This window comes from Cyprinodon tularosa, unplaced genomic scaffold (assembly GCF_016077235.1).
Source record: "Cyprinodon tularosa strain WSP-4 unplaced genomic scaffold, ASM1607723v1 ctg191, whole genome shotgun sequence".
Lineage (NCBI taxonomy): Eukaryota > Metazoa > Chordata > Actinopteri > Cyprinodontiformes > Cyprinodontidae > Cyprinodon > Cyprinodon tularosa.
The window spans coordinates 982,299-1,126,477 of record NW_024038682.1 but is presented as its reverse complement, the minus strand read 5'-3'; the positions used below and the strand labels follow the sequence as shown (position 1 = coordinate 1,126,477).

The 144,179-nt window shown below is 39.8% G+C and overlaps 1 protein-coding gene and 1 long non-coding RNA gene across 7 annotated transcripts; one reads left to right on the top strand and one right to left on the bottom strand.

The window, feature by feature from the left end:
- Positions 1-31,821: 31,821 nt before the first annotated feature.
- Positions 31,822-62,551, bottom strand: LOC119782303. The gene is made up of 3 exons (XR_005280655.1): positions 61,890-62,551; positions 32,446-32,534; positions 31,822-31,894 (listed from the first exon to the last, which is right to left on the bottom strand). It is a non-coding gene; the product is annotated as an uncharacterized LOC119782303 (long non-coding RNA).
- LOC119782302 (transducin-like enhancer protein 3-B) lies at positions 62,092-89,399 on the top strand. Of its 6 annotated transcripts, none has more exons than XM_038283208.1 (21): positions 62,092-62,554; positions 62,998-63,224; positions 63,583-63,683; positions 63,926-63,989; positions 65,407-65,451; positions 72,275-72,337; positions 73,341-73,415; positions 77,623-77,824; positions 78,323-78,381; positions 80,446-80,568; positions 80,766-80,816; positions 81,213-81,368; positions 82,348-82,483; positions 82,594-82,769; positions 83,121-83,197; positions 83,298-83,547; positions 84,272-84,519; positions 85,197-85,344; positions 85,441-85,591; positions 87,190-87,266; positions 88,024-89,399. In XM_038283208.1, the coding sequence occupies exons 2-21, from the start codon at positions 63,201-63,203 to the stop codon at positions 88,129-88,131; spliced, it is 2,334 nt and encodes a 777-aa protein (XP_038139136.1). In that variant the 5' UTR covers positions 62,092-62,554; positions 62,998-63,200; the 3' UTR covers positions 88,132-89,399. The 6 variants fall into 6 exon arrangements, with proteins under 6 accessions (XP_038139136.1, XP_038139138.1, XP_038139135.1 ...); XM_038283210.1 differs by having other exon boundaries at positions 77,620-77,824; positions 78,365-78,381; XM_038283207.1 differs by having other exon boundaries at positions 77,620-77,824.
- The last annotated feature ends 54,780 nt before the right edge of the window (positions 89,400-144,179 follow it).

Genomic DNA, 144,179 nt, shown 5'->3' with positions numbered 1-144,179 from the left:
TGATGTAACAACAGTATTGAACTTGTCTCGGTGTCTTACTGAAGCAATTAGCCCGTCTTAACCTTTAATCTCACCTAATTCCTTGGCTGCACCAGATGAAACTCCCCTGGCCTCGCTGAAAATTGTCAATTACGCCTGTCACATTGAAAATAGAAACCAAGCCAGTTTCTTCTCTCTCCTTCTATTTCTTCTCTTGAAATCATTTGTCTTTTACTATGATGTTTTTTGCTATTTTGTTCTAGTTTCATTTGGTTAACCCAGCCTAAAAAGCATCAGCTGTCACACTACTGTAATTGCATATTTCATCATGATTCTAAGCAGATATAGATGAGGATTTGTTTTTATTCTTTTCAACTTAGTTGATGAAAATGAAATTTAAAACCTTAAGTTTATTATTGCAAATATGCAAAGATGTCCAATAAGACAGCATGGACTCAGTTATGGTGGAGTGATGTTATAGTATGACTTATGTTTTGACCATTTCCCTTTAGCTTTGGAGCCGGTCTGTTATATGCACATAGCAATCTGCAGGAGCTTAATTTAAAGATGCCCTTTCTCACTGTAAACGAATCATTAACATCTTGTGTGGTAGCGATCAACAAACCTACCGAGGTGCTAATTTAGCAGGGTGACAGAAGCAGTACATTAAAAGGCTATAACGAACCAACAGGTCTGATGTTAAGGTAAGAAGAACAGGGACAAGTGACATCAAGTGCTCCCATGAATTAAGAGGGGAGGGGAAACCGACGTGTCTCCTTCCACTGCATGTCGTGTAATTCTCTTTCTGGGCTCTGGCAAGCCAAACCCAATGTTAAGTGGCTTCTTGAGTTTATCCAAAGAGGTCAGAGGGAAAATAAAAACATCACACGAGAGCTACAATTACAGCCCTCGAACATGACAAGCGTCTGTTTTTGGGCTTTTGACTGAGGGCCCACTTTTAATGGTCGGTTCTGGCTGCAAGATAAACAAACAGTCAGAGGGTTAACACGGCCCCCGTCTACAAGAAACGACCCGCCTCAGCCAGCAAGACAGCCAGTGAAGCTGAACTCTGCCGCAGCAGCAGAAGCAGCGGCGGTTTTGGCGGCAGGAGTAAATTACAGCACGGAGCAAAGCTGTGGTTTGTATATAGCATACTCGCACACTCGCTTGCTTTTCCTTTCACTCTTCTTCTCTCTTACATGATCAGACCTGCTCTCTCTCTGGTCTTATGACAAAGGTCTTCAAGTTAGTTGCATAAAGGCTGATGAAAGCATAAATTCACATCTGAAGGCACTTGGGTAGGTTCTTCCCACAGGTGTTACCACAGCAAGACCAGAACAAAACATAAAAAAGTATTGTCTGGCAAGACTTCCAACCTACAAATCTCCTGACCTCATCAAGGGACTAGTAATCCTCTCAATTACTGGTTCCAAATCATGTGGGAAAAACTAAGCTAATGGGATCTCATTATAAGGAGAGTAAGGAAAATCCCATCAGGTTGCATTTACATGTTGCATCATTCTGTATTCTCATCTAGGAAGGCCCCAAGGGCTAATCAGAGATCAGTTCAACTGGATTTCCTCCAACACACACCCTGTTTGGACAAATAAGACAGACAACAATGGATGGTGCAAAGTTACAGTCGTTTGTTATAATGGAGAGGATGCAGGTAAAACTTCATATTGAAAGTTTGAAAGTAAAATTCATAGGGTTCAAGGAAACCTATAAAAAAATAAACAGATTAAAGGAATCTGCAGACTTTTTTTCACTACCAACATTTAATTCAACATTTACTTCAAAGACACTTTTTGTAGTCATCCATGGGCTTCTGATATCTTTCTGGATGGATGTTTGCTGACTTTTCTCCCCAGAAATGGCATAATGTATTCAGATTGGTAAGTTTTCTGACACCGACTTGGAATTTTAGGCATTTTCCCAAAAAATGTAAAGGCTTGAAGTAATTTTACTAATGGATTGCTTCATTGTTTTACTTTTTTTTCCCCCATCTGAACCCAGCTGTCACACTCAGATAAATTCCGATTTGGTTTGAACATATAGAACCAACCCAATGCGCAAGCCCATAAACTGTACAATGGGGAAACACCTGTCTGTGCACAATGTCTGGATATCACCTTAATAGGGAGTGGCGGCCTAGTGGTTGGGGCATAGAGCTTGTAATCCTGATGTTCTGTGTTCTTGCCCCACTTCCACAGACTGCCACTCTGGGTGTCTGAGCAAGACCTTTAACCCCACACTGCTCCCCAGACGTCGCCTTACGACAGTCCACTGCTCGTAAGGCAGGGGATGGGTTAAATGCAGGGGTAAATTTCACCAATGTGAGATAAATAAAGTTAAATTACTATTATTATTATTATTATTATTATTATTATTATTATTATTATTATTATTATTATTATTATTATTATTATTATTATTATTATATGGGCCAAGAGGCTGCCAAGCCAAGAAAGACGAACATGCTTCTACTTTGACTGTAGGAGCATGATTCTCTAAAGTATAGCTCCCTTCCTGTAGCAGAAAAACGCAATATACTGTAATCACAAACTTTTTGGGAATGTAATTAAATCTTAGTAGTGGTTGAACCATTACTGTGACTGGGAATGATGTCTGTTTTAGCTTACTTTATCAGTTTTAAACAAATTCAATGAAAATGACTATATCAGTAGACTAAAACCTTATGCTAATAGATAATAACTGTCTAGACTTACAGAACAGATAACAGACATATTGTCATGTCTGGGATTTTTAACTAAACACTTCATAATGTAAACTCCATGTAGAAACAAGCTGAGCAAAACAGCAGCAAACATAATAACATCTGTACCCTGGCTGAGCCAGGATACTATGTGTGTTATTATTACTTTCATGTTGGTGACATTAAAAAATATATATATTAAAACCCTTTAATATATACGATTCATCGACATTTACATACAAAATAATCATTAAAGCCTATTTACCTGTGCATGTTTATCTTTTCAGAAAATGTATCCAAATATTTTGGTTTTAAAAAGAAAAAACACCCTTTATTAGCCCAAAGAATGACTGCCCTTATTCAAAGATATTTCCAACAAATACTGCAATCAAACTAGAAGATGCACTTGAAGTCGTTTATTTTAATGTCATTTATTCCAGTACTTAATACGATTAATATGTATGAACCTTTGAAATTTTGAATGTTTGAACAGCAGGTTATGAAATGAAAACAAAAAGAACTTAATCCTAGCAGCAATTATTTTGCACTCTATGCAGCAGAGCAAAGAAAAACATTTCATAGAGTGACTCTAAGCTGCAGCTCCGAAGATCTGAATCAGTGCAATAACATAACATGATTAAACACACATACAGGGCTATGGTGAGTCAAAAGGCACAGCTGGAAGATATTTAACGTAATCCTTAATGCATTCGAAGAATAAAATCTTTACAGTTTGAATATTTGTATCTTTTTTTTAAACATTTATAGTGTTACACATCTATATCTGATTCAGGCTGCATATCTGGTATCCTGTGCTCAAAAAAAGGATTCAAGCCCCTCTTTGAGGTGACGCAAATTCTTAATATTCAACATATCTAAAGTAATTGTTTCCAGAATAATTTGTAATATTTAATTGATTTAACACAATATGAACATTTTATGTATGATGTTATATTTTTAAGTTCACTATAAGGCCACCTTGGGAGCTTACAAGGACGGTCTTTCAAGTGAACTCAAGAATTTTGAGAATCTAAGATTATTTTCTTTAATTTTTGGATTGCTTTAGCCAGAGAACGAGCCAGCATTGCAGGTAAATCTAAAGGAGATAGTGCAGTTAGTTGTTGACCAAGTCCACACAGATGAAACCATGTTATCTGAAGGACAAGATTCATGATCACAGGCAGCTCTATCTTTGTCAAGGTTATTTTAACCATGTGACATGCATGCATGTTTGTTTACAAAAACTGTTTCTGCTCTTAAAGTCAATACGACCGGGTTGATAAAACCAGTTCATTTGTCATTGAATTATTTAAGTGTCATAAGTTAGTTGTACATAACCTAATTCAATGCAGGGACAAATAGGTCACAGAATTAGATTCTATAAAGTTTAACCAACCAAACATATTCAGATGTGGTGTATGTATTTATTTCCAATATTTTTAAAATATTGTGTTGAACAGACTCAATAAAATAACAACTTATTCAGCTATCAAAAATTTATTGGATGGAAAAAATGCCATCAATTAAATTGAGTTAATCCAATGAGTCATTTCTGTGAGTGTGTAGTTTTTTGTGAGCTCACAACAATGTTATTAAAAGACAAGCAGCTGGGAAAAGAAAGAACATTAACTTTGTCATCTGCAAACTTATGGTGATCTGAAACCTTTAAGTCATTTTGAAGTCATTGTGAAGTGGTACACAGTTCATATTCTGCATAATATCCAAATAAAACATACTTCAAAATAATGTTTTTAGGCAGACTTGCTAAGCTAGACATGATTTATTTAGAGTTCTGGGTGGGAGACACTACTAACCCGTTACATGCTGTGGTGAAAAGCAGTTTGAGCTTTTTCTCTGTGCCTCATTGCCTCTGAATGTATAAACAAACATGTCTTTGAACATGGTTTCTCACTCTGTCTGTGTTCACACCTGCTGCTGAGTTCCTGTACCAGATGTATCCAAACTTTAGGGTCACCCTGCACATCGTCATTAGCATAAAGCTACATCTTCATACGGTTTCTCTGCATTGTTGCTGTGTGGAAGCAGAGAAACCCGCCCATACACCTGCTGCTTGTCCTCCTCCGCAGCCGTTTGCCTTTATGGATGGGATTCTAATTACTCCTCTGACACCGGGACTTCTCTCCCTGCACTTGTCTCTTAGGATGTGCGTATGCGTTAATGTGTGTGAGTGTCGGCGGTTATACAGGCCTCGTGCACAGTGCTCATTAGCAGACACACATTTCACATGCTGTCGGATGTGTTTGCACGGCGACGCACCTGACTTCATAGAAAACCTTGTTAAACACGGCGCCTCACCCTGCCTTGCATCAAAGAAGCACGGTAGCAGCTTTGCATATGTATTTTGTTGTTAGACAGAGCTCCTTTCCCTTTTCTCTCTCGGCCTTTTTCTCTCTGAGAAGGAGCTGCTGAGAGAGACAGAAAGAGATGATTGGTGTGCCTCAAGCAAGACACTAACCAGACAGACACACTTCCCCATTCAGCCACCACAGTGTTGGTTAAAAATAACGACAAGGAACCATGAGCTACTGACTCCTTCTCTCACGGTGCTAATGCACATATCTGCATGCACATTCACAAACACGGCACTGGTGGCGGCTTAGGCATCCTGAGTCTGTGTTTTGACACAGCGCCGTCTGTGACGCAGTGTGTGTGTTGTACCATAAACTGTCTCTGCACTAGAGTGACCTCCCCCACCACTTCCTCTGTGTGTGTGTGCGTGTGTTTGTGTGTGTTTTATCTCCCTTGTGGTTTTCAGACTGGAGGTTTAAGTGGAGCACAGAGAGCAGATAGGTCTTCAGAGGAAAAAGTGCTGTTGAGAACGTCTGCAGCTCACAAACAAAGGACACCTGGCTCCAGGCGGAGGGACGGAAATGAGCTTGTCTCAGTGTCACGGTGACAAGTTTGTGCTAATAACAGGAGCCACACTCTGGAGGCCTAATTAGCCCTTCAGCTAATGCAGAGTTAATCAATCATAAATGTTGGGAAAAAAAAACTTTGATGTTTATATTTTTGAGTAATGAGTCTGTCCTAGTTTGTGTTTTCTAGAAAGAATGGAGAAGAAACATGACCTGGCAGCTCGCTTCTTGAAGATATCATCACAGTTTATTCAAAAGCTAAAACTTATTCTTTCCATCTGTATCTCTCCACCAGACATTTGTTAACATAGAGGCTCACTTTCAATTCCTTTCTCAACATGTCAACACAGTTATTTGTTCCACCGGACATAACTGAAAAATACACTTAGTGCACCAAAATGGAAAGTTTTAACTTCTCTAGTTCCTACTTCCTGGCTGCTAAAAGGAAGACAGAAATGTTTGCAGTTAGCAGTACAATGAGAGATTAGATTTAGTGGTTACTTTGTGGGTTAATGTTATCTGATGCTAGGTATTGAAGTTTTTCATTGGTGTAGTTCCTCTTGTGCATGACAGCAGCTTTGCAAGAAAAGTGGTGTTACTTGTGCAAGTGAACCTTTTATGTGTGTTTTATTTATTTATTTATTTTTTTTTTTTATAAAAATAGACTAAAGAGAGAATCCTGGGGGGTTAAAACAGTATTAAAACCAGTCATTTTAGGCTACACATGTTCAGATTCTGTTTTCCATTTTCTGTACACACCTTTTTCATGTAGGCTACATGCATGTCTTTAAAGAAACTCTAGATTCCTGATATATAATTTGTTGCATTTTAAGCACTTTAATCATTATAGTTTCCATGCAGTGCAAAAAATCTTGTTCATAAGAACCACACATTTTATACTGAAAAGCTCAGATGCTAAAAAAGGTAAGTCAAAAATAAGGGAAAAAGTTATTTTTCAAGGTTCACTGCAATGCAAATTTATCCATGTAGGGATCTGAAGCACACTCTGTCTTACAATATGAAAATGATTTAGTGTAAGGGGGTAAGTGAGGAAAAGTTATTGTTCTAACTGCATATCACAGTTTTAAAAAGCTCTGGTTTCTATTCCATTAAATTGGTCGATCATACCATAAAACACCAGACAGAGTTCAGGAGTGGCAGGAATTTGGATCCCTACTGATCTATCCTTCCCCTGTTTGTCACACTACTACTCGTTCAAAATAGTTGAAAAACAATCCACTGGACTTTGTTTCCAAATTTGATGACATTTCGCTTCCCATCCAGGAAGCTTTTTCAATTAAAAATGTCAGAAATAGCATTTAAGTGTCTTAAAACACGGAAACAAAGCCCAGTGGATTGTTTTTTTTACTTTTTTGGAAACACTATGACCTAGATGACTGAGAATTTTCCACAGCATTTTTCATTCTCATTTTTCAATGGAATACAAACTAAATGACCTTTATATCGGAATAAAGCCTCCATGCTAAGAATTACAACAGCTTGTCTGTTAATCAGTCATCTAGTTAATCATGCCAGCTAGTTCAGCATGCCAGACTAAATTCTTTCAAAATAATTGTGTTTTTATCATAAAATTTGATTTAGTCTGCTACCACTAACCCCCCCCCCAAAAAAAAAAAATAATAATAATAATAATTAACTAATTGAAGCCCCTTTTCAACTAGATAGCAATTTAAAATGACTTTAAATTGTTCTTGTAATTGTTCAATTGTTCAATACATTTCAGATAGTATTTGCTATGTCCATATAGTTTTTTTGTGTTTGGTTGTGTTTAGACTTTATATCCCATCACACTGTTATCTATCTGCCCTTCGTTTCAGTGACATAAGTGGAAGCACAGACGTAACATAACACTCAGGCATCATATACAGTTTGTCCCCATGCTAATGTTATGATTCTGGCCCAACTGCTGCATCTTTTCTCACATTCCTCCTGCGCTGCTGCAATCAAGCTAATCTGGTGCACCTGTGAGTCACCTCCCTGGGCATTCCAACCCCATGGATCCACCTTTTTCTTTGGTTCTCTAAAGACAGTCCACCTGTCACCTTCTGCTATGAGCTGCTCTCAGCATCACCAGGCTCCCGCCTGCTGCAGCAGAGGCTCTTTGTCTTATCCAGGATTTTGTTAATAAACCTTTTAAAGACACCATTAAGCCTTGTCTGGATTAAATATTTAGTTATCTGTCCTCTGCTAAAACAAATCTCTCTGGACATGTCGGAACAATTCAGCAGCCTTAGCAAAACAAAGCTAAAGCACAATACACACTAAGCATAGTAGCATGCAACTACTTTTTATTTTATTTATTTTTTTACCAGTGGTATAAAAAATTCCAGCATAAGATATCTTAATCTTTAACTACACACTGCAGACTTTCTGTCTATGCTGATGAAGATTCAGTCTTCTCAGGATTCTTGCTGTTTGATGCAGTTTGTGTTCGATTCCACAAATAGGTATTCATAGCAACCATAGGAGGTGCATATACAATTACTTTTACTGAACAATATCATGCTAATTCTTGATGTGATAAAACTCCATTAAGCAATTATTAGACCTTTAATACACATATGTAACAAAACAGGGGGATAAATATCATGAGCCTGTTATTAATTTCAAGCATCTGTTTAAAGAAAGACAACGGAAGGTTAGGATTTTCTGCTTAGTGTTTCGGCTCCTGCTAATGATTAAATACTTGACTAAAATGTGTTGAAGCAAAGATGATTCTTGCAAGGAGTTTGCAACAGCTGCTCTAAAAACTCTATGGTGATGTACTTTTAAAATTCCTCTTCAAAACTTCAGCAAATATCTTTAAACATGGCAGCAATCGGGTGTTTAAATGACAAGATGGAAGACTATCATGACAAAGCTGTCTGCAGAAAATAAATGAAAAAAACATCAATTGAGTCTTTTAAGCAGCCATGCCAACAGAGTATAGATTCATCTCTGTCTGGCTGACCTCCTCGGCTACTCGCTGCTCTGATCGGCGATGCAGAAGGAGGGGCAGACGGAGGGTGGGCCGAGACCGGCACCAGAGCGGACCCCCGGGCTGCTCGATTGCTCAGCCAAGTTGAAAATGTGTTCTCAGATCTTTGCCTGACATGCTGTCCTGTGGGGTTAGGCCTCTGCATCCTTGACTTTGGTTGTGTACGGCTGCATGTCAGGGGGGAGAGGAAGCTCTGTTTGGCAGCAATTCACACTGATCATCCTTGGCTGCTCTGTGTCTGGGTGTGGTTTACAGAGCATGGACGTTTCTCTGTATAAAGAAAGGCATGTTGATCTGTGACAGTTTCACAGGTATAAACATCAAGTACCCTACCTGCATTTGTGTGTCCCACATTCCTTACATTGAGAGAGGATGAGGGTTTTAAATCATTATAATTACTTTCAAATATCTCCTCCTCATCATTCAGTCAACCTTACCGCATGTTTGAAAATATAAACCATTTAAAGCATTCTTTAAATGTTGATGACATACACAGAAGGCTTTATGGATTAAACATTTGCATATGTGGAAGACAGAAAGGAAATTGCTCAGGTGTCTGTATGTATGTTTGGAGTTGGGGTGCAGACATTAAAGCTATGACGCCTCCCTGGGCCTGCTTCCAACTGGAACACTATGTCAGATTGAGCGACCTTCAGCTGACAGGCCGAGGAGCTCACTAGACCATGTGTGTGCATGCAGAAGGCTCTGTGATTGTACGGTCACGCATGTGTGCGATTGTGTGTGAAGATGGGTGCATGCACGCATGTGGGATTCTATCTGCGAGTTTGTACGTCACACATTCAGGGTGTATGCATGTGTGTGTGTTTGGAAAATCTCCCAGGGTAGCAATCCATCTTGACAGTCTGTGTAGCCCCATCACATCACTGTCACGCCACTTTTTCACTCGGACGAGTGATGGAAGGAGTCCAGAGGGAGAAAGAGAAGGAGGGAGGAGGTGAATGATAGAGAACGACAGATCTCATCGGGCTCATCTCAGGAAAGTGCTGTGACACACGTTTGTCTGAAAGGAAAGAGAGAGAGAAAGAGAGGAGGGAGGAGTGTGACGGTCAAGGAAAAACAAACCAAACTAATCAACCTCCTTATGAAACATGAATATTGGCTTAATTGGAACTCTCATTTCAGTTGATTTCCTCTGGGGAAATGGTTTGCTGCTGCAAATTTTCCAATTTTCCACTGTTGACAATAGATAAACTTGTTCCAGGGAGTAAGGAGAACTTCATTTCTATAGAAGAAATTAAGCAAGTTTTGCCTTCGACACACATGGATATCTAAGGGATACCAGCTGCTCTGGAAGCTTTTATAGATGTTTACTTTGGTTCTCTGTTGTCTTCTTATTGCTATAATGTTCTCTGTTCCTCTCATCTCATACAGACATGGAAGCAGACTTCTAGGAGTTACTGTATATGTTCTGTGTCATCTATTTTTGCTGTTTTGTTTTATTTATTCTTTTATTCCAAAAAAGTTTAAAAGAAAGTTTAAAAAACAATCAACTGGACTTAGTTTCCAAGTTTCTCTCTTTTCATGCACCCTTTCCCTTTCTCTCTCTCTCTCCCTCCCCCCTTAGTTCTTATCCCCTCTTTATTTCTATTCCCCCTTTCCATCTCTGTATCCATTGTATAGAATTTTCCCCCCTAGATCATTTTCAATACATTTTAATATACGAGTATCTAGTAGATCCTCATGGCCCTGCATAGCAAAGCGAATCAAAGAAAGCTGTTGGGCTATCATCTAATACTGGGACATCTGTTCCCAGAGATATATTAGTAATACAGGACACACACACCTACAAATAAAACAAAAAAGAAGAAATTAAGGAAGAAAAATAAAACATTGGCTTATATAACATAACCTGGTGTTTCTCCATATATGTCCTCCAAGATAAATACTGTATTTTTTCCCTGATCAATTTGCCGACATTGGTCAAGAGGCTGTTATATCCTAGATAGGCTGCCAGTCCATCAGGAAACAACACAGTCCCAGTGAGCAAACAACCATGCACTCACTACCTGAGGGCATTTTCAACTGATCACTTAACCTTAAATGCATATCTTAGGCCTGTATGAGTAATTGCATGCGTTCTCAGGGAGAACACACAGACTCCATGCAGAAGAAACCCTGGAACTTCCAGCTGCAAGGCAGCTAACACCCATACCATGGCGCAGCCCTTCTTAAAGTTTAAGTAATGAAATTACCTCTGCAGCTACTGACCAGGTACCTTTAGGCCACATGTCTCCAACCAGATATTTGAAACCCTAATGATTAGACTAATTCAAGTTTGAGAAGCGGCCGATTAAAACAGTTATGATTTCCCCTTTCAGTACTTTATATTCTAAAACCCCTCTCAGTTCAATCTACTCTTATAATGAAGGTCAGCTTGGGTTCTTCTTCTATTGCCATCTTAATGGTGTGAACTGCAGTTAGCCATAAACTAAAGAAACACAAACTGGACCACCTTTTCTGTAGCATGCATATCTTTCGGTGTATATCTCAGTGACAACTAAAGAATGAGGTTCATTCTATATATTTATTTTTTTTACAGTACTGGACTGGTTTAGCTATGTAAACAACAGTGCTACAAAAAAATATATATTTCTGTTGGCTATTTTTCCATTTCAGTTAAAGATACTAAGATGTATTTTATAAAACTAGTTTCCTTTTCACCAGCTTAAAATATGTATTTTTTTTTGCATGCAAACTCCTTCTGTCCGTCTGTCCATCCATCCATCCATCCATCCATCCATCCATCCATCCATCCATCCATCCGTCCGTTCCTCCGTCCATCCATCCATCCTTCCGTCTGTCCAATTATCCGTCCAGCCATCCATCCTTCCATCTGTCCATTCATCCGTCCATCCATCCATCCTTCCATCTGTCCATTCATCCGTCCATCCATCCATGAAAAATGTCTAGTAATTCTTTATCCAGACAGATTTTTTTATCATTGTTCAGGGACTTCTGTTTCATACTCTATGTGGTCAATAAACTGAATAACTATATAAGGAAATTAAACTGCATCGCTGATTTTACTTCCTGGTACCATAAATATATTTCTGTATTCACTATATGTGAAGTTTGGCCTGGGCTGCTCAGGTCCGCGCCAGCAAATTTGACCCTTGTTGCATTTCAAAGCGATGATTTATATAATTGCTGAGGTTCAACGTTCATGACTTCATTTCCTCTCCTAGTGCATTGTCTCTCAGCTCTAAATGTAATCAGTTCCTTGTCCAATTATATTCAAACCCATTGTGTCATTGACGTTGTGAGAAGAGGGATCATAGTTAACAGAGCCAGCACGGAAACTTGGCTTGATTGCCTTGTCAGCTGCTGCTTTTAATCGAACTATCTTCTGAATAGTGTCCAGACTGAGCCGGGACTTATTGAATCAATTCTTTCATGAGCTCGCTGCTTCAGGCGCTTCAAAAAAAATCTGCTTGATACTTTTGGTACTTTTTCAACCGCTGCAGAAAATGTGGAGCACAGATGGCAAGTGTTTGCTAAGAACCACGGCTTTTGAACCGCTAAGAACATCCAGAAGATGGATTGAAATTCAAGACGTTTGTTAAATAAAAGATGCAGGAGTAACTCAGCAGGATGTCTTCATATAAAGTAAAGGAATCTCTTTAGACATAAGTATTAATTCCAGACTCATTTTGTTTCCACATGATCTTGATTGTTTGATGAAAGCCAACTGTGAAGGTTTAATAAGGAAATCTACTTGTGGAAGCACATCATCTAAACACTGGAGGAAAGTGAGCTTTGTGTTCTCATAAAAAACTAAACAAAAACAAAATGATCTCACAGAATTATTTAATTCTGAGCCAAGCCCTACTGCTTTACTCTAATCTCTTTCTTGTTGTGGCTTCTAACACTGTTATAATACTGACCTACTTAAAGTATATAGTAAATATATTCACATCCCTTTAACATTTTTGTCATTCTGTCACTTAGGTACCAGAAAGATTAGTGTATTTTATTGGGATTTCAAACTGTTGTATCATAATGGTGGTAGGAAAACCATGCAAGTAAATGCTTCTAACTCAGTATTTCAAATTAGGTTTAACATTAATTAATTTACCTTTTATGCTGATGTTCTGACTTCAGATATTATTAATTGCCTTTAAAATTGACCTACTTAGTGATGTATATGGAGCCCAACTGTCTGTAACTTAGTCTCACTTTGATTCTGCATAGGAGGCACTGTAAAGCCAGGCACACACTGTATGATTTTTTTTGCCCTTTTCAGGCTGATTTTCCAGTCAATGGATTTTTTCTATCGGGCTCACTTTTAGCTTGATCATGCGTTGAGCATTGTGCAGTGTACAGAGAGTTACGAGGGACGATTAGCCTCTCATAACCACCTCCCGATCAGGAATCGTGTGGTCAGGGGAAAATCAAATATGTTTGAAATTCAGTCGGCCGTCGTAAGGTGGTTGTGGGCAGATCGCTCAGTGCGCATGCGCACACAAGGATTCTTCTTCTTCTTCCACTCAGATGAAAACACAGAAGCATGGCGGGGGTGCGAGTGAAATAGAGTTCTTTCTGTAAAATTGAGAGACTGTAGTAGCCACATTTGCCCAGCCATGTCTTTGTCCAAATATGTCGTCGCCTTTTCTTTTTAGGGCTTTCAGGACACAAAATTACACAAATTGCCAAGGCAGCGTGTTTCACTCTAGTGAGCTTCATATTTCTCTTCTGCTCATTTGACTTCTCACAATGTACGACAAAACTGCAGGGTATCATCGTACAGTGTGAGCTGTAGCTGCGTGCAATGATTGAAATGATTGCCGCTTTTTCCCCATATTCCATTCCCACATGCATACCAGACTTAATCCACTTAACAACACATACAAAATTCTCCAGAACACTCTTTCAAGTATCAAACAGTTACAGATCAAATGTTAACACTGCAAAAAGTAACAGACATAAACTGCTTTTAAAGTATTTTAAAAGATCTTTTTTGGTCACTGTCACTCTTTAGCTACCATTTCTTCTTATCATTTAGGCTGTTTAGCAGCCAGTATATGCAGTGAAAAATAGTGGAGGCATCATTAGCTCTCCTTGTGATCCGGCAGTCATCTTGTTCTGTTGCTAAACATTGCTTGAGGTTCTGCCCCTCAATGTGCCATTGGCATAGAAAAAACACCATGGGTTGCCTCAGTTCCTGCTTACTCCAGCTAAAAAAAAAAGAGCTGTATCCACTTTATCGTGCAAAAAATAAGTAGGTTATTATTATCAAATTACTTCTTTTAACTCATGATACATTGTATAAAAAGAACCAGAGCCCCAAAACATCAGCTTCAATTTAAGTAGAAATGTGTAACTTTTAGTCACTAAGGACACCAAACTTCCATGTTTAGCCTCCTGAAGGCTACTGGCAAAACTGCAGAACTAAACAGTCTCACTCTGTGCTTTGGAATCTGATAGCAAACCACAATGGACCAGCAGATTGAGAAGTCATGCAGTTCCTTGTAGAGACAAAGAAACATTCACCAGTAGTATGTCTGATCATGTGTCATATCTTTTCTGTTGCCAAACTTTGACTCAAGGATGAGAAAAGTAGAAGCTAAGGTTAGCTTTACGCCCTAGGTCTCAGAATCAGGTGACCCATAGCATGTCTCAAGTTACGTAAGCACGTGTTTGGGAATACCAACTCACACAGAGGATTGATACGTGCAAAGTGCTCTGCATTTTCCTGAAAAATAATATAATAAAAAAGTTTAAAGAGATTAGTTTAAATTAAACTTATCTACATACCGCTGCTTTAAAAACAGGTGTCATGTAAGGGACACGGCACAAAATGTAGAAGAAGATGCTCTGATAACATGAGAAATAATAATTATGTTTTTGGCCTGAATGGAAAAATAAAAAAGAGATGTTTAAGAAAACTAACACTGGTCGCCACCCTGAGCGTTCACCCTCCAAAAAACATGGCGTAAGCCAGCCTGAAATTTTTTGAGAGGCTAAAAACTGAGGACAGAAAAAAAAACTATATATTATGTGTCATCTAATAGAAACATACACTAATGGTTGCAGTTTTTCATCAAAAAGTTTGTTTTTTAATATGTTGACTAAAAAACTAAGCAAAATTATACTTTATAGAATTCAAGTTTTAATAAATGAAAAAGATAATTAATATATACAATTTCTTCAACTGCACAATTATGCACTGCTTGTTTAAACCTGCCATATTATCCACACGTATAGGAATCTTTGGGTGTAAAAAAGATGATTATATCTTGAAATTGATTTAAACAGAGTTTGAAAGTTAGACAAAGAACATCGATGTAACTAAAAAAGATCAGTCTATTTGATAATAATTTATTCTATCATTAATTCTTTCCACTTAATTGTGAAGAAGTTTGAACAAGATGTTCCTCCCACGGATATGCCAGCGTGAGTATTTTTATCCGTGATCCCTGTGTCAGTTGTCAGTTAATGAGGGTGTTTGTGTGAAGTTTACGCCTGGAGGAGGTCAGGGTTGAATTTCATTGTGGCAACAACAAGTACAGAAAGAATCAAACACTTAAAAGGGACTTTTTAAAGGCAAGTTTGGGGGGCTGAAGCTTTGGGAATTCTCATGGGAATGTCTCCATAGATGGATCAGCTTTCTGTGAAGGGGGTCGACATAAGTAGACTGTCTCTGTTTTCATGATGAGCCTCAAGTCCCAAGATGACAGTTTAATGGGAGCTCTGACATTATGGATATCTGTAGCTACTGCCATGCTTCATACGTGCCTTCTAAGCTCATCTGTTGAAATTTTATATAAGAATGTCATCAAAATGGCTTCCAAGAGTCAATAAATCTGTAATCACAATCTAATCAAATTTTGAACAGTTTTTTGTTTTTTATTTCTTTATTTCCCTGTATCAGTTTTCCTTTGGGAGTGATTAAATATTTTTAACTGAATTATCCTAAAATAGACATATGTTTTCAATAAAGTTTCTAATTCTACACATTGTTCTCAGTCCAGTGGTGATAATGCTTGAAAATAATCATTTCAATATTCTAACAAAACACTTCAATGTAATACAAAAGAAAAAACAATATACATGTTATATCCTATATGTTATAATTTACTGGAACAGTGAGGAGAAATTACTAAATTAACTCTTATCAGCAAGGCATATCAAAGGTCAGAATGGAAGGACATTAGAACTGCCTTTTTGGTTTACTTCTCTTGGTTCAATAATCCACAGCAGAGCATTTACTGAGCAACTTTCATTTTCATCTGCTTAACAAGATAAGCTGTTAACATAATGGACAAATATGTGCATAATGCTAGAACAGTGTAGAAAGATGCCTATAATCCAGCAGAGTTGAAGGAGAAAATCTCCAATGGGGATGGAATGACAACATATTGGTTTATATCAACAACAACAAAAAAGATCATGATTCTTATTAAGTGGGAAAATGAGAATTCATGTAATTTAGAGTTTTATTACAAATATGAAGCTCTAGCGGAAGTTCAATTGAAGAAACTCTGACTTACCTCCATCAATCAGAAGCCGATCCGTCTCTGAAGCGAGCCAATCAGCTTCGAACTACTCCACCATGAAGCCAAATCAGCGTCCTGCTTCCACTTTATAAACTCCCTCAAATCTCACCACAGCCGCTATCCTGCAATCGCAATGTCGGATTCGATTCAGACGACAATTCAATTTTCCCTGCTCGGAGAAGCTCCCGTCTAGCCGCTCTCATCTCCTTCTTCCGCGTTCCACTCCAAGGCAGTGGCGGCCGGCCCATAGCGGGCGCTGGGGCACCGCCCCCCCTGATAAGAAGAGAGAAACGTAAAATATATTTTTAGAAATTAACTCATAAATGTCAGTTTTACTCTCTAGACTGTGTACCTATAAGCAAAACAAATTATATAAACTACATTTCCCTATCTACTGTCATTAATTTGTGGATTTCCACAGACAGACTCCTACCGTCTCTGTTCTGGGGGCTGTGATCAGACAGCCCCACATTTGCAAAGAATCTGTCAATCATGTACTATTGCTAGGTGAATTTAATGGCCAATCAGCGTCTCGGAACTTTATGGTCTTGGGGCGCTGAAAATACTGCGCTTTAACAGGCTTCTGAACCCAAGCGCAGGTGCAGACAATTAGAGGGAAGATGGCGAATGTAACGACCGAGATGCAGCTTCCACCAAATTCGGTGAGATCCTTATTTATCTACCCGTTTGCCAGAAGAACATCCCTGTTGTAGGATATGAACATTTCATGCCATGGTTATTGTGACTGTGACGAATCCACCTCGTCGCTTAAAACAACCTCTCTAACTTTGCGCGCCACACACACATTCCTGTTATACTGTGCTTGTGAGGACCAATCCGCTCGCGCTGAGCCCAGTAGCGGTCCATTAACTTGAAACACACAAGCTGTTCCTGGTTACCTGCTGGCGTATTGAGGGTGCACACTTAATATTTCAGTGGGGTTAGCCATGTGTGTGTGTGTGTGTGTGTGTGTGTGTGTGTGTGTGTGTGTGTGTGTGTGTGTGTGTGTGGGGGGGGGGGTGTGGGTGTGTGTACGTGTTTATGCTATGGGGACTTGTCATCTTCAGTCTGGCTGCGTCTTTGCTGGGTTCAAACCCAGTTTGGTGTAATTAAATAAGTCAATGAATCTGTGTAAAAGAATTAATTTGTAAAAATTATTTGTTTTTGTACATCAATTGTTTGTGGAGGTAATATATGGACAAAACTGATTCATGAGAAGAAATCAGAAATAAGAGAGCCTGAGGGTAGGGGCTTAAACTATTTAATGAGGGCTGTGGGAAGAAAAGCGGCAATTTTTGTTTTCTGTTTCTTTGTTACATTGCTGGTAACTGGAGGGAGGCTGAGGCCCAGAGTATCTTGTATATGTTTAGTTTCTTTTGCACCCTGTTTTGAGTTTTTGAGCACAATAAATCACCAACACCGGTAACCCGACTGAGCCTGGATTCTTGGAGGCCAAAGAACCCCGTCACAGTGACCCAAATCATCACTGTTAGTTATTATATAGTAAATTAAATCATTACTGTTAAATTGTATGTATTGTCCAATTGTTTATTTGAATTCTTATTCCGGATTAGTTGGAGACATACAATAGGCTATATCAGCCCCACCAAAAATATTTTTCACCAGCCGCCACTGCTCCAAGGGTATATTGCCAGGCTCCGACCTAGACTCTGCTCAGCTGTCTCAACGAGCCTCCCTCTTACCTCCTCGTGATTCATCTCCCTCGCCTTCCGCTCTTCAATCTGCTCCGATTCCTGGCCGCAAAGACATGCAAGTCCTCCGCTCCCCTCGCCAGGCGCAGAAGGCCTCCCGGATCTGTCCCAGCAGCAGTCACCGCTACGCCCGCTCCTTCTCATCGTTTCGATGCAGCCTTGGACCTTCTTCAGCTTCCTGATTCATAACAGCTCCCCCGTCTAGCCCTTCTGGCGTTTAACAGCTCTCAGCCTCCCTCCGCTCCACCGGACTCTCTCACTCAATCCGTTTGACGCTGTCCGCACGCTCCAAACTTGGAAATCCCTGCACTGCCACGTCATCCCTGCCGCTGTCTGCTCAGACGGACCTCCCCCTCCCCTCATTCATATTAGGGAACGCTCGCCGGGCCAGCCTTAGGTAAGACGTATTCAACCATGTTTTCATTCATAATTTTCTATCTATTTGAGTTCGCTCTTTATGCTTTGTCTGCCTCTTATTCAGGCATACCTCATATTAACATGCATGCTGATATTTCCACTAGCCTCGTTCTAATTATTCAGGGGAAATATTTTAATTTAGTCTTTCTTATTCTTCCCTCCCCTGAAGTCAATCAGCAGGTCGCTTCAGCAGGTGACATCACAGTTTTCCTTAAATCATCCGATCTCCGTCTATTCAGAGATCCTCTATTGGCAATTTCCTGCCGCATTCAGCATCTATCGCATGACCATAGCTTCCGCAGGAGGCCCATTCAATATCAGTCTATCCCCGGCGTGCACGCTTCACATAAATCGTACCTCAGTCTTAGCGGCCCGTCATCTTACCACCCCTTATTATTTTTCTGATTATCGTCTTGTCTCCTCATAATCTGTCGTTTGATAATAATATAATAATAATAATAATAATAATAATAATAATAATAATAATAATAATAATAATAATAATAATAATAATAATAATAATAATAATAATAATAATAAAATACAAAACTGATGTTCTCCATCAGTCATTTCTAAATGCCAATTGCGCTCCTTGCTAGGTCAGCTAATTTGCCATGCGCTTATTTCTCAAGGCCGCTCTTTCATTCCCAGTTGCTTGATCCGGCAATTTCCGTCCCTCTCCTTGGTCAGATTACTGAACGTAGGCTGCCGTTCGGATCTCCTGGTCAGACTGCTTCTAAATTGGAACAAAATTTCTTTTCTATGTCGACATTATCTATCTCCTGCCATGCTTCAAAAGTTTTGGATGCTGCATCCGTAGGTTTTGGGGGGTTCTTCAGGACAGGTGGTTCGCGGGTTCATGGCCTCTTCTATTCACACCCAATTATGCTTGTGTGAGGTCTACCCTTAGCTAGCTTGCCATCGTGGGGCTTTGGGAAGGAATCGCGTCTGCCCACTGCGATAACATCGTAGTAGTTGAAGCCACTTATAAAGTCACTCCTCCTCCCAGTCTCTCATGCCCTTCATCAGAAGCATCCTGGCAGCAGTAACTAACGTTTCATCATCTCGGCGCGTCATGTTTCAGGCATTCTAAGCACCTTCATTTCGCCCAAGGGTTACCCTACGTCCACTCATGGTTCCTTCACCACATCAGGATACTCTTAGAATCATGTGGCCTTCCCTCTAGTAGGTAATCAGGGCATTCGTTCTGGACCGAGCAGCTGCATCGCAGCTACTCGCGGGGTTCTGAGGCTTCCCTCAGCTCTGGGCCGATGGTTCACCAGCCTATACCTCATTCATCCGCCCAGAACTCTCACCAATTCTCGCAGCTCAGCGCTCTCTCTGCCTCTAGGTAACTCTATTACAAATACTGGTGGTGGTTCAACTCATTCTCATAATTTTCTGACCTAATCACGACCATCCTCTAACTCATTTTCTACTCCCACTCCTTATCAGTTTTCTTCATTATTCCCTGCTTCATGCAGTCTTCCATGCTGTCTCCTTGCTATATTCATGCTGTCTTCATTCTGGCTCGCATTCATGCAATCTCACCTTTATGTCAGGCATTTACATGCATTCTCCTGTGTGTCACGTCACGTCTGGTCTGTGTCTCGTCATGCATTCCCTAATGCATCAATTCTTCATATATGTTATCATCCGCAAGAATCATCCGCAAGATCATTATCAGACTCATCCGCAAGATTCATTATCAGACTCATCTGCAAGATTCATTATCAGACTCATCCGCAAGATTCATTCCCTAATGCATCACATGCTCCCTATCTGTGTCTCGTCGTGTCTCGTCATGCATCCTTTATGCCATTTTGCATGCATTTCCAATGCATCAATATGCACCATGTCTGCGTCTCGTCATGTGTCTGTATCCCGTCATGTTATATGTTCTATATGGACTCATCTGCAAGATTCATTATCAGACTCATCCGCAAGATTCATTCCCTAATGCATCACATGCTCCCTATCTGTGTCTCGTCGTGTCTCGTCATGCATCCTTTATGCCATTTTGCATGCATTTCCAATGCATCAATATGCACCATGTCTGCGTCTCGTCATGTGTCTGTATCCCGTCATGTTATATGTTCTATATGGACTCATCTGCAAGATTCATTATCAGACTCATCCGCAAGATTCATTCCCCATGCATCACATGCTCCCTATCTGTGTCTCGTCGTGTCTCGTCATGCATCCTTTACGCCATTTTGCTTGCATTTCCAATGCATCAATATGCACCATGTCTGCGTCTCGTCATGTGTCTGTATCCCGTCATGTTATATGTTCTATATGGACTCATCCGCAAGATCATTTTCAGACTCATCCGCAAGATTCATTATCAGACTCATCCGCAAGATTCATTATCAGACTCATCCGCAAGATTCATTATCATCGTCATCATAATGGGATACATCATCGTCATCATCATCATCATCCGCAGGATTCATCATCATCATCATCATCCGCAGGATTCATCATCATCATCATCATCATCATCCACAGGATTCATCATCATCGTCATCCGCAGGATTCATCATCGTCATCCGCAGGATTCATCATCATCATCTTCATCCGCAAGATTCATCGTCATCATCATGGGTAAGTCATCATCATCATCATGGGTAAATCATCATCATCATCATGGGTAAATCATCATCATCATCATGGGTAAATCATCATCATCATCATGGGTAAATCATCATCATCATCATGGGTTCATCACCATCATCATCATGGGATCATCATCATCATCATCATGGGTTCATCATCATCATCATCATGGCTTCATCATCATCATGAGATCATCATCATCATGGGTTCATCATCATCATCATGGGTTCATCATCATCATGGGTAAATCATCATCATCATCATCATCATCATGGGTAAATCATCATCATCATGGGTAAATCATCATCATCATCATGGGTAAATCATCATCATCATCATGGGTTCATCATCATCATGGGTTCATCATGGGATCATCATGGGATCATCATCATCATGGGTTCATCATGGGATCATCATGGGATCATCATCATCATGGGTTCATCATCATCATGGGTTCATCATCATGGGTTCATCATCATCATCATGGGTAAATCATCATCATCATCACGGATTCATCATCATCATCATGGGTTCATCATCATCATGGGTTCATCATCATCATCATCATCATGGGTTCATCATCATCATCATCATCATCATCATCATCATCATCATCATCATCATCACGGGTTCATCATCATCATCATCATCATCATCATCATGGGTTCATCATCATCATCATCATGGCTTCATCATCATCATGAGATCATCATCATCATGGGTTCATCATCATCATCATGGGTTCATCATCATCATGGGTAAATCATCATCATCATCATCATGGGTAAATCGTCATCATCATGGGTAAATCATCATCATCATCATGGGTAAATCATCATCATCATCATGGGTTCATCATCATCATGGGTTCATCATGGGATCATCATGGGATCATCATCATCATGGGTTCATCATCATCATGGGTTCATCATCATGGGTTCATCATCATCATCATGGGTAAATCATCATCATCATCACGGATTCATCATCATCATCATGGGTTCATCATCATCATCATCATGGGTTCATCATCATCATCATCATCATGGGTTCATCATCATCATCATCATCATCATCATCATCATCATCATCATCATCATCATCATCACGGGTTCATCATCATCATCATCATCATCATCATGGGTTCATCATCATCATCATCATGGCTTCATCATCATCATGAGATCATCATCATCATGGGATCATCATCATCATGAGATCATCATCATCATGGGATCATCATCATCATGGGTTCATCATCATCATCATGGGTTCATCATCATCATCATGGGTTCATCATCATCATCATCATGGGTTCATCATCATCATGGGTAAATCATCATCATCATCATCATCATCATCATCATGGGTAAATCATCATCATCATGGGTTCATCATCATCATCATGGGTTCATCATCATCATCATGGGTTCATCATCATCATGGGTAAATCATCATCATCATCATCATCATGGGTGCATCATCATCATCATCATGGGTTCATCATCATCATGGGTAAATCATCATCATCATCATCATCATCATCATCATGGGTAAATCATCATCATCATGGGTTCATCATCATCATCATGGGTTCATCATCATCATGGGTAAATCATCATCATCATCATCATCATGGGTAAATCATCATCATCATCATGGGTAAATCATCATCATCATGGGTAAATCATCATCATCATCATGGGTTCATCATCATCATGGGATCATCATTGGATCATCATCATCATGGGTTCATCATCATCATGGGTTCATCATCATCATGGGATCATCATCATCATGGGTTCATCATCATCATGGGTTCATCATCATCATGGGTTCATCATCATCATCATGGGTAAATCATCATCATCATCATCATCATCATCACGGATTCATCATCATCATCATGGGTTCATCATCATCATCATCATCATCATGGCTTCATCATCATCATCATGGGTTCATCATCATCATGGGTAAATCATCATCATCATCATCATCATGGGTAAATCATCATCATCATCATGGGTTCATCATCATCATGGGATCATCATGGGATCATCATCATCATGGGTTCATCATCATCATGGGATCATCATCATCATGGGTTCATCATCATCATCATCATCATGGGTTCATCATCATCATCATGGGTTCATCATCATCATGGGTAAATCATCATCATCATCATCATCATGGGTAAATCATCATCATCATCATGGGTTCATCATCATCATGGGTTCATCATCATCATGGGATCATCATCATCATCATCATCATCATCATGGGTTCATCATCATCATCATCATGGGTTCATCATCATCATCATCATCATGGGTTCATCATCATCATCATCATCATCATCATCATGGGTTCATCATCATCATCATCATCATCATCATCACGGGTTCATCATCATCATCATCATCATCATCATCATCATCATCATCATCATCATCATCATCACGGGTTCATCATCATCATCATGGGTAAATCATCATCGGTAAGTTTTCGGCGTCTACCGTGGTCGCCATCCTCATCAACAACCTGGCTCGGTAAGTTGTTCGCAAACCTTCTCAGCATTTCATTACGCATTCTTTATTCTGTCCCTAGTGTACGCCCTACGAGCATACGGACTCTCCGGCCTCGACCTCTGCTTTTTGGGGGAACATCCCTATTCACATTCATCTACTCATGCATGTTAAAGCATAATTCAGCATGAATGTTCCTGCCGAGGTCTGAACGCCAAAGACTATACTTTCTTATCAAAAAATTCTTCTAATTATCTTTTCTCTCTGTGTGAGTTTTTCAGATTGAAATGAAGCTCTAGCGAAAGTTCAATTGAAGAAACTCTGACTTACCTCACATCATCAGAAGCCGATCCGTCTCCGAAGCGAGCCAATCAGCTTTGAACTACTCCACCACGAAGCCCAATCAGCGTCCTGCTTCCACTTTATAAACTCCCTCAAATCTCACCACAGCCGCTATCCTGCAATCGCAATGTCGGATTTCGATCCAGACGACAATTCACCCACCTCCATCCCCTTCTCCGCCATCGCAGCTGAATCGTCCTCCATGACACGACTTCACCTCAACCTCATCAGAGAGTATTAATCCCAGTTGTCACCATCCCTCGTCTCATCGCATTGGTCCGGCAGAAGACCACCATGTTGAGCCCGGTTCTGCCAGAGGTTTCTTCCCAAGGGGAGTTTTTCCTCTCCACTGTCGCTTCATGCTTGCTCATCATGGACAGTTCACGGTACCTGCATCACCAAGCAGGACCTCTATATCCCGAGTCTGAGTGAAGCCCCGGCGTCAGCTCCCTCAGTCTTCTAGTCCCTCAATTCTGCCCAGCAGATCACCTTGTCAACCAGCTCGGATTAAACCACAACCAGTTTCAGGCCCGGGGGAACATCCCTATTCACATTCATCTACTCATGCATGTTAAAGCATAATTCAGCATGAATGTTCCTGCCGAGGTCTGAGCGCCAAAGACTATACTTTCTTATCAATAAATTCTTCTAATTATCTTTTCTCTCTGTGGGAGTTTTTCAGATTGAAATATGCAAATAAGGTCAGTTTTTAAACACGTAAAATTCTGAATTAATGAAAAAACATTTTTGTAATTTAAATCTATATTTTCAAATGTTACATATTTCAAGAGAATTATTAGATAAAACATGTATTAAACATGGATCTGAGAGGTTAATGTAAAACTGAGTCACAGACAAACAGCTATCAGTCTAAAGATCCAAATGTTTTGCTTTCAGGTTCTAAGACATTTTACCTACATTTAAAAAGACTTATTACTATTAGTTGTTCCAGACTTTGATCGTATAGAGAATTCAGATTTGAACCTAAAAAAATAAACATTTATATCTACTGATCTTTTCGCAATTGCACATTCCCTTCATTATTGGTATTTTTATTAAATTTCTAGTTATTGTTTTGCTATGAGGCATTGCTGAAGAGCCACCGACAAAATGCGAGAAAAAAAAGCATCACTCTTAGCTCATCCATGAGGAACATGTCCTGCAAGTCAGTGACTCGATGCAGGAAAATGTTTACATTATTTAAACATTTAAACAAATCTGACTCTTTTGCTTCTGTAAAGTGCCTTGATATGACATGTGTTGTGAATTGCTGCTATATAAATAAACTGAACTGAACTGAGTGATGGATCTGACAGCACTGTGTTGATTGGCTCAGTGAGACAGTCATTGGTCATCGTAACCATGTTGTGATTACATGACTGGGTGCATTTCACAGCATTGTTCCTGTCGTTGTGGTGTGGGTGTCATGGGGTCATTACCTGGGTATGAGCCTGGAAGGACTTGCTCTGTTATGAATTGTCGATTATTTTACCACAGCCTAGCAAAGACCATGATATTGCAGAATCATGTGAGAAAATTAGAGCACCCCAATAAATATTCACTAAGAAATGTTCACCCATCAAAGTCAATTTACATTTTTATTTATCTCAAGAAATTAAAGTTTAAACTCAAGCCCTCTTATAAGCAACTAGAAATAACAGATTTGCTTTCTTGAGGACAACTTTTATGGAGGACGATATTTTATTTCCGGGTGGATCATCTAAATAATTGGTCCTCCAAATTGTCAATCATCCTGATAATATGTTTACGTAAGGCCGTCCTACGTGCTCGTCCCGTTCGCTATCTTTTCTGGCATGCGCACTTTAAGGCCTATATCTGTGGTGAGCGACGGTTTCAGTCATTGAAGCTCACCTTTCTCACTGCGGTTCTTTGAAAATTGCTGAGGGTTGTAAGAGAAAAGTGTCTACGAAGTGTATGAGAAGAAGAGAAAGGCCTCAGGTAGATATATCCCAGAGTGCTACATGACCAACGGGGATCAAAAAGTAGTGATCATCTGTCCAAATAAGTTAACTGAGCTCGCAATAAAGTCCACTATATAGCCCCCACTCTATATAGTGATTGAGGGATTTAGGGGTTAGGGTGGACAGTAGGACACAATGAGCTTGTATGAGCTATGAAAACAGCAACTTTTAAACAGAGCGTGCACGAGGAGAAAAAGGCTTGTGCATGCTCTCGCACACGTTTAATAGGCATTTACTCTTGGGAGCAGGTACAGGGTTGTGCATGTGCATTTTTTTATAAGTGGAGATTTTTTTCTTTTAAAAAAATTGCAAAAATCCCCCATAATAACTTTAACCTCCTAGTTTCTTGCTTTATACTCTTCACTCATACTTGCTTGAACACCCAGACCTGAGCATGTTGGCAATTGTTTCTAATGACCAAAACCTTGAAACTATTCCCTGCACCGATTACATCCTCTGCTGAAGCACTTAAAACCACTAACCAGACTCTGACAACTCACTCAGACAGACTATGTTTCATGTTATTTGTCTCACATTGTGCAGTGCTACAATCCATGGTAGATGCAGGATCTGTTCCTGCATCCACACATCCCCAACTCTTGTTTAAAAATGTCCTCGATATGCTTTAACTCTCTCCGTGCCTGACTTCCTGTCTGGCTCATCTAGGGTGTAGAAATGGAGGTGTTTTGTGATTTAAGTTTGATTTAACTTGATTCGGACTTCAGATGCCTGATGGGCGAGGCCCATTTTGTCATGGCACACTAGCAAAGCCAGATAAAGAAAACAAATGTGTGATTGAGGCAGTTATTTCTAAAGGTCTCAGACAGATCTTTGACTCTTGTCATTGTGTTCACCCACACTTTAACAATAGAGAGCACACAATATCACCCTGCCATTTTGGTAGGTTTTCTTACATTTGAAATGTTCAGATGTCTTTATTTTTGTTTTGATATTATCCATATTAATATATGTTAATTGTTAAGATGTCCAAATACTTTAGATAATCTCATGCTTTTATGTGGCATCTAAAGATCCTTATATTTGTACCAAAAAACATAATGGAGCACCTTGTAATATATTTCCCCTCCTAATGACTGGTGCCAACATCTCTACTCTGACTGTGGATTCTGTTGTCATTCAGAGGCCATACGACAAGCCCCCAGTTTCATCCACCCACTTCAGATGGCTACTCTACGCTTTTTCACAGCGCTTTAATCTCATTAACTGCTATCGCTGCGAGCTAATCTAAATGACTTTAAGGCAGATGATCTGCTTTAATACAGACTGAATAGTAGTAACCTTCCTCAGCCCTGGCTTTTGTAACTGTTGTCTTTGCATGTGTGCATCTTGCCAGAAACAGAAATCTTCTGTCTTCAACTGGTCCTTTTCCCCTGAATATAAAACTGTGCTCTTTGGTCTGTGTGGTTACAGTGCTTGAATATAAATAGATTTATCTAGACTTTGATGAGATTTTGAGCATAAGCTTGGTCCACAGGGTAACCTTGGTTTATTTGATGTTTTCTTCTCCAGATCCACCTGCAGAGATTACAAGATGTGCTTAAACACTAAACCAACACATGAAGTGTGTAGCGAGGAGTAGAGAGTCATTGAAGCTTAACCAGGAAATGTATCTGGAAGTTCAATATTCTATCTTTCTTTAATTAGTGATAGTACAATTCCTTAGAGCTGTGTTTCCAGTAGCAACACTCTTTATGAAAGTTTGCTTAGTGAAGAAGAGTTGTAGATCCCTATTTTTAAATATCTAAAATGAAATCAGAGGAAACTCTATGGTGGCCAGCAAGTGAAAAAGTGCAGCAAACCAGCTGTATAACCATGTGCGAACTCACAAAAACAAAAAAGCAACTGAAAAATGCTGTAAAAAAATGCTCCAATCACGAAAAGTTAGAAGCAAAAATTTACAATCAACAAAACAACCGCAATCAAAAAATCCTTAACCTAGAAACGAAATGTTGCAAGCTAAAACAAAATGATTCAATCACAGAAAGAAAAAGGTGAAAATAATAAAAACAGTAGCAAACTCGCTCAAAAGGAAATGGAACTACTGAAGGAAGAACCAACCATATTATTTCTGTGGTTACAGTATTTTTGTTTGCATTTGTTTTGTCGATTTTAGTTTTTTTTTTACTTCTATGTTTATTTCATTTCAGGTTATTTATATAGCGCCAATTTACAACACATGTGACCTAAAGATACTTTACAGTTCATCAGATCATAAAGTCAAATTGATTTAAAGTTTTCTATCTAAGGAAAACCAGTTGATCGCATCGACTCGTTGACTTGAAGGCAATCCCACACTAAGCATGCTTGTAGCGACAGTGGAGAGGAAAAACTCCCTTTTAACAGGATGAAACCTCCAGCAGAACCAGGTGATTGCACCATTTTTTTGTTGTTGTTTGTTTGCAGCATTTTTCTGTTGCATTGTTTTTTGTGTTTGCATATTTTGGTGTTTGCATCGTACATGTGTTTGCAACTCATTTCATCATTCCTGTGCGTTCCAACTATTTACAGCTCATTCATTTTTTTGGTTGCAACGTTTGTCATTTGCAATTGTTCCTTCCGTGTGTTAGGATTATTTTAATCATTTATGTGTGGGCTTGTTACACACTATATTACCTGCCTATTACTGTATGTGTCAAGACTAATGTTTTCCCAAGCCGTTTGTCTAATTAGGAAAGTTTTCTGTCACGATAAAACAAAATTATCTTCAATATGCACAAAAATTTAGGAATGGAACGGGGCATACAGATGGAGTGGATATTTTTAACAGAGAGCTCTTTTACTGTGCATTCAGAGTGTCCTTGATCTAATAACACTAAGAAATATCTTGATATGACTGGAGCCAGAGGTCTCCCGATGTACAAAAAAGTGTTTAATGTAACAATGCGATAATGCAGCATGGGTGTGATACTGGAGTTGTATAAAATGCTTCTTTAACCATTATTCGGGGCTGCTGACTCAACGTGAACCCAATGATACTATTATATCCGTGCGAACACTCTGGTTTAGGTAAAATTACTATTCTGTAAAAGATGTTTTCTAGTCTTTAATAAATAAACCTTATAATTTTTATTTGAAGTGCTTGTTCCGAGTGATCTCTTCTCAGGAAAGAATATAGTAGAGATAGTTTATAGATGTAAACAGAGCTTTCCTTTACCTGTGTTCTAGTGTTTGCATCACACATTTTTGCATTTGTGCATATCGGCCACCATAAAATACTGATGTAAAAGCTATTTAAGGGATAAATATTTACAGCTACTCATTCAGACTGTGAGAGAGAGCAAGATAGAAGGCAGATAACAGGAAGCCTGAACAGAGCACAGCAACTTCACAGCTTCAAACTGAGAACCTAGAGATGTTTTGAAGATATAAGAAGATTCATTTTCATATTGAGTACAGTTGTTATTTTAAGATTCTAAGGCAGCTTTCTCTCACATGTTGTGATGTTGCCTTTGCCCATGATTGTTCACGTCTTACAGCGGAAAGGCTTGAAAAAGCTATTGGGTTGCTGAACAAACATCACCCTTATTATAAACCTCTAAAATTAAATCAGATAAAATCACTCCATGCAAGTTATCTCTAATGATGGGCTTAAATTGTTTAGGACAAACACCTTTATATAAACTTTTTTATTTAGGCTGTCATATCTTATTTTTAGGTGCAGAGAGATTATATCTGTACTTACAACATTGTAGGTAATTCAAAGAGAGGTTTATATTTTATGCTCTTTGAAGACATCCGCTCCCAGAGCCACTCAAACACAGCCTGACCATAGATTACATGAGGCTCTGTGTGAGTTGCTTTTAGACTGAGATAACTGTCTCTTACTGAAGAGCCACTTCAGTCAGTTTTTAAAACATATTTGTGAGCAACGTTACAAAAAGCCAGAACTAGAGTACACACTCCTGAAGGTGCTGAAGCTCTGTTTTGTGACCCCTGAGAGGCTGTTGATCACGTTTCGTAACAATTCCATCTTTGGGCCTGGGAGATGGAAGGACTCAAGTAGTTATTCTGTCATTCACTAACAACCACTTGAACCTCGCTGCCAAGGAGACCCAGGTACTCCCCAAATCCCAATTAATGAGAGAATAGCTTGAAGAGGGTGTTCTTGACTCTGGCTGTGACAGCTTAATTGTAATTTTAGTGAGGCCCCTCTAGCAACAATCTCCTCTACTTGACAGCTCTGTGCTCCTGATTTAACTGAACGACCTCTTTTGCATATTCATTAGAAGCAACAAAATAGCGTAGTGGAGGAACATATTTCTACTCCAAGCCTTTAAGCTTTGTGTTCATAGGCAAAGAGCCAGGTTGCATTTACCAAAAAGCCATTTCTTAGTGTATGTTTGGAGCAAACGTTATCATATTCCCATCAAAACAGGCCAGAGCTATGAATGTGTTTTTATACATTTCTATCAAAAGGTATTTCACACAAAAGAACAGGAGCAATACTTTTTTTCAGGAAAGGTTGTCGTGGTGATTGCAAGTCTGAATACAACAGTCAGAAATATACAATGCAAACATTTTACGGTGACTACCCACACAGCAAACTGGTAATATTCATTTACATCCAGTGTGTGTGCACCATGATAGGGGTTTTTGCTTCCGTGGGCGAGATTCTGTTCATTCTGAGATTCCACATAAATAAAGAGAATTAGGTGATATTAAGATTGTCAACAGTTGTGTTTTTCCCCCCATCACTACCTGTCCTCCAATTGTTCTGCACAGGGGAAGTTTGTCTGTTGGTTAGGGAAATTATACCAAGATATAGCTGCTGTAAAGTGACTATATTAAAAGGTAATGAGAAATAATCTGAACATTAATATATGTACATGTTTGGAACATGGCCTGGCATATATGCTTTACCTTACCTGATTAGGGTTACAGGAAAACTTAAAATGTTATCAAACCTCTGATAATCCAGCAATACTCAAATGTTAATCTTTGATCCATTCAAAACTTCTGTATAAAAGCGTCACTCACAAGAAGTGCCATCTACAGCACACTATTAGCTTTTGTCATTTTAACCTAAATGAAGGTCAGATAAGCGGATATGAATGTTTTATTTATGGAGCATTACTTCATCTAACGGAGCAGTCATTTGTTGCTAATGATAGTGAATTGATTTTTGATTATGGTGACACTGTATTGGCTCACTTAGCAGAATCTGGACTCAAATAACACTCAGAACATTAATAAAGATTTCAAAGTCTCTTGAAATCTTTATTGCAATCCACAAAAATTGTAACGATTTAGAAGGTAGGACCCAAAATTCAGGCAAGACCGAGAGAGGATTACTTAAAAAGCACTGAGATTTCACAGTGGCAGCAGCTACAGCAACTCGGGTGTCAGAAGCAGGAATGTCTATTGGAGAGAAACACAGGTTAGTGACTGCGATAATCTGACGGAGGATGATTATGAATGCGTGTGTCACTAACCTAGTTTGACAGTTCAGTCAGTGCCCAGAAAACAAGGATGATTCCAGCCGGTTGACAGAGCAGACACTGCCAGAGAGTTTTGCAGAGCTGACAGGAGACCAGATCCGAGCTGACGAAGGAAGACAGGATAAGTCACAGGGTTAAGTCAAGAGGCGGATCCAGGTTCAGTCCACAGAAGTATCCGACAGGATTCCGAAGACAGGCAGACAAACTAATCAGACAGGGGCAGACAGGTTCAAAGGTCCGAATACAGAAACAGATCAGGGTGAGACAATCAGAACACTATAAAAATGCTACAGAACTTTTAACACCAAAGGCTCAAGAACAATCTGGCACTGATGGCTGGGAAACAGGCAGCTTACATGGGAAACCAGGAACAGGTGGATCTGATTGGGATGAGGAATGAGGAACAGGGCAGAGCTAGACAGGTGAATGAAATTAGTAATCAGCCAGCAATCAGTGCCAAACTCATGATAAAAATATTGCTCTGGTTATAAGCTCATGTACAGGTCTGTTAAAAATTAACAAAGGTTCAGGTGTTGATTTATTAACATCAATGTGTAGAAGGGTGTTTACTAGTGAGAAGCCATCATAACCTTCAAGGTATAAAGTATAAGCCATATGAATTGGAGGGTATTTGCTGGGTAGTGAATGGCACAACTGTGAGAAACACGCTTACCACTTATATTGATCCTGTTGTCCTTTTAATTGCAAAACAGATGTGGTGCTCATTATGGGAACACCTGGAGGGTCTTTAAAGAAAATCAAACTGGTCAGAAAAACCTTCAGGCACAGGACTGAAGGACATCATGTGGTATGTAGATTGAGGCAGTACGAAGGTAAGTACATAAGAATGTAAGTTTGAAAAAGAGCAGATACTACAGGTTGTAGATGTTTGTAATACAGTTCAGAATTTGATAACATCTCTAAGTACAGATGGTTAACTGAAACACAAAATGTATTATTTGATGGAGACCATGGCTTTAAGAAGCGGTGAGGGCAACAGGCATTAGGTTAAAACAGAGCCAAGACAAAAAGCTAGGTTGAGGAGGGAAGAGGCAGAAAAGCTGAAAATTGGGAAGATGGGGAAGACTTGTCAATCTGCTTGGGAGTGGATGGACATGGAGGGCTTAAGCAGGCAAGCACAGGTGAAGGTGATGAGTTTGCTTGGCAAGAGTGAACTGCAGCACTGCAGTAAACAATTAGACATGAGGTAAACATATGTACAAAGGCCAAAACAGGCTCAATCCAGATCAGGTTTGGATGGAAGGAATTTAGAAAACTTAGTCAAACGCATACTTACTAAAACAAAAGAACATAATCAAGTTTGGGTGTTCTTCTTCAATCCTTCCTTTTGTTGAAGGCGGGGCTCCTTTATTCAGCTGTCATTGGCTGAGACGTGGGGATAAAACCAGACAGGTCACAAGCCTTTTCTGTGCAACACTGACACAGACAGGACAAACAACCATGCAAACAAATATTCTACCTTAAAGCCAATTGAGGGAGCCAGGGAGGAAGTCGGAGTACCTTGAAAATAATCCATTATCCTTTAAAATGGCTGCAATCTGATGTATTTAGTGAATTATATCACTTTTAAGATTCAGAGTGATGACAAATCTGCATTTGATTATTTTTATCCCTTTAGCCCTAAAAACCTTATGGAACAGAGAGATGAGAGTCTTCCTCCAGTTGTCAGTTGGAAAATATATTGATTTGAATTTATGGTTTATTGTCCTTCTATTTTACGCGTAAAAGATTTAAAATCAGCATCTTTAATAAATGATGACATTAGACCTGTGCCCTCTGCCTGACTCAGACTCATTTTAAAATGAATTAAGTCCCCTGCTGTCATAATCTAACAATGTTGAATATCATATACAGTGTTAGAGAAATACTTATTAGGATGTACTGTAGCCTATATTTATAGGGAATTTAATGTTTTCATTTGGAAGATGGAACTTCTGACTTCTAATTGGAAAATCAACTTGAATGAGCTTCAAGGAGAATACCCCAATCAGCAGCCTAAAAATGAACAGCTAATATATCCTTCACATCTGCCATGCATGTAAAAGTAGTAATAGCTGCCATTTGTAACTGCATCTAGAGTATGCAGTTGTTCGTATTGAAAAGCCTTTGTTAGCTGCTATTGTAGCCCATTATTATAAGCTGGAATTATCTCTCATCCTGACAAATATGTTTTTATGTTTTATTTATTGATCTGTTCATTTTTATTATTTTTTTTTTTTCCTTTGGTCACGTTCGTATTATTATTACCGTATATTATGTCATTATTAGTCAATTTCAAGTTGCCCTCTTCAAAGCCCTTACAAATAACCTATAATTGTTTTAGGTAGAAATAAATGGTTGGACGCAATAAGAATTTTTAATCAAGTTAATTACAGGGTCTGCAGTTAATTCATTGTAAATAACTGAATTTTAATCACAAACCAGTCTGAAAAAGAAACCATCTTTTCAGTTCAAACATCTCTTTTATTCTCAAAAATTAAATAGATGATTAAATTAGCAGAACCACACATATATTTATTATAATTAATTAAACTATTTCGGTTATTCAACCAGCAGACTGGTTAAAAGTTATAATATTTTAGCTATTTTTATATTAAGATTGCTGATATTTTATGCATTTTTTATGCATTTTTGCTGCTTCTTCTATGTATATATATATATATATATATATATATATATATATATATATATATATATATATATATATATATATATATATATATATATATATATATATATATATATATATATATAATATGTAGGCTGTAAGTGAGTGCAAGCTGCAAATGGATATTTGATGTTTTTTAAAATGTCACATGACCTCTGCCAACACTTGGCAAGAAGTAGAACCAGAGCCAGTACCAACAAATACTGACCTGACCTGGGTTTGCTGGCTTCGGTCATTTTACCAGTGAAGAAACTTCTTCAGGAGTTATGTCGTTTAAACACCTGGGACCAGCTCTGCAAACCCAGCTAGCTCCCCATCGACTTTTGCTGAGCCATTGTCGGGGTCAGTTCGGTGGAATAGTAACTGTACTAGAGCGCAGCAACTACCAAATGATCTTGGCGACTAGCACTGCAGTCCTAAGCAGCCTATTCTTCCGGATTTTCCTTCAAGATTGTTTGGAAAGTCTAAAGGAGCCTTTTCCAATGTAATACAATAAGTTGGCTTGAATACTCAGTTTACTCGCTTACTTCTGCACTAGGTACGACTTTCTTTAAATTAATACTCCTAGGAACTACGTTGTACTGTATGCAGTAATGTAACAACTGGTGTTGAAAGTTACCTAATCACTTGTGCCATCATGCGTAATGCACTTTATGTGTGTGTGTGTGTGCGAACGCGCATCGTAGTATATATCATAATAATATATCATAGTATGTATATATATATATATATATATATATATATATATATATATATATATATATATATATATATATATTTGCCCCCCGATGCAAAACTGAAACTCCGCCTATGTCGTCAGTGCACTGTAGACCCGTAGAAAGCTGCAGATAGGCACCAGCACGCCTTGCGACCCCACTTGGAATAAGCGTGCCGCAAAGTGGATGAATGGGTGATAAATACTAATTACATCCACTGACTCTTATCTCGCATGTTTTAACTCTGTTTTCTAGCTGAAAACAACACGTTTGAAAAATTTGGTATGTTAAAAAGATATGAAATAATCAATTACACAATAATAAGAATAATAACAGAATCCTGCAATAACTCGAATTCAAGTCCTTAAAATACACAAGTCCCTGAATTGTCATTCTTCCAAGATGTAATGAAGTAAAATCTGATCCTTCAATCAAAATTATCTTTGATGTATGTATGGAAAACGCACACTTCTTAAAGGAGGACCTAAAAGATAGTTCCAGTGAATAAAATAGCCTTAATTTTGATTTAACAACTTCAAAGACAAATGTGCTGATGTTTGGGATGTAGCCCGTTCCACAGGCAGGAGCTCTTGTTTTGCAGAGGCTGTGCTTCCAGCTGTTTGCTCCTGAACAGGAGATGTGGATAAGTAATTAAACTTCCTGCATATAGGGTTCAAGTTTGTTTACACAGCGAATATATATCAGCTGCTGTATTATGCTTCATAGAAAGATTTTAATGATTAATTTACTTCACGTGGTTTACAGCAGCGTAAATATAGTTTTTGTAGGTTTAACTGCTTTATAATAGTGAGTACTCCATGAATATGTAAAGCAAGAATAATTTACCACCGCTCAAAGAAAGCAATACATTGTTTATAGTTCTGTAATTTCTCTAGCAGATGTTTGCATTGATTTCATACATTTTTGACCATTTAACATTCCTCAGGTTTGCAAACAGTGCAGAATTAAATAACAATTTTGTTTGTCAGTGTTGGTAGGAAGCTCTAATGCTACGTTCACACTGGAAGCAGCAAGAGCAGCAATTTTTGCTGCTTAATTTTTGCTGCTTGTACCAGTTAGTTCTGACGCGTGGCTGAAGCAGCTTTGCTGCTCTGGCTGCGCGGTGCAAAAGTGGGTCTGAAGCGCGTTGGGCGGAGCTACTCTATCCTTTCTTTGCCTTGCATCTGTATTTGCTGTGATCAGTGGGAATAAAGTAGTTTTAATATGTTTTTGAGTGGGAAAATCCACCCGAAAACTTAATCAGTGCAGTCAGGTCATCCAGATTACAATCCTGCCTTCCAATACTATTTCTGTCGGAGCCGCTCAGACCCCCACATACCAGCGGTGCGTTGTCAGTAGGATCCCATTCCACAGCAGCCTCTGGCCCGGTCGCCGCCTCATGGTTCACCGCGGCAGCTGGTAGGTGTTTTTCATCTAAATAATCTAAACTGCAGGCAGCAGGATAATAAAAGCCAACATATTCTGCCGGCAGATTTTTGCATTTTAAGTTAATTTATGCGTTAATAAACTGTTTCAGAGGAGTGATCACAGCGCTCTGATGATCAGCGATGTGTCTGTCTCTCTGCCAGCTCCCAGATCAGCTTCTCTGATTGGTTGACGCGGCGCGTCGAGCAGCAAAAGTTCAATTTTTCCATCTCGAGCAGCAGCGCGTTTTCGGCGTGTCACTCGCGTCAGATGCCCAAAGGAGCCCGACGCGCTGCTTCAGCTGCTCAGACGCACTACGCCTGCTGCTTAAAACGCGCTGCGGGACATTTTGCTGCGCCTTGACGCGCGTTAACCATTGACTTTGCATTAAAACTCGCTGCTTCTGTCGCGCCCATGAGACCCCAAATCCGTTTTGGCTCATTGAGTGCTGCAAGTCATTATATGTAGAAATAATTTATATAGTGAAATATTTTTATTTATCATATTGTTGTATTGTTGATACACATACTCAACTTATAGTCCTTATAAAGTAATTTTCACTCATGTTAAATGTTCACCCCCCCTTTGGGAATAATATTAACTGTCAAGAATTAAATCTAGAATAAAATAGAATTTGTTGTATTTTATGTAGAATAAGTTATGGTTTTTCAGGCTTTTTCTTTTTATGCATTTCCCCTTTTTTAGAAGATTTCAAAGATCAAGATTCTACAGGAAGAACGAATGCATGGACCTTTTGTTGCCATTTTGTCTGCTAGTAAATATAAGCCGATATTTTTCAGAAAAATACCATTAATTACCGTAAGAGATTAAAAGTTATCAGATAAGTGATAAAGTATTTAAATAACATTCCTAAAAACCTGTAAGAATCAGGAAGTGTTAGCTTATCTCTGCACAACAAAGCTTGGGTTGAGGCATTCAGTCATTCCCTGAAATACATTTTACTGAGATGCTATCATTTTCTCTGACTTCTGCAGAAACCACCTGAGGCCTGTTGTAACAGACAACACACAGAATAATAAAACAACATTACAGCTCAATGCAATAATTAAATGTACATTATTTAACTTCAAACCAGGTTATTTGGTATTGACCTTGTTTATATTGCATAACATGGAAGCTACTAAGCAGAATCATTGACCTAATTGCTACCCACAAGGTCATGTACTTCAGTTGACAGCAAATGAAATAAAAAGAGAGCTCTGTTTTTCAAGGAAACAGGAAAGAAAAACAGTGACTTTTATCCTGGAAGGGCAGTTTGGATCTGAGCTGAAATTTAGATTAATCCAGATCAGTAAACATGATAGCAGCTGGTAGCTTTAAGCTGTTTCTTTGATGGTAACATCAGCAGACAGTATTTTCCAGTTTTTAGCCAGGTAAAACCTCTTGGTACATTATGACATAAATAAATAATGCAGACATCCCAGGATGACCTCCTTCCGGATGTCTCTTCATGTTTGTTTTCCTTCGGCCTGTTGCTGTCACTCTCCACCCTGTAGGAAACAGTTCCTTTCTTTGACTGCTTTCCCATCCAATCCTGATGTGTGTTGCTATAGAGTGTGGAAAAAATCTTGACATCACACGTGACCTCCTACTTTGCACTGAATCCATGATGCCATTCACTGCTAAGCCATTGCAAACCTGCAACCATTAGCCTCTTACACCCTAAGGGGGTATAAATAAATTTCTGCCTGACAAAAACACACAAAAGTAAAGAACTTATAGCCTCAAAGCTATTAGATTTAAGAAGAAACTTTTGGTACGTCTGTAAAGGTAAGATGTCATAGAATGGTTTTCTGGTGTCAGCACCATTGTAGCTTTGACCCTGCCTGAAATATTAGGGACAAAATACAAAATATTTTGCATTTTTTGAACCTCGCCAAAATTTTCTTTGAAATAAACATTGCAAAACACTACCAAAATATTATTTATAGCACAAAAAAGTAGTACAGACTTTCAAATCTAAATGTTGTGTAAAAATATACCAAATTTGGACTCAATCAGATGAATCATATTTATTTTAGAATGGTATTAGTGAGAAATTTCTTAGGCGGAGAGGCCATTTTGGCACATTTATCCATAAATGTCACCAAACTGTGCCAAATATGTTTTTTACATCAATACTGGGGGTTTGGTAAGATTACGAGGTCACGTAGCAGCTGGACCCGCTGGTGGGTCCGTAGGGTTCAAGGGGTTAGGTTGCTAGAGTTTTTTTTCAAGCTAGTATCAGACTGCTTTGTTATTTTTAAGACCTTCATGAGTGTTTAAAAATGACTAAATCACTTCAGTTCTAGAGGGACTTATTACAGTATGGAGGTAACCATCATGCTGCTTTGCCTTTAGAATGAACCATAAAGCAGAAGGGTTGCTGTTAGCAAAATGGTTTCTGCACCTCCACCATCAGGAAATTGTCTCATTTTTTGTCAAATTTGTCAACCTACATAATGATTCTAATTTGGGATTTTTGTTAGGACAGGCATGATGAGAAGAAACCTACAGTATGCAGAGATGGCAAAAGTACTCACTTTCCGTACTTGAGTAAAAGTACAGATACTTGTGTTAAAAAATACTCTGGTTAAAGTGGAAGTACTGATTAAACTTCTTTACTCAAGTAAAAGTAACAAAGTACAGGCTTGTAAATTTACTTAAAGTATAAAAGTAAAAGTAGAAACTGTTGGAAGCTGGAGAAGTACCTCTCTTCTCCAGCAGAGTCCGCCGTGGATCCTCCTGAGCAGAGCCCTCTGCACAGCTGCTGCTCGTTACCATCATCAGGAGGACCCTCTACTTAAGCTGTCTTCAGACCTTGCCTCAACGCCGCAGTGTTGAGCCAGTTGGTTAGCACCTAAGCCCAGAACCTCTGAGAACTTTGCTTACTCTGAGATTCTGACAGGATCCTAATCTTGTCTCTGTCTCTCCAGGAAAACCTGATCTTCCTTCGTGAAGCTCTGGTAGAGCTTAACCCGCCGAGCCTGCCCTCAGAGCCAAACCTGAAGACTTCCCCTGGATTCTCTTGCAGCTCTGGACCAAGAGCTGGAAATCCAAAGTCAAGGTCTGCTGCCTTTCTAGAAGCAAGACGCTGAAGCAGCTAACGGACTCAGCTAATCAGACTCTCTCCAGTTCCAACAACCTTCCTCTCCAAGATCCATTCAAGGACCCACAGGTACAAACCAGAGACTTTCAAAGGACAAACCGCTAAAAGCCCAGCTAACTAACTGTCTTCCTCACAGACTCCGGTGAACCCGTTTGCCCAGGACCAGAACCAGAACAAACTACCATTGGATTGTATTCAATAAACTCTGTTAACTTTTCATCTGTTTCCTGTGTCGTGGTGTTCTGCATAATTGGGTCACATTCGTGTACCGATCATGACAGAACACTGCGGCCAAACACCAGGCCCAGCTGAACACATCCGCCGTCGATTGGAGGAGCAAGATGCACAAATTTTTGGACAAGCTCAGACTCTCCGTGAGTTATACTGTCTTGTGGAAACTAACAATCAAAAGCTTCAGAGCTATGCTAATTTCATGAACAGTGCTAACGCCACACCGGCAGCGCAACCTTTTCCGGGTCAAGTTCCCCCTCCGAGGTCACCAGCAGTGACGTCATCAGAGTTCCGCCCAAGCCTTCCTGAAAAATTCTCTGGTAATATGAAGGATTGCAGAGGATTTTTATTTCAGTGCAGATTATTGTTCCAGAACTCTCCAAACAGCTTTTCGACGGACTTTAAGAAAATAACCTTTATCCTCTCTCAACTAACAGGAAGAGCTTTGGAGTGGGCCCAGGCCAGATTTCCCTCAGATGAGAGTCTCAACTGCCGATACTCTGATTTCATTTCTGAATTCTCCCAGGTTTTTAATCAGGAAACTGATCAAACAATTGACTCTCGTGCTCTTTTCAGTATTAAGCAGGGAGATTCATCTGTGGCTGATTTTTCGATCAACTTCCGGGTTAAGGCAGCAGCTTCCGGATGGAATCAAAGTGCTCTGAAGGGAGCTTATTTCATGGCCTTAAATGAGAATATTAAAGACGAACTGGCAACTCTCGACGAACCAGCCTCCCTTGAGGATCTAATTAAACTAACAATTAGATTGGATAACAGAATTAGAGCCAGAAACAGCTCTAAGTTAAGAAATTCTGGGTCTCACGCCTCTACTTCTGCATCAAATATTGTGACTGTTTCTTCTCCTCCCACAGACCGACCAAAAGCCCAGTCCCTCCCTCTGCCTTTTCAGGCTTCATATTCAGGTGGTACGGAGGTCGAACCTATGCAGGTGGGACACACTCGGCTTACTCCTGAGGAGAGACAAAGACGTTTTTTGAGCAGACTTTGCATCTATTGTGGTGAAAGTGGACATTTCATTGCTTCCTGCCCGGCAAAATCAAAAGGCAGGGCCCGCCAGAGGATCTGAGGAGTCTGGCGGGCCAAACCAACTCTAAGAAATCTCCTCGATTGATGCTGCCTGCCACCTTGTTTTGTAATAATCAGAACCTCTCTTTTTCTGCCTTTATTGACTCAGGCTGTGAACGGAACCTCATAGACTCTAACCTCGTTCAACAATTGATGATTGAAACTGTTCCTCTTTCTCAACCCCTCCGTGTCTCTGCCATTGATGGGAAAAATCTCCACCAAGTTACTCATCAAACCCAACCCCTCGAGCTCCTCCTCTCAGGTAACCATCGTGAAACTATCACATTTTTTGTTATTCCCTCCGCATGTTCCCCGTTGGTGCTTGGATTCGAATGGCTGGAGAAACACAACCCACGCATTAATTGGACTGAACGTCACGTGGAAGCATGGTCTACGTCATGTCATGAGACTTGTCTTCGGTCGGCAGCCCCCGTGGTGGGGCCTCCTAGGGGTGGGGGAGAGATGGACTCTCCTGACCTATCTTCAGTTCCCTTTGAGTACCATGACTTGGCCCCGGTTTTCAGTAAGGTCAGTGCTACGTCCCTTCCACCACATAGACCATATGACTGTGCTATTGAGTTGTTACCTGGAGCACCGTTACCCAGCAGCCGTTTATATAACATCTCCAAGCCAGAACGAGAGACAATGGAGAAGTATATTAACGAGTCTTTAGCTGCTGGAATTATTCGCCCGTCCTCTTCTCCTTTGGGTGCTGGTTTCTTTTTTGTTGGCAAGAAGGATGGTTCGTTAAGACCATGCATTGACTACAGAGGGTTGAACCAAATCACCATAAAGAATAAGTACCCTCTACCTCTCCTAGCCTCTGCTTTTGAACCTGTTCAGGGGGCAACAGTCTTCACCAAATTGGATCTGAGAAACGCATATCATCTCCTCAGAATCAGAGAAGGAGATGAATGGAAGACTGCTTTCAAGACACCATTAGGTCAGTTCGAGTACCTGGTAATGCCTTTTGGTTTAACAAACGCCCCCGCCTGCTTTCAAGCACTAGTGAATGATGTTCTCAGAGACTTTTTAAATGTGTTTGTCTTTGTCTATATAGACGACATACTCATTTATTCACGGAACTTAACTGAGCACAAGAAACATGTCCGCCTAGTGTTACAGAGGCTACTGGAGAACAAGTTATTCGTCAAGGCAGAAAAGTGTGAGTTCCACCAACCATCAGTGACCTTTTTGGGGTTTGTGCTCGAGGGCGGGCAGGTTAAGCCTGCTGAGGACAAGATAAAGGCGGTTTTGGACTGGCCGATTCCTGAAAATCGAAAACAGCTTCAAAGGTTTTTGGGGTTCGCCAATTTTTACCGTCGTTTCATTAGAAATTATAGCCAGACGGCTCAACCTCTGACCTCTTTAACTTCAGTTAAGAGGAATTTTCAATGGACTCCCGAAGCTCAGTCTGCTTTTGACAAACTGAAATCTTTGTTTTCCAGAGCACCAGTGTTAATTCAGCCCGACCCTTCTAAACAGTTCATCCTGGAGGTCGATGCTTCGGATTCTGGCGTTGGAGCCGTCCTTTCCCAGAGACTCGACTCAGATCAAAAGATTCATCCATGTGCTTTTTTCTCCCGCAGACTCTCATCAGCAGAACAGAACTACGGTGTTGGAGATCGAGAACTATTAGCCATTAAGTTGGCGTTGGAGGAATGGAGACACTGGTTAGAGGGAGCTGAGCACCCGGTTCTAGTCTGGACTGACCACAAGAACCTTGCTAGCATCCAGTCTGCCAAACAGGCCAATCCTCGTCAATCCAGGTGGTCCATTTTCTTCTCCAGATTTAATCTCGTTATCTCCTACAGACCCGGATCAAAGAATGTGAAACCAGACTCCCTCTCGCGCCTATACTCCGTCGATCAACCCGAGACACCAGAGCCAGTCCTCCCGGCCTCTTGTACTGTGGGAGTTGTGAACTGGGAGATCTCCGATCTTATTAACTCCGCCCTGGCTACGGAACCCGACCCAGGTAACGGTCCGGCTAACAGAACTTATGTTCCGTCTTCCGTCAGGTCCAGGCTCATTCAATGGATGCACACTGCCAAATTCTCGGCCCACCCTGGAGTCAGTAGAACCATCGCTCTCATCACCAGACGCTTCTGGTGGCCCACTCTCCACAGGGACGTAAAGGAATATGTGCTGGCCTGCCCCATTTGTGCTAGAAACAAGGCCTCGCATCAGCCACCCTCTGGTCTGTTACAACCCCTTCCGATTCCTTCACGTCCATGGTCCCACATTGCCATAGATTTCGTCACTGGTCTCCCCATCTCTCGAGGTATGTCCACTATACTCACCATCGTTGACCGTTTTTCCAAGTCCTGTCATTTAGTCCCTCTCAGGAAGCTCCCCTCGTCGTTCCAGACTGCTCAGCTTCTCGTGAAACACGTCTTCAGATTACATGGCATTCCCCAGGAAATCCTATCAGACCGTGGTCCTCAATTCGTTTCACAAGTTTGGAAAGCCTTCTGTTCAGCTCTGGGCTGTAAGTCTGCCTTGACTTCAGGTTATCATCCACAATCCAACGGTCAGACCGAGCGCATGAATCAGCACCTAGAATCCACCCTCCGCTGCCTAACTTCCAACAACCCCACCGACTGGAGCCAGTATCTACCTTGGATCGAGTACGCCCATAACTCCCAGAGATCAGCTTCCACCGGCCAGTCACCATTTCAGGTCAGTCATGGATACCAACCACCACTTTTCCCCGCAGATGAAAAGGAGATAGCAGTCAAGACCATCAACCAACACATCCGTCGCTGTCGAAGGATTTGGAAAGAAACCTTCACCACCCTCAACAAATCATCAGAGACCACCAAACTTTTTGCCGACTCCAGGAGACGTCCCGCTCCCGAGTACGCCATCGGACAGGAGGTATGGCTGTCCACCCGAGACATTCCCCTCAAGGGAATGTCTCGGAAACTGTCTCCCAGATTCATCGGTCCATTTAAGGTTTCCCAGGTCATCAGTCCCTCCGCAGTCCGTCTCCAGTTACCTCCGAGTCTTCGCATCCACCCCACCTTTCATGTTTCTCAGGTCAAGCCCGTAGTCTCTAGCCCTCTGTGCCCGCCATCCGACTCCCCACCACCCGCCCTGGAAGTCGATGGTCACCCGGCTTTTACCGTCCGTCGCATCGTGGACTCCCGTCGACGAGGTCGCGGCTGGCAGTACCTCGTCGACTGGGAGGGCTACGGACCTGAAGACCGTCAGTGGGTTCCCGGCTCTTACATCCTCGATCCTTCCCTGATCGAGGAGTATGAGCGTTCCTGCCCATCTACTTCCTCCGGACCGCCAAGGGGCGGTCGTTGAGGGGGGGGTACTGTTGGAAGCTGGAGAAGTACCTCTCTTCTCCAGCAGAGTCCGCCGTGGATCCTCCTGAGCAGAGCCCTCTGCACAGCTGCTGCTCGTTACCATCATCAGGAGGACCCTCTACTTAAGCTGTCTTCAGACCTTGCCTCAACGCCGCAGTGTTGAGCCAGTTGGTTAGCACCTAAGCCCAGAACCTCTGAGAACTTTGCTTACTCTGAGATTCTGACAGGATCCTAATCTTGTCTCTGTCTCTCCAGGAAAACCTGATCTTCCTTCGTGAAGCTCTGGTAGAGCTTAACCCGCCGAGCCTGCCCTCAGAGCCAAACCTGAAGACTTCTCCTGGATTCTCTTGCAGCTCTGGACCAAGAGCTGGAAATCCAAAGTCAAGGTCTGCTGCCTTTCTATAAGCAAGACGCTGAAGCAGCTAACGGACTCAGCTAATCAGACTCTCTCCAGTTCCAACAACCTTCCTCTCCAAGATCCATTCAAGGACCCACAGGTACAAACCAGAGACTTTCAAAGGACAAACCGCTAAAAGCCCAGCTAACTAACTGTCTTCCTCACAGACTCCGGTGAACCCGTTTGCCCAGGACCAGAACCAGAACATACTACCATTGGATTGTATTCAATAAACTCTGTTAACTTTTCATCTGTTTCCTGTGTCGTGGTGTTCTGCATAATTGGGTCACATTCGTGTACCGATCATGACAGAAACCACTTTTTTCATGCCGTTGCCTACATTTTAAATGGATGTCTGCCAATAGGACTAGATCTCCGTTGTGTTCATTTTCAATCATCTCGTCGTCCATACTAACGCCACCGCCACCAAGCTGCAATGATTTGCCGCGAATGAATACCGCCGAATCTGCCAATTCATCTTATAGTGGTGCGTCAAATGCAACGTAGATTCCCATCCAATTAGATTGAATTTGGTATTGATGACGTGAAAAATAATAATGGTAACTCCATTGAAATGATTCAAAACTAAAGTAACGAGCCAATTTTTTTAAAATGTAAGGAGTAGAAAGTACAGATATTTGTGTAAAAATGTAAGGAGTTGAAAGTACAGATATTTGTGTAAAAATGTAAGGAGTAGAAGTAAAAAGTCGCCATAAAAATAAGTAGTAAAGTAAAGTAAAAATATCAGAAAAATCTACTTGAGTACAGTAACAAAGTATTTGTACTTCGTTACTTCCCATCTCTGACAGTATGTGTATAATATTTTCTAAGCTATACTTAGTCATGCATTATGTCAGTCCTTCCCCCTCCTTGTTTTCAAATGCATTGCTAAGACTTGTTCATATTTGTAACTTAAATATAGTTTGCATTTAAAGTGCAACCTGAACAACTCATTGGGTCTTCCAGCAGTCATCCAATGTGCTATTTGAAGGTTGGAGCACTATTCCACATGGAACCCCAAGAAATATTGGTCTCTGTGTACAAGTCACCCAATTATGGCAGTACATTTATTGAAATGGGTGTCATGGATTGGGTATTAAAGATATTTGACAATATTCTTTTCATGTAGCTGAAACTATGGCTAAGGTGTGCTTCTATTCAGTTGGGACATATAATACCAACTAGATAACAGGCTTGTATTCAGAAGGGCAAAAATTACATATGGTCGAAAATGTAATTAATTCAAAATCTATTATCAATGTTTGACCAGTTATGAGTCAGGCATTTAAAGTGAGCCTAAATAAGGATAAATATATATTTTTTGTTTTTTCTGTGGTCTGTAATTTTGGTCAAGCTCGGTTAAAAACAAAAATTTCCAGAATCCATCCATCCACCAAAAAACCCAAACCACTGCTCTCGAGATGAAGAAATTAAAATGTTCTTCTGTATCTGGGATTACAAACATCTGCTCTCTCCTTGTGTTGTTTTCTGATGTACACAGAACCGTCTGATCGCAGGAAAGGATTGACGCTGACAGTTCTTTCCCAGCAGAAACAGAAGATCTTTCATTTGGCCATTCAAGAGTAACATGTATGCTACTTTAGAACGGGTCTAAACTAAGCTTCAGGATGCATGGCAATCTGTTTGATCTGCATCAACTCTATTATTGACAAATGCATAAGCCACCTCAATCAAATACATGTTTTGTTCTGCAAACTTAAGGATGCTTTTGCTTTATTTCTGCCATTTTATAAAAATGTAAATTTAAATCATAAATTCTTTAGCTGGGGAATATTTTGCTCAGTTACTGCAGCATGATTTCTGTAATGTTGTTATTGTGAAAACTGTAATGTTAGTTTTGAACGGAGCAAAAAGTGGATGCCCTACTAGAGCATTAATGACCTCAGATCAGCCCAGACAAACCATTAGCATCAAACTGACGTGAAACAGCAGTAAGGTGCATTAACAACATGTTCTTCCTTTAATGAGGAGCACTGTATCTTCCCCTGTTCCTTTCATTAACATAATATTAGCATTGAAATGCCTCAAAGTAAGTGCATTTTTCTGCATGAATAATGAAAGCAAAAGACATGTCGTCCTCTATGCTTCTTTTTCCACGCACGGACCTGCTTTTCCTCTCTGGAGTAAATGTTTCTAAAAGGTTTTTTTTGGAGGGGGGGGAGTGCATTCGAGTGGACAACAAAGAAGAGCAAGTGGCTACATTGCCAAAAGAGACAGAATGGTGACAAATTATGAACAACTCATTACACTGAGGTGACATTTTATGGCAAAACACAATCAAACATGGAGGGAGCATCTCCAGGGACATGAGGAAAGGTGCTAATAACTCTGTCAATTACAAAATGAATCACATTCATTTTCCCTTAAGAACTAAAACTAGTTAGTACTTTATCGTCTTAAAGCTACAGTGTGTAATAATTACAGGGATATACATTCAGAAATGTAATATATTATACATAACTATGTTATTTATCATCATCTACGAGCTCAGCCTCTTAACCTTAATATTTGCATTGCCTTAGAATTCGTTATTTATAATTACATAGGAGCGGGTCTCGCAGCCATGGAGGCAGACATCTTTGCGCTACGGCAGCGCAGAGCCAACAAACTAGCGATTGCGAGATCGCCCATTACGCTAGAAAGTAACTACGGCAAGTTGAGAGAGATGAACTGAGACGGTAGTGAACACACAGACTAATGAAATACTATCTGTAAAATTAAACAAACCTCATCACTTGAGAAGGTAGGTGATGCGGACGTCGTGGAAGACATTTTGTCCCGTAACGCTCGCCGTACTGTTGGGGGGGAGAAGCGTGGGGGGGAGATGTTCATGTTGCTGCGGTCTGCAGTCTGGACGTTAGATGTCGCTGAAAATTACACACTGTAGCTTTAAGAAATAGGATGTTTTCAGATCTTTCCACTCTACTAGTTTTAGTAATTATATTGTTTGAAAACTTAATAAAAGATAAAGTGATGTAATAAAGACAAGGTGTGTGTTAAGCCAAACATTCTTCATATTTCTGTTGAAATTAGGTTTAAATTTGATTTTACCAACACGATTTTGGTGGATGGATGGATGGATGGATGGATGGATGGATGGATGGATGGATGGATGGATGGATGGATGGATGGATGGATGGATGGATGGATGGGCCCAGGTAGACTTCTGATTTGAATTTGATGGAGACTGGGAGGAGGGAGCTCAAGGAGCTGCTGGTCATAATCAAAGTTAAATTGACGCAATACAGATGGAAGCATATAAAATGTGGCTCAGCAAGGGTTTATTCTGGGATAGTAATAAAGATTTCTCCAAGGATTCTTGTTAAGGGTATATTCATTATATCCTAATAATAAAAAAGTAAAAGTAAAAATGGATAAACTCTTTTTTTCTCATGAAGATTCACTTTACACTTCTTTACTATATAGTGTACATGTTTAAGTAAATTTGCACCTTAACTCTCCTTTCTTGTTCTTATCTATGATTTTACCATTATTTTTTCACCTTATCATTGTAATTATTCTTTTTTTTCTCTTTAATTACTTGTGGTCATTAATTATTTAATTAATTAAACTTTTTGCCACTGTAATGTACTTTTCCTTTGAATTGTCTCGCTACTGAAATGGGCCATATAAATAAACTGCCTTACCTTGTCTTTCTCATTTCTTGGCTGAACGAAAATAAAATTTAAATCTCACTTCTTTTTTTTTTTTAGCAATGAACCTTCTATTGATAAACCACATGGTTTATAATCACTATGCTCTACAGTCTAAAAAGCTTTGTCCAGGTCAAATTAATCTCGAGAACATTTCAATGATTTGCTTGTCTCCGTGCGCACATCCCATAAACCGGTCTATACTTTTCAAAAACATTTACCACCAGACTGTACTGATATCTATTTTCAAAGGGCCAGCTGAGCAGTAATGTGTGTTTCTTTGAACAGCTGGCGACCATCTTATCTTTCAGAGTTCTCCACTAACATTTCTTCTCTTTTTTGCTGCATTTTGGGTGCACTGAATATCTTTGGAACAAATAGTACTTAAAATCGTGTTCAATATTGGTTTGGAGCTACTTTAACAGGAAATTCTTGTGTTCCAGTTCTCAAAATGAAAATATCACAGAAAATATGCAACCAGGCTGTAATCCAAATTCTTCGTACTGACTTGAAATATCAAAAAATCTTTTCTCACTCCATACCCCAGTTAACCAATCTCTCCTATTGTCTGATGGTGGGCCAGATGAGCAGCACATCTGAAATATTCTGATAAAGTCCTTTTTGAAATGTTGCACCTAGTTTTGCTTTTTATCTGCTTTAGCTTTAGATTAAATAATCTAAATGTCAACATTCATCAAAAGGTAGATTTGCATTTGAAGAACACATGATCTTGAATATATTCAACAATTCAGTTTGGTTTAATATAAACACATAGAGGTACTGTATTCATGAACCAGTGTTTCAACCTGAGCCGTCTTTGCAATTATTATTCATCTAGAAGTGTGCTGTGTGGCTTTGTTTAGAAGCACTGACATTTGTTTTGTTGCTTTCTTATCATCCGGTAGAAATGATAAATCCTGTTTGTGATGTGTGTCTAACTTCAGTTTGCAGCGCTGCTCATAAATGACGATCAGGGATCAGAAGGAGGCTGAGGTATTAAAGATTCAAGCAGGCACACTGAGATAAAATTGACAACACAACAGAGGGAGGATCAAACATACTTTAAAAAAAATGTTCTTTATAATACTCTAACACCTTCATTTCTGGTTGTAGAAAAGTAAACTGATATTTTATTGAATCAGTAAGTCGTGGTGTTGCATTGAAATCGCTCCAGTGGAAACAAGAGTTTAGTTGTGTTTGAATTACATCCATTAATTACTTTTCTTTTACATTTAATTTTAGTTTAGAATAATTGAGTTTATTCCTAAATTAGCATTGGTCACATGTTAATTAGCCTTAATAATAGAAATAATCTTTATGCAATCAGAAAATATAGCTATACAGTACCAACTGATGAAGGATGATAATATTAGTTTGACCATAATATGATGCCCAAGAAAAAGCACAGTTTGCTATAGAGGGGTTAAACTGATGCATGGTGAACAGCAGGAATGGACTAAGTTATTGTTTTTTTCTGTTAATGCATGAACTCTAATCACCATAGTAAGAGAGCATTACTGGATCTCAATTTACTTAAAAATATAATTAGATGTGGTGTTTATCTCTACAATGTCATAATCGTAATTAACTAAAGCACTGTATCTGATTATAAATAGTTTTTACTTTTAACAGAACTGTGTTGCTGGGACTACATAATGAATGGTATATTGTCAACTGTTTGATTTTTTTAAGGAATGTTATTGTCCTTTTGATGATGCTAATAAATATATTAAATCTCTAATGAGAGTACTTTACTTTTTCCTTTTTCATTTGAATTGCTTGATTTTTTATGGTAATAAGCAGATATGGTGCTGCAGAAATGGTAAAAACAGAGCAATAAATGTGGTTTAATGCGTTTCCTCAGTCAGGGCAGCATGATAAGGTAAATCAAATACATCTAAGCAGTAAAAATTTGGTTTGGTTAGGCTCTTGTTCCCAAAAAGTCACATTCCCACAGCTGCGGTTAATGTGGAAGGACCAGTGAAGAAAATGAGCCAGCCAAAAGCCGTCAAAATAAAAGAAGATATTTGTATCATGGAAGAGTGGTAACACAAGTCCGCTCTCTGCTGTTTAGTCACGGGGCTTAATGATCGGCCTCTCGGTTTCCCTCGTGTCTGGCTGTGGGGTGAAACGGCGTAACCCTCTTCTCATCTCTCGGATTGAGTTGTCAGCTGTTTGGATGTTATGGTGTTAAAGAGAGCCTCTATGCGGGCCAGCACATGTTTCCCTGGTGGCATCATCAAATCCCCATGGCTGGACTCCCCACTTTGCTTAATATCCCTTGTCAACAACTGCTTTGGGTTCACTTCTCGCCACTGGTATTCTAATCAGTCACTATTATGAGCTAAACAGTTACACCGGCCCTGAGGCCAGCTGCTGGGCATGTTTATATGTGTTTGGATGGACGCCTGCATGGAAGGGACCAGCCAGCGTGGGGGCAGGGCAGTTTGTCAGAGCTTTTCAATGGACACAGATACCCATACAAACATGTGTAAATGTCTTTGAGTTAAGGGCCAGAAGTATAAATTTGACAATTTGGGTTTTATTATTCAGACTTTTATGCTTTCAAAATCAATCTGAATTTAATATTATTATCATCATTATTATTCATTCCTCATTGATATTGTGTTTGATATTTAGGATAATCTGTTGACAGAAATCAATTCTGATATTTGTTGCTGTATTTGCATCATCAGATGAGAGTGAAATAAGATTTAAAGTGCATTATTTAGCAGGAAAGGGCCATTGCTACACTGCTGGTGATGTTCTGAGAAGAAGAAAATACCATAAAGGTTCAAGTCTTAGTAGGATTAAAAAATGCAATCTGGAAACTATTTCTACACCCATATTTTTCTTTATGCTACTTTCTTATTCTGGTGGTGAGTTTTTTTTTTTTTTTACTTTTTTTTTTTTATTTCAATTTATCTTTAGACATTTTTTTTCTGGTTTAATTCTTTGTTCTCACAACAGTCATATAATTAATGGGAAAAAAAAGCCTAAAACTTAAACTTAGTTAATGTTTTATAACAGAAGGATAAAAACCAAACAAAACATAACAACCCACTTTACCACCAAGGCAGGCCAAATATAACCATTGATAAACATATAATATAATGTAATGTAATAGAATTGAATAGCATAGAATAGAACTTTATTGCTCTCACAATGGAGAAATTCACTTGTGACACTGGCTCTTATAAAGTTTATGTTTATTAATAAAGATAATTAATAATAGACCTATAGCATGTCATTATCTTAAATATGCAATTAGAAAAACAAATATATGTCAAGGTTAATAATGTTATATTGGTTTCCCTTTAACTTATGAGACATTCCCAGTGAGCCGGGTAAAGGAGGACAGTTTGAAAACCTCAAAGTAAAAAACAGATTATCAACATGTTGATAATTAGCTACTTTGGCTACATGTTAGTAAATCACAAAATGCTCCTTATTCAGTTGAAACGAAGCTTCCCTGTTGCCTTAAATGTTCATTTTGCTGACGCCCCTCCCAATATGGCGGACATACTGATGCGTCGCTGCGGGGAGATTGCACAGGCGGGATCAACTTTTCATGTGTTTCATTGCAACTTTGCATGAAAGCAAATGAAAAGTATTCTGTTGTTTTAATTAAATTGAAAAGCAGAGTACAGTGCATATTTATTTTATTGTAACAATTAAACATTTTTACAATACCTTTCGGGTTATCTTTGTCTAATAATTTAACTCTGTTTGTCAATCTGAGAAAATAGTGTGTTTAAAAAAAAGCAAACAGAAAAGAAAAATCCCTTTTCATGCCCCAGCAAAAAGATACTAAAATTTCCTGCATGCTAGTCTTTTCAGTCACTGTCATCCCTTCACAGTCGCATAAAAAAGTTAAATTGATCCATCAAAGCTATAAGATGTGCACGCATAGTTTTTTGCCACATTGAGAATCTGCACACTTGAGCTGTTTCTTCTCGCTGAATGAAAGACGGCGTGAAAGACAGAAAGTGATGGGCAGCAGGCAGTTTGCCAGCCTCAGTGATAAGTGGTCCACTGCAGGGCTATGAGTGTGGAGAAAGCAGATAGTGGGGCCGGCAGCACTCAGCATGTTAGAGGTGAGAGACTAAGGAAGCAAGGGCAAAACACTGACAACAGTATTACTTCTAAGTGGACAGCTTGAAGATATTAACACGAGACAGTGTTTGGCCGTGTGTGTAGCGTTAATGATACATGAAGCAGAAGTGGTGCTGAGAGAAAATTTAACCAGACGAGTAAGTCAAGGTGAAACTTCAGCACCGGGTCCCAGACTTCCGTTTGTTCTTTGGCCTCCTTTGTTTCTAACTGTCTCAGAGAACACAAACCATGTTTCCGACTATGGCAGCGTTTTTATCTCACTGCAAGTTTCTGTTACAAGTTTCAACTCATGCAACATCTTTAAAACCACACTCTGCTTTTATTGGTCGCCTTTAGAAACATCCTGTGGTGTTGCGTTAAGCTTCGTCTCTCGTTCTGAATGAACCCCACCAGAAATCTTCAAGATTTTCCAAACTCTCACAGATTTAACTAATTTCCACTGATTTGGCTTGAATTGTGAATATTTTCTCTAAATCTTCCAAAATGCATAACAATGTCTAAGAGGTTGCAGCAGGGATCAGTTATTGCTGACTGGATGTATCGAATTCTTGACTAACATGACCAATCAGTGAGTATTAGGAGTTCATGTTTAAAACTTAGTGCAAATCACTGCAATGAGGAAGTGATTTGATTGCATTCCAGATCCTTGAAGACTGCGATGTCCTGAATTTATTGCAGTGGGTGGAGTGAGGTAATTAGAGCTATCGATCTGGTTAAATGATAGCCTTCTTAGCGCTGAAGGGCATGGACTCAGCAAGCCTCGGTGTTATCTGATGACCCATAAAATCAATGGCGTGGCTACAGTGCCCCAGGTGATTTACCTCATTCCATTTAGCTCAGAACAGAGCGGGTTCACATGGACGAAAACAGCTCACAATGCCATGCACGGTGTTTTGCACAAACAATGAGAGCATGCACAACCTCTGCATGGTTCCTTCTGAGGTATACATGAGCAGAAAAGCCTCATCTTGTCCTCGGTCCTGCATGTAGGTGCTTGTTCCCTTGGAAACCACATTTTGCTCCGGTCCATAATGAACTCGGCTCTTTAGTTTCCTGCTGAGCAACTGATGAAAATAAGATCATTACATGGAGGAGACATTTAAAATGTCACTAAGATGTCAGGCTGCTCTCACCTACTTTGTAGATCCTTCTTTTCCTCTTTTTAATGGACAGTTTACATTGTAATAACAAGGCAGTAGTTCTGCACAAACCACAGATACTTAAAAACCTGCAATTTGCAAGATTGCACGCTAACCTTTGTTTTATGATTTTAAGAAGGCAGCTGGTTCCCTTGGTAAAGATGTGAAGTGGACTTAATATGAAAACACCTTTTATTGCAGTAATATAATCTCATACTGAGAAATTAAGAAAAACACTCTCTTTATGAAAACAAAATATATAATAATGACAAAATCACGCTTAAGAATCTCTTTAAAGAATAATTTTCTTTAAATTTTACTTTACTTGTTTTAAATCAAACCTCTTACTATAATTAAACCCTTTTTTATACCCTGGAGTATAAATAAAACATGACACCGAGAGCCATTTCTTTAAGCCACAGAGTTCTAAACTGATTCATGTGCTTTGAGCAGCCCACCTGAAGCGTGGCTACCGTCCCACTCGAAGATGGATTGAACGTTGTAATTTTATTGCCTGTAGTCTGCCAACAAGGTTTATGTACCCTATCCTCTTTTGGGGGTTAACTTTTGCCTTTTCATGCAGTGTGGTTAATCAGTCCGACATGTAACGAGAAAAGATGAACAAAATTCATCTTGGATCATCAGAATTTAAAAATCGCAATCAAGAAACTTTCCAAAGAGCCTGTTGCAAATGCTAGTGATCAGGTGATGGTCTTGTTTGACTTCACAGCTTCAGTGGTTTGGAGCTAACCGTCTGTGATTACCTACAATAGACTAAATGGTCTTTATTACTTTATTACTGTACAGATGCATGGGACTTGTTCACAAAAGGACCCAAGGACTACAGAACGAGCTTCCCTATATGATGCGGTTTGTTGTTCTGTGTCTTAAATTAGCCTAAGCAAACAAAAAACAAAAAAAAGATCTGTCAAACAAAAATAAGAAAGTGTTGTAGGAGAGATTTACATGAAGGCAATGGTTGTTTCTTTTAACTTACAGAGGGAGAAGAGTTAGTTTGCCTTTTTATGCTCAGTAGGTACGATCAGCCTTTGGCTGAACAAACCCAATTCTGCTTCAGAAATAAACAGCAGTGGAAATGTTTGAAGATTAGTGGGGTGGAGTTGAGCCAAACGGTTGGAGCTGGTGAAAAATAGGTAGTTTTTATCCCCCGTATTTTCCTATTTGCTCATTTTCTAGCAATAAAAGATTAGCACACCTCTGTTTATTTATCAAGAATAAATTTAAGTATCTCATCAGTTAAATATTTGAGCAATTAAAGAAATAAGTATTGATTAAAATGTGGAAATGTGTTGGTTAGTGGGATTTGAGCTGCATATTATTTTCTGAAGACTTTATATAACACTGTGGTTCTTTTCCCCAGTCGACTTTCATTTAGTTGAAATAGCTCAGCCACCCAACGACCCCTTTCTGTGGTAGACGTGATTTGTTGGACCTTCACTTTAAACCATCAGTTGACAAGGTGTTTGCAAAATGTCTCAAACAGGAATATGAACTGAAGTATGATTATGGGGGAAAGGGCCCAACAATAACAGGCTCATAAATTCAGAGGGGTATTTGCTACGTGCTGACTCACTTTTTTCCTATCATGTGGAACCTACAGCTTAAATACTGATCAGTACTGCTTATGGTTCCAACCATTCTAAGTCACAGTGATAACGCAAATGACTGTAGGTCACAGATTGGATAGAAGTTGACAACGCCCACAGCAGATTTAACATCTACCCTCAACTGTTATATTGTTTTACTTTCCAGTGTAGTCCTGTTTCTCTGACTGTGACTGACTGGATGTGCTCTCTTCATCCTCTGACATGGGAGCTGGCTCGGAGCTCGTCTGCCTGGCTGTGTGTCTCCTGGACAGGGCCGCCTTTCACAGTTGCCTTTTGTATCTGTGCTTCTTTTGTTTTAAGTCTCCTTTGGTCTCCTTTAACCCCAGTCGGCCTCGGCAGATGGCCGCTCACACTGAGTCAGGTTCTGGTGGTGGTTTCTTCCTGTTAAAAGGGAGTTTTTCCTTTCCACTGTCGCTACAAGCATCCTTAGTGTGAGGGATTGCATTCGACTCAATGTGTTGATGCAATCAACTGATTTTCCTTAGATAGAAACTTTGAATCAATTTGACTTTATGATCTGGTGAACTGTAAGGTGCCTTGAGATGACGTGTTGTGAATTGGCGCTATAGAAATAAACTGAATTTAATTTAATTTTACGTTGAGCTTACTGAGGATTACAATAGGAGGCCAACATTAGGCAGCTACACTAATCCTAAAGCAAATTCACCGGACATGTCCTCCTGCTCATATGGCTTCTCTTGCATTTTTGTCACTGAAAAAAAAAAAAAAAACAAGGACTGTAAGGCTTTTCTGCTATTAAGAAACCCCCTATTGTGAAAGTAATCTAATTTAATGGAAAATGAATCATACCATGTTCTACTGACCCGACCCGCCTCAAACTGATTAGATTAGGCCCTAGTGGAAAAGGGAAAAAACTACAAGAGCACGAGGAAGGAAGAGGATCAACATCACTTATTGTTTCAACAGCAAAGCACAGCTACAGAACAACAGTAAGAACACCACCAAAAAACCAGAGGCAATTACCGGATTGTTCCACTTACTCCTGAGACCACCGCCAAATGGCAGATACATGCGATTCCATGTATGATTGCGTTTGCAGAGCACCACCACAAAACATGTTTAAGCTTGAGTTATTCCCCATGAAACCACCTTCAACCCTGGATGTAAGCAGCTCATTTCTCTGGGTATTGAAAAAGCTGGTGTGGCGCTGAGCCAGGGTTGCTCTGGTCAAAACAGAAAGATCTGATTCTCAGTTACACACTGGCTCTAAACCAGTGCCTGAACCACAGCTGTGGAAAAGGCTCCTGTGTTAGACGTATGTGTGTGTTAAACACTCATTCACTTGTTAAAAGCAGAGAAGGTCTCTCCGTCGTCATGACCTCCTATTTCACCCTCTGATGGACAGGATGAGGTCACTTTGTTGACCTTCTTTTCCAACAGCAGCCACTTTGATGGTAATCACAAAAAATAACACCAGCCCCCTAAAGAGCGTTAGACTGAGCCGGCCTGTAGACCTGGTCACGAGTGCTCACTAAATGAGCTTATTAATCACAAACAGGACACGAAGCATCGCTGTTCTGAATTCATTATGGCTCTGCAGAGCGTACTTGATCATTAGGTATCAACAGGGGTGGACACAGTGCAGCAAACATGGATGCCTGATGAGCTCCCATAGTCACATCCCAGCGCCATGAAGCACCTTAACACGTTATCCATGCATCATTTTTTTTTTTTACTCTGCTGGTTATGTTGTGAAAACAGCAAATCATCTGCTTGCATTTAAGAATGACATGATTCCTGGAATGAATCATGAAACCTGTTACTAAAATCCTTCATAGCAAATGAGATGCCTCGAAGCTTAAAAAAATTTCCACATAACTATTTAGCACATTGTGTTCCAACCATGTAGTTAAATTAGAGAGTGAAAGATCACTTTAAACTGAATAGAAAAGAAAGTGAATTAGCATTCAGCTGTCTTCCTATTGGCCAGTCTAAACCAAACTGACTGGCTGAGTGGTGATATCAGGTGCGTTCCAGTCGAACAGTGACTCGCCTGGAACGTGGACGAGTTCTTACGTCTGTGTTGATGGGCGGGGTTAAAAGTCTGTTGTGAAGCTGGACAGAGCTGTCTGCAACTGATCCAGATGGCTTGCATCACATTTGTGTTTTGCAACTTACTGGTGGAAAATACACATTAAAACACTAATAAACACGAGAAGCTGTAAACTCTGGTCCACATTCCAGGTGAACTCGAACGCACCTGCTGGTGGAGTAAGGCAGTGTGGGCAAACAAGTGTTGCCTCATCAAAATAAACGAGGCGGGTGTAACCACCTTTGCACCGAATATCACCCATCAGGTCTGTGTAGACTGGCCAATCGGACACAGGCTAGTCCGTGAGAGGTTTTTGACATCGAGAGAAAGAAAAAAAAGTTTTGAGAGAGAAATTTATTTTTGAGAGAAAAGGTTTCACTCTGACTGCAAAAAAAGAACAATATTTGAGAGTAATATATTTTGAAAAGAGATTTTTTTTTTTTACCTTAGAAATCATTTTCCAAATGTCAGCTTATCTTTTATTTGTTCTATGTAATTTCTCCCAAAACTTTTTTTCTGCCTCACAAAACATCAGTTTTTCCTATCAGTATCATATCAATATATTTATTTTACTTTCAAAATCATTTTCCTATTTTAGATTGTGTTTTTCTTGAATTTGATAAAAGTAACTCCATACTTTATATTTAGACTTAGAAACAACTTTATTGTGATTACTCCTTCAGTTTCCAGTAGGTTAAAAGAGTACAGAGTTAAAGCAAGATGCCATTAAAGATAAAATACGACATAAAAAGGGTGAATATGGTACATAAAAGTATAAAAAAAGAAAAAAGTTGTAATATCCTGGTATATATTTCCGTTAGATATAAAAATACCTGCACTGTAGAGAGCTAATAGAAGACTACATAGTAGTTATATGCGTTTCTGCTTGAATTATGCCAGTACCTACAGACCAGTCAACAGCACAAGCTAACGCAGAGATTACACAAAAAAAGGGCCTTCACCTTTTTTGATCAGGCGCTGCTCATGTCTGTGTTTGTCTCTTTTGATAAGCCCCTTTCATCTTGTTTGCATTGATTAGAGGCTGACGAGTCACTGTGATACTTAAGGGCTCTATTCATGTCTGCTGCCCCCGCGACACACACTGGGCCCATTGTGGCGAGGAATGTCTCCTTTCAAGGCCTGAACTCGCCTGTGAAAGCATGTCAATAATCCTGAGTCAGTGGGCGCTTTAGAATGCTGCAGCGACCATCCCACTGAACACTCTGCGGTGGAAAACAGCCCCCAGTGCTGCACTCTAATTCAAAGCGACTGGGATGGCTGGAAATGGCGGCAGTTGAATGGATGAAGTAATTAATCTCATGGATACTGGAATACAAACAGTTCTACAATGGTGATGTCACCTTTGAAGGAAGCGAATCAAGTATTAATCAGTTCCACTGGATTATAACTCATAATGTCAAGAAATCTTAAAAAAAAGAGTCTTTTGCTGTGTAGACAGAGACCCCTCATTTTCACACTTCAGTCCCTCATCGGGATTGGTTTTCTCAAAGGGTTCGTACAGAATAGAATCCATCCATCCATCCATCCATCCATCCATCCATCCATCCATCCATCCATCCATCCATCCATCCATCCATCCATGAGATATTGGATCCTTATCTGTTATACAAGAGGAGCAGAAGAAAGTAATAACAATTAGAACTGTGGTTTGGAGAATTTGTTTAAGTAGAGAAATTGATATGGCAAAATAATAAATATGATTTTCTCTTTAGAAGCCACTAATATTTAAAATATACATCAGTCGTATGTATTTAATAGCTCGCTGCTTCAGGTTGGCATTAGGGTGTGGGGGTGTGGGGGGGTTAAAGCAAAGAGGACTGAAGGAATCCACTGACAAAGCTTCTGCAGGGATGAGAGTGCAAAGGGCCAATCATTGCTCTGTAAAGAATTAAAACCACCTCTGCAAATAGCCTCAATATTTGTGCAGTGCCTCAGAGTGGGAGTTTCACAGCGTCTGGGTTTCCAGTGCAAATAAACAGTGCAGAGGTCTAGAAGGGCGGGCCAGTCCCACTTCTCCCACCGGTGAAACCCACTTCTTTGTTGTTGCTTAATCTAGGCCACTCTCAATTGAGTGGGATGAAAAGTGAATCTTTGTGTGCGAATGTGTGTGTGTGTCTGTGGAGGGGGGGGGGGGGGGGGGGGGGGCGTGTTTGATGCATCCAGGACCGACTACGTGTCAGATGAAGCCGTACGAAAATGCCTGTTTGTATTCAGTTATTCAATCAGAGGCTAGGCCCTGTGGAGACCACCGCTGTGTTTGCCAGTTCCCAGATAACCCACATCCTTACACTGGGCCTACACATACCAATCCCAGGAAGCTCAGCGCAGAGCAAACTGTCAAATATCTGCACCACTGACCAACAGCTCCACTTAAATCAACACTACATACCCACTTGACTACAGATATGATGAATGGATGATGGTGGAAATATCACAGCTCTCCTTCCTCTGCCCACCGAGGCCCCAGTCCTTTAAATATTTGTCAGATATTTGTATGTTAATGCTCTTTTCGAGCTCCCAATGTCATAAAGTATTTCAGATTGATTTTGTTGGATTAAACCATGGGGTGGTTAAAAGAGAAACGATAAACTCCACACTGAATCCTGGATTCTATCCCTATGAACTTCTGTTTGGACTTAATTTGACTCCTTTTGGGTTCTTTTGCATGGTTTATCTTATATAAACATACTTGTGAAGATTTAGGTGCATACCTCCACTGAACATCCCTTTTGGACCTAGCTGCATATACTTAAAAGAATGATAACAGATTTATTTTACTCTAACGCTGAATTAAAAGCATTCTTCTGCACCAAAGTAATACATTATTGAAGTTAAACACTCAACTTAAACGTGCACAAACAGCCAGCATATGGTTTATGACACAAACGGTTAATGTGAGAAGTGGTTTCTATACAGACTTCCTCAAAACATCTTACCATCATTTTGCAAGAGAAGTGAACACTGAAAAGTTGAAACTGTGCAAAGTATTGGGAAAATGTGCTGCAATTTGCTTTTATTTAATGTAGCATTGCTTCTCTTACTTTTCAGGAAATGGAAACAAAAAGCTGCGGTCTAACACTATTAATTAATTTAACAGTCCCACTTCTGCGATAATACACTTTAAGGCCTGAGGTGGCAGGTGGATATATTTGAATCTATAAAGAATGTGAAGCAACTTTAAGTGCTAAATCATTTTAGAAAATGTAGTAATCTGGTTAACAAACAGGAAGCTGAATCTCAAAGTAGTGCCTGCAGTAACAATGGTTGTAGGTTGATGCATGAATGGTCTTACCTTTAGCTCTGTTTGATCTGCTGCATGTATTTGACTGGTTATGTTATACATATGTTATAGCATATGTTTTACCTCAAAATATATTTTTTTCTGTCTGTCATTTTGCAAACTGCCTGAATAAAAAGTTGAGGATGAAGACGTGTTATCTGGCGTTAATGTTTGCAATCTGGTATTTTGGGACTGATGACAGTAAGTGTCATAATAAAGAGAAAGCTGAACAAAAAATTAAAATATAGTCTCTGGAAAAAATTGGATTTTAAAAAGCAGATGGCGTTTATACCGTTTTATGTCTGCTGCTTCTGAGATTCTGTAATTACGATCGCTACTGGAACAATTAATCATTTGCAGAAGTTTTATGTGAAACCCTTCTTTAAAGTCTCCCAGCCAGTGTGTCACTCTGCGACATGCCCTCAGTACATGAGTTATTATCCCAACTGATGTCGCCACATCTGCAGGAGGGATCCATTTGTTGCTAAGCAGCAGCTGAAGCATGCAGCGTGCTAGCTTCAGCTCAAATTTAGTACTCTGAGCACTTCATTGTGCTTCAGAAAATGAAATGATGAAATATTACAAAGCAGTGTTTCGGTCTGAGGGGAACAAAATGTTCCCCCAAATGGAACCATTTACATTTATATATTAGCATATCGATCTAAACGACTAAGTAATAATTTCCATTGTATGATATGGGATTCATATAGCATGACTCTCTTAGCTGTAGTTTAAGTCTGCATGTGCTGATTACATTGCTTTCAGTTATCTTCATATGAGGTGTTCTTTTCCTATGAAATTATAAAAAGAATATTTATTATATTACACCTGATTAAAATAGCTGAAAAACCACACGCCATGAAGGCTAACCAAACTAAACTGGTGCTTATAGATCAAAACATGATGGGCCTAAATGGACTCCTATATAAACAAATAAATGAAGTTTTAAATGAAATTGAGGACAGAAACAGATGAGTGAAAGGAGCCAATGTTTGAGTGAGGTAAAAGCTTTGTTTTCCAGCAAATGTTTTCATGGGGAGGGGGGATCAAACTGATATTTAAGCCCCTACTAGCTTTTTTTTTTTCTCCTGCTTTTGTTTTATGCAGGGTTCTTTTTACCACATGGTAGTGACAGATTGTTTGAGCTGAAAGGAAAAGCCATTCGAAGCTAATTAAGCAGCCATTCCAGGCACTGTTCGCAGGCAGGAGGGAGAGTAGCACAGGCATTTGTCAGCGCGGTACCCAACGTGGGTTTAATTGACAAGCAGGACTCCTGACTGACAGCTCTGCCAGCCAACAACCAATTGTGAGCGGCGCAGCAAGAGAGCCGCGACATCATTGGACAGAGAGCAGTGAGGCGGAGGGAGGAGGGGAGGCCCCACGTGGGGTGTGCAGCGTGAGCAACACATGATAGGCGGAGGCACAGAGGTGTTGTAGTCTTCCTATTGATGCTGATAGGGAAGCTTGTACACGCTTTTAGGGTCTTGTTAGAAATAGGTCGATCAATTCAAGTCACTAAAAGGACGCTCTACTGTAGATAAAATATATTCTGTGCGCTATGAGGCGTTAATGAATTTCTGTTTATTCATGTTCCTTGTTTGATATCCAGATGAGACTATTTTGCTTAGAATATCTGCATCTTATGAATTGAAAGTATGGCCTCCATGCTCTGCTATCTACACATATTTCAAGGAAACGCTGCCTTTATTGTATGTTTCTATATAGATTCGTATTTTAAATAAAATGTTTCCATCGGGTGACGTTCATACCACAGACACGTGCTTGGGCGAGCAAAGTTTAACAGATGTCGATGGCATTTTGCTTTGCCTGGCTGAAATGGACGGACACATAAATTATTACCTTTGTTTTGAACAAGTTGTTTGGACGTTCAGAATGTCACTTCGCATCCAAAATGGCGTCCGTGTGAGGTCACATTGTTTGTCCAATCAAAACCACTGTTTTGCTGAAACCCCACGTGGGGGTTAGCGCTCGGTGATTGGTCACCCGTTCTACGCTCCGCCGAAGACTCTGATTGGTTGGTCGTCGGCCCTCTCTCAGCAGTGAGGTCCTCGTGTCAGTGCACAGTCTGTGTGTGGTACAGCGCGCGGCGGAGGAACTGGGTACCCAACGGCAGGCTGGCGGTGAATTTCACAACGCTCGATATTTTAACACAAAAATAACTGCTCCAGCCGACAGTCCATTCTGCCCGGAGTTACTGGAGAACTGGCGCACCGCTGCAGGATCTAACTGCCTGGTTTTTGAAGTTGTCTGCGGTCGAGGACACGTCCTAACCGAGGGGTTTCCAGCGTCCGAACGGACGGACGGAGCGACGCTCTCCGCCTCTGAATCGCGGGCTTTAAAGGACCCTGAAGGGTGGGCGAACAAAAAGAAAAAGAAAAAAAACAAGAAACGAGGAAAGACTATTTTTTTACTTTTCAGTGACGGAGGGAGGTCGATAACATTCCGTTGTGTGTGGATATTATTTCTTACCTGTGCAGAGGAGGGAGGAATCATTCGAGACAAAGGTAAAAAAAAAACGGCTACATGAAGGGAGCCGCTAACAAGGCGAGATGTGGCTTTTATGGGAGCAGACTTCTTGCTTTCTTTCACAACGCACTAGATATATACATATTTTCCTCATTATGGAGCCTTTTCAGTACATTTACAGGAAAAGCGAAGTGAGTATATTCAAAACTAAGACTTAAGGATTCATCTGTTGTTCTTTGAAAATGTAACGCATTGTTTTTTTTTTCCCGTTTTACCTCCTGTGATCATACTAAGATGATTAGTAAAGGGAATATCACGATTTAGAGTAAATATTTAATAATAATAATCCCGAGAAGAAGAAATAAACACTTTATTTGGATGTTTTTTTACGTAACAGTGTGCTCGGTTAGGTCAGTCAGGTTAAATTCTTGTGGCTTTGTTTATTTGATCCTCAGCTGTGCTTCGTTTTCTGTTTGTTTAGGTACAAAGCAAGGCCGGGAAGGTGACACATCCACAGACTGGAGTCTGAAAGTGCGCCTCTTAGCTGAGAAAGGCTTTGTCCACCGCCATCCTGCATATACAGGGGAGGGGGTGGCGGTGATTTTTCTATTTTACTGCACCTTCTCTGATACTTACGGCAAAAAAGAGAATAAAAAACATCGATTTGTGTAAAAAAAACTCGACATGTATCCACAAGGCCGGCATCCGGTAAGTAGCTTCTCTTTGCCACTGCTTGTACATTGATGCAAATCAATCACCTCTTTAAGAAAATATATCTAAATCACCTGGGAATTGAGCTGTAGATCTACACCTTCCTATTCGGGGCCTTGTTTGGGCAGAGATGCTCATCAGCATCATTTAAAATGTTCAATTTGGAGGCTATTTGTGACTACAGTAATCATGTAATAGCACTGTGGATGGGTTTAAGTGGCTTACCTGAGTAAAAGCAGCCCTTTCTTCTGCTTATTGAGGCACAGGCATGAGGACAAAACAGGAAAAAGTGGGTTTGCCATCATCAGAGATCCACTGATGATGTTTATACCTTCCATTCTTCACTTTTTTTCAGGCACCTCACCAACCAGGGCAGCCTGGCTTCAAGTTCACCGTAGCAGAGTCCTGCGATAGGATCAAAGACGAATTTCAATTCCTGCAGGCGCAGTACCACAGGTAATGGCTAACTGACTGTAAACAGCTCTGGCTTCCTGGAAACAATAGGAAGAGGAAGCTGCTACTGGTTGCTCCATTATTGTAGCCCCATGCAGCAAAACTGACACTTATGGCAAAATAACATTGACACTGCTTTCTCACATTTGCTGTAGTTCTGTTTGATGATTGTGATGGTTGTCTTTCAGGGCCCTTGTCACTTAGTTGCATATAGTTGAATTGTTTTTTTTGTGTGTGTTCTTTAGTCTTAAAGTTGAGTACGACAAACTGGCCAATGAAAAGACAGAAATGCAGCGCCACTATGTCATGGTAAGTGTACTAATTGTATGCTCTGATTCAGATTTAATACCGTACCCTCCCATTTGCCTCAGGTGAAAAGTCACAGGTGGTGCAGCCTAGTTGTTTTTTCCGAGATCTCCTTTGGTTGTTGACTCACAGTTGTTTTCATTGGACGAGGAGGTGCGGGGTGGGGGTTAACAGAGGGGCAGCTGAAATTCTAGACGGGGTCAAATGTCCAGCTATTGATTGTAGGGTGTGACGACCCCCTCCCTTCCCATCTGTGTCCCTGTGGGCTCCCCGCTTTGTGACCATCCAAAACCACCATCCACTCTAAAACACCTAACATGATCCAAAGGAAGTGAAGGGCTCCTCTGCTGGCTTGGGGCATGAATCAGTGGGTTTCCTGTGTGTGTTCGTCTTATAGTTTTATTATAGTAACCTCTTCAAAGTGAAACAAGTGTCACAACCACAGCTTTCTCACACTGGGGAAGAGTCTGAAGCTGTTCAGACTTGCTGGTAACATGTTTTCCATTTGATCTGATGTCAAGTGGACAGCTCTAAGTACATATGTTACAACCACATGTGTCCCTGTGGACCACTTTGGACTTGTTTTCATTATTTCCCCTATGGTTTAAACTTCTAAGCCAAGATTTACAATTTTTTCTTTGTCAGCCAAAACCTGAACCTATCATTTGGTTTAATCCGTCTATAATTACAGCATAATTTTAATCAGAGATGATCGCCCTGCTAAATAGGTGACAATGAATTTAGAAGAAAATAGAAATATATATTTGATGCATTCTCTTTTTGGTATTTTATAGTGCATTTACATTTTTATCTTATCTTATGGTAAATGCTAAACTTTGCTCATTTCAATAGGTCATTTGTCCCAGAAGTTCAGAATTTGCAAAAGGGGGACAAAAACAGAGTTTTGTAAACATGACTCGACTCAAATGTTCTGCCAACACAAGCATCTGTCTCCCTACAGACTGTAAAGGTTTCACTTTGAGTTATTCATAGACCCGAGTCTTAAATAAATAAGACTGACATGATTATGCTATAGCTTGGATATGGTTAGTTTGGTGATTTGCAGTCGCATCATTTTTTATTTTTTTGGGCCTTTGAAGTCATAGGTGGTGGTTGTGTGTCAAGACAGCTCACTCAAATGAAACCAGCCCACTGCTGCTGTGGCAGTGAAAAATACACCAAAGTTGTCAGTTTTTTCTTTTTTTTTTTGTCAAAGTCAGTCTGCTTATTTCTGCTCACTTCCTCTCATCTGCTTACATGTTAGTATGTGCAGAGGTAACATTCTTCTATTTATTTTTTTCCTCACCAAAGTTAAACATGTTAAATATGCCATTATATGTACAGATGAATATAGTATCTGCTCTTTAGTAAGAGTTTTTCTTCAATGCTGTTTTTGATGTTATCTCTGTTCATTTTACAGTACTATGAGATGTCCTATGGACTCAACATTGAGATGCACAAACAGGTATGTAGCCACATCAGATATGCTTTATTTACATCCAAAACAATTTTGTTTTTTTCTCCCCTAGTGTTTGAGGAGCATAAACACAGGCATACAAGCATGTCTGACCTTAGTTCCTGCCCTTATCTCTAAATGCTTTTCAGAGGCGCACACATACAGGCTTCCTGTTGTAAAAATGCTGACAGGTTAAACAACACTAAAGGCGCACCGTGCGATTGGGCGGTTGATAAGATTAAAGTGAAGTATTTGGCAGACAAACCGACAGTGCATGCTTTTAAGTGGCTCGTCCTAAGTTAGTGTTTTTGCGCAAATGCATATCTGCATTCCCATTGCACAGGAATTTGAAATTTAATGAGGAGGCACCTCCCAAACCACTCCACAGAAGAACTGGTATAACATCCAACTTGTTTTCTACCAGTAGATTGAGAATAAATAGAAATAATTGGAGAACATTTTCAGTGTCACAACCTGAGCATTTGATCTCTCATGTTCCTGACTTTGAAGACAGCAACACAGAGTTTTTAGCTTTTGAGGAGCCTTAGAGAATTACACAAACAATGGTATATATCACTGACTCATTTTGATGGCTCACTGGAATTCATAACGTACAACCCTGTACCTGAAACTGCCCTGGAGCTCCCAGGAGTTGAGAAACCACACTCAATAACTTTGGTTTGCAGCTCTGTGGTATCACGCAAGAAATGTGCTCAGGGTTTAACTGCCACAAACCGCTGCCCTAAGTGGATAAGAGTTTTAATGTATCTACTTTGATCAAAGTAAAGATTTTCCTTTTTTTATGGAAGAGAAAGGAATGCATTTTTTTCCCCCGAAAACTGATACAGTGGCATGTGATTGGAAAGATGGGAGTCCATAATGGAGAAAACAGTACTGCAGTGTTTTTGGTTGAACCATGAAACCAAGAAGCTGTTAGAACAAGAGGCCACTGAACAGACTTGTACTTTCTATAGGGAACACCTAAGAGAAATGGCAAACTTAAGAGATGATAAATTGGTTTTACTTTTAGGCTTTATTTGAAACTCATCAACTTTCTTGTTCTTACATATGTTAAGTTGCTCTTCCTGGCTTTGGTCGTTTTTTATTTATGTGCGTGTTTACGAAGATGAGATAACTCTGATTCAGCATTAACTTAACAGTGGAGGTTGCAGGTGTGTGGACACTGGACAAATGTAAGTCAGTGAAGTTGCATCAGAAAATATGTTTACCTTTCCAGCACTTGGTCCATTCATATAAAATGCACGCACACACACATTAGTATGTTAATACAGATGAATAGTTTATTGCAGTGGTTGCTCTTATTAAAGTGGCCTTTATTTTAACTCTTTTTAGGGGAGGGAGAAGGAAGTGTGTTCTCCAGTGCTTAATGAGCTAACTGTTCAGTTTTAGCCTTATCCATCATGTCTCAAAAGCCAATTTATTCACCTCAGTCTCACTTCAGATCATCTAGTAGATACAACTATAATGTGAAATTGTCTGGCTAGTTTGTGTAAAGGCTAATTTATGCTTCTGATGCATAGCCTCTGCAACAGTCAAATCTCTGTGCGCGACCACGCCCTCTGCTCAGAGGTTCTGCAATGGCCATTGTGAACCTAAAAAAAATCCTGACTACGCGTCGGACGGTCTAAATCCGTGCGGACCTCAAGTGGAAGTGGGCAGACAAAAAGCAGCTGTGATTGGCCCTTGGTATGCCTTTCCAGCTGTCTGTGTGGTCGTCCTTCTCAATTCTGTGCCGGGGCCCGCCATTTTTAAAAATCGAGCAACAACTACACTGGACAACTACGACGAAAGGTTAATCGAGGAGGTTCACTCAGAACCTGTTCCCCTTCAATGTCTAGCAACTCTAGATCCATCTCCATGACCGTGATACCTTGCAGATGCGCCATTGTTGTTTTGGAAGATAAACACTCACGCCAGCGCCGCCAAAGTTCTCGTGACTATCTGCCGAAGTTCTTGTGAGTACTTGAATAGGCTCCCCCTTGTGCTTTGGCGGGAAACTGCTGTGTGTCCCTAGAAATTCCAGACAGACTGTGCAGAAGCATAGCAGCAAACCTGGTTTGCAACCAGACCCAAGCGACATTTGATGTGTGCAGTTGCAGAAGTCTAATCTTCCCTTAAAGCTTAGACCAAACTTCTAAAGTTTTTTACTTGTCTACAACATACTGTGGTTTTGTCGTGCATCTCTAAATGGAGCCCAGGAGTCAAACGGATGGAAGTGAATCACCTAAGGCAGTAGATTGTGTGTTATGGTGATGGAGGATGCAGGCAGGCATTTTTAAAGCGAGGTGTCTTTGAGCTGGAAATCAAAAGTATAAACATTGCTATGTTTGCTGTGGTGTAATAGATAACCTTTATGTGTGTTAGGACTACTGATCGCATATCTCCTTTTGGAACCGCAAATCTGAAATAAAAGTTGTTCTTTGAAGTGTGATATACTTCATGTAAATAAATATATTTTTTCTTGACCTATTTAAAGGGGTCATTTTATTTTTAAATTGTTTCAAACCTCATCTCTTTAATTTGCACTTTTTTTTGTTTCCCCAGATTTTTCTCTTTTTTTTTTTTTTTGTCTCTTCTTTGTGCCCTCATGTTTTATCATTGCTTCCTCCTCCGCCCAAGTGAAGGGATATGAATGATGGCTCTTGTGTCATTAGCTGTATAATATGATGTATGAGAGTGGCAAAAGGAGAGATGAAGAATGGTGGGGTGGAGGCTTCATGGCCATGAGATCCAGAAGGTTAATGTCATCAGTGGAAGGGTAGCCCGGTTGGAGGAGCAGCACACTTCTCAATTCATCTGCCGTTGAAGTTTGATTTGGCACTGGGTGTGCTAACTAGATGTGTTTCTTTATTATTAAGAAGCTAAACTTTGCCAGACCCCCATCCTTTTTTGGGACTGTTTCCGTGAGGCACTTATCAGCAGGTAGAAGTGATATGTGGTTGGAGTTAAGCCTAGCCGTGGACAAAATGAGTGGGAAGAATAATCTGCAGAATAGGCGTTCCGGGGTAAATGGGTTAATCGACTTGTCCCGTGCATCTCTTTTGTTTGTCAATAAGCCCAGTGGAGAGCTCTCTGAATAATTTATGGCTCCTTCCACCCTCCTTCCTTTCTTTTCCCTTCTCCCATCCCTGCTGAACAAGTGTTTGTGATGACATCAGCGAGAGGTAAACAAACGGCCCCTAGCTGTCCCTGTTATTCATATGAAAGACTGCAGGCTGGATTATTAGAAACAGCTACTTCGCTTTTGTTGAAAATTTATATTGGTGTGAAGAAAAAAAGAAATTATAAATTCCCTTTGTTACTCAATAAATCTGGATCAAAACAAGGGACTTGTGCATAAACACACAAATCTAGAAAAATCCCACCATGGAAACACCGTGTCTACATACACAAACATACAGTAATTGAGGTTCCTGCACACAGTTTCCTCTATGCTGCTGCTGCTGCTGCTGCTGAGCCGAGCGGTTGTCATGAAAGGGATGTGTGTGTGTTGCTGCCAGGAGGTAATTTGTTTTGACAGTGTCTCTTATGATGGCAAAAAAGTGCAGGGTGGAGGTAATCACCCCTGCTTGCTGTCAATAAGTGATTTTAATTAGCGGAGCTCATTAGGCTGCCTCAGCTACATGCCCTGCTGACTGTGGTGTAGGTGAGGAGGGGGGTTGCTTTGTTTCCGACTGCCTCTGCTCCCTGTCCGTCTGATTGTTTATCCCAATCAATCTTTCTTTTATTTTAATCTCAGCTTCTTCTTTGCTTTTCCCAAGCAGCGCAAAAAAAAAATGTATGCGATTCAAAGAGAAGTGATCCAATAGGTCCATATTAGATGTATACATGTTGCCACTCAACTTTTGTTTGACTTTAGCGAGCTGTTTCTATGAATGTGCCGTGTTTATCCTGCTCCTCACTTGTTGAATGAGTGAAGGAAAGGGGAGAGAGCGTTATCTAGAAGGATCATGTCTGTTTCCTGAAGGAAGAGGGCGGGGGGGAGGCGAAACAGAGGGAAGGAGAAACGGAGCTTGTGCAAATGAATAATTTATGGTGGATTCCTGGAATTGTTTCCCAAGGTGATGATGGTCGATCCGTCTCAAAGCCAAAACAAACGAAGTAGGAGAACACACACCCACCCACACTCGGGGGAGTTTGATGAGGTTACTCAGGGTTGTGAGACATGCTTTATTTTGATAGCCAGGCTGGAGAAGTTGGTAAAGTTACACCATTATTGTTTGGGTTTCTGTTTCCTAATTGGCTGCTGTTAGGATTCAACACGTTTAGCTCACAGAATTCAAACAGAAGATTTGTCAAAATGATGACTTTAGCTTTCATGAAGAATGTTGTAATCTGTCACAAACGCTTCCCTACAGAAAGGAACCTTGTTTCTTTTTTTCTTTTCTTTGTATAGTTTCCAACTAAACTGACATGCACATGCAAGATGTTCCTCATGCATTTGTAATGAACTATGTACCTCTAAGTGGCTCTTTCTTCCCCTTGGCCTGGCTGTAAAGATAATTCCCAAACAGCCATCTCTGCCTCCTCATCTTATGCCACTTGTTTTCCTCGCCAATTGAATCCTCGTCAGAGACTCTGCTCTCCACTCGGGGGCTAATGCCTGGAGCGACAAACAGCCAAACGGCTTTCAACGCACCATTGACAGAGGGATGTGATGGAGAGAGGGCGAGCCTCTCCAAGCTCTGCTGCTTGGAGACAACTCTGAGTACCTGTAATTGTGGAGCTGCAGAGAAAAGCTTCTGGTGGCTCAGAGGCCTGTTTCCCGCGGCTTTAAGTGACTATAAACTGCTGCTGAAAGCTCTGTAAAATATGGTTATTAAAAAAAAAAAAAAAAAGATGTCCTGTTTTGAGTTCTGTAAGCCAAAGCGGGTGTTACCTGCCTTTTCATGTTTGACGGTCAGCAATTTGTCCTGACACATTTATCCTCATTGAGTGAACAGTGAGGATAAACCCCAGGGCTTGAAGCACTTTTACAGCTGACATGTTAAACACTTTCTATTTTTTTTTCTTCCTCAGATTAACTTTGGATTAAAATTCACTGGAGGTCAAATGTTTTTATAATCTTTAGCTTTTAAAAAGGAGCCCAGTTTGATTAGTTTTTTTTTTTTACTTGTTGGTACTCTAGGTCAGCTGAACATTTTCTATTGAGCTTGATGTTGTGATAAATTCAACAAAAGACAAAAGTGCACCTGAATTCCACGAATGTTTTTTTGCCTCCAATAGTGGTCCTGAAGTGGCGATTTGCTACGAAGCAAATGGATGCCTTTCTCTGTGACTGAGTGCTTGCAAAGCAGTTGCTCTAATAGGAGAGTGTATCAGCATACAGCTGTTTCTACAAGCCCTGTGCTGCTTCCCCCTGCAGCCATTTCCACTGCAACACACTCACCCTGCCTGTGTCATTGTATACAGCCCCCACTAATGATGATTCTTTATGAGTCCCCGAAGAGCCCCCCTCCCACCCCTTCTCCATGTCAGCTCACCCCCAGTGTAGCCCCCACCCTCCCTCCCCGCCTCCACATTCCCAGTTATCCCTCATTAATTTCCCGTGCCGATCAGATCGACAGGCCGAAAATTCAATTTAATGACCTGCCTCTGTGCTGCTCCTAATATGATTTTACAGGCTGTTCTGGTCAGAGCCCCAGCCCAATTTACATAATGATAAGCCCTGCCAGATAGCGTTGCCCCAGCAACTGAAGAGGGGAAGATGAGAGGAAGAGAAAGGAGGGAGGGAGAGAGGAGAGATTAGCATGAAGGGGTGTGAAGAAGCTTTTGGAGGATGTGGGAGAAGAGAAAGCACAGTCCGTTTGAGGTCAAACAGGGGTTGTGAGATAAATCCTGACAGGACAGCAGAGGTCTGCCCCCCTCCCTCCCTCTTTTCTCCCCTTCTTTCCCTGCCCCCTGAAACTGAAGGGGGTGACAGAGGTTTTCCAGAAAGCTCCTGGCACCTCCCGTCTCCCCCCCTCCACTTTTCACATTCAAACAAGGTTAAGGACTAAATGAGAGGAATGCGGCAGCGAACAAAATGGCGGGAAGGACCTCTCCAACCCACACACACCTGCTGGGCCTCCACCCCTAATCTCTCAGAATCAATTAGTTCACCTCCCCTGGTCCAGTCAAACCACATTACCTTAGTGTCAAATCAGGGGATTTCTCTCCTCCATTCATCACCACTTTGCATGCCCTTCTCTGCGCTTTCATTCCGCTTCCCACTTTTGTCTTCCTCCTCTGCTCCTCACCCTCCTCGACTCGACGGAAAGTGCAGAATTTAAAAGGGGAAATTGGCTCGGGCAAAATGTCATGGGACCTCCGAGTGCAGCAGACAGGCAGCGCAGCATATCCATTTGCCCAAATGCAGCACTGTAAAGTGCATTATGTACATTGAGCCCCACAGTATCATCTTACTCTGCCGGCTAATATTATGTGGTCGATACCAGAGATGCCTCTGATAGATTGGGCTGGAGAGTTAACCTGTCTGCTTCAGCGTGCCCTCCCCCTCCTCTTTATGGACCGTAATTATGAAGTATGGACCTCATTAGGCTCGCTCCAGCTAGATGGTATTAGCATATTTCAGCCTCCTAATGAAATAAAGGCTTGAGCTTAATGGAAGCATTGGAGAGGGGGAAGTAAATTTGTTCTTGGGCGGTCCCAATTTAGTTAGAAATGCAATTTGGTTAGAAAATGCATGTTTTACCCTGATGGACGATGCAAACAGTTTAGTTTTATAGGTAATTAAACCGCCCAGTTCTTTGGTGCATGCAGTCCATTTTAAGCCTTTTCTCCTAATGTTTCCTTTTCTACTCTCCTGCAGACGGAAATTGCCAAACGTCTCAATGCAATTCTGGCTCAGATCATGCCGTTCTTGTCACAAGAGGTGAGTCTCTACCCTGCAGGATGCATGTTAAAGAAAACAATCCAAATACTCTTCTCACAAGCTGTGCATCAAGAAGTCAAAACACTAAATTGAAGCTGTTGATCAAAAGCTTAAATGAATGAGGGGGAAAGATTTATAATGTGAGATTCAACAACAGATTTAATATATCAGACTGGTCCAGTCAGATCTGTTCAGTTTTATATCTAAGGAAAACCAGCTGATTGCATCAACTTGTTCGACTCACACTGAACAGATCAAGTTATTGGTTACATTGTTGTTGTTTTTTTAACTGAATATTGCAGCAATAACTTTAGGACTAAATCACACATTGTTTCTCTTCTGTTATGATTATAAATTATAAATCGGTGCACATGTATGATCTGCTTGAATTGCCTCTGTAAAGTGCCTTGAGAGGACATGTGTTGTTAACTGACGCAATGTAAACAAACAGAATTGAAATGAATTTGGAAGTTGTTTGGCTAACGTTTTGTAATTAGGACCAAGCCTCAATAAAACAATTAAAAAGAACCAAAGTGATGATTTTTCTCTACTTTTTAATGTTTTTGTTTGTTTAAACTGATGCTTCTACAGATTCAGTAATACTGACATTGATGTGTTTTCTCATAACATCTCCATATGTTTGGTAAAATTGTGGTAAAACAAACCACATGTAATATATGAATAAAGACAACCTCTGTTGTGTATGGATATCAGAAAAAATCTGCTCCTAGTAAATAGAAAATTCATAACTTCTCTGGGTTTGTTTTTCAAAAACAATCATCCAGATAAAAAGTCTGAACAAAAGTCTTTTTGACCTGACTGTTCTGCAAGATTTCCCCTTTATTCTTTGGACCGTACCAAACACCCTGTATGAATGTCTATTACTGGTTTTAAGGACCCAATTAAGGACCTATTGTCCACCTTGAGAGGCAGCTGAATGTGTTGTTTTTAACAGACCTTTTCTCCATCATGTTTCTAATCCTCTCTTGTTTGTGTCCTGCAGCATCAACAGCAGGTGGCTCAAGCTGTTGAAAGAGCTAAGCAGGTGACAATGACTGAGCTGAATGCTATCATCGGGGTACGTGGACTTCCCAATCTGCCTCTGACTGTGTGTATACCCTCTTCTTCTTCTTTTATTTAACCAAAAAGCAGAGACAAAAAGCTGCATTCACAGAGGAGGACCAGCCCTCATATACTTATAGACCACTGAAATGTTGTCGATTAGATAAAGAAATCCTAAAAAGAAAAGACATCGGAGCAATACCTGCAGCCATGTTGCCACTAGTCCTTAGATATTTTCAAGTGTTTAACATTAGTTGTGCCATGGTCCCTTCTCCTGTGCAGACTTGTCTCTGTCTTCCGTGGTTTATTAGTTTTAGAATACACAATGTTTGCCATGATCTTCCAGTATGCTGTTCACAGCTGTAATTTCCCTGAATGCTGCTATGTTGACCTTTCCTCACACAGTGAGTCGTTCCAAAGTGAGCCTCTGCTCTGAAGCAGTGTTCCAGCTGGGATCAGATTATAGGGTTTCTCACATTTCACTTTACTCGCTCTTTAATTACTTTAAGGTTTCAGCCAAAAGGCCTACCTTCACCTCTGGACCAGAGAATCAGTGTGTTCAGGTCAGGACAAGCTTTAGGATCGCAGCAGAGAAAACAGCAGTGGGAACATTGCAGTTACTGAAAATAAAATGCTTGGGATTAAAGTTGAGGCTGTGAAGTATGGCCTAGTCTGTAGAACAACTGTTCACACTTGTTGAAACAGTCTCACAGCTGTAGGTCAAGTTTCATTTTTTTCTTTTTTTCCCCAAATGCAGGTTCATGATATTCCTCTAAATGAAACCCATGTAATATATCTAGTGTTATCATATTGGTTGCTAGCACTTAAGATGTGATCCTTTGTATTTAAAGTAAACACCTGTTTGCTAGAGCCTCAGTTCATCCTAAAAACATTCAAATAATACAGGAATGCATCTAAATGCATTTTCAATATTGTATTTTCAAGTACTTTGCAGCCAGGAGACTAAATTGAGAAAATCTCCTCCAAAGCTGGTAAAGACAGTTTCCACACAGGATTAATCAGCATCAGTTTAGTAGACTTGGAGGTTCTTTCTATGGTTTAAGTCATTTAAATAGTCTCACTAAGGTTGCGTTCGGGTTAAAATCTGGTTTGCTATCAAATAAAAACGAGCAGCCTGGCCTGTGTACTCCAAAGAAGAGACAGAGACGCTGTTGTGCGCTCCTCTCCACTGTTTTGCATAGTTTTTTAGCCCAAGGCAACACATGATTGAGTCTTATTTGACAAGTGTCAGAGGTGCTGGATGTTTTGCATGCTCCTGCCTTTATTTCCACGAGTCCAGCATTTAATTAGATCGTAGTTGGATGCTGGTTGACCTGCCAGCTACAGGTGGTGCGCTGCTTACAGTGTATCATGTAAATACTAATCTGTGGAGGACAGCACAAACCTTTACACCTGGCTGATTTTCATACCACTACAGCTCATTTGCCTACCGCAGTGTCCTTCTTTGCATGTTTTGTTTGGATATGTATATTCAGCATTACCTAAGTTTATTTTACTTGCTTATTTATAGATTTTTAGAAAGTAGTAAAGAGTGTGTTATAAATTGAATGAGTCTGGATATTTAACTCAATGAAACACGAATAAAATAATTTTTTACTTTATTTGTTAAAAAACATCAGATAGTCTGATAATGCAAATGACCAACAGGTTTATTACTGGTTTGGCTGAATCCCTTTAATCTATCACCAGCCGCTAACTTCTAGTTTCTGTTTAGTTGCCATGGCCTTTGTCTTTCATCCCTCTGTCCTATTTGTTGTTTTTAGAATATTTTGTGGTCTAATTGTTTTCGTTAGAGAAATTCTGATGAGCTGCAGAACTGTTGTAAGCCACAGTTGGTAATGCAGCGACTATTGCCAGACTTATCAAGCCAGTCCGCTGCCAGCTGGTTTGTGCTGGTTCTGTTGATGCTTGTTCCACCTGACAGTACCGTTCTGCGGGGAGCCAGTTTCGCCTAGTTAACTTTAATTGCCTGTTTCCAGTGGAAGTTGCCAAAGTTGCTGCAGCATTTCCACAAAATGGAAAAAAGATACGTGTGAAAGAGAGCGAGCTCTTTATCCATGAATATTGAATTGGAAGCAATTTATTTTCTGAAAATTTCCCCCCCTGCTCTTCTCTCTCTCTGCCCCTCATGACTTCCCTCCCTCGTCTCTCTTCTCCTCAGTCATAGCACGCTAATGAGGCTTCTTGATAATGATCCCTGCACGCTTTTCCTCATTAGGCACACTCAATAGGGACGTCCCTGCCTCAATCCCTCGCCCACTCTCTTTTATTCTCTTGTTATTTTTGTGATTCTGCCTCTCCTTCCTCGTCTCGTTCTGGCTGCCCTTTCCTTTTCCGTTTTTTCCCAAGAAACGGGCAGCTCAGCTCAACAGTGTAGAATCGATTATCAATGTTGGCCCTCATTTGCTTGCATCCATCTGACGATCCCAGGTCTAGCTTGACATAATAGGCCGGCTGAATAATGGCCAGCTGTTAAATAAACTTTAAATGTGGTAAGCCACCCTATATACATTGGTCTGCTTTCTCCATTTTGTATAATGAATGTATGGATCGGGTTATTGAAGTTCTATCTTGCAAGCAAAAGGCAATCTTTTTTTTCATCTCTCGCCATTTGAAGAGGCAGTTGATGGATGTGCTAAGTGTTATTTAACCTTGTTTTAAAGCACTTGCTTCCCTCTTGCCTGAGTGGCTATTTAACTCCTGTCTATCTACTCTCTTGGCTCTGACTGCCTCTCACAGACATTCATGGCCTCTTGGGAGATATGTGTGTGTTCTCCACCGTCTTCTCCTTAGTGGTATTTTGCTGAGGCGGGGCATGCTGGCTTGGTTTTCCGGAGTGTTGAAAGGATTCGAGGCTTTCAAGAGCAGACCTATTGATTTTTTTTTTTCTTTATTCTCATTCTATCCTTCTGATTGAAGCATTTTGGGACCGAGCATAACTGTTTGCTAGCCAAAGGGCATGAGATCTTCCATGAAAACAACCTGATGGAAGGTCATGCACCATAAGAAAAAACAATTAACAGTAGAAGAAGTCTGTGTTATGTGAGAACAAGACTTGAGGAAAAACCAGTCCTTTAGAATAAACAGAGTTGGTCACAATCCAAGTCCAGAAGGAGTCGTTGCTCATCTGGATTTGAAAAAGAAAAAAAAACAAATCTGAACTTGTCAGATTAGTTATCAAGCCGTAGTCCCGTTTCTTATCCATTCATTATGTGCAATTCTACATGCATTGTTTATGTTTTCTCTTTGCAGTGAAGATTTTAAAAAGCTTTTATATTGTGCCCCTTTCCTTAGACTGCGGTGTTTGGTGACCTTTCCACAGAAAAATATTCTGCAGATAGATATTTTTTCAACTTAGTTGCACAGCCACATTTCTTTATTTTAGATCATTGTAGGTTATGGGAAGTAACTATAGATAATTTTTATTGGTCAAAGCTATGAAATATCTCTCAGCAGAGAATTTTTTTATTATTATTTTTTTTATTATTGAATTGGTGGTTCGGGAAGAAAAATCATCGAAAGCACAAAATGAACAGATCATATTTACAAAATTGGGTACAGAAAAATTCCTTCATCTCAGATGTTGGACAAGTTGTAATTATTCCTGATGTTTAAATGTTTACAGATATCTCTCAAGTCCAAAAATGAAATATAGTTTCGGTTTAGTTATTTTAGATTTAGTTAGAGATCAGTGTGTTAGTATTTTACTCTACAGGTTTAAAGTCTTATAAAAGGCATCAGTTTGTTTTCTGTTTATAGTCATATAAATATTCTGTTATGATGTTTTGATATGTATTTATGTTTCTCTTAACTATCGACTGAACATTAAATACGGACCGAATGTGTTTGTTTTTTCTGTTTGGGGAAAATGTATCACACTGCTTCCTCATGCATAATTGAAGTTATGTTGTATAACTGCACAGCTGAGAACTAGAGGCAAAAAAAAAGGAAAATATCACATGTAGAGGTTTTAAAGTGCTCTATCAAACCCCCCCTCCCTCTGAGCGGAACAACTTTCTCTGAACACAGAGGGATCTGAAAACAGTCGTCCTATTGTTCATCAGGCAGCAGGTTCCACAGAGTGTCTCCAAAGGCAGCTTGGAGGCTCTGGGAGAGCGTGGTCACTCATGGAGGAGTCATTTCCCAGCTGACCCACTTGTCCTTTGTCTTGTCCGCTGTCTCTCTGCGTTTGTTTACAGCAGCAGCAGCTTCAGGCTCAGCACCTCTCTCACGCTGCCCACGGCCCCCCAGTTCAGCTGCCCCCTCACCCCTCAGGCCTGCAGCCGCCCGGCCTCCCCCCAGTGACAGGTGCTGGATCCGGTTTACTGGCTCTGGGCGCTCTTGGCAGCCAGGCCCACCTGCCTGTGAAGGATGAGAAGAACCACCACGACCTGGAGCACCGAGGTGAGGAGCACAGCCTGCCACACAAAACACCTGCAGCACTTTAATGGTGCTGACTAGAGCAGTTTATACCGGCTGAATATACTTTATCCAAGACACATAAGCTCTTGTTTTTCAACGCTGAATTATGCACAGAAATACTGAGAGGGAAAATCTTTACTTTTAGTGGATTTCCTTTACCTTATGTTCTGTTTTAATATGAAACTAGAGTCTACTTGTCATTTCTTCCTTTTATAAGCAATGAAACACTGTTTCATATGAGTGTTATAATTAATTGCTTTTGTTCTCCATAGTTTCAAAAAGTTGATTTAAAAGTAACTCTATATTTTTTATGATTAAATCCTCTTTAAAACAATTTTTCATTAGTAGGTTTTAACTACCTTGATCCCACAGAGCTGCATATATCAGTTCTCTGTGTGAATAAAGGAGCTGTATTGCTCTTTGATTGCAGTCTTCGTTAACCCCCCCGTACTAATTTGTACTTTGCTTTCCTCCCTCCTGGCCCCTCATCTTTTCACTCGCCACTGGCCATTCCTCTGAAAGAACGCGAGTCCAGCACGGTATGTTGACTCTACAACTCTCCATCTCCTGTGTGTGTGTCCTGACTTGGTCTGTGCCTAGCTCACTGTGTTTGGTCATTAGGTGTACTTTACATAGACCTAAGCTCACTGTTCAATAGACATTCAGGCTCTCTGTGTAAGAGCACACACATTTTTAGACTGGGGGATATGCACCGAATTTAAATGACTTCTGGCTAAATAAGCCGGTACCTTCTAATCCAGGTGGACAATGACTCTAATCACTGGACAAGGATTAGTACCCTGCTACCTTCTTTAACTTCAGCACAAATAAAGGTGACTTTGAATACCCTTTTCCTCCTTTATCACTATAGAGTACTGAGTGAGGAGTCAGTCATAGCCTATTGTTATTCCATATTCAATAAACATCATACTTCTTTGTTTATGTTGTGTTTTCTCCTGGTGTTCTTTTATCTTCCCATCCCCTTTTTCTCCCTTCCTCTGTCTTGTGTTGTCGCCATCTCTCCATCTCTTCTCATGTTAAAGTCCTTGTTTATTGGACAGGCTTAAAGCTCTCAGTTAGCTGAAGTGTAACGCTCCGTTGGATCTGCTCAAACAGATTAAGTTCCCATTGACTGGCCATCCTGAATGGGCTCACTCATGTCAAAAGGGAACCCTAACTCTTCCCCCGTCTCGTTTGGTGACAAGCGGCTGCAATACCACCTTACCTGATCCCTCAGCCAACCTCTCCTCCCTCTTTTTGTTCAGTGCGCAGCGATACACACACACACACACACACACAAAGTCTTCCTGTTCTGTTGTCTCAGGTCATCTGATACCACAGTTGAAGGGAAGTGCAGGGCTAAGCAATCTTAAGATTGTTAGGTCCCTAAGGCTCAGATAGAGACAGGCTGTAATGGTGTAGGAGATGGTGTTGCAGTGAACCAGAATGGTGGCCTTGTTTTGGCTGCGGCAGCTGAACATATTTCCCAAAAAAGAAGGCAGAAAAACGTACTGTAAGAAACCTTTAACAGCAATACATTATTTCTATCTCAGATAAAAATGTCTGCAGCTCAGGACTTCTTTTAATTAGAATCCTGACCTCAATATGAGCTTATGCCTACCCCACCTAAGCACTTGTTGCCTTTCAGTCTGATTGGCATTGCCACTCTACAAATGTGGACTACAAAAACCCAGTTTGCAGCTTTTGAGAAAAAACCAACCTGTCTGAGCGTTCCCACTAGTGGGGGAGAACTCATGGCTACTATGCTATGCTGTTATTCCCTGCCAAATTCCTTTTCTGCTTTAGTCTCTTCCTCCCTTCTTTTCATCACTAATTTTCTCGCTCTGGCTGTCAGGACCCTTCTCTGCAGGCAGCACACTTTGTCTCGCCATGTTGCTCTTGTCCTGAATTTCTCAATGGCCGTCTGTCCATCTGTCTTAATCTGATTTTTTTTATTTTATTTTTTTACGTCTGTTGGTTTTCTAGTTAGGACCTGCCTCAACACTTGTAATTTAAGATCTACAATATTGAGTCAGTGGTGTTTGTATATGTGTGTTAAGAAAGCAGCATAAGTTTGATTTAATATGATATGTTATACACTTGGCTTTGGCCTGGTTGCTGCTATAGTCAACAGCATTGTCAGGTTTTATGTAAAGTTGACGTTTTTCTCTCCAGTTTCACTGGTGACTATTCACCTTCCCAGTTAGTGTTTGAGTCCTTCAGTGTTTCTGTGGGTTTGTGGTTTTGCTCAGCTGCCTCGTCTGCTTCCTCCTTGCTCTGCTGCCTGGGCGGGAGCAACTGGGCTCAGCTTTCCAAGAATCCTCCCCCACCCCCTCTTTAATTCCCAGTCAGTCCAAAAGTATTGTGCAGTTTTCTTTAGTGCTAATATTAAAGCTGGCCTGCAAATAAAATAAAAAAAACTACACAAAATGACTGGATGTAAAAGTAAAGTTTTGTTGGTTTTCTGATGGTTATAATATTACAAATTCAATAATTCATCAAATTACCAACTTGAAATAAATCTGTCTGTGTAAATCATAATAAATGCTACGTTAACTCCATGGGAACTGTAGTCTGATGTGGGCCTTGTGTGTTTGTGGCAGAATAACTCGGTGTCACCTTCAGACAGCCTGCGGGTAGCGAGTGAGAAGCACCGCAGCTCTTCAGACTACAGCGTGGACTCAAAGAAACGAAAAGTGGATGACAAAGACAGCAACAGAGGATATGTGAGTGTTGGTTTGTTCATTGTTTGCTCTGAGGATTTTGTCCTTCTAAAAGCTATCCGTGAATTCAGACTCGTTCATAAAAGATAAAGCCTTTTTTACATTAGAAGCCAAATACTTTCTATGTTATTGTTTTCTATGTTTCCACTCATCTAGTTAATAATACATTCCTTGCCACTAATGTTTCTCTTTTATTTCAGGACAGTGACGGAGAGAAAAGTGACGACTTGGTGGTGGACGTGTCCAATGAGGTAAGCCGACGGTTTAGCTACTCCGTCACATTCTTCAGCAGGAAGGCTGCAAAGAAACCAAACACAGCTCTCCTTTGTCTGTTGAAGCCTCGACACCTTTCACTGTGTTGCCAGAACGTCTGTCATAATATTGGTTGTGTGCTTTGAGAGTGTTTACTCTGTGCAGTTCCTTTTGCCATTCATGCAGAATATAAGACAAAGAATACAAAGAGAAAAGGGTGTGACAGGTGAATGAAAAGTGCATACATGTGTGTGAGGGTGGGTATGAGCATACATGAGTATATTTATCTGTGTTTGCACATGAGGCCCCAGCTTGTTTGACCTGCATGTAAATGCCAGTGGCTTTCCTCCAGCCTATTTGCTCAGTCTTGCACTCTGTCTGGTTTAACTCCGTAGGATCCAGCCACCCCTCGAGTGAGCCCCGCCCACTCTCCTCCAGAAAACGGCCTGGATAAGCCACGAGGACTGAAGAAAGACGCTGCCCCCAACAGCCCTGCCTCTGTGGCCTCTTCGGGCAGCACGCCGTCATCTAAGGCGAAGGACCACACCCATGTGAGTTTACCAAGTTGATGAAATAGGGGGATGGGGCGGGGGGTTATGTTGGAGGTGATGAAGCCTGTACTGACAGTTTAAAGAGCATTTGTCAAATGAAGTGGGTGTGTTTCTGAAAGACTAATATGGAGGCTTAGGAGTTGGCTGCTGTGGAGGATTTAAAGGGAGCAAAGGGGTGGATGTCTTTTCAGGAAATCAAACCCTATGGCTCAGTTCTATCAATCTCCTTTATGGCTTAGCCAGTAAAGAGTCATTTCTCCACTGCTCTGAGGCTGTAAATAACCCAGAGTCTCTGCAGAGGGACACATGCTGTCGCTTGCTTTATCGTGTTATCTAATCTGCTTCTCTTCCATCCCTGAAATGCCTGTTGAATTTATTTATATTTCATATGTAACAGCAAATGTAAACAGAGCAGCTCACAGTTACTCTAATAAAAGTATAATAGACACAAATGTTGAGATTTTAAGAATTAAGTAAAATTTACATTAAAGTTAGCTTGAAATTTTACTGGTGATTATTATTAATGATCAACACAGCGAACATGTCACTGCCTCCTTCCTTCATTAGCATGTCAGCAGCTAAAGCTGCTCTTTTCTTTCTTAACTAGTTTGGGATTAATCGATGATTGTTTCGGCCTCTGCCTTGCATAAGGGTTTCCCAGGAAGTCCTCTCAAGCTTGGCTTCCAAGCAAAGGCTTATGCCCTTGCCCTGAAACACTGTCACACCCTCATAACCAAGCATGTGACAAAGTGCCCATGTTAGATTGGATCCAACATATGCCCATGTTAGATGTCAAGCTGTCCGCTCAGATTGTCCCTCTGGCTGGATTTTCCTGCCTTTCGGTAGCGTTTCACTCGCACAGGGGTTTTGAACGTTGGCAGTGGATCCAGTTTCATTAATATATCAGTCTTTGAGAGAGATTTTTTTTTCTTAAGGGGTTATACTAGATATTTGAGGCTGAAGAGTTTCTCTGTTACAGAACGACAAGTCGTCAACGCCGAGCCTGAAGTCCAACACACCTACACCGAGGAACGAGGCCCCCACACCAGGAACCAGCACCACACCGGGACTGAGGCCTTTATCTATGGGAAAACCTCCTGGCATGGAAGCATTAGGTGATTACAAAAAGACGAGTTTCATTAATTATTATGTTAGATTTAACAGAGCAGCAATTCTGTTCTGTTTTTCCTGTACCTTCTAAACGGGGTTTCCTTCTCACCGCCAGCTGCCCCGGCTCTCCGTACCCCGCTGTCTATTGCTGGTTCTTATGCCTCTCCGTTTGCCATGATGGGTCATCATGAAATGAACGGATCCCTGACCAGCCCCGGCGTGTATCCGGGTCTCATTTCACCACAGATGAGTGCTGCTGCCGCCGCCGCTGCCTATGGACGCTCGCCAATTGTGAGTGCAATACTTTTAAAATGTAGATTAGTTTTAGTTCAGACATTTGTATACTGAATGCAATAGAGTTCAGAGTCATCACACTAGTCGTCCTCCACATCTGTAATTTTTTAATAAAATATGTTTAGTTTCTGCAGAATTTGTTTTTTTGTTTCCTTGACTAATTACTCTTTTGACAGTGTTGGTGTTTTACTTTTTCGTCAGGCTTCTCTGTACAAAACAAAGCCAAATCTGCTTATTTCAAGGAATTTTCCTGAAAATTTTAGTCCAAATATTTGAGGTGTCTGTATCTAAATGTACCTGTTTGCTACTAGTTGAAATTAAAGTGCGGCTTTTGTTTGTGTCATCCAGGCGGGGTTTGACCCCCATCCTCACATGCGAGCTCCAGGCCTGCCAGCGAGCCTTACTTCCATTTCAGGAGGAAAACCGTGCGTGTTTGCATATTTTATTTCTGCTTTTTAGTATTTCTCCAGATTTTATCTTCTAACTTTACATCCATCGATCTTTTTTTTTTTTTTTTCTTCCCAGGGCGTACTCTTTTCATGTAAGTGCAGATGGACAGATGCAACCTGTGCCCTTCCCTCCAGACGCACTGATAGGACCCGGCATCCCACGCCACGCTCGTCAAATCAACACGCTGAGCCACGGGGAAGTTGTATGTGCCGTCACTATCAGCAACCCCACACGCCACGTCTACACCGGTGGAAAGGGGTGTGTGAAGATCTGGGACATCAGTCAACCAGGCAGCAAGAGCCCCGTGTCCCAACTTGACTGCCTGGTAATTGGATGTTTTTACATCTTAAGAATGAGGAGAGTTAGCCCTATGCTGAATTTATTTCAATGTGTTCAGCCATGAAGGAATCCCAACGTGCTAATGAGGTCTCAGAGTAATACATTAGGAGTTTTATTAAGTATTAAATGTAGCCTGACTCCCCATCCCACTACAGCTGTCCACAGATCCCAACAGATAAAGATGTGAATAATTCAGTAAAATGTCTCACTGCTGTGCTGAAATTATCCTTGGTGGAGGAGGGAAAAAAAACCCTGCTGAGTAATGACGTTCTGATTGGCCAACCCTGTCTGCCATTACGCAGCTCATTACTTTCTCCCAACTGCCTCCCGTTTCTCATTTCCACTCTGTCTCTTCATGCTGTTCGGCTCGTATGGCTTCCTACACCCTAAAGGTGTGTCCAGGGTGCCGTTTGGTTTTATAAAGCCATCAGGGGGCCATTTTAATTTGACCAATAGCTTCTACAATGCTGTTGATTTGTCTTTCTGCTCTCGTGGAGCTTGCAGCCCAAATGTCTTTTTGTCTCATTCAAGCCGACGTTTACATTTTCGCTAGTGTGAGTCAGCAGTTTCACCTGCTAAAGAAAATGTCAATGCAGAGAATTATCGGGTTTGTCTCGGTGGTTTAAGATGATTGACTTTGCTAATTTAATGCCTTTTACAAATTTATATTTAATATATTTCTTCTCTTTTTTTTTTTTTCATTTCTCCAGAACAGAGATAATTACATCCGCTCCTGCAAGCTGTTGCCCGATGGCCGCACCTTAATCGTTGGTGGCGAGGCCAGCACGTTGACCATCTGGGACCTGGCCTCACAGACACCCCGCATAAAAGCTGAGCTCACTTCCTCTGCTCCGGCCTGTTACGCTCTGGCCATCAGCCCTGATGCCAAGGTCTGCTTCTCCTGCTGCTCTGATGGAAACATCGCCGTGTGGGACCTCCATAACCAGACTCTTGTCAGGTCTGTCCTTCACTCCAGTAGCTCTGTTTTGGACATAAACCTGAAGCAAAACCAAACATTGCACACTGTTTTATTGTAAAGGTGCCAGGAAATTTTCATCAAATGTTTTTACAACTGATAAATCTTTTTTTATTTATTTTTTTATTTTCAAAATTAATTAAACATTTTTTATGATTTATTAATATTCCACTCGTCTAGCTTTTATCCTTTATCCATTAATAATCAGTTCTTGCTTTCATGCAATGTCTGTATTTAACAGGGAAAAAAGCCTTTACCTTCACTTAACATTTATTGACTGACTGAACTGAAAGTGTTTTGTCGAAAATGATACACTGAACAAAATCAAAATCTAGATAAGTAGTTTTTTTCTTAAAATAAGTGCATTTGTTCTTGGATTGAGGAGGTAAAAGAGACACTTTGCCAATGGAACAAGACAATTTAAACTTAAAATAAGAAAACACAATTGCGTTGTCTTATTTTAAGTGCATAATTATCTAATTATCTTATTTTAAGAGTAAAAATACTCATATACTCATTGGCAAACCATCTCATTTACCTACTCAAATTAAGGGTAAATACACTTAATATAAGACATTTTTACTTATTTGTAGATCATTTTTCCAGTGTAGTTCTGCTCTCCCCCAGATGCCCTGATTTGTTTCCATTCTTTATTCCAGGCAGTTCCAGGGCCACACCGACGGAGCCAGCTGTATCGATATTTCTCATGACGGGACCAAGCTGTGGACCGGAGGGCTCGACAACACAGTCCGCTCCTGGGATTTGAGGGAGGGCCGGCAGCTTCAGCAACATGACTTTACCTCACAGGTACCACTAAATATAGAGCATTTGGAGCAGCTGTTGCTGTGGTGATGCTCACTAGTTGTAAAACAAACTTGCTCTAAGGTTGGTTTGTTGTTTTAGATCTTCTCCCTGGGCTACTGTCCCACTGGGGAGTGGCTGGCTGTGGGAATGGAGAGCAGCAATGTGGAAGTACTTCACCACACCAAGCCAGACAAGTACCAGCTGCATCTACACGAAAGCTGTGTCCTTTCACTAAAGTTTGCCTACTGTGGTGAGTAACTTACAGAGGGCTTCCTTAAGCTCTGATCCATATTTGATTGATCCGAAGCAAACTGCTAGGCCTTCAAATAATTCATGGTTAAGAATTTAAGAAACTTTACACAGATCCTATACTGGTCTCTGTTTTTTTTAACCCTTGCCTTAAATGCAGAATTTAAAGTCATGAAATGATTTCTAATAATTAGTTGTTCATAATAGATCACCAATGAACAGGTAATCTGTTATGTTCACCAGTTTCTATATCACAAACGGCTTCAACTATAAGCAAGAAAGTTGTATATGTTTTGTCAGATTTCAGAGGGTAAATCTCATTTTTTAAAGATCCATTACAAATAATGAAAAAAAAAAAAAACAAATTCAGTATCTGAGGAAGTTTGAATATTTTCAAAATGTTTCAGCATATTCAGATATAGTTAAGTTTAAGCAAGGAAAAAAAACACTGCTTTTCAGATGCTTTTCAGGTAAATTTCTTTCACAATGGAGTGAACTGACAGGTACAAAGGCTGTGTTAGGGTCAGGTGTTGTGAAGATTCTCAGTCATGCAGGTCATGGTCAAGCTTGAGAAGTTCAGTTTAGGTGACTGGATGCAAAGTTTTCCGGAAGACGTCTCGCCTTTCATCCAAGAGGCTTCTTCAGTTCAGTTAGTTAGGAGTAAGGGTCACGATTAGGCTGTAGAACTCGCCTACAAATGAATGGAAGTCAATGGAAAGGGTGTGTTTGTGCACGTCTAAAACTCTATAAGAGTTTATTCTTTCCAACCTACATTCACAAATACTAAAAGACCATTGTCAATAGTGTTTGCATAACAGTTTGCCTCTATTTTAACTTAAAGATGGACTATCTGGAAAATAATTTTTTTTAGTTTACTTTTGTACTTTTATATACTACCTAGAGTCAAAGTGGATGAATCTTTAATATTCAAACCAAAGCTACTCAAAGTGCATATTTGCTACCTTAGAATCTCATTTTTCACCATCTAATACCCTCCAAGTGCCTTCTGATAATTCAATGATCCAACCTGTCACATGTTGCAGCATCATTGCGTCTCATTGCATTTACCTTTAAGCAGAATTAAAACGGACGCAAAAGATTTTGTAATTCTCTATTATCCTGAAGCTCTTAATCTCTTTATTTTACCCTTAATGAGCTGTAGATGCACCATTTTTCCGATACCAGTGGGCTGTTAGTGGTTTAAGTGCTCGTCACTCCCACTCATGTATGTAGGGCTATTGTTAAAAACAAATCTGATGATTGAGCAGCAAATTCAGCACTTTAGAAATGTTCTTTCATATTAATTCATTCCCAGAAATCAAGGAGCTGGTCCTCTTCTCCTTCACCGCAGAACTGATTCATTCAAATCAGTTCAGAGCTCTTGGTGTGGCTGATTAAATCAGCAGCCAGCCAGTGAGCTGGTTAATGAATCAGAGGGTTATTTGAATAATTAACCGGGTTAGAGCTGTGAGTCTCCTTCATTATGTTTTATGACTGTTGATGAGGTAATTCAAGGAGGAGGATGTTAGAACTGCTTACAGTTGCTTTGCTATGTGTGTGAGGACCCTTCAGTTAAAGGTGTCTCATCTTTGCCTGTAGGGAAATGGTTTGTGAGCACAGGGAAGGACAACCTGCTGAATGCATGGAGGACTCCTTATGGTGCCAGCATATTCCAGGTAATACAATACAAAGTGGGAAACCACATCATCAAACATATATGGGTTATTTCAAAATGAATTTAAAAATGGATTGTTTTTAATGATAATAACACTAATATCTGTATATAACTACATGAAAAATGTTAGATTATTTGCTTGTTTTAAGTCTGAAACAAACAGTACTAGAAGTATTTGAGACCAATGGTTGTGTTTGTCCCTCTTATTGACATGGTTAAAGGTAAAGTTTGTGTCAATAAAGGACGTTTTAAGGAAGTAGAATGGCTCAGAGGCTGTTTTTCTACTCAACTGGTTTGCTAAGTATTAGTTTAGCATTAGCATTAGCTGGCCTGACAACTGGCCACAGTGAGTTACATTTGCAGCCATCATTTTATTTTAATAAATTATAACAAAAACATAAAAGATGTTGTAACATAATTTAAAAAATGGCACTAACTTAGTTTATATTATCAGTATTTGAGACCAATGTGTTTGTCCCTCTTATTTACATGGTTAGAGGTAAAGTTTGTGTCAATAAACTAGCAATATGTGACATTTCAGTGACTGCTTGAAATGACCTTTAGGTTATAGTGATAATGTGTGAATTGACATAAATAAGACATTTAGTAGACGCGTAGAGATGATGGAGCACAGCTGCGCATCAGAATCTTAGTGAAAAGTCGCAGTTGTTTTGACTTACACAGAACGATAGACTGCACTCATCTAACTAGAAAGGGAAAAAAGGCATGTTTTGACTGTTGATCATGTTTCCCTGCAGTCAAAGGAGTCGTCCTCCGTCCTGAGCTGTGACATTTCTGCTGATGACAAATACATCGTGACAGGATCCGGGGACAAGAAGGCCACAGTCTACGAGGTCATCTACTGAAGAGATGAAGTTCCCATTCTGCTTCAGCACTTCTACTGAGATTATTTTCCTGGTTTATAACACGGGCTACGACAGACTGAAGCAAGCTACATTTTTCCCAAGCGGTTTTAGAAACCAGCTGCGCTGTTTGGCCTGTGGATATCTATACTGGAAGATTGTTTTTTTTTTTTTTTAAATCCCTTGTTTTTAGGGTTGTGCATTTTTGCAAGATCTGAAGTTTGTCTCCAAGGATTTTTCAGATTTGACCAAGGTGGAGCAGAGCTTCATTTCCGACAAACTGATTCCTCAAACGTGTACATTGTGTAAATATTGGATTAAATAAAAGACATTTTATATATTATAAAAGTATATATATTTTCATGTACTGGGTGAACTTGTGACCATTATTTTGGTCGCTCTCATCTGAATGAGCAAGCAGAACACAGACTGGAGCTTTTTAATTATTGCACCCTGACCGTTTCCTAAAAGCACACTGTAGGTGGATCTTTCCAGAAATCAAAACAGAAGAGCTTAAATCTCACAATGCTGAACATTACGTGGAGATTTAAAAAGAAAAGGCCTTACATCACATTGCTCTTAATGGACAAACTACGATCGGATTTCCGATTTGGGTGGAACCTCTACAGTACTGAGTGGAACGCTGATTCAGGAAAAAGAGCCGGATGTAAATTTAGTTTCTGTGTAAAAAGTGTACACGTGTCCCAATGTTCTGGTCTGTGTGTGCTTTCCCTGTTTGTGTTCGCCTGTGGCAGATGGAGGATGTTAAAGCTCAGTCTAACCCTTGGACCTCGGTTGGCAGCAGAAGCATTGCAACAGGCACAAACTGAATGACTCTGCGCTTTTTCTGACTCAATGTTATCCCCATTCTTTAGCTGCTCCACTGATTTCTATTGAAACTAAAACCCAGCAGTCCAGCCTGCTGCTGAAATCCCTGTGCCCTTTGTATCTTACCAATATTCCTGTTTGTTGGGCTGTGATGGAGAGGAAGGCAGATCGTACATGTTGGTCTGTCTTCACAGAAATGTTCAGTGCCTGTAAATGCTTTGGAGGATGAAGGGAAGCACACATGAAAACAGATACTGTAGTTGTCAAATGAAGCTGAGGGTAAATTCTTCTGGTTCGTTTTACTGTGCTTCTCATCCTGCCAGCATTTACAACTAAAGGGGCAAACCGCACCTCTGATTCACACCAAAGTATGTAGCAATTGCTGTCAGCACTGAAAACAAATGTACAGTTGTTAATGAATCAATAAAATGTTTTTTCTATAATGGTTGCTTTTGATTTTTCATCAGTTTAAGTTTGATTTCTTTAAGGAAACTAGCAGTTTAATGATAGATTTATATTTCTGCCCATTTGTTTGGAGGCCAATTAAAGTTAGGTTTGACTGTTCTTAAGTAAAAGGAAACATTTTTCAATCCTATTTCTCACACTACTAGGCAGGATAATAAAATATCAGGCTGCTCAAATAGTACTATAGGCACCTCCGCCCCCAAACTACTGTATAAACTTGAGGTTTACCTGCCTGGGAATCACTGAGCTAATATTTAGTTACCGTAGGAAGCTTATCTAAAATTACCCCATTGTTCTCAAACCAATATGCTGCAAACTTAAGACTGTTTGGGGTTTCTGTCAGGTTAAAACATTATTTCAAGCCTCCATAGTACAGCAACGCAACCTAAGCTGCAAAAGAGTTCAAATATGGGAAGTAAATGTTGTTTATAAAAGTATTTTTACTTGGACAAAATGTATCTACCAATGGAATAAGATTTTTGCACTGAAGAAAAACTTTGATTTCAAGTGCATGGTATATATAAATATATTTTAACCATAAGGGCCTAAATAGTCGTTAGACTGGAAATAAAAACACTACTAACTCAATTTTTAAAACTTCTAGATATTTTTTTTGCAGTTGGATATTTTAACTGGTTTGTGGAACAGACGTGTCAAGTAACGAAGTACAAATACTTAGTTACTGTACTTTTCTTCCTACTTCTGACTTCTACTCATTACATTTTCACGCAAGAATCTGTACTTTCTATTCCTTATATTTTTAAAACAAAGTTACTCGTTTCTCTTGGCTTTGGTTGAATGTTTATACATATTTATTTCTTGTCATGTGAGCCATCCAATGCAGACCATTGGCTCCATCCACATCTAGTGAAAACTAGTGTAATTGGATGAGTCATATAACGCAAACACTCATTGGTTAGCTAAAGGAAATCATCAGAAGCAAGCAGGTGTTCTTCAAACTGCTAACCTGAATTATCTATGCCATGCTGCAATGTTGGATTCAGAATAATATGTTGAAATGTCTGAAAGGTTGGACAGGCGGGAGCGTATCAGGAGATGGAGACCAACAAGACCTCCCTCATCCTTTGCCCTATCTCAAAGAATTTTTCAAAATAGTCGAAAAATTGAGCTTTTAATTCATATAGTGGCAGCTGGCTGTTTTATTAAATGTTTCTTTATACTTTTATACTTTCAGAAGTTTTTGGAGCACATTTTTTTCACTTTAACTTGAGTAAAGAGGTCAAGTTGAGTGTTTTTAAACTGCAGGATCTATACTTCTGCTTAAGTAACAAATGTGTAAACTTTTGAAACCTGCTGTGGAATGTGATAAACAAGCCCAACATCCATATGCAGTGATCGAGTCGAGGGGGGTGGCATCTCCCTTCTTAAAAAAAAAAACTCTTAAAAATCATCCACCTCCTTAAATGACCATCCTCCCATACCATCCCCTGTGACATTTTATTACTGAATGTGTAAAACTTCTACTATATATTAACAGTAATGGCAAAAATATTGCCCTTTCAGCATTTGGGGGGGCTGTGGGCTTACGAGCAGCCTGAGCAAAATAAATAAACTCAAAGGAGTGTCCTACCATGATTATGAAGCTGATCCCAGTGGGAAATTTGTCCCTAACTATTTAGGGGCAGTGATAGCCATGCCAGTCCAGGACTGACTGCAGTTCTACTGTAAGGAGCCTTGGTAAAGCTCAATGACCGACGTACATGACATGTAACAACCATACCATGCATAGTGCTTTAGATTAATAGACTATATCAATTATGTACTGTATGCTTCCAAAAAAATAATGAATAAATCCCCCATCTCCAATTATTTTTTCTATACAACTAGATTACTGTACCCTGGGTGCCATTCCGAACTTAGTCCCGCCCACAAGGTTTGAGGTCGGGAAGTTCGGTCTGGCTCTGCTCCATAGTAGCACGAGTATTATCGCCCACCCTCTGGCGATCCAATCAAATTGTCAGGGCGGGCTTTATACGATGATGGACAGATGATCAACAGTAACGTAATCAACCACGTGACCAAAGCGCGCTTGGGCGACAACAACAATGGCTGCCGCCGGAGAGTTGAGTAGATTCTGCTATTAGGTCTGTTCTAGAAGATATCGACAGCAAATTAATTTTAAAAGAGGACAAGAGAAACACGATCACGGCTCATCTTCTTATTCTAGGCGCGCAACTGCACGCTTTGATTTTTGTTGACAACTATGCCTGGCTTAACATACGTCACGCACTCCGTTGCTCTTATTGGTTGTAGGTCTATCCAATTGAGTACAGAGGCATTTTTTTTCCCGGTCCGTTCAAAACACGCCCCATAATCACAGCTCTATGGAGCAGTATCAGACTCATATTCTGACTAGAATTGAGTAGGACTACGTCAGGCTAAGATTACTGCCCATATGTGCCTTATGGTATACTTTGTCTAATAAACTGACCTGAACAAATTAAAAATAATCTTCTTTACTTCACTCTGCTCCAAAAAATTTTGACATGTTTCTCTTTAGGCCAATCAGCATCATGTCAAGTTTACAGCTTTTTGTTGATAGCTTGACTTCACTACTCAAATCACCTTTGATCACTATGCGTTCATCTATCCCATTGGTCTGCAACCTTTACAATCCAAAGAGCCATTTTTGATTTTTCAGTCCAACTAATAAAACTTGTTTAGAACTGCAAGAAAATGCTTACCTTTTTTTTTTTTTTTTTTTAAATAACTTATATTTAATAAACATCTACCATAGATGTTTCCTATTAAAAAACTACTATGTCATTTCAGTTTTAGGTTTTAAAATGAATGATTTTAATAGTTATAGTCAATTCATTTTGGAAATGTTTTACAATTAAATGAAATGATTCTAAAGAATTTTCTGGCTCTTAATTATTTTTACCCAAACTGATGAAGACCTATTGTCCAGTGTTTAGAGAGCCACAGTTTGCAGATCAGTGCTCTGTTCAATCAAATGAGGCCATTTCTTTTTTTTTCCTCCAATCTTTCTTTGCTTTCTGTTGTAAAGCAGTTAGATCATTTTATTTCAGCTTTCTCTAACAGTTTTTCCTCTAAAACTTTTTCTTAAAGCATCCTGTTCTGAACAGCTGATACACTGCAATCATTTACTGCCTTGTCCTTTCATAATGCCCATTCGTTTCATTTAATCATTCAGCTACACAGAATCAGCAGCATGCATGTCATGACTGCAGGGTCTGTTGGGTTTCTATTACTCAACTACACCTACAAGTAGATTATTTTCAGTAAACAAACACGACTGCTACCAAAAAAAAAAGACAGAATAATTTGATTTCTTATGTTGGACTGTGAGCTGCTCAGTGGAGCAGTGCAGCACGGCTGCTTTGCAGCAAAAAGGTTCTGGGTTTGATTCCCAGCCAAGCGTCTTTCTGCCTGGAGTTTGCATATTCTCCTTGAGCATGCAAGGGTTTTCTCCGGGTACTCCGGCTTCCTCCCACAGTCCAAAAACATGACTGTTAGGTTAATTGGCTTCTCTAAATTCTCCTTAGGTGTGTGTGAATGGTTGTTTGTCCTGTTTGTCTTTGTGTTGCCCTGCGAGGGACTGGTGACCTGTCCTCTCACCCACTGACAGCTGGAGATAGGCACCAGCACCCCTCATGACCCCACTTGGGATAAGCATGACGGAAATTGGATGTTGGACTGCTATTATCTTACACACAGCTGTCGAGACAAGTTTCAGTTTCTTTCAGATTTATTGCCAAGTAGGTTTGCACTTACAAGGAATTTGACTTGGTGTTGATGCTGCAGACAATATAGATACAGTGGGTAAGTATTCAGACCCTTTTACATTTTTCACTCCTTGTTTCATTGCAGCCAAAGTTTATTTTATTTCTCATTAATATAAAGTCAGTGCCCCATCTTTACATAAAAAAAGCAAAAATGTAGAAATTTTTGCTAATTCATTAAATAAGAAAACTGAAATATTATATCATACTCAGACCCTTTTGAGCTTGTACAGCCATGAGTCTTTTTGAAAATGATGCAATGAAATGTTGCAAGTTTTTCCCCATCTGGATTTGGGAATCCTTTTTGGGAAGCCTCTGCCATTCTTCCTTGCAAATCCTCTCCAGCTCTGTCAGGTTGGATGGTGAGCGTTGCTGGACAGCCATTTTCAGGTCTCTCCAGATATCCTCCATTGAGTTTAGGTCAGGGCTCTGGTTGGGTCAGTCATGAATGGTCACAGAGTTGTTCCCAAGCCACTCCTTTGTTATTTTAACTGTGTGTTTAGGTTCATTGTCTTATTGGAAGTTGAAACTTCGACCCAGTCTGAAATCCTAAGCCCTCTGTAAGAGGTTTACTTCCAGTATATTTCTGTATTTGGTTGCATTAATCTTTCCTTCAATTGCAACCAGTCGTCTTGTCCCTGCAGCTGAAAAACATCCCCATAGCATGATGCTGCCACCACCATGTTTCACTGTTGGGATTGTATTGGGCAGGTGATGAGCAGGGTGTGTAAAATCTTTGATTACTCTGTAAGTAGCAGACCATTTCAGTTTTGCAGAAAATGATTGTTGTTACATTTATTTTCTGAGACACCTAAAACCTGAAGTTCAAGGTAATGTACAGTAAAAAAAAAAGTATACATCGTCAGTGGAAGTAGTTTACCATATTCTATCATACATGCTCTATATACTTTAAGAAATATGGTAATTGTCAAAGTTAAAGTTCCTCTTCTCACTGAATTCTTTTTCCATTTATTTTTTTCACTTTTTATTCATAATTTTTGTATTTAAAATAAAAGAAACTTGCAAATAACTATATATTATGGTCTGTCCGATTTATGTCATTATAATAATGAAACTCACTATTCCAGTAGCTTTCTTTGGAGTACTTTTTTACTCTTACACTCTAACTTTGCTCTAGTAGAAATACTATGTTGAAGTAGCGCTACTTTTACTTTATTACAATTTTTTTTTAGTACTCTACCTCTGAGAAAAACCAAGACTTTAAACTGGTTCAGTGAAATAAAGAACAAAATATTTTAGTGTAGCAAGACTATTTTCTAAAATAGACATTGTGTTTCACAGTTTTTAGTATCTGTTTAAAAACATCTCCTCAACCATGACTGAAATGTTCTCATCATGATTCGGTGGGCTGAGAAGAAACAGCTGATATTTTGTAATGGAAACTCTCTTCAAGGTTGAAATAAACCACTTCAAGGGAATCTGTGTAAAACTGAACTCACCTGATTTATAGCAGTTCAGAGATTGAAATAAGAGATAAAGTATTCCTTCTCCTGTTTTTTTGAAGATTGATACAATAATATGGTAATTATTCTAAGACATTATTGTCGATCTGAATCTTTAAGGTGAGCTTTAAGTTTTGAGACGTATCTATTTCCATAGTGTTCACACACAAATCAAGTTTGTTTTTGTTTTCTCCTACAGCACAACAAATAAGAAAGAAGAATAAACCCATAAAGCATTTTAACTAGTCTTCCTAAACCACTGCAGGCTTATGATTTAAAAAAAAAAAATATTGGGGATATGAATAATATTACTTTAGGAAATCACTAAGGCTCAAATGAGTTTGTTTTTCAGCTGAAAAGGAAACAGAGGGTGAGTTACTTCAACTTAGAGACTTCCACTTGAGCTGTTTGTTTGCTTGATTCTTTATTTGGACCTCGTAAAACACAGTACAAATACACATTGTGGATTAACTGATCTATCTTTAAGCATCACATGAAAACCATTACCAAGACTTATTAACACGGACGTGACAGTGACTTCTGCTGCGTAACGTCCACACTCACCCCATCAGCAGGGTTGCCAGATGTCACTGGCTCACGTTTTCCAGTCCAAAAAATGTTCATAAACCGCCTGGATATACGAAATCTCACCATTTTGATCCAAAGTCTATTGATCTCTTAGGTCATAAATCTAAAGAAAAATATTTTTTACCCATAGACGGCCATCCTAAACTGCCAGATTGGGAAACATCCCAACCTGGCAACAATGCAAGACGGGAAACGTTAGCCTTTAGATGCAAAACCCCATAATGCACAGCAACGTATCTTTGCAAAATATTCAAACATAAATTCGCCAAATATAAGAGGAACATCATAGTTTGGTTTAAAGAAAGCATTTTAGTTTTATTATAGTTTAGTTTTTTGTAAGGATTTTACAGTTTAAAGAAATATGATTTTACAGAAAATTACACTATATGCCAACCGTCACAAGTATGTGCATGACAAGGAAGGGCTATATATACTGCATGCATCATTTAAGTAGTTATCATTGTATTACTTTTTGAGATCCTTGAGTTATTTACTGTTACAGGTAGGTGCTTCGGCCGGAGTGTTAGTGTTTGGGCGGGTATGATTTAAGGAGGGCCGGCCCTCGCAAACTAAAATTAGGACTGGCCCACCGATAACACAGATTACCAGTCCAAGCCTGCCTACATCCCATAAACTGTCTTTTTCCAAAGAATGTAAATATTAAAACTGACAAGCATCAAACAGAGCTGTCAAAATGCTGACAATGTTTTTCTCAGTGACCTACACCATGCTAGTTTTAAGGAGGTTAACCATTACTGCTCAGTACGGAAGCCGAGAGCGGTCTTGTCCCTTAGATACTTTTTCGAGGTGGTTTTCTTGAGAGAACGATTAATTATCGAATTATCTAAATAAAACGAAAACCATTTTCTCGTGATAAAGAGATGATTGGTGTGTATGTTAAAACTGATTACATCCTTCAATACCACAATAGTGGGAGAGGATCTATAAGTATAAGTCATGGCAGCCTATGTGTAATTCTGTAAATAACCATGTGTTCAACTTTTAGGTAACTAGACACCATTGTTGATTTGATGATTTGCTTCCACTTCTGATTCATAAGCAATTAGACCTATGCCTCCGGCACCTTAGCGCCGGATGTTACGCCTGTAACAGGTATAAGATGCATTAACCCCCAAAATGTGTGATGATCCTGGCACTGGAGCTGACTCTGGTTCAGTCTCCACCATTGCAATCATCTTTACTGGTTTCACCTGTCTCCATCTGCATATAAGCTCCGTCCTCATGAGTCTCCAGTGCCAGATCGTTTCAAGCCAATTCCGGTGAGAACCTTCCAGCCTTGTTTTTGAAAACCTGCCTGCCTGCCTGCCTGTCTGCCTGCCAGCCTGCCTGCCTGCCTGTTTTTGATCCTATTCTGTCCTCTGATTTTTGAGCCTGCCTGTCCCCTTCTTGGATTTGTCCGCCTGCCTGAGACCAGCTCCGTCTGTCTCTGGATTCCGGAATGATTACCCGTGCCTAAGACCCATGTCTGTCTGAAAGTTCATGAGCCTGTCTGCCCCCTCTACGTCCTGTGATACTGGAGATCATATCTGGATCAGAAACTGAACAAACCCGCTTAAATCCCCTCTGCTTATCAGCTGGATGTCTGAATCTACAACTGGACATACTACCTGTTCCTGTCTGGTCCTCAGAGCCCGAACCTCCTGTGAAATCAGGTTAGTCCATCAGACAGTTTCTCCTCTAACCTACCAGAGCCGCCTCTAACCCGCCCTTCTGTCTCCAGGTCATATCAGTAAGCACACGGAAGCTGAACGTCCGAGAGTCGGGGTCCCAATCACCTGTTTTCTCAATAAACTTCTTAAATTGTCACTGACCTGTTGTGGTGAATCTTGGTTCCGCATCCGGTTCATTACAAAATGAGTCCAGATTAAAGATTTTAAATTAAAAAAAACCATTGAAATCTGTATTCCATGCAATCCAATCATCTCCTACGACCTGGAAATGAGTGAAAAGGAAACTAAAAAACTGATTATTTGTGCACATGCGGTACCACGACTGCATAACTACGTTCACCGCAGGCATGGATGGACTGGGAATCCAGGGCTGTTGGCCAACCCTTATAAAGATTATTCCTCTTGTTATCTTGAGAAATCAATAACTGTTTTGTGGTTATCTCATTATCTTGAGAAAACAATTAATTGTCTAACTATCATAATAGTTAGATATAGTTATAGTAATGTTATATTAGATATAGTTATGTCATTATCTTGAGAAAGCAAAGTCGAGGACGAGCGCTCTCGGCTTCCGTAGCGCAGACTTGTTTTTTAGTCTGAAACATTCTTCCATATTGACATATTTACTTCAGATTTTTCAGTTGTAAACCCATCATGTTGATTTCATATTGCACGATATCCCAAAATTGGCTACATTGGACAGAGACCACTCTGGTGACATTGACTCATTACCAAGTTCAGTAAACCAGTTTATGGTGATATAAGAATTTTTGTAAAAATGAGCGCTACCGCAGGTCATCAATCCCCTCTGCAACCAGACTCTACATTGCAACACTACGACAATGACTTCAGCAATGTATAATGTGCAATTACTATTTAATACCCTGTGCAATAACCTGCTTCTCTATATTTAAAACCCAGTGCAATAAATATATATAAATATAAATATCCATCTATATAAACACTCTGTGCAATAACCCTGTATAATGATCTTAATTATAATAATATATATATAATGATATTTGAGTTCATGGTATGAGTAAATTTCTTCAATATGAGATCAGTGAAGTAAATCAATCAATCAATCAATCAATCAATCAATCAATCAATCAATCAATCAATCAATCAATCAATCAATCAATCAATCAATCAATCAATCAATCAATCAATCGATTATGGCTTAATTTATTATCTGAGTGGAAAGAGCCGTCAAAAGACAGATCCGCAGTGGTCTTTAAGAGTTTTAAGGATGTCCGGTACTAAAAAGACCTAAACTTCCACAACCATTGATACAAGCCTCGAAGGACCCGTCATTTTATATTTTTTTCAACCCAAACTATCGAAACAGTAACAGGGACAACCAGGACTCCTAGAAACAGGGAATCCCTTTTCCAATGTCACCTCTTGTCTAATTTGACCAGGCATCACAAACTGTAATCTCAATTGCCAATGTGGTCTTCTGCTGTAACCCACGTTCTTCAATGTTTGCTGTATTTTGCATAGAGATGGTACTTTGCTCGCTCCAACATCCAGCGTTGTTCAGTTGCTATTTGTGTATCTTAAAGTATGTACTCCCCTGGCTGAAGTGTATACAAATAAATCCTTTTTTCTTTAGTTTCCTTTCTGATTTCATCACAATTCTTCAATTTTTTTGGTCTATTTACTGACAAATAAATAAATAAACAAAAAAGAAAGTGTTATTGTGAATAGCCCCCATAGCTGCAGAGTGAGGATAGCTGCTACGCCATCAATTTTAAAAATTGATTGTTGAGACAAGATTGCCCCCTCAAAATACTGCTTTCCTACTAAAAGATTAGTAAAATAATGCTAGAAAAAACACTGTGGCTTGTCTTGGTTTTTATCTCTGACCCTGCAGAAAATTCTATCAAACAGGCTAAATCTTTTTTGCCTTAATGATAGTGTTTACTATTTATTTTTTCTTGCTTAAAATTGTCTTTTTTTCATTTCCTTTAACCTTTTATTTTGTGTTGTGCTGAAGCGTTACTGGAAAACACAGAAGGGCGAGTCTGTGGTTTCAGGCTTGCAAACAGGAGTCCCAGTGGAAGGGATGAGACACGGCTATAGATCAGTGTGGCTAGCCAAACCACAGTCACAAAGAGACACGTTGACTGATTACTCTTGCTTCGCTTGAATCACACGAGCAGCAGATACACATTCGGTCACACTCCCATTTCACACACTCCCACAGGCCTCGGGAAAACGCACCACTTTGGGAATTCATGCCCATGTGATGATTTCAGAGGTGATCCTGAAACATAATTGTGTGGATAAAAATTTTCCTAAATCAGAACATGCAAATATCAGCCAACCCAGGAATAGCAGAGTTAGATTTCTTTCTGGTATTCATTCTATCATAGCTTCTGCCGATATGGTCTGTGAATCGTGTTGTACTCAACGCACTGAACAGTTGCCATGTCTTTCCCTCCTCTCCCACACTCTCGCTCTGCTGCTGCCACAGGAGGTGAGTACATTCATTTTCCCTTTTGTGGGGGTGCTGGCTGCAAGGCTGTGATTTCTGACTGTGCCTGTGAGAGAAAGGGGGAGCGAGGTGGGGTTGGAGTGCAATATGGGGTGATTTTAGCTGAGTGTGTGGGCTGAAGGTGCTGTACATATGGCTGGCCTATGATTGCAGGGAGGGACATATTTTGATCAAGTACCTTCAACATAATCCAGCTAAAAAAAAAAGGCTAATTATACTTACCTGAAATTTTTTTATTGATTGATTCATAAATATATTTCAACAAGACCTGTGTTCTCCAAAGATTTCAGTGTTTAATGAAAGGTTCAGTGAAAGGTACTGGGTACCAATTATACCACATTATTTCTTGAAAGTAGGAGCAGATCTATATAAAAGAGACATTTTCCTCAGTGAACAAGATCTTTCAGAAATGTTCTTATTTCAGCATAATACCTTCCATCAATCTGGATTATTTATCGGTTCATACAACATCAGCCATACATTAATATTTGCAGAGAGACATCTCCCTACTTATTATTTTGATACCAAATTGAGAGAATAATGGACCAACAGAACATGACCAAGAAAGAGAATCTTCAATTCAATAGGAATTAAAGCAGTTCTTATTCTCTATTAATAAAGACATGGTGCAATAATTGAATCCCTTTTTTATTCAGAAAGAAAAACCCCAAAATATCTACCGGTAACTTCCCATTTCATTCATCTTTCTTTGCAACAATACCAGTAAGTTAGTGCTAAAAATATTATTACATTTATCACAAGGATGAGTTGATAAACCCTAACTTGAAAAGAAAACTATATAACTTGGATTTTGAGCCATATTTTTTCCAACAATTCCACACCAAAAATGTAGATTTAATGTTTGTCAGGAATCGACTACAAAAGCATAAATAACACAGGTCTTAAAATGTCTTTTATTTACCTCCAAATTATAGGAACTGATTAACAAACATAAAAAAAAACATGACAGACAGGCTGCTAAATGAGGCTAAAGTAATAGAAATAGAAGTAGAAATATATCATAATTAACCCAATCGCAAACAAAAATAAGACAAACAGAACAACTGAACTGACACATTATAGAAGGTGATTTTAGTTTATGCTTTAAAGTGAAAATTTCCAACTTCCAAGTCATAGATTCAACTGAAACCCCACCTCAAAATTTTGAGTCATGACTCAGAAAACCAGAGCAACAGGAGAGTGCCTGACCTCTGCATTGAAGATGGAAGCTGCTTGCATTGACAGAAGTTAAACTCTCCTACTTTGACTGTATGTAGCATTTCTTTATGAAGCAAGTATTAAGTAAGTTGTTCGGTTACTACCTCTGTTTAGAGGACGACATGTATTCGTGCTGTCAATATCCACAGAGTATGACTTAGAGCAGTGTTTTTGTCAATGTTATGGTTGTTGCAGCGGCTCTAGAGGAAGTAATACGACGGTTCAAAAGCGTTTTCAGCTTGTGAACAGTCGTATTACTTCCTGAGACTACAGGAATGTCATATTACTTGAGCACCTTTACTTCAGAGATTCCTCACATTGTCAAATATGAGGATGATGAAACACACAATCAAATGTATACCTCAAATTTTTAAGGACACATGGTGGAGGTGTATCCATGCTTGCTGTTATAAGTGCTATCCAAAAAGTGTTGGCTGTTAGAAATGAGCCATGACCGGGAAACAGTGGGCTTCCTAGCGCCAATGCAGTTCGGATAGGAACCTCTTAATGTTGCTAGCTGCCGCTGGGAGCTATATGGTAGCACAAAATCCTCTGTATGATAGACTGTATAGACAAAGGCCACCTCATGAAGTTTAACAAAACTACATCATTTTTTTATATGTACTCTGAGTGACACACGCATTTATAAAACCTATGTTTGAGTTTTTATGATGTTGAGATTCAGCCATTTGCTGCATTTGTGTAATGTTTCTTTTTTGAAAGGCTGTAGTCTTTATATAGTGCCAATTCACAACACGTCATTTCAAGGCACTTTACAATTCAGCCAGATCATACAGTCAAATTGATTCAGTTTTCTATCTAAGGAAAACCAGTTGATTGATTTGACTCATTGACTCGAAGGCAATCCCTCACACTAAGCATGCTTGTGGCGACAGTGGAGAGGAAAAACTCCCTTTTAACAGGAAGAAACCTGCAGTGGAACCAGGCTTCGTGTGAGCGGCCATCTGCTGAGGCTGACTGGGGTTCAAGGAGACAGAAGCAGCGATACAAAAGGAAGCTGTAAAAGACGGCCCCATCCAGGAAACACACAGCCAGGCAGACGAGCTTCGAGCCAGCTCCCATGTCAGAGGATGAAGAGAGTACATCCAACCAGTCACAGTCAGAGAAACAGGACTACCACGAAAAACAGGCTGATCTCCAACATCTATAAACAAAGGTGTTGATGGCAGCAGCACAGCTGCTATTTCTCTCCAGGGTGGTGTCACAGTGAAACAGGAACAGACAAGGCAAAGCTACTATGAGAAAAAGCAGAGTGAGCATAACGTTAGAGATTGAACTAATAGATTCTGCAGAGTGGGAGAATAGAGATAGAATGAAGCAGAATGATGAAATAGGGGTCCCTATGTCCTCCACATTCATGCCTGTCTCTGCTGCATTATGATATCGGTAATGCTAAGGACTGTCTGGATTCAACAGAGCAGTCCAGAGCTTATTGTCTACCTTGCAATGCTTACTGCAGTGGTTCTCAAACTTTTTCTGTCATTCCCCACTTTGGACAAGGGGGAATTTTCAAGCCCCGCCTGTCCCCATCGCCCCAACACAATGCTAATGAAATATGCAACAATCTTAAAATTTTCCAATTTTATTGAAGTAACAAGTAGTATCTAAATACAAACTATCTACATCAAATAACAGCAAGCTCAAATATAAAGAAAATAAAAATGCAGCTGTGTCAAAATTTGTATCAAGCTCAAAGATAGAAAAAATTAAAGTGCCACTCTGCAATCTGTTAATAAAAGAAAAGAAGTGAAATCCATCTGGCAATACAGGTCTATTTATCCCTGCATTAGTGGCTGCAATGAGCCTGTTTTGCATTGCACAGTTTCTCAAAACGGGGTTGCAGGCTTGATACTGCCACTCTCAAGTCATGCTCAATGTTCAGCTGAGATCTGTATTTTGTTTTCAGTGAAGCAACAGTTGAAAAGCCCATCTCACAGAGATATGATGTGGCAAAGGGAAGAAGAATGCACACAGCTCTCTGCCCGATGAGTGGATACTCCCTCTCCACTCCAAACCAGAATTCACTATTAGTCTGAGCATTAAACCTGAGCCTCAGGGTGGAGTCAGACGTCATTTCAATAAACTGGTCCTATTTATTTAAGAAAAAAATTTCAAATTCAGTTACTTATGATCAACCTGCGCCGTCAATCCCGGCGCATGTGCGCTTTATTTGCAGTCTGGACGCTGAGGGTAAACATGCTGTGTCTCTGCAGCGCTGAGAGGGACTCCTGCGATAGCGGGGGAGAACGGGGTTGGGACGGAGGAGGCGCCCCACGGCAGCACCTGCCGCTGGAGGACAAGAAAAGGAACGATACGTGCTTTCACGTAAGAGTCTCCAAAAGTCGCTAATTTGTCGCTAGTCCCTTTTTTAAAAAAGAGTCGCTGGAGGGGTCTAAAATATAGCGACAAAGTCGCTGAGTTGGCAACACTGGGGCGCGAAAGTTTATTCCGTTACAAATAATATGCCGACGTCACGTCAATCATTATTTTGGCACTTCAGTTCCAGGTGAAATTTTTCTCATATCTAATGTTCTTTTAATTAGACTGCATGTAGGCTATTAATGATTACTTTGTGGGTTTGATTGGTCTAAAAAGCGGCAACATGCAGCTATAAGGACAGTTTGCTCTCACACGTTCTACATTTATAGTCACACAACACACACACACACACACCGGAACTTGGCGCGCCCCACCTGTCACGTCTCAATTCCCCACCAGTGGGTCGCGCCACACACTTTGAGAACCGCGGGCTTACTGCAATAGGAGTAGGAGGTAGGAGCTACAACTTAATGCATTCAGGTTAAGCCCATATGACTCAGGGCACAAAATGGTTGCCATAAACCAAAATAACACAAAACAATGAAATAAACCCCAAATACCCCTCAGGTGTTGAAACATAGTTTTGTCTAATGAGGTTTACAGCAGTACATCAGGTCCTTCAGGCCTTGGCCACACCTTTCTCCAACCAGGAAGGAAAGGCCAAACATCTTGGTAACAATAACAAAGAAAGCAGCACTGAAACAAAATATTACACAAATTTGACCTCGTAGTGTACATATGTGAGCACTTCTTATTTAACATCACACCTTGTAAAGTGTGATGCAAAATAAGCAATTTTGATAAAGAAAGCATATAAGGAAATGGATTTGTCTTGGTGATTACAAAGTAAACTAAAACAAACTAGTGGTGAGGTGTGGATCTTGAGTGGCTTGCTATCACAGGGTTTTCCCTCCTTCTGTTAAATATCATGTTACAGGGTTTCAAATCAGTTACTTACTATGAGTGAACTTGATAGCTATCAGCCAACAGCACATGGATTGGTCCTATCTAACAAGTCCACATTAATTCATAGTGATAAAACAAATAAATTTGTGATTACAATAACACCTAAAGGCTGGTAAATGTTTATAAGGGATCTGATCTGCAGTAAATAGGCATATTCAAACTTTATTTTGAAAATAATACATTTATTTTTTACCTGGCAGGTGATCTCCTTAAAACAAAGACTTTGCAAATATTGTTCAGTTACCTGTTTCTGCAGAAGGCTGTGCTCTATGTCTACAGATATTTCAGGTAGAAGATACTATACAGAAGCTAGAATTTGATTCAAACTTCACAGCTCTCTTCCATAATTTTTTAAAAGTTTGAAAGCAGTTATGGTTTTAAAAATCACAGACCGCTTCATACTGTGTGAAGATGCATGCATAAGATTTTAAATGCACTGTGATCTGAAACTAAGTTATAATCTACAGATCTAGCCTGAAATATGTATTTTAAAGGAACCATAACCCCAGACAGGATGTCTGCCCCAATATGACTTACATATGATCATTAATCTTGAGTAATTGTAAATGGTTTAATCTGTATCTCTGAATATCTAGCAGCATTTTTAGTCTGAATTTATAAATAAAAATCTCCGTAAGGGCTTTGATAAGAGCATTTCTCCCCCTCTCTCTCAAAAGCCACTGTGCTTTCACAAATTGAATAATCCTGCTGAGGTTTTCCAGATTTATCAATGCATTTAAATGCAAACTGTAAAACATGGTGGTTGTCACAGAAGCAAACAAACATTTTATAATTTAAGAGAAAAGATAAGCTGCAGAGGAGGAGACAGTGGAATAGGTCTAAAACAGAAGCTTAAGGATGTAGACTCACTTCAGAGCTCCAGCTTCAGAGCCTCTCCATCCTGAGAGTTCTGCCTTTCTATCAGGGATGCTCTAAATGATTGGTTTAGTGTTTCTGCTGTTGAAACATAGAAAGGAGAAAAAAAACTACCCTGGTTCCTGAAAGGTTCTTAGAAGCAGGCCTGGAAGGAACTACTTCTGAGACATCAGATTGACACTAGTATTCTAGCTAAGATAAAATAGCCCCTACTTACTTACCTGCCTGCCTGTCAACCAACGTAACAACCTACAGTGCATTGTGAAAGTATTTGGACCCCTTGACATTTCCATCCATCCATCCATCCATCCATCCATCCATCCATCCATCCATCCATCCATCCATCCATCCATCCATCCATCCATCCATCCATCCATCCATCCATCCATCCATCCATCCATCCATCCATCCATCCATCCATCCCTCTTTATATTTATATATATTTCTTAGACTTATACATTTTTTGCCTTTTTGTATACAAAATTAAATTTTGTTTTTTAAACCTTTCAGAATTGAGATGGAAGTTCAGAGAATTGAATGTATATGGTTCAAATATGCAACATTTTTGGTTTGGTGTTGTCTGTGTGATGCAGAGTATGTGACATTATATATATATATATATATATATATATATATATATATATATATATATATATATATATATATATATATATAGTAAATAAAAACAAACAAATGACCGAGCTATGCTAAAGGTCTCAGAGTTTTGATGGTAAATCAAGATAACACTTCACACAAAAATAGACAAAATAGACTGTCTGTAATAGTAATCTCTGCATCACTATGGGACATCTCTGCCAGAAGCCGATAAGAAAAAACTACAAAAAAAACAATACTATCTCCTCTTACCCAGAAAGAAAGTAATACAAAAAGAAAATAAAGAAAATCTGATGATATTTGTTTGTTTGAATTACTTCCAAAAAAATCTCACTGGCTTGGAACTTCATCCCAATTAAAGATGTAATAATTGTAACACCAATAAGGTCAACAGTTGTGTAGCTTAGTCTTTAAAGTTATGAATCAATAATCAATAGTAAATAATTTTAAAAGATTTCTAGTTTCTTAATCTTAAAAATATCTGAGTGATATTGAATTCTCATAATTGGTTTTCTGTATTTGTAAGCACTGCTTTCTTATCTGTTATAACATGTAAATCATATGATGGATTTCACTTAAATGCTCTAATGTAGTCCAGTTTCTTAAGAGCATCAAAACTCCATCTTCTTGATTCTCAAACCCATTGTAGTCTAAAACCCTATAAGTACTAGAAATATTCCAAAACACAATAGTAAGATGGAGAAAGGTAACTACTTCTGACTTTATCTATTAACATGTCTTACTTTTATTAAAATACAAGAAGGTGCACTTTCTCACTGTAAACATCTAGGAATAGCTTATTTGTAACTAAGCGACGTTACCATAACAACACATCCATTGTATGCAATTGTATGCAATACAACTTACTTTTAAAACTCCAAAAAAGCCCCTTTACCATAAAAGGTTTGGGTCAAAGCTTTGAGTGCGTCTCAAACATTGAACTAAAGTGTGAATGAGTGCGATTGTCTATGATAAAAGAGACTCCACTTTCTGCACATAATGGACTTTGAGGTTTGACAATAAGTTGTAATAAGTTGCACTACATATTTGCAACACTCTCTCACACCTAGCACGCAGGCAGCGAAAGGGACTAGGAAAAACTTCCATTTTGGAAGTTGTTTAAAGCAGCAGCCCAGCTGATGCCTCCCTCCATGATAGTGTCACAGCAAAACAGAGCAGCCAGATAAAGCTACTATGACAAGGAAAAAAAACAGAGAGAACATAAAGTTTATAGTTGAACTAACAAGTACTGCAGAACTGAAGAACAGCAATAGAATGAAGCAGAATGATGAAAGTGTTCCCTTTGTCCTCCATCAGCCTAAACCTATAGCAGACGAACTGAAGAGATAACTCAGGATAAACACAGCCACTTCAACTTCAAGCCTTTAAAAGGGAAAGTTTTAAATCTACTCTTAAAAGTAGATTGGGTACCTGTCTGCCACACAGATTCAACTATTTGCTTTTTATTCTTGATGCATTGCATATATTGTCAACCTTATATTTTCCTAATTCTTTTTGTGTTATCACGGTAGCACATTAGTTGGGGCTAATTTGGTGCGCCGATTTACTGATAATCAGTAAATGTTGGAAGCCTGATGAGAGTTAACACAAATCTAAGAAAGTAAACCATCAGTAATAATCTAGAAGAGGCCATCACTGTCATTACCCCATCAGTCTCAGGAGGCTCTAATAGACACTTGGAGTCAATTTATCTACAGCAAGAGCAACTAAAAGCCAGGAAACCTTCCCAGGAGTGGACTGTCATGATTGGTTCAACAATAAATACCAAACATACCAGCTGTTAACCATGGTGGATGAGGTGTGATAATTGGGGAATTTTTTAAGCTACATAGCCTGAGCAAGCCTTACAACTGAAGTTTAGCCTGAATATGGTCACCAACAGGATGATAATCCTTAGCAAAGAAGCAAACCTGGAAGAGAAAACTCTCAGTTCAGACCCCAATAAACCTTAAATTCCGATGGACCATTAAACAGAACTGTATATATTCTAGTGCCAGGAAATGCCAAGGAACTAAGGCAACATGAGAATGAAGATGCATTAAGCCTTTTTCTGCATCAGTTTGGGATACTGATCAGGTCAGAGGTGATATGACTCTTTATGGATCCTTTACAGCAAAATATGTGTTTTAAACATAGTTTAATAATGAGGCCAATGTGTGGATTTTCTTTATGTGTGCATATCTTTAATTCTAGGGTCTGCAGAAGACCAGAAGATTAATTTTATATCCTAACAAATAAATGTAATCTGGCATCTTACATAGGGTAAAATTATGCCATACAAAATCTATAGGTGTGATGATCTGTAAGAAAACTAAGATCTGAATGCAACCCAAAGATGAACTTCTAATATTTCCTCTACATTTTTTTTGGCATAATTGCACCAGAATGATAGCCAGTCTCTCAGAGGGCAGCCTACGTATTATAACTTTTTCATTCATTTTTATACAGCTTCAATAAAAAGCCATAATTTCCTCAGACACAACAAGGGAAATCCAAATCAGAACCATGACTTCGCTTTCGTTTGTCTGAAATGGGGAAACCAAATGCTGCAAACTAAGATCATGCTTTTTAAAAAGGTTAAAAGAAAATCCAACTTTTTTTTTTTTTTAATCCCACTGTAAAATTAAGTGTATTGGGGTTGTATGAAAGAGGGAATCCATTCAGCTCTAAATGTGTAAACTTCACAGGTAAAACACAAGTTTAAACCCTATGTTTTGTAATAATAATTTTTGGATTATTATGAAGCTGTGCCAAGGCTCTACTCTCCTTAGCAGCCAGCAGTGAAATTCCATCTCTCTTAAAAACACCATGATAATTCATGGAGAACAAAACAAAGGGTGACAGGGATAGGGCCTTAATATTTTCCTCTTTGCTTTGCATCTACCCGTCTTCTCAGCAGTTACTTCTGCTGCTGCTTAAAGTTATAGTGTAGGATTTCTGTGAATTTTTGAAAAGACCCGCCCTCTCCACTTTAAAAAAAAATTACATTCGCAACCCTGTACCTGTTCCCGACAGAAAATGCTTATTACACATGTGCAAGAGCATGCACAAGCCCATTTCTTCTCGTGCAAGCTTTTTAAAAAAGTTTCTGTTCTCATAGCTCATACCAGCTTAATGTGTTCAAACAACCTTCCTAACCCCTAAATCCCTCAATCACTATATAAAGCGGGGACTATATAGTGGATTTTATCTGATTTGTCTGACCGTTCAGACAGATGACCGCTTTTTGCTCCATTGGTCATGACACTTCCGTTGGTCCTAGACACTTTTTCTCGTACGACCCTCGGTGATCTTCAAAGAACCGCGGTGAGAAAGGTGAGCTTTAATGACCGTCTGAAACTGTAGCTCACTACAGATATAGAGCTGAAAGTGAGAATGTGCAGAAAAAGATAGCTAAGCGAGCTTGTAGGACGGCCTTACGTCCCACGTGCTCGCTTGCACAGATGCACAGAAAAACATAGCCAATGGTACAAGCACATAGGACGGCCTTACGTAAACATATCACCAGAATGATTGACAGTTAGGAGGGCCACTTATTTAGATGATCCACGAGGATCAAAAAGCCTGGTCAAGAGCAGGCTATCTACACAGAATAAATGACCATGGTAACTTATGTGTTACTGGTTTTGTGAAACTGAGATGCAGTTTAATCCAGCCAGATATCCGGATTATCATAATTTATTCCCTTATCTCAGAAATAGTCTCAATTTCAGCCTTGGTATCCTTCAAAAGCATTTGTACAACAACTTACTTTGGCTTAATTCTCCTCACGTGTCAAAGACAAACATATTCTTCTCAGAATAAGAAGAAAAAGGCTAAAAAGAAATTTACTTTAAAGTGAAATTTAGATATTTATCTTTATGTAAATGTTCTGAAATATATTCAGAATATAGTTTAATAGTCTAGATTATTAAACAAACAGCTTTGTGATGAATGTTTGATTTGCAAAGAGTGGAGATTATTTTTCACTTTACCAGTAATATTGAACGGTTTATTCAAAAGCAATATTATTGTGGAATTGAACTTGTGGTACTTTTTGCTTAAAAATGATTTTGTTTATAATTCATAAAATAAGATCTATTGTTAGGAAGTAGCTCTGATATCTTGGTATTATCAAGGGTCACACCGTGCATATCTAAGAGTCAGCTGGCCGGCTGGGATCAAAAGTGCAAGTGGTTTTGAAGCATCTATGAAAAAAAATGAAAGATTAAATTAAATTAAAAGTAAGAATGAAGAAGGGATTTTTCCCACTGTTTTTCGTTCTATCATAAATCAAAATAGTAAACTCTGCTGTTGTTAGGTTATTGTAATAGTGTTATCCATCTTCAGTCAGCTTCCTGCAACACAATCTTCTTCATTCTGTTCCTGTTGTTTGTTTGTTTTTAGCTTGTTGCTCTTGTATAAAAGAGTGCAGAAAAACTCCAGTTCAAGTATTTTTCTCACTGGTTTGTGTGATCAGAGATCAAGGGAAGCGCTTCTATCGGAGTAAAAGCATTGAATTATACATAACAATATGAAACACACACAGGAAGGCCTTGTCCAATTTGTGACGCCGATCCTGAGTGGGCTCCTGTGTCCTGCAAAGTCTGATGAAAGCTTTTCATCTTAAGGACAGGTCAGATGGAGGAAGGCCTGAATGCTTTCAAAGACACCCAAATGACCTCTGCCAGCTAAAGCACCAACAGTTTCTGCCTCCACAAAACCTCCCTTTAATCTTCTTCTGCTCTCAGTGAGCACTTGGTTATGCTGTGACTAAAGGAGAAGAAGAATGCTCGTCCGTTTTTATTTATTTTTTTCTACATACATTCTTAGCACTCATTCCGGATCTCTGAGAAGTCATAGAAAGCTCACTTCATGGATGCACACATATTAAAGGTATAGAGGACGACCTTTTATTTCTGGATGGATCCTCTGAATAAGTGGTCCTCCTAATTGTCAATCATTCTGGTGATGTTTACGTAAGGCCGTCCTATGTGCTTGTACCGTTGGCTATGTTTTTCTGTGCATGAGCACTTTCAGGCATATATCTGTGGTGAGCTACGGTTTCAGACAGTCATTGAACCTCACCTTACTCACCACTGTTCTTAAAAAATGGCAGAGGGTCATAGGAGAAAAAGGGTCTACGAAGTGTTGAAGAAAAGCAAGTTTTCAGAAGAGGCAGCTGTATCCCAGAATGCTTTGCACCGAGAACTCTCCTTGCAATACATTATAGGATTTGCTCTCAAAGCGACCCGCCAGTGATGGCGCAGGCACCGCGCAGTGGAGGAGGAGTTACGTGACCAATGGGGAGCAAAAAGCAGTGATCATCTGCCTTTTAAAAAATTGGCCAAAATCCTCCACAATAACTTTGACATGAGTCTGTTAGAAAGACAGAAAGACAGTTAGACGGGTATGGGGCATTGCAGGCTAACAAAAGAAGCCAAACGACCCCCATTCCAAAGGCGTGAAGCCCTTCGTTCGTGTGCATGTTTTTAAAATGAATAAAAGATTTTGATGGGCTACTGTATAAAACCTCAAACTTAACGCTATTCCTGAAATTTTGAATTGAAAAAGCTTCCTGGATGGAAAAAGAAGCACCTTTAAACTTGGAAACAAAGTCCAGTTGATTGTTTTTAATTTTCTTTTTTTTTGGAATGACTATGACCAGGATGACTCAGAATCTTCACCAGCATGAAGCATACTAAAGGACCCAGCTTCACAAATCCCTCATCTCTAACCTCAGATCAGAATAGTTTTACCCTTAAAACTGAGGATTAGAAAAAATAAAGATGTTTATTACAGCCAATTCATTCTGCTTTCTTTAAGAGGACCACACACAGTATCCATCCATGGTAGTCCAACGACACAAAGCTGTCGCTGCACTTTTCAAATAGAGATTAATTACACAGTGCACAAGTAAAGAGTTAAAGTCGTAGGGACATCATATCTAAATGTCAATTCATTCTGGCTTAAACATGCATATAAATGTACTCTTTATCAGACTATATTGTCCCAAAATTTTGAAAATTTCTATTTAAAAAAAATCCTGTGTTAAAATCTGTTTTTTTTTCTCTTTGTTTTATGAAGGCCATTTTGTCATACCTCAGCTTGTGCACCTAAATTCGGCCAATCATATATCAATGGTCATCTGTCAATCAAACTTTTTCAGTCATAGCATGTTGATTGATATGTCACAGCTAATATACGGAACCGTTGAAATAAAAAACAATAACCATTTACTTTCCCATTGAGTTCCGTCCCAGTGTTCACGGGGATGGACGTCTGTGTCTTCAGCAGGCGTAGAGCTAACAGAACTGGCAGCGTTGAGAGGCAAGGGCTCAAACATGTACGGCTGTAAGCCTTCTACACCAAACCAAGATTCTGCCGCCCTGGCGTCCTCTTCCACAACATCTTCATCCCCGCTTTCCTCCTCTAAATAAAATATGTATGACGGAGAAGACTCATCCACGACCTCCGACACTAAACTCTCCTCCTCTTGCATGTTTCCGCTGTCCATAGCGTTCCTTTCTATGTCACCAATTTAGTGCTGCTTGGTCCCAATGTAATTTCCTATTGGGAACCTACAAGCACTAAGTTGCTAACTGGTTATCCCGGACCTGCGATAAACAACCAATCACATTCACTATATTCACTCGTGTAAAGTTGGGCACCAATCGGGAGAATTCGGAAATGCAGCGGTTGGAACAGCTGTCTCCCTGCGACTTTAAAGTACAGAAAACATTTGGCTTGTTAAAGGAGTAAACATTACACGTTTGACTGTGCTTTTAACAGAAGAATCAGATTGTTTAAACAGCAACACAAAAAACAACTACTTGGCAACACAGCAGAATAGTGACTCATAGTCAAAGAGTAACAACAGAAATCAGATCCTCATTTTGTGGTACAAGCTAAAGAGAAACTGTGAAACACTTCTAACAGCAGTCTCTTTAACTGCTGAGGTGAATACGTGGGTTAACAAGCTCAGCAAGGCAAATAATTGGTACAAATAAGTCATTAGCACAGTGGAAAGCCTCAGATAAAATGTGAAGGAGCACTAATTGAACATGATTATAAACTTCCTTCCTTCCTCCTCCGCCAGTTGAAGGAGGGCCTCACAGATAATTAGGATCACGGGGCAAAAGTGGCACTGAGGAGAAACTCAGAGGGTTCTCTGCTCTCTGCAGTCAGACAGCATAAATGCTTTAACAACAAGAGCTGATCGTCTGCACATTTTCTCAAGTTGTGTTTCTTAATTAACCCTTGATCAAATTACACTGGGTTAGGTTGAACGGCTGCAGAGAACTCCCCTGATAATTAAATTGTAGAATTGCAGCTATTCGTTGGTCTTTAACAGAACTTCACACACACACAAGGAGCTTAAATGAAACTTTATCTGGCTGTACTATGGTGGGTAAAAAAACATCAGATATTTATGATTTCAAGGATTTGTATAATTCGGAAACTCATTTTGACAATCAAAAGGATATCAAGTCATTGACCTGTCAGCATCTAAATCAAGGCCAGATGAAACTACTGTTCATTCATAAGGAAAACAATTCATTGTTTGATATAATGGATTTTGTGTTTCAGCAAAGTGAGAAGCTGAAACACAAAACATGAAACTATAATCTAGTTAAGATGGTAAAACAGGTTCAGGCTGTCACAGATTTATCCCAAACCTCTGATATTTAAAGTTGGTTAGTGTTAATTTGAACTAAGTGGACAGATACAGGTGTTCACAGTGTGTGGAAGATGGCGATAACTACTATAATGACATCAATTATGTGGATTTGTTTATGGCATGTGAAACCTTAGAGGATCAGAGAGAAAGATGGCTGCCCTCTAAGTTCACTTGAATGCTTCATAATCACTGCAGTTAATCATTGCAGCCATACACCCCCTGGCAACAACTATAGGATCCCTCCTCCAATACTAGGGAACATTTCTTAAGGGCAAAAAGGGGGAAAAAGCCATCAAATTTCATGTTTTTTTTGTACCTGCTCTTTCTCTTCAGGCAGTGATTTCTTTGAGTTACTGATTTCAGTAATAAACAACATTATTCAACATTGTGACTCCAACATTACTGGATGGTATTTGGAGGTTTTGGTCTCACCAGGTATCATTTGTCTTCATAAACAATAAGGCTTGGCAATTAATTGCATTTGCAATATGATTGTAATAAAAAAACAACAAAAGAAACATGCTATTTTTAAATGGCAAAGGCTTTTGATTAGGGCTGAAACAATTAATCATGATTGATTATTTAAATAATTGTGAACTATTTTAGTGAGCAATTAATCGTTAACTGGAATATAGAAACTGTAAAACAGTAAGTAAGTAAAACATTAGCTGACAGAGTGACCCACTTAGCGAAATTTTGCACTTAAGATAAAAAAAAAAGTTTTCATCTGTCAATCTGCTCTATCCAGAACTCTTCAAGTGGAAAAGTTTTAATTTCACCTGGTTCAATTACGTAAAAAATCTTCTTTAAGGAAACTTTTACTATTCAATTATTAATTGAAAAAATAATAGACAGATTCAATGACTTGCAAAATTATTGTTAGTTGCAGGCTTACTTAAGTAACTTACTAATATTGCTCACATTACATTTGAGAAGCGTAAGACTGACTTTCTTACTCCAGCCCTAAGTAGGTTTACCGCCAATTTCGCCAATTTCGTCTGCCTGGCTGTGTGTTTCCTGGATGGGGCCACCTTTTACAGTTGCTTTTTGCATCTCTGCTTCTGTCTCCTTTAACCTCAGTCGGCCGCTCACACTAAGCCTGATTCTGCTGGAGGTTTCTACCTGTTAAAAGGGAGTTTGTCCTCTCCATCAGTCTGACTGTATGATCTGGTGAACTTGAGATGACATGTGTTGTGAATTGGTGCTATATAAATAAACTGAATGGAAATTGAATTGAATTTAGCATATACAGTAGATCTATTCACAAAAGTAGAAGTACTTTTCTACCAAGCAATAAAACTAGAGTTTGCCACATAGACCCTGGACAGGAAAGCTTTGAAGTTTCATGAAAACAATAACACTTGATTGAAATTTTAACATTCTTTTGGTTAGTGCAAAGGAAAATCCAAACAATATAGATTTAAAAAATATATAAATATCAATTATGATGTTTTGCAAAATCCCTAAAAAAATCAGTGACTATTAAGTCAAACAAAGCATTTTACAATTAATAAAATCATGTGCACTATATCTGAGTTCTGCACTTTTGCAACAGAGATAAAAGAGAAAAAAAAAAAAAAATGGGGAAGATATGGTCCAAAAGAATATATTCCATATTTCTTTTCACCAGTGTTAGTGTAGAGGGCCTTTTAATTTAATAAATATGACAAAAACAATGTTCTACATAGTATTCCTGCATTTCGGTAACAACTTAAACACACCATGAAACCATGTCACTTAGACAGACAGGGCTGTGGTAAGTAAGGAGTGGGAATGAACAGCATATCAAGCAATGATCAATTGTTTTTTTCATGTGAGGATTTTATTAGTTGTTTTTTTTAATTCAAGAGCTGTGGGTAAAACATCAAGACAGCAGGAAGAGGAACTTAGCTGCAAAACAATTTGTTCTGAACCTTTGCAGTTGATTTTGGGCATTTTAACAAAGTTTATTGTAACTGGAGATAGTATTGTTACTGGAGTTAACATTGTACAGACTGCTTTTCTAATTCCTTTTATTTTCAAAATAAAAACCTTTGCAAAGTCAATGCAGGTCTTTTTAGATTGGAATTTGTCAGCCATGAAGATAGGATTGTTAACCTGTCAACTATGACAAATAAGGTACAAGCATTGTTGATGTTTCTGTTGATAATCTCAGAGAAGAAAGATTCTCTTGCAACGTTTAGTTTGAAATTATGTTTGTGAATGGGGCTGCACGGTGACACAGTGGTAGCGCAGTGACCTTGCATTGCAGCAGGAAGGTTCCAGGTTTGATTACTGGACCGGGATCATTTTGCATGGAGTTTGCATGTTATCCCCAAGCACTTTCCACATACTCTGACTTCCTTCCACAGTCAAAAAACATGACTGTAAGGTTAACTGTCATCTATAAAATTGTCCTTAGGTGTGACTGTATGTGTGTGTGCATGGTTGTGTGTCTTTGTGTGTCTCTGTGTTGCCCTGCGACACACTGGCGACCTGGCGACGGTGTACCCCGCCTTTCGCCCATATACTGCAGGAGATAGGCACCGGCCCATCCTAATGGGATAAATGGGAGAAGATGGATGGATTATATACATGAAGTTGCTCTTTATAGATTTGATAGTGAATTTCTAGTCCACTCTTTCACCACCTTCGTTCAGCTTCTCAACACTCCCTCTTTTCTTTTCTCACTGCTGGAACATTTCTCCATGGCAATTTCATCTTCCCAGAGACAACTTTCACTTAAACTGAAGCTATGGAATGAATAATGTTTGCAACTTTAGAATGGAAATTATCAAACAGCTCATCTACTGAGTTATAGGGTAAAGTGAAAGCACAAGGTTAACCTGCATAAAGAATTCCCTTGTACTATACATGATCATACCTAAACAGAAAAAATTATCTGGTAGTGCAATGTTGGGTACAGGAATGATGACAAAGTCCAAAATACGTCCTTGATTTTGGGTTGGCTGTTTAACATGTTGAGTCAATAACCCCAACATTTTTAAGTATGTCACACAGTTCTTTTGCAAATTTGTCTTCAGGGTTATTAACATGTACATTAAAGCCCCCCAAAAGAATTAAGTAGTCATGTTCAACACATGTTGCAGATTAAAGTTAATTGAAATCATTAAAAATGTTTGTTTTGGACTTCGGAGACCTGTAAATGTTCAGAAACATGGCTCAAACAGGGCCCTGTACCTAGATAGCCAGGTACAGACATTCAATAGCTTTAAAGTCACCCAGGATGATTTTCTACACTTTAGTGAATCATAAAACAGAGTAATGAGTCCTCCTCTGTTTTAAACAGTCTGTTCGGATGGAGAAAATCGTAACTGGGGGGTGTGGCCTCCAACAAGGTGGGCATCTCACTGTTTTCATATAGCCATGTCTCTGTCAACATAACATGAACATAAAATCTAGATGTTGCTGAGTAATTACAAAAGATTTTCCTGGCAGATACCTTATGTTATTTAAAGCTAGTTTAAATACATTGCTTGATATTGTCTCTGTAGCTGAGTGAGCTCAACATTGTATAGTTTTCTTGTTTTCTTGTATAGTTTTTTCTTGTTTGAGCGCTGTACTGTATCTTCCTCACATTAAAAATGAGATTTTACATCCAGCTTCTTTATGAGATTCTTTGGAGAGAATCAGTTCTGATGAAGTTACCACTGGAACCCAATGTAGACAACCTGTCTAGTATCACAAGAAAGTATTTTGAAGATGTTTTAAAGGTCATGATTGGAAACACTGGCATCTGTCTTAGCAACTGAATGAGACAGAGAAGACGGTGGAGAGGATTTTTGGCCTTCAGGTAATGTTTGGTTGAAAAGAGGAAGTAACAAGTTTTTGCGGATGGGGGAGAGGTTTTTTTTTTGTCATGTTGAAAGAACAGGATTTGTCGTGTTGACCATTTGAAGGTGAGATACTTCTATTAGTAATAATGCCTGTTTCTTGGGGTCCTAGGAGTGGACACTGTGCTGCAAAGGGATGATGGATGTGACCTATATTTCCTCATTACCTCATCAACCATTATGGCTTTCTTTATTATTTGTCCATTTTATTATTTTTTTCCCATTCCAAGTACCCGCATCTCAAGTCTTCCGATTCCAAGGCCTCAGCAGAGGGACGTTTATCATCAGGGAGACTATCTGGTTTTCATTTAAATCATGTACTTTGTTCAAGGAATAGAAAATGTTGGAAGGAAAGGTTTGCAAGTGATCTATTCAGGTCAAATATATTTGGAGTCTATTTCCCCAGAAGATATTAAAGTTATCAATAAGTATCAATTGATCCATATTCATGTACGTATATGAAGACTTCATCTCCTGCTGGAGGTGGCAAAAAAGGGAAACTTATGACAACTTTTAAATATGCCTGTTCTGCAGTGTTAAGCAGATTAATCATGTTTCCCTTAAATAATTCTGACTTCTTCTTAAAAATCCAAATTTCCCCCTCAATCCAAGCTGCTCAAGTTTTTTTCTGCACTGACGCACATTTACTGTTTCGTTGTTCTTTTCTTGGAGAACTTAAATATCCTCCTGTTCAAAGTGTTTACACATTTCAAGCATGTCTTACCTTTTTGAGTGACAAAGACACTCAAATGGTTAATGAGGTATTCTTTTCAATAGAAAACCTAACATCACATTGAGGAGTTGTTTTAAAGATTTGCTTTCTTTAAAACAAAAGTATTGAGGTTTGTTTTCTTAAACCATAATTACACTGTTTTAATTTTTAAGTAAGTTACTATAATAAAAAAAAAAAAACAAGGGAGAGGAGGAGGAAGGAAAGGTCACAGGAGGTTAGAGAGGAGGTGAAGCGAGGCCGGAAGGCTGACAGAGAAGGAGAGGTGCTTTGTGCTCCATGAACAGGTCATTTGTTTGGGTGGGTCAGTGTGGTAAAAAGCCCAGAGGGAGACAAGTTAATGTGACAGGCAAATGAGTATGAGCCTGTTCCTGAAATTTATACAGGCTTTATGCAAAGGGAGAGGCAAAGGGGGAAACTGCTCATTCAGCGTGGGATTACTGTGGCAGCAGAACAGAGTTGGGGCATTCCTAAAAAGCAGGAACACGAATCAGTGAGGGAATGAGTGCACAGTGGCCTCAGAAACAACAGAATTTACTACAGTTAATAACAAAATGTCCAGGGTTGTTTGCAAAAAGATAACAATGTTTTATATACAACTTGCATTTTTTTATATTACTATATATATTTCCAAATGTATTTACGTCAACTTTATCTTTGTCTATGTCTGTGCCTAAGAACTTATTACCTATGCAAGTTCCAGCAATATGTAAAACACTACTTGGCACTGAAGCTTTTTTTCCTGAGTCTGATACATATTTTAATATATTCTTAGAGTGTTTCTAAAAGATAAAATAGACATTTATAAAAATCTATATAAACAAATCTAATTTATAAACAGTCCCAGATGTTTAATCAGCTCCTGGGGGTTTAGATGGGAGTGAAAACCTAAGCTGAAAGGAGAGGATACCAGTGGACACCTAAACACTGACGTTCCTTTAATGAAGATTGATGCAAATTTAATGAGGTCACAAGCCGTAACTTATTAGTTTATTGATTTTTATGGATGCTGAGGAGATTACAAAAATTATCCAAAAACTAGAGCATGGATTTAATGACAGGTCTGAGTTACAGCAATATAAACATTCAACTTTAAGAACATGCTCTTTAAAATAATTAAAATCCATCCATCCATCCATCCATCCATCCATCCATCCATCCATCCATCCATCCATCCATCCATCCATCCATCCATCCATCCATCCATCCATCCATCCATCCATCCATCCATCCTTTTCTGATCTCTTATTTGGGATCAAGTTTATAAGTTGATCATTTTATGTTTGACTTGTTTTTTAAAATATAGTTCAGTACAACAGTCTTTTTAAGCTTATACCGTGATTAACTAAGTACATGTAATTTAAAAATATACAAATCTCATTCAGTGATTCATTCATTCATACATGCTTCCTTCATTTATTTTTGAAATAATACTTGAGTAAAATAACTTACCTTTTGACTGACAGAAAACTATACTAATTGCTTCAGAGTGTAAGTCCTAAATATATGTGGCATGTTAATAATTGCAAACAATTACAACCTTCAGTAGTTTGTATTCTCTAAATAGCAGCCCAATATAGTGGCTTCATGGATAAAGATGCATTTCAATACAGAAGAGATTAAATCGGCTCCAATATATCTTATATTAGTTGATTCGTGATATGAGGAAAATAAATGATCTATTGGTATTTGCTCTATGAATGATGTCAAAAATGGCAATATTAAGAATATTAAAGTATAGATCTCTACAGTAGCTACTGCCAATATGAATATTTTCCTTGGAAGTTTAGTTTCTCCTAATACTCCTTAACACATTACTCACATAGAAAAGTGACAATAGTTACAGTGCTTGCCATGGCAAATATGCTGGAGTAGATGACAGACAACTTAGTGAAGTAAACAGCTCTGGGAGAAAGTCCAGTGGCTTTCCATTCAAGCTTGCTGTCAGCATACCATAACATAAATATCTGACAGTGAAAAAAAAATCTTGAGCAAGGTTATAATGTGTTTATTTAAACCTAAAACAGGAGCCTGAATCAAATATTTTCTCCAGTGAAGTTATGAGTTTGTGAAATTGACTGCACTTTCAGTTACTGGTGCTTCATTTAAGTCTGTTATTTAGGTGCTCATAAATGCATGAACATACTGTGTTCTTTTATTGTGTTTCTGTGCAGATCTACGGAGCCCCTCTGATGACATGGTCAAAAAAAAGATTTTAATTGTGGCCACGAAGTAGTATTTCGTGCGCACGAAATACTACTTCGTGGCCACGCAATAAGTTTATCGTGCGCACGAAATACTACTTCGTGGCCACGCAATAAGTTTAACGTGCGCACGAAATACTTATTAATAATACTAATATCATTCCTGGACAACTGGGTAAGCAAATCGAGCGCGCCTTCTCTAAGGTCTAAGGTGCGCTCGATTTGCTTACCCAGTCGGTCTCCGCCAGTCACGTGACATTTGTTGCTAAGATGCTATTTTAGGTGGAAAAGGCGTAGTGTAAACAACCGCAGCATAGCTAAACGAAGGACTAAAGGCCCGTGTACATAGCAGCCCGTCCAAGATAAGTCATTACAGTTAACATAAGCCTGAAAACAGGGGCGGATTTATTGATATTATTAATAAGTATTTTGTGCGCACGTTAAACTTATTGCGAGCCCACGAAATAGTATTTCGTGCGCACGTTAAACTTATTGCGTGGCCGCGAAATACTACTTCGTGCGCACGAAATACTACTTCGTGGCCACAATTAAACATTTTTTTTGACCATGTCATCAGAGGGGCTCCGTACAGATCTCATTGTTGAGTAGATTTTTTTGGGAATTTAAGCTTCCTAAAGATCACGTCTCTATTTACCAGAGAGAGATGGAAACCGAATTGCCCTTTTTTGGATAAATACATTTGTTTTATTGACTGCATGATTGATTAATTGGTGTCTTATGTTCAATCATGTGGAAAAACAGTTAAAAATCTTCTTTCCTTTTATTCAAAGGAGAATAAGAATCTTACTTACTGTTTGCAGCTTCATTACAGACATTGTTACCCTGTTTTGCATAAATTGAAACATTGTGAATTGTAATATATCCAAGCCATCACAGGACTATATATTCTTGTATGTTCATAGATTTTATCTTTAAGCAATGAGTGCAAATTCTTGAAGTCTGTGTTGAAGGAGTCAAATTTAGGTCATAAAAACACAAAAAGTTTTACTAAATCCTTCCTTGATTAACTGCAAAATCTACCGCTGAACAATTAGGGTGACTGTAACTATTAAAAACACTTTGATAAAACTGACTCATATCCACCCTGTAAAGAGAGTTCAAAATGTTTCTGTTGGGAATTTATTTTAATTTCAAAAGAAGCTGTTTTTTTTTTTTTTTTAGAAGGTTTGATCATTAAAATTCAATCTAAAATTGAAAAAAATGGGAAGAAGTTGCAGCAATATTGCTTCTGGATGCATCAGGGGTTAAGAGAATTTGTAAGGACACATGTAAACAGTGACACATTTCATATTTGGTGCTGTTTGTGGTAAAACACTGCCTCAGGAAAACAGACAAACGTGCAATTTCTAGAACTGCACAAGCAAAAACGACTTCCTCTCTTTCTGCCCTGTTTCTCTGGCTGAGTTTTTCCCCCTGTCACATACACACAGATGAACATACACCAACGCAGTCACAGCGTATTCTCTCTCTCCACCTGTCTCACACACCATTACCCCTGTGAGGCGAGCAGACAACCCGAGCCAGAGGGGGAGGAGGAGTAGAGGCAGCATCATGGGTAATGTCAGTAGACACATGTCAAAAGTACAGCCTGTGTCTTGAAAAAGCTGTGTGTGGTGTGACAGCGGTCCGCCCGCCGCCAGCTCTGCACCCCTTCCACCATCAACCACCCTGACTCCATCCAGCCGACACAAAAGCATCCTGTGTCGGCCCAGAGGGAGAAAAAGAGCCAGAGAGGAGCCGGCAGGAAGGGTCATCACCACTGCTCCGCTGGGATAAATGCTTTTCCTCTTGTGGTCTCACCTCACTGCACAGCTATTGTCCTCAGGTGGAGAGAAAAAAAAAGGTTTTGTCTGTGTGTCACTGAAAAGCCAAGTGTTAGAGAGAGGTTGTATGTGTGTGTGTCAGATGAGTGGATGAATGGTATGTGCATGTGTGTATGCTGTGGGGAGGACGTAGTTTTTTCCCTCAGCACAAAGTAGAGAAAAAATATATCTGCACAAACCTCTCATACTCTGAAATTTCTGCAAGGGCTTAACTGATGTGATTCACATAAAAAAAAAAGTTGTTTAATGAAATAGTTCTCTCTTGTGCACATGATTATGTGCTGATAACATGGTGATCGATGAACAAAACTCCATGGACACAAGGAGTTGGACCTGTTGAAAAAACAAGGCTTAATGTTTTCCTTTTTGATTAAGCTTGTAGTTAGTTACCTTGAGATATCTCTATAGCCATGCTGTTGTAGGCTTAGGCTACTGGAGGATATAGGGACCACTTCTCATCTTTCTGTTTGATTCTATCTCCCTTCTCCCATTCTGCAGTGTTGGTTCGTTTAGCTTCTAACTGTATGTGCTCTCTTTGAACCCTTTTAGTATGAAAGCTGACTCAGAGATCATCTGCTTAAATAGAGCAACATGTGGAGCTAGTTTTCTATGTCTAACATAGAAAGTATTTGTAGATCCATGTTTCCATTTTCCTTTTTTGATGTCTGCTGCTATCTCCTTGAACCCCCTGTTGGCCTTGACAGAAGGCAGCTCACACTGAGTCTGGTTCTGCTGAAGGTTTCTTCCTGCAAGGAGTCTTTTTTTCTCTCCTCTGTTGCTGCCTGCATGTTAAGCGCGAGGGATAGTTGCAGAGTTGCAAACTACTATCAACAACAAAATGTAAGCAAGCGCTGCAAATGCATATCCAAGAGGAGGGAATCCTGTAATGTCAATGACTCCACGCAATCAGCTGTTTCTTCTTAGAAAGACTTTTTTTTAACCTTTCTGATTCTATGATCTGATGGAATTGTCTCTGTAAAGTGCCTGGAAATTACATGGGTTTTGAATTGGTGCTTCATAAATAACCTAAATTAAAACTAAACTAAAAATCTGGGTTACATTTCCATAAAAGTTTATTTTAAGTTTCCACCAGAGATTCAGTACTTGTGTTCAGCAAGATATCCTGCTGTGTTTAGTTCTACCAGCAGTGGCAGCAGTTGACCAACCTGAAAGTAGAAAAACTTCAAATGTTGATTATATACTTTTAACTTGCCTGGAAATTAAGTTTTAAGATGTTTTTTTAAGCGATACATCACACATGGACCTGGTTACATTTTGCAATATTCTAGAGATTAAATAACAAAATACTAGAAACCTGTTAATTATATGGGATTCAAAAGACATATTCTGATTTTAAAAATAAAGAAATAAAGTGCCAAGGCTTTTTACTTTGATATCAGAAGCCAATGTAATGCCATCCAGCTAAAGATAAGGGTCATGGTAAAAAGGCCTTCCTACATAAAAAATTCAGAACTCATCATATCAGAAAAAAAAAGCCATTTGGAAAGATGCAGAAATTAGGTTAGAAATTGTAAGAATTGTTTGGTGTAAACACTCCTCGCCTCTTCAGAGCATAATATTCCTATAATCAAATTAATAAGCACTAAGTTTATTACTTCATCGTTTCTATTCACAGCCAAACAGAGACCTTCTCTAAAAAAGTGAAACTTCACCTAAAGCCTCAGCAGAAAGGACCAAACCTCTAGAAACTCATTCCCGAACAAGGGAAAGTGCTTTTCGTCTGGATGGAGAGTTCAATGCACTCAAGTCAGCCTTTATATTTTCCTTTCAGCCTCTCCACAGCAAGATTACAGAAGACAGAGAGGATTATAAGAGGCAGGGGTAATTGCCCTCATTTCTGCAGCAGACAAAGGCCAATGTTCTGACTGTTCTTATGTAAACTGTTAAGTGTCACTCAAGTGGTTTTCAAGGCTGCAGAAAATTGTATGTCTCTCCTTTTCCCATGACAACCACCAATCTGAGGATAATATGAGTTTCCGTATTTTAAGGGAAAAAAAGAAAACTATTGACAGCCTGTTTCCACTTAATGACAGAACATATTTTTCTTTCTCTTTGTAGAATTGTTCTCATTCGAATCAATTTGTTGGACAGGATGAAAAATGCTTTACCTCCAAGAGATTCCAACTCCAACTCTAAAGTTTGACAACTTCATGAATTCAAACTGAAAATGCAGTTTAAGCTCAGGTCATAATCTTGAGAAAATTTAACTTTTTACCAGATGTAGATATAAAGTTTGTCATAATCTTTCTGCAACTGTAATTTCTAGTTATTGTATCTAAGCATGAGATTGTGCCAAGTGTCCTTAAGTCCTCATTGGCTTTTAACATCAACCCACACACTGTGCTTTGTTTGTTTGGACCTAACCCCTTTAGCGAACATAGAGGGCATTAGTTTGTGATTCAGCTCCTGATGAATGGGTTGCCACGGCGTACCCACATGGATGTGTCCTCATAAACACGCACTAATCCATCAGTGAATTGTAACTAAGCATTAGCCTCACCACAAATCCTTCAGCGTACCATGCTAAACACCAGTTCACGGGACACCATCTGGTCTTCTTCCCTCACAAAAATCAGCTCTTGTCAACCAGCATGAATAAGCACACAATGCTAGAACCCCAAAGAACAATCAAAGACTCTAAAAGCTAATGGAAGATGAGGAACCCAGATATGGCCCCATTACTCATCCTCTGATCCCAAATGGGATGTCCATTATAGCACATCGACCACAGGGGTAGAACCAATCATAACCTAGATTTGATTTGCATATGAAAGGGTTTTTTTGCCTCAGTATATAGCATCCAGAGAGAAATGGCTCTGGCTCTGATATCAAAAGATATTTAGCCCTCTATTCAGCCATCAACAAAGAATGGCCATTCAGACAGGCGAGGAGGGAAGCAGTGCTTGCTGAGCCATCACAGAGCTCATTTGTTCTCTACTGTTTACTTTAGTCTCCTCCTCTCCTTCCCTCCTCCCTGCAGAGGCTGCCAGCAGGGATGGGTGGGTGACTGACTGGGAACCCTCCTTGTATCGCCCAATCCCAGTGGGAGAGATAAACAGCAATTTGAATTGTACTCAGAAAAAGGTTTTGATTTGCATGCATTTATCGGTCAATCAGCCCTGCTGACAATCATCATCAAACTGTCAGTGTGCCGTTGTGCAGAATTATTCATTTGGTTTAACTTCCTCAATCGCTGTCTTGTTGTTTCTTTGTGTATCTGTGAGAAACAAAATCTATTCAGTGTGTGTGTGTGTGTGTGTGTGTGTGTGTGTGCTTTCATTTATGCCTTCAGTCTATTTAGGCTCCTACAGGGAAAAATGATGATCTGAGAGGAATCCTAATGTGTGCCACCTCCCATAAACAACCCCCACTGTATTTTCTTCAAGGCTGTCTGAGAGGAGGGGCATTTATAATTTTATAGCTGGATTAAAGGGGTAAAGTGGAGAAAAATGTACAAGCTATGTTGGACTCTCTCTATTGGTTTTTGCTTCCTGCTTCCTGTTTGGACCTGTTCACTTCCTGTTTGGATTAACTGAGTGTGCAGCTGTTCAGAGGATCTCCATCTGAAGTTAAGTTATTTTCTCTGTGATATCTCTGTATCTGAGTAACTCTAACTGACTACTTTAAAGCATAGCACCTTCTGCTGCACTTTTCTACTGAGCACTTGTCAGTTTCACACGGTTTTATTTCTGATAGCAAGAAGTAGCTAGCCTAGGCTAGTGCTAGCTTAGCATTGCTATGGCTTCTCTCTCTCCCTCCCTTGACTCTTTTCCAACTCTTCCTTCTTCCTCTCCTCTCTCCTGCTCTCTGTGTCAGATGTTCAGTTATTCCTCTGCCTCCTTTAGTGATAATGGGATGTGTAATAAGTGTAGTATTTTTGTAGCTTTGGAGGCGAGGGTGTCAGAGTTAGAATCCAGGCTTCAGGCTGTTGAACATCCAGGAGTTAAAGTAGGCCCCCCACGTAGCTGTCCTCCAAAAGTGCCTGAGCAGCCAGGCGATTGGGTAACTGTACGCAGAAAGCGTAGTCGTGGATCTCTGCCCACTGGTCACCACCAACCCGTTCACGTTTCTAACCGGTTTCCCCACTCAGTGACACACCCACTGAGAAGCCCACTCTGGTGATTGGCAGCTCCATAGTCAGAAACGTGGCATTAGAGACACCAGACCCATAGTCAAATGTTTGCCGGGGGCCAGAACGGGCGACATCAAATCCTACCTGAAACTACTGGCTAAGGATAAGGTTAAATACAGTAAGATTGTTATTCACGCTGGTGGTAATGACACCCGGTTACGCCGATCGGAGGTCACTAAAATTAGTGTTGCTTCGGTGTGTAAGTTTGCCAAAAAAATGTCGGACTCCGTAATTTTCTCTGGTCCCCTCCCTGATCTGACCAGTGATGACATGTTTAGCCGCATGTCGTCATTCAACCGCTGGTTGTCTAGGTGGTGCCCTGAAAACAACGTGGGCTACATTAATAATTGGCAATCCTTTTGGGGAAAGCCTGGTCTGATTCGGAGAGACGGCATCCATCCCACTTTGGATGGTGCAGCTCTTCTTTCTAGGAATCTGGCCACATTTATTAGTCCTCCAAAACCCTGACCACCCAGGGTGCAGACCAGGAAGCAGAGTTGTAGTTTAACACACATCTCTGCAGCTTCTCTACTGTTACCCACTCTTTACTCCATCCAGACAGTGTCTTGCCCACGACCAAAATCTAATAAATTAGCAAAGATTCCCAAAGGAGTAAATCATGATAATCTAATTAAAATCAAAATAACTCAAATTGGGGAAAAAGTTAAAACAATTAAATGCGGTCTGTTTAACATAAGATCGCTTTCCTCTAAAAGTCTACTAGTTAATGACTTGATTTGTGATAATCACATTGACTTGTTTTGCCTTACAGAAACCTGGCTGCAGCAAGAGGATTATGTGAGCATAAATGAGGCAACTCCTTCAAGCTATTTAAATTTTCACATCCCCAGAAGTTCTGGGCGAGGAGGAAGAGTAGCAACAATCTTCCAGTCTGACTTACTGATTACTCCCAAAACAGTTAATACCTACAACTCTTTTGAACATTTAACCCTTAATTTCCCTGATCCAAATTTCAAGGCAAGAAAACCTCTTCTTTTTGTAACTTTGTATCGTCCACCAGGTCCTTACTCTGAATTTTTAGATGAGTTTTCAGAGTTCCTTTCTGATTTGGTATTAAATACTGACAGGGTCATCATAGTGGGAGATTTTAACATCCATGCTGACATTGAAGGCGATAGCTTAAGAGCAGCCTTTAATGCTATCTTAGACACTATTGGCTTTGTTCAAAATGTGAATAGTCCCACGCATTCTCATCTTCATACTTTGGATCTTGTGCTGACATACGGCATAGAATGTGAAGAAATAACAGTATTTCCTCACAACCCTGTCCTCTCTGACCACTTTCTAATAACCTTCAGGATTACTTTAACAGAGTTCTCCTCCCCCAAAAGAAGGTTCAATTTTAGTAGATCTTTATCAGATAGTGCAGTTATAAATTTTAAAGAATCTGCTTCACTTTCTCTCTCCTCTGTGTCACTGAGCAGTGCTGCAGAGTGCAAAAGTTTAGCTTATTCCCCTTCACAGGTTGATGATTTTGTTGATGGGGTTGCTAGTTCTCTGCGTATTGCCTTAGACAACGCAGCTCCTTTGAAAATGAAAACCGTTAAAAATAGAAAGCTTGCTCCTTGGTTTAATGCAGAGCTGCGTACTTTGAAGCAAAATGCTAGGAAACTGGAGAGAAAATATCGCTCCACAGGCCTGCGAGAGTCCTTCCTAGTCTGGAAAAATGGTTTACTGCTGTATAAGAGGACCCTTTGTAAAGCAAGAGCAGCATACTTCTCCTCATTAATAGAGGAGAATAAGAATAATCCTAGATTTCTTTTTAATACAGTTGCCAAACTCACCCAGAGCCATAGCTCTGTTGAACCGTCCATTCCACCTGCTCTTAGCAGCAATGACTTTATGGGATTCTTTATAAATAAGATTGATCTTATTAAAAATAAGATCATAAGCACTCCTCTATCCGCGATTGTACCTGAGGTAGTCATGGAATCTGAACTGGGTTTAGACTGCTTTGATCCAGTTGAACTCTCTGAATTAGCAAAATTATTGTCTTCATCTAAGCCTTCAACTTGTATGTTAGATCCAGTTCCAACCAGGTTATTTAAGGAGGTATTCCCTTTGATCTCCTCCTCCATTTTAGATGTGATTAATCTATCTCTGTTACAGGGATATGTACCTAAAGCTTTTAAGGTTGCTGTAATTAAACCTCTGCTTAAGAAACCGTCTCTTGACCCAGATGACTTGGTCAATTATAGACCTATATCCAATCTTCCTTTCTTATCCAAAATTCTTGAGAAAGTAGTTGCCAAACAAGTTTGCGATCACTTCCACCATAATGAACTTTTTGAAGAGTTTCAGTCTGGCTTTAGAGCTCATCATAGCACTGAAACAGCTCTGGTGAAAGTCACTAATGATATTCTCATGGCCTCAGATAATGGACTTGTATCTGTGCTCGTCCTGTTGGATCTTAGTGCTGCATTTGATACAGTTGACCATAATATTCTTTTAGAAAGACTTGAATATTTTGTTGGAATTAAAGGAACAGCACTAGACTGGTTTAAATCTTATCTATCTGATCGAATTCAGTTTGTTCATGTTAATGATAGATCTTCAACACGCTCAAAGGTTACCTGTGGAGTACCACAGGGATCAGTGCTAGGACCAATTCTCTTTACTTTATACATGCTCCCAATTGGTAGAATTATTAGACAGCATGGGATTAATTTCCACTGTTATGCTGATGATACCCAGCTATATCTGTCTATAAATCCAGATGAAGCTAACCCATTACATAGATTACAGGCATGTCTTGAAGACATAAAAACCTGGATGACTCTTAACTTTCTGCTTCTGAATGCAGACAAAACAGAAGTTATAGTCTTTGGACCAGAGTCTCTGAAAAAGAAACTGATTAGCCAGTCACTTCATTTGGATGGGATTAAACTGATTTCAGATAATAAAGTAAAAAATCTTGGTGTTGTTTTTGATCATGACCTGTCATTTAGGTCCCATATCAAGGAGGTTTCTAGAATTTCCTTCTTTCATCTGAGGAACATTGCAAAAATTAGAAATATCCTGTCCAGGGGTGATGCTGAGAAACTAGTCCATGCATTTGTTACTTCAAGGCTGGACTATTGTAATTCTTTACTATCAGGAAGTCCACAAACTGTAGTTAAAAGCCTTCAGCTGATCCAAAATGCTGCAGCCAGAGTTCTAATGAAAATTAAAAAGAGAGATCATATCTCGCCTATCCTGGCTTCTCTTCATTGGCTTCCTGTTAAATCAAGAATAGAATTTAAAATCCTCCTTCTCACATATAAAGCCTTAAATGGCCAAGCTCCATCTTATATCAGAGATCTGATTGTTCCTTATGTTCCTAACAGAGCACTTCGCTCTCAATCTGCAGGTTTACTAGTGGTTCCTAGAATTTCTAAAAGTAGAATGGGAGGCAGATCTTTTAGTTATCAGGCTCCTCTCCTGTGGAACCAACTACCAGTTTTAGTCCGTGAGGCAGACACCCTGTCTACTTTTAAGGCTAGGCTTAAAACTTTCCTTTTTGATAAAGCTTATAGTTAGAGTGGCTCAGGTTATCCTGAGCTATCTCTATAGTTATGCTGCTATAGGCTTAGACTTTTGGAGGACATAGGGACCCCCATTTCATCATTCTGCTTCATTCTCTCTCTGTTCTCCTATTCTGCAGAATCTGTTAGTTCAATCTCTAACCTTCTGCTCTCTCTGCTTTTCCTCAGAGTAGCTTTGCCTCGTCTGTTCCTGTTTGGCTGTGACGTCATCCTGGAAAGAAACATCAGCTGTGCTGCTTCTATCAACACCCTTGTTTATAGATGTTGGAGATCGGCCTGTTTTCCAGTGTGGTCCTGTTTCTCTGACCGTGACTGAGTGGATGTGCTTTCTTCGTCCTCTGGCATGGGAGCTGCCTTGGAGCTCGTCTGCCTGGCTGTGTGTTTCCTGGACGGGGCCGCCTTTTACAGCTGCTTTTTGTATCTCTGCTTCTGTCTCCTTGAACCCCAGTCGGCCTCGGCAGATGGCCGCTCACACTGAGCCTGGTTCTGCTGGAGGTTTCTTCCTGTTAAAAGGGAGTTTTTCCTCTCCACTGTCGCTACAAGCATGCTTAGTGTGGGGGATTGTATTTGAGTCAATGAGTCAATGCAATCAACTGGTTTTCCTTAGATAGAAAACTTTGTATCAATTTGATCTGGTTGAACTGTAAAGTGCCTTGAGATGACATGTGTTGTGAATTTGGCGCTATATAAATAAACTGAATTGAATTGAATTGAATGTTGTTTTAGGAAAGCAAGGGAAGGTCAAGTCTTGCTGCCCTAGCTCAGGTATAAAACAACTGATTGTAGGGAGGAGGAGTGGAGGAAATTAACAGGTGGCTTCAGATTAAATGGGTGTGGTGTGACAGAAGACAAAGAGAGAAGAGGGACGCAGCTATGAAATGCCCTTAAGACAAAGGTACTGTTCTGAAATTTATAATAGTTCTGTTTTAGAAGTAAATCTAAATAGAATGAGACTTTAAAGTAGAAATGAACTTTTCTTCTTTCTGAATTAGAGAAGAAAAGCATTCAACATGAAAGCAACATCAGGAAGAGAGTGTTTTTCCTTTGATATTTTGGTTGTTTGATTTTATGTGAGGTGTATAAAAAGTAATTAGTAAATATAGCCAGTTTTAAATCAATTAATTAAAACAACGACAACAACGTATGAGTAAGATTGAGGTTAAAGTAAGCAAGATATTCTGGAGTTTAATACATGAATATCATTATAAAATCCTGTTTTGTAGTAAAGAAGTCGTTTTTAATTGATACTCATCCAGGAAAAAAATAACAATTAATATTATAAATTAATATTTTTTTCTAATGCAACAATATCCAGTTACCCAGTTTCCTCCAACATAAGTCAACTTTAGTGTTTTCAAAGGTAAAATTCTTTTATTAGTACATCTCTATCAAAGCTAATTTATTTTGTGACAGTAGAAAGTAGATTGTATAGCTGTTCGTGTTAATAATTGGTTGGAGTTCCTTTTAATTAATTCAAACCAAAATTTTAACATGTCAATCACTAAAAAAAAAAAATCTGTATAACTCTAAAAATGTCAAAGTAACTCTCTGTCTTTGAAATAACTGCATGAGGACTGTGCTGTCACTATTATTTCACAATTGTATTCCTTAATATTCGAACAGGAGCACTTTCCTCAGAGTAAGGTCCAAAATTAAAGATCAAATCACAGCTGTAAATATTCAAATGACTATTTTTGAACATAAGCCCTTAATTGTACATTTATTTCCTAAGTGCTTAGAATCTGCTTCCAGTTGTGACTTTCTCATGTCTATTTTATAATACTGAATTCTTACCAGCTTCCGCACGTTCCTGAAACAACTTTCAAACTAAAAACAAACAAGTGCAAACCTTGTGACAAAGTGTGGATGCTTTGTAGCAGAGCCTCTTCTCTGAGCCTCAATCTCTTTATCCCTGGACTGAGCTGGCCCTGGCCTGAGGCCCGTTCCCAGGCTGTGTGTGTATATCTTTATCCTCCCAGCGTGGAGTAATCTGGGGGTAAAAGGCTCACTACTGTTTTTACATAAACAAAGACTTTGGGATGAAACAGAGAGAGCGCCATGGCGAAATCCCATGCCTGGCTGTCGGCCACTGCTCCATGTGGCTTTCACCTTGTGGACACCACGCTGCTCCTGGTAATTACATAGCACAGGCAGGCACCGTGGTTAAACTAAGCGTCACCAGAGGCCAAGGCTGGGTCGCCACAAAAAGTACCCATTGGAGCCATCGGTGGGCTGTATCCATCCCATCAGTCTGCACTTCAAACAGCACATTACACAAATAAATTACTTAAAGTGCAATGAAGTGGGTTATAACTTTTTCTTGGGTTCAGAGCCCTCCACAGGATCGAAGACGAACTGTCAACATATAAAAAGCAACATGAATATCAAGATTTACATTTTGAACTGGATACAAAAAACAAAGCTGCACCTTTGGTTTTTAAAGATTGTGAAGAAAAAAAGGGCTCGGATTTTGATCTGGTGTCTTAGACTTTTAGAGAAAACTTTTATTTTTGTTTTGTACAGCTTTCAGACAGTAAATCGAGAGCTGTATCAAGCCTCTACTTACAGGCGCAGCCATGTTCTTCTGTGCTTTATAAATATTGGCTCAAAGCCTTACAAATATTAAGCTCTCAGCCATTATTTTTTCATTCTTAGATTGCAATAAGACTGATATGCCATGGACAAATGTATTACTGAGGGTCATAAAGTGTGAAAAACCTACTAATTTTAGTTTAATATACTGTACAATTATATCCAATCTACTCTCCTCCACCATTAAGACTCACTTTCTCAATGTTGGCCTTTTATAGACACAGTTAATGGAGGTAGCAGAGGTCAATCATCACCTCCTATTTACAGGCTATATTCTTCTTGGTGTTCCTCTTTCATTTTCTCTGTATGCTGCATTTGCTAATGACACTAGTTGGGCTCTATACTAATATAAGAACAAAATCATGTGTGGAAATTATTATTCCAAGTTTAGAAATGTCCCAAAGAATGTCAATGTTGAAAAATGTAATTAATTTGCTAAAGCTCTCTCACTGCAGACAGCGCTATTGAAGAGATTGCAGGACAGTGCACTTGCAAAAAGGATCCAACCTAAAACTGTATCGATGCCCATTCTTGGCTGCCCTCCTTAAAAACTCACATACTTTTAAATGTAACTTGAAAGATATAGAACTGTCGCTGATTGGGTCTGAGCTCCCAATGAGCAACCAAAGCTAAATGTTATTTTTGATATGTAAATAAGGTGAATGAAACCCACTTTGGTGCTGTTGGTACTGTTCTAACCAGATAGATTAATATAAAATTACACCTTCAAATTTCATCCAAAGATTTTTGTTAAATGTGGATTTACCTAATTTCCAGAAAACTGTTACCTCAGTGGGTAAATATGGGATGCTTGTTGATAAACTAGGTAATAATGAACAAGAATGGAGTGACTGTGGTGTTTCATTGGACCAATACTTTGTTATTATAGAGGATTGGACTGTTGCTGATTGGGTCTGAGCCATTCTGTGATACCGGGCATTTTCCAGGCGGGCCGGTCCTAATTTCAGCGTGTGAGGGCCAGCCCTCCTTAAATCATACCGGTCCCAACACTTACTCTCTGGCCAAAGCACCTTCCTGTGACAGTAATTAACTGAAGGAGCTCAAGAAGTGATAAAATATCAACTATCTAAATGATGAATGAGTGGCTCATTGGCTCTTTTTCAGAGTTTATCCTTTTTCAGATTAGCATTTTATTACCTAGTAAACACAGAAGTTTATTTTAGGATCACAGAATATTTATTCATATGAATCTCACTTCTGCTTTGCCTTATAAATACATCACAGACTTGCTATCAGTGTATCAACCCTCCAGACCACTCAGGTCTTCTGGCTCCAGCCTGCTCTGCATACCTAGAACCAGAACTAAACATGGAGAAGCAGCATTTAGTTCCTATGATCCACTTATCTGGAACAAACTTCCAGAAAACTGTAAAAGTGCAGAAAGCCTGAGTTCCTTTAAAGCCAGACTAAAAACACATTTGTTTAGGATTGCCTTCCACTGTTCTAGTTAAACAGTTCAACTGAAACATCATTAGTTCAACTTTTTTTTTTTCTTTAGTCCAACTGTTTTTAATGTTCTTTTTTGTTTCTGCATTTTTTATTTATTTATTTTTTCCTACTTGCAATGATTCCGATTTTAATCATGTAAAGCACTTTGCATTGTCTTTGTACTGAATTGTGCTATACAAATTAATTTGCCTTGCCTTGCCTTACACTAACACACTCCTACTTAACCCCCTTCTCTAATCCCCAGACTTGGCCATGCCCCGAGTGGTCTCCTGGCCCCACCTACTTTTGTCCCATTTAAAAAAAAATATTTATTAGAGTGGGGTTATGCTTTTACATCAGCTTTAGTTATGCTTTCATGTTTATGGGTTAGTGAAAAAGTTTTCATTCCATCACAGAAACACATAAGGGCACAACAGACAAACAAATATTGCAGCACACAAGAAACAACAATTTAGTATACATTAGCCCTACTTACACTATCCTTTTGAAACTGTGTTGAGATCGGTTCGAGCACAATCAACAAGATAAATATTGCGTATAAATGGCAGTCACAAATGAGATGGACCGCACCAAACATAACCAAACCACGTTAACATGGTACTAGTTCATCAGTAGGGCTGGATGCGGTTCAGTTCAGGCTCGGTAGTCAGATAACAAAGAGCGCACGAGCAGACCCCGTCATCTCCTTACAGTCAGCCTCCGTAATCATAAAATCATGACATTTCCACTGATGATTCTGCTTAGCCGTGTGATGAACCTCAACGTCTGTCATTGTTTCCTCTGTCTGTAAGCCCTGATTGGACTATCGTTTGTCCTATTAACTTCCCAAAAGCCAACTGTCAAGTAAATTCACCAAAGGCTGCCTTCTTCATATGACTCTCAAAAGACAAAGAAATATCAGAAATATAACAAAACTTTCTGAATATTACCACCAGGTGCCGCCATGTTGATTTGCTTGTTTACCTCTAGAGAGCAGTGGAACCATAAATCGCCAGTAGGACACGAGGAACCGTGGTAGCGTGGTGTGTGAACGGTCGTAAGAAACCGAGCTCGGCACGGTTAACCGATCCTAACCCGGCACGGATCACTTTTCAGAGGGTAGTGCAAATGGGGCTAATGTTTACCCTACATTGAATCCATTTAAAATACATTTTTAAAAAGCGAAAATCAGCTTCTAGATACACTAGTTAAATGCGTTAATTAAAAACAGTTCTACAATAAGAGCCTCCAAACTATTTGACGAGGAAATACAGGTGTTGACCTTTTCTAACAGAATGAAAAGCATGCAAACCTTTCTTACGTATTTTACAATGGTATTATTACATGACTAAAGACTATAGTATTTTACCTTTGTGTAATAATGAAACTGAAAACCTTACATGCACACACCTACAATTACAGTACTACAGTATGGAAACAGTCACGGCAGCAGGCTCTCAGGAGGAAAAGTTCAACAAGCCGATTTTTTATTTTAAGAGTAACAAAGGAACAAACTACTAAACTGAACCCTAAGAAGAACTGCTGCTATGAATGAATGTTATCTTAGTTCTCTCTGGTCTGCATACTGCTACTGTTAAGTGCGAGTTCAGATGAGGTTCTTCCCACTGTGTTCATGTGCGAGCATGTAGCTGTGAAACGTTTATTTGCAATACTCCCCTTCTGTTCCTGTAACAGTGTCAGCTGCATCCCGCTGTATTTAGTAGCCGTTTATGTGAAAATTTACTAGCAGCCATCTGTTATCTGCTATCTATGCAAATAGGAAGCCAGCAGCACCTTTTTTTTAAACCCTTTTTGCATTCAGAGGACTCTGTTTTCATCTAGCCTATCAGTGATCAAACAAACATGCTGTCATAACCGAACACCCTGTACCTGAAAAGGGCTTCGTTCCATCAGTGGCCTTCAATCAGACTTGCAACACAGATGTTAACACATCAGTAAGGTCAGATAAGCATGTTGAAGTTTAACACACATGCAGTTGTAACACTGTGTGAGTTTATACGGCCGTGGCTGTTTAACCTATTGCAACTGCCAGAGGAAAAGCAAATGACACATATGATAGCTATTTACAGAACTCGATAACACCATGTTTTAGGAGGGCATGGTTTTTCCACCGTTACAACCACAACGTTTATTAGGCACAGCTGTTTAAAGCACTGAATTTGAGAAAAACTGGGGGTAATAGAATCAATCTTTCTGGATTTACCAAGTTCAGTTTTCCTGACTTTTAAAAGGAAAAAGCTTTAAGAGATAAAAAAAAAACAGAGTTGCAGATATATAATATGAAGAGGAAGAGGAATCTGTGAGCGGTGTGTAGGTGGTAGCTGAGGCGTGGTTTGAATAGTTTCACACAACGTTCTGTGATGATGATATAAGCTGAAACAGATCTATATCTTTTTGTAACACACACTCATTTTGCTAACAGCTATAGCCAAACCTGGCAAAATAGGGAAGGCAGTTAATATATTTAAGTGAAACAAGCTGTTGCCCTTTAGGGGGTGATTTTATACCCACTTTAACATACACTGTCTGGCCAAAAAAAAAAAAAAAACATAGTTGCCACCTGGATTTAACTAAGCAAATAGGTGCATGGGCGATCATCTTTCACATGGCAGCCATTTTTTAGCTGATGAAATGAGTGGCTTCTTGTTTCTTGAAAAAACATGTTAAAAGACACATCCTGTGGTCATGTAAAAGATGTTCGTGTGTTTAAGAAGAATAAAATCACTGCCGTGCATCAAGGAGCAGAAACACTTAAGGAGATTGCAGAAAATACTGAAATTCGATTGAGAACTGTCCAACCCATGATTAAAACCTGGAATGGGAGTTGGAAAGCATTGGTTTTAAGGAGGAAATGTGCTCAGAAACAAAATACAACATCATGATTGGCAATCCCTGAAATGTTTAAAGAAATCAAGTTTAATGAAAGTTACAGCTGAACTCAAGGTTATGTTTAATAGGGAAAATAAGAGCAATTCCAAAGACATCTGAAAGGAACTCAAGGGATTGGGAATGAACAGCTGTGTAGCTGTAGAAAAACACGAATCTGGAGTTCCTTTAACCAATCTGACTGAATGATTTAAATGAATTGTCTTAATTAAATTCCTTGAGATGACCTGTTTTGTGAATTGCCACTATACGGACAAACTGAATTGAATTGAATGAAATAAAATTAGCTATGAAAAAACTAAAACATAGACTCATGATTTTATTTTAGAGGAACATAAACAACCGAATATGCAAGAGCAGTGAAAAAAAAATTAGGTACCCCATGCTAGTAACGGGTTGGACCCCCTTTTGCCTTCAGAACTGCCTCAATTCTTCGTGGCTTAGATTCAACAAGGTGCTGGAAGCATTCCTCAGGGAGTTTGGTCCATATTGACATGATGGCATCACACAGTTGCCGCAGATTTGCCGGCTGCACATCCATGATGCGAATCTCCCGTTGCACCACATCCCAAAGATGCTCTATTGGATTGAGATCTGGTGACTGTGGAGGCCATTTGAGTACAGTGAACTCATTTTCATGTTCAAGAAACCAGTCTGAGATGATTCCAGCTTTATGACATGGCACATTATCCTGCTGAAAGTAGCCATCAGAAGTTGGGTACATTGTGGTCATAAAGGGATGGACATGGTCAGCAACAATACTCAGGTAGGCTGTGGCATTGCAACGATGCTCAATTGGTACCAAGGGGCCCAAAGAGTGCCAAGAAAATATTCCCCACACCATGACACCACCACCAGCAGCCTGAACCGTTGATACAAGGCAGGATGGATCCATGCTTTCATGTTGTAGACGCCAAATTCTGACCCTACCATCCGAATGTCGCAGCAGAAATCGAGACTCATCAGACCAGCAACGTTTTTCCAATCTTCTATTGTCCAATTTCGATGAGCTTGTGCAAACTGTAGCCTCAGTTTCCTGTTCTTAGCTGAAAGGAGTGGCACCCGGTGTGGTCTTCTGCTGTTGTAGCCCATCTGCCTCAAAGTTCGACGTACTGTGCGTTCAGAGATGCTCTTTTGCCCACCTTGGTTGTAATGGGTGGTTATTTGAGTCACTGTTGCCCTTCTATCAGCTCAAACCAGTCTGGCCATTCTCCTCTGACCTCTGGCATCAACAAGGCATTTCCTCCCACAGAACTGTCGCTCACTGGATGTTTTTTCTTTTTCGGACCATTCTCTGTAAACCCTAGAGGTGGTTGTGCGTGAAAATCCCAGTAGATCAGCAGTTTCTGAAATACTCAGACCAGCCCTTCTGGCACCAACAATCATGCCACGTTCAAAGTCACTCAAATCACCTTTCTTCCCCATACTGATGCTCGGTTTGAACTGCAGGAGATTGTCTTGACCATGTGTGGTAATGTGGCCTTTTTTTTTAAGTTTATTGCATGTTTTCTAATTTTGGATTTTCTTTATTTTGAACTTGTCTGCTTGTTTTCAATTTTGTGTGTTGCATGTTTTTTCGGATTTTGTTTGGAGGCCACATTGCCACACACACCTGGACACGCCCACAACGGCACAGGTGTTCCCAATCAACTAAGCAGCGTGCCGACTGGGACGCTGATTTAAAAAAGGCAGCTGCTTGGTTGGACAGACAGACACCGGACATGGGAAGGTTTGGTTGGAGAAGGCCGATCTTGGAGGGAGCCGGACGGAGCGAGTGAGAGGGAAGCAGCGGGAGAGCCTTGGGGACTGACGGCAGGAGGCCCGCCGGAGCGAGGTGGAGAGACGCGCACCGGAGAGAGAGACGCGCACCGGAGAGAGAGACGCGCACCGGAGAGAGAGACGCGCACCGGAGAGAGAGACGCGCACCGGAGAGAGAGACGCGCACCGGAGAGAGAGACGCGCACCGGAGAGGGAGACGCGCACCGGAGAGGAGCGCGCCGGAGAGACGCGCACCGGAGCGAGCGAGGTGCAGGGACGCGCACCGGAGCAAGGTGCAAGGACCACGCCAGAGAGACGCGCACCGGAGCGGGGTGCAGAGAGGCCCGTCATGGAGCGAGGCGCAGAGGCACGCTGGCGAGAGGCGCGTGTTGGAGGAGACCTCGCAGGCCAGCTACGCTGGAGAGGCCCACACGCGCAGCGTGCCGAAACGAGGACCCAGCGCTGGGGCGGACGGTGCCCTCCATTATACCCGCCAAGTGCGCGTCTTTTAACAGACTTGCCCATTGACTCTGCTGATCTCCACCATCTGGATTTTTATCTTTCTTTTTAATCTTTTCTCTTTTATCTTTCTTTTTAACCCTTTTCCTTTTAACTTATCTTTTTATCGGATTTTAACCAATTAAACTTTTTAGAGCCCTGCTCACAATCGCCGCAGTCTGTTTGGTTTTTATGGTTGTTTTATTTAAGACGATCGCACCTCTCGGGTGCCACAGATTCTGGCGTTGCTGGTAGGACTGCGGGGTTGTGAGCAGTGTTTTTAACGGATTTTATTTATTTATTTTTTTAAAATCAGATGGGAATGTGCTCTCCCTCAGGACTATGGATCGGCCGGGACGGGCCTTATTAAAGTGTGGGGGGATGTGGTAATGTGGCCTTTTTTTTAAGTTTATTGCATGTTTTCTAATTTTGGATTTTCTTTATTTTGAACTTGTCTGCTTGTTTTCAATTTTGTGTGTTGCATGTTTTTTCGGATTTTGTTTGGAGGCCACATTGCCACACACACCTGGACACGCCCACAACGGCACAGGTGTTCCCAATCAACTAAGCAGCGTGCCGACTGGGACGCTGATTTAAAAAAGGCAGCTGCTTGGTTGGACAGACAGACACCGGACATGGGAAGGTTTGGTTGGAGAAGGCCGATCTTGGAGGGAGCCGGAAGGAGCGAGTGAGAGGGAAGCAGCGGGAGAGCCTTGGGGACTGACGGCAGGAGGCCCGCCGGAGCGAGGTGGAGAGACGCGCACCGGAGAGAGAGACGCGCACCGGAGAGGGAGACGCGCACCGGAGAGGGAGACGCGCACCGGAGAGACGCGCACCGGAGCGAGCGAGGTGCAGGGACGCGCACCGGAGCAAGGTGCAAGGACCACGCCAGAGAGACGCGCACCGGAGCGGGGTGCAGAGAGGCCCGTCATGGAGCGAAGCGCAGAGGCACGCTGGCGAGAGGCGCGTGTTGGAGGAGACCTCGCAGGCCAGCTACGCTGGAGAGGCCCACACGCGCAGCGTGCCGAAACGAGGACCCAGCGCTGGGGCGGACGGTGCCCTCCATTATACCCGCCAAGTGCGCGTCTTTTAACAGACTTGCCCATTGACTCTGCTGATCTCCACCATCTGGATTTTTATCTTTCTTTTTAATCTTTTCTCTTTTATCTTTCTTTTTAACCCTTTTCCTTTTAACTTATCTTTTTATCGGATTTTAACCAATTAAACTTTTTAGAGCCCTGCTCACAATCGCCGCAGTCTGTTTGGTTTTTATGGTTGTTTTATTTAAGACGATCGCACCTCTCGGGTGCCACACATGTCAACATGCCTAAATGCACTGAGTTGCCGCCATGTGATTGGCTGCTTAGAAATTAAGTGTTAACGAGCAGTTGGACAGGTGTACCTAATAAAGTGGCCGGTGAGTGTATATATATATATATATACATATATATATGTATATGTGTATATATATATATATATATATATATATATATATATGTGTGTGTGTATATATATTAGTTTTTTCTTTTTTTAAGTACCATCAAAGAGTGCAAATATTTTTTCTTATGCAGTGGTAATGCTTCTGTTCTTGGAAGATTTTTTCTTAGTAGTTAGGCAATAAATACATTTTTAATTCTGTTTGAACAGTGGGTTTTTTCTATTTACGCTGCATCCGGTGTGAACGTAGCATTAGATGCTTAAATGCTCCCGACACGCTGCTTCAGCTGCTCAGATGCGCTGCGCCTGCTGCTCAAAACGCAATGCGGGACCTTTTGCTGCGCCCTGATGCGCGTCAACCATTGACTTTGCATGTAAACTCGCTGCTTCCGCCGCGCCTGCTGCGTCCGGTGTGAACATAGCACAAAACACACTTTTGCAAAGGTTCATGTCCCCAGGCTGGAAGTTAATTTAAAATTTTCCTTCAGTTTTGGTTGATGTCATTTTAAGTCCTAGATCAGAAATCATATTAGTCCAATAGTTTCTGTTATTTTCATATGTGAATTTTTTGAATTATGATTGGTAGCCTAGAAAGACAAAAAATATAGAACTGTTTATTAGTTTCTTATTCTGTAAAAAACTGTCTTTATTCCTGCATGTAGGTATGTATATATGTATGCTTTTTTTGGATTAAAAAATATGACTGAAGTGTTCAGTAATAAAAGTAAGTTAACAGACATAAACAAAGTGATTCGATGACCCAAGGCTATATGTAAAACATTCCAAACCCAGAGGACCCTGAACTCTGCAGCTCAGGTAAATCCTCTCTCTGGCTAATCACACTCTGATGGACAACATGCCTGCAGGCTCTTTCATCCACACAGCAGGATGTAACTGGTAAGGTGTTAAAACATCTAGATCCTTCCTCTTTCAACAAAGGACACAGAAACTAGACATTTTTGACACATGGCCGAGGCAGCAAGCCCACAGGCTCCAGGTCACCCCCACAGTGGACCCGGGTGTTAATATTTGAAGCCTAGGATGTTCCAATAGGTTGTAAGGGGAATCAAACACCCAACCTGATAAATAGACAAAGACAAATCAACATTCATTCAGTCACATTGACACAATCCCAATCTTACACCCATGCAGCCATATACAAGCACTCAATGGAGACGCACAGGGGCAGACACTAAGCATATCCTTACACTCCCCACTCATACATACATTAACCTCTTCTCAAAAACTCACTTATAAAACCTGAGAGAGTGTGAGTCATGGCTAAATAGATCATGTGACCTAGATCGCTGCTTACAAGCAGTCTGAACTTTGCTGTTAGGCAATAAAAGATATGATGCTTGTCTGATCAGACATATTTTTGGTTCTCTGTCATATGTAGAATTCAACATCTGGAAAATATTTTACTAAATTAATAAGGAACTGTGACATTTTCCTATTTTATAATCTATAACACGAGGAATCTAGAATAAATGTTTAGCTCAATAGACATGCATTGTACTTCATTCCAACAGATATTATACTTTTTTTTTTCAGCTTTAAAGAGCAACATTTTTACAAGAGCAAAATAATTGTTTACCCTCTCTCTGTGAATATGTTTTTAATTTCTGCTTTACTGTTCAAGCTTATATTATTAATTAACTGTGAATCAATCTGAGGGAAACAGTATGTGTTACTTGTAAGGATAGAAATATTAAACCAGAAGAAAAAAAAAGCACTCTGGAAACATTAGAGTGAAAAAAACGTAGAAATGTGACAGCATCAAATGCTAAAAGCTTAAGTGCTTTTCTGCATATTTCTCCCCTCTTTATACGAGAAATGAGAAGATTTGGCTGGCATCAATCCTTAATCTGGGGGTGAAATAATCTGTCTCAGAATGTAATATAATTCACACGGTATGTCTTTTGATTTGGATTAGTGACTCACAATCCTCTTAGTCTGATATAGTTCAGGAGCACTTCTTAGTGGTAAGTTCGCAAGTCCACTCAGCTTGCCTAGACTCCCTCTTTTGGCCGTTAAATCTTGCAATTTAAAGGTAATCTGCTTATCTATGGCTCTGACAGTTTTTCTCAACTTGTGATGATGCCGTCTACACATTCAGACTAACATTTCAGCAAACAAAGGATCATAACTGCATTGATTGTGGATAAAATATAAAGATCTGCATTGATTCCCGCTGCAACAATTACAGCAAAACATCTCTGAGACATTTTAAATTAGATTTGTCTCATGTCACTGCTTAAAAGTTTTCAAAGGGATCAGTGACACTCAGGATTAGTTGAATGTGGGAAAAACACTTTACACTTTAATATGCTACAGTCAGGGCCAAGGCTGGTACTGTGGTTAATGCAGGTTTCCACTAAGAGAGGAGAGGGCTTCATTTATAAAGATACAGTCTGTCACAGGTACTGCCTGCTGCCATCTTTATACATGATCCAATGCTATCAAATAACTTACACTAAGACAGTGAGAAAGAAAAAAATAACCCAGAATCGTTTAAATCCACGGCTCAATATTCTTCATCTTTATCCTTTAAGGTTCTTTATAATTTAATAAACAGGATTAAAGTCATTGGGTTGAACTGAGCTAAGCAAGGCTCGTTCCACATTTTCTGTTTTAGCCTCCACTCCGCATACTGAGTCTTATTAAGCCTTTGCAAGATTACTGGGCCTTAATCTCTGGGAACACATGTTGTGAAGAATAAAAGCAATTTTATTTGGGAAGCCAGAGTCCAAGTTTAGCAGGAAATGAGCTTTCTCCATAATCTCATCTTTTTGCTGCTTTTTTTTTCTCCCATCCAAAGAGTGAATGAAAAGTGTCCCGTTTCACAACTGAGCTCTCTCTGTCTGAGAGTGTTGAGGAATTAACAGCGTATTGTGTGCAGTATGAAGCTGTCTTCTACTTACATGTGCACACAGAGACACACACTCACTCAAAATATGTTCATAAATGCCACAGCAGCAAGCCAGGTTTTACCCACCATGGAAGGTTTGATTTCAGGGGAATGTAAATCCACCTGCCTTTGAACAGCCGGGTCTGTAGACTAATGCATTTATCGCCTCCCCCCCAACCCTAAAACAACCAAACTCCTCTGTGAATCATGCCCAGCTCAATCTCTTCCCCCCCACGCCACTCTTTAAATTCTATGCAGATTGCTGGTCCACGCTTACTGCACTTTGCACAGAAAGCTGCATAAAGATGACGATAAAATAAAGCTCTAAATCCCAGACTTAGCTTTCTTATCAAGAGCTGCAGAAGCATTTTAATAGAAGACGTGCACAGTTGCAGAATGTACAGTGTGTGTGCTTGTGTGTATAAGGGAGGGTGTTATCTGGGTTGTAAATGCAAATGCATTTTTTTCCTCCTTTTTCAACATCATTCCAGAAATCCAGCATAGGTCTTAAGCTCAAAACATTTTGAAATGAATTAAGACACTCAGCTCTACTGAATAATTCACTGCTCTGTCCTTCTGATACTAGTGTGGGTATTTGAGAATATATAAAACCATGTATAACAGATTAAGATTTGTTTATAGAATATGATTTGTGTTAAGTAGTGGTTTCTCATCTGTAATATCCTGACCAAGATGTAAACCCAGTTTAGCATCTGGGGAATAAATGAAAAAAGCCTAAAGGTGATTCTGTTCATCCCAGGAGATTAGAGGAGGAGGATTTCGGTCAAAGCCTTGGAGACCTTCCTCTAGTACAGAGGCAGCAGGATGTTTGCCGAGATATTTGAAATCTATGATCCTCCCTTATTTATGGAAACTATCGGAAATTGGCACCTTCTTTTTCTTTAGCATGATCATTACAAGAAAATCAGAGGGGTTGTTTTAAAAGTTTAATAGTGGACTACTCTGTTAATGTTTTGAATAACAGTTATGATGAATTAAAATCTCTTCCAAGAGTTACAACCAAAAGAATCCTCTAAATGGACATTCATTGTTAGAGACATAATTGTTGTAGATTGTAACAAGGATATATAAAGCATGATGTTGTATTGGTTAAAACAAAGTTGTTTTAAAGTTAAAAAGAAGTGCAATCATTGGAATTATTAAGATGCAGCCATGGACGGTTTTGAAATTT

What these genes read in the sequence shown, in the direction of transcription:
- LOC119782302 (XM_038283205.1), top strand. Translation starts at nt 63,201, where the DNA reads ATGTATCCACAAGGCCGGCATCCG. An exon ending in ACATTGAGATGCACAAACAG is followed by an intron (nt 65,452 to 72,274) that starts GTATGTAGCCAC and finishes ACTCTCCTGCAG; the next exon opens with ACGGAAATTGCCAAACGTCT. An exon ending in TTCCCAATCTGCCTCTGACT is followed by an intron (nt 73,446 to 77,619) that starts GTGTGTATACCC and finishes GTTTGTTTACAG; the next exon opens with CAGCAGCAGCTTCAGGCTCA.